The sequence below is a fragment of the Rattus norvegicus genome, chromosome 2 (genome assembly GCF_021556685.1).
Source record: "Rattus norvegicus strain SHRSP/BbbUtx chromosome 2, alternate assembly SHRSP_T2T, whole genome shotgun sequence".
Classification (NCBI taxonomy): domain Eukaryota; kingdom Metazoa; phylum Chordata; class Mammalia; order Rodentia; family Muridae; genus Rattus; species Rattus norvegicus.
Window position 1 is genome coordinate 176,979,623 of NC_141535.1, and position 137,078 is coordinate 177,116,700.

The following is a 137,078-nucleotide window of genomic DNA, read 5'->3' on the forward strand; positions in this document are numbered from 1 at the left end:
GACAGCTACAGTGTACTTATAATAAATGAATAAATAAATCTTTAAAAAAAGTGAAGTCATAGAGCACAACCATAATTTTTGGAATACAAAAGCAATTTTTTGACAGCCTAAACAATCCAATGTTTCTAAAATTAATATCAAGTACATTATTTTGTTGTTATAAAGTTTGCCATCAAGAAAAGTACTTGTATAGAAACACACCAAGGTGAATCTTTAATACCTCATTAAAGAAACATTGTTTTAAGTCCTATCTTTTGTAAATCTGATTTTTAGGACAGGAATTGCAGAAAAATAACCCAATTTAAAAGTATCTTTAGAGACCTGTTTCTTTGATTGGCTCATTCCCTGTATTGTTGTCCAGACTGGCTCCAAACCTGAGGTACAAATTTTAAGCTAACTTTTTGTTACAGATGTTACAGATTTTAGACCATACCCAATAACTTAAATGACAATAATCTATAACCAAGACATGAAGAACATAGTAAACTTATACATTTAAGACCAGTCAGAAACAAAGATGTAGTGACCACATGTACTTATACATTTAGAATAGACAGATAAAAGTTTTCTTACTTTTTCTAGCTGTAATGTCAAGAGAGGAGCATCTTGCTGCCACCTGCCGAATGCAGTTCTCATGGGCACAGAGATTTTGTAGCAGAACTAGCCCTTCCTTACCAGAGTAGCTGAGAAGCTGCTGGTGGTCCTTTAAGAGAGGCTTGTGCAGATCAAGCAGCCCCCTTGGCAGGGCTTCCCCAGCAGTGCTGGACTCCAAGGGCAGCAACAGTTTATCAGTTTTTTGACGTCCCAATTCAACTGTTTATTCCCACCTAAAAAATCCTTGAAATGAGTTAAAGTAAAGTCAAGGGGTAAACATCCAGCAGACAAACATCCAGCAGACAGACAAACATCCAGCAGACAGGCAAACATTCAGCAGCAAACATGCAGCAGACAAAGGTTTGTTCATTTTTCCTTTGAATATGAAATACAGAGCAACAATCCAGCCACTAAACTAAACGACAGACATAAACTGACAGATGCGGACAGACCAGCGCACCAAGGACAACCAATAGAGTTGGGGACAAGAGGGAAGGGACCCAGATATCCCACCAAAGGGATCCATCCAGGTGTCCCATAGTGAAGGAGTTAAAGACAGAGGAGCGAGGCACCAAAACAAACAAACAAAACTAAAGTGGAAGACAGAAAACAAAACCAAGTTTCAAAGATAACACTGTGCATTTGAGCTGTCCGAGAAGAGTCTCCGAGTCCTAAGGGATGGATTGTACTCCAACCGCCTAGGCAAGAGGAAATGTGGAGATCCTCTGTCCCCTGCCCCCAGAACATTACTGCGTCCAACTGCCTTCACTTGAGTCACCAAAAGGTACCAGAAACAAGACCAGACCAAGAAAAAGAACTTCACAGGTAATAATAATAATAATAATAATAATAATAATAATAATAATAATAATAATAATAATAAAATTTTAAAATCCTTAGCGTCTCACAGAGGGCCCAGCTGGCCACCCCACAAACTACACAAAACCCATCTCAGATAGACACGATGGTTTATTGAATGGAGTCTCTTGGATCCCAACAAAGCACGCGCACACACACACACACGCGCACGCGCGCGCGCACACATACTTGCATGTACACCTATGCGCACTCAAAATAAATAAAATGGCGGGGGGGGGGGAGGTAAGTAAAGCACGTGGTCAGTGTGCGGTAATGTGCTGAACACAGATCCAAAGCAGGAGAGGACTGACAGAGCAGAGACTGGGACCTCTGAGAGGGCGAGCACAGGAGCAGAGTGTGATAACAGAGCACACAGAACCCCTGTGTCAGGCTGGTGTTCAGTACGGCGACAGAGAAGGCAGAGAAGACAAAGAGGACGCGCTGAGGGAAGCAGCCCCTGAGTCCTTAAGAATGGAAGCTGCTGGAGACTCTAAGCCAAAAGGTGCAGGTTCTACATGGTTCAGGATTGGGCCAGCTGCCCCGTTAAAACTTGATGCGGGGCGGCGGGGGCAGAGCTAAGCAGCCATTATTCACTCAGGTGAGGCACACCCATGAGCAGAGCATGCGATGGAAAGTGGACAGATGTGGCTAACGGCTTGGTTATGAAGCATTCTACACACACTGCACACAGCATGTTCCCAAGTTCCACCACTGCTACTGTGTTTCCATAACTGCTTCTTGTCTCTCTCCACCTACACTCCTTGGAGATCTTAAAGTGAACTTCAGATCCTGTGTCAACCCTCACACCCTTCGGTGTGTACCTTGGTTTCTTGCTGTGTCCTGCCTCTCTGCTGGGGTGCCTGAATGTCAGCACACCACAAGGAGAAAGCAGGGCAAAATTTGAAACGGGATGAAGTGGACAGGCAGAACCCCATCTGACTGGAAGCACGGGCCAAGAATACCTGCAGGGGTGGAGGGGAGAAAGCCTTCCTCGGGAGTCTCAGGCGCTGCTTTTTAGTTAAAGGCCTTCCCCCGCAGTGATCCTTAGTGAAGCCGCTCTCTGATACAACCCTTGCTTGTTCATACTGGTTTATTTGATGGTCGATATACATGCACATACTTTATTTGGGATGAGCCAGGGATTAAATACCTTTTTCGGGAAGGAATGCTCAGGAAGGGAAGCTCATTGGCTGAAGCCTGGGCTACCTATCTAGTTACCTCATTAGCATGGAGGAGAACCCAGGTGTTATGCTAGGTGACTCAGGGACCATGGTCCTCAGTGGGGTGTCTTGGTTCGTAGGCAGGTAGGGAGCGGCTCCACTCCCACCTGTCTCACATCTCTGAGACTCCTGGGCTTTGAGCTCACTCAGCCTTGCTAGTTCTTATGCCTGTCTGGTAACCGGGTCGTACATGCCCTCCCTATACCTTGGAAAGTCTGTTTCCCATGTCGACACATGTCCTTGTCAAATTAAGAGACTGAACAATCATTTCTTACCAAAGGGCAATTTTCAATAATTGTCTCAAAATATATTATGCCTGTTTTGTCCAAACCAGAATCAAAACAGGGACCCCAAATGTGACTGAATACATGGGCAAGATAGCCACGTCACTAGGGAGAAAGAGGAGAGCAGGAGAAAAGGAGGGTGGAAGGGAGGGAGGGAAGGAGGGTGGAAGAGAGGAGGGAGGCAGAGAGGAGGGTGGGAGAAAAGGAGGGAGAGAGAGGGAGAAGGAGGGAGGGAGAGAAACCTGTAAATGCAACAGCAGCCGGTCCCCATGTTGAAGCTACCACTGATGTCACCTGCTTTGAGATAGAATGTGAAGAAGGAGACAGGAGCTTCTGTTCACATAATTTAACAGTTAACAGTTGTAGCCTAGCAAACAGCACTGACTTCCCATTCTGTGCCTACCACTGCAGCTCAACCCCCCACCCCACCTCCCACTCTCCCTGACACTAGTAACCACCTATGGAAAGATCTGCCCCTGGTAGCTGGTTTCATTGGAAGACTGTCCTTGACCTTGCTGTGAAAGCTGTAATTTTCTTTCTTTACAAGTTCCGCAAATCTAAACCACAAAGTTCCCACAGTCTGTAAAAAGACCAATTAAATTAATGGCAATCCATTGGTGTAGCTAACTGAGACCAAAATTCTGTCAAGGAGTCCCACACGGAAGGCGGCAGTCCAGAGTCTCCCATTCCGAGGGAGGCTGTGCAGTGAATGTGGTAAAGGCGGGTGTCACTAAGCCCTGACATTTTGAGTTTGGAGTTCAATTCCCAGGACCCACAAGGTAGTAGGAGTAAACTGGCTTACATATACACATACGCAGGGGAGCAGGGGAGGGGGATGGAGAGAGGAAAGGTGGGAGGGAGGGAGAGAAGGAGGGAAGGAGAGAAGGGAGGGAGAGAAGGTGGGAGGGAGGAAGGAATTTACAATTTAAAAATGAATGTTAATTTTCTGAAGGATTATAGGGTATTCTAGAACATCAAAGGAATCAGTAATATCATTTATCTCGATGGGAACAGTTAAAATATTCCCCATGAGCCCCTGCAGTCATCTTTATTTGGCTCTTCCTGGAGTGACAAATGTAATCTTTAAGTGGTAGAAGTTTTTGCTTTGCTCAGAATTGTCCTGACTCTGACAGTTTAACTGCAGTCATCTTGGGCTGGGGAGACGGCACTGGTCAGAGTTCTTGGTGGGTAGCCTACCTGTAACTCCAGAGCTCCCTCAGAAGGTGGAGACAGGATCCTGAGAGCAAGATGGACAGCTATAACTAGCTATCATTCGGAGAGCTCTCCGTCCAACTGAGAGATGCTATCCCAAAGGAAAGGTGGAAAGCAAGCAAGCAAGATCCCTGCAGTAAACCTCCATGCACATTCAGACATGCACTTGTGCATACACATACCCCACACACATGTGAACACACATGCAACATGAACACACACCACACATATACCAATTTTTAAAAAATGGAGCTATCTTAAAACCTGTATTATTCATTCCTTTCATCCTAATTCAAGACAGAGTTTAGTGAGCAGAACTGAAAAGAATATGCCAAGTGAGATCAATCAAGGGGAATTTAGACTATCATTTCAAAAGTAGAGTCAATCTGTTCGTTTAGAATTAAGTTGTATCCTTGGAGTGAAAGTTTGAATGTGATAAATTTTTTTTTCTGCATTAGAAATTAGATGCCACACAGGGAACTACATTCCTGACTTTGGATGGGAGGGATATGAAGCATGATTACTTCCGGGTCACTGGTCTGATGTCCTCACACATCTCGCTCTGGAAAACATGCAGCAGTGCATTACTGGACAGGATGGAAGGAAGTCGGGAACAGAGGTCACAGTTCGCTCTGAAGACAAGCTCAGGCTATGGCCACAACTGCTGACAGCAGGGGGAAGTGGGAAGGTTCTAATTATGGAGGGGGAGGGGCAGATAAATACAGAGAAGAGGCTAAGGAAGAGAAATGAAATCGACATTTCCCCTGCCCACATACAAGGACGGAGCCTAACACTATTGTCTGTAAAAGCAACTTTTATTCACCTGTTGTAACTGTCATCTTGGAGGCTCACTGCCTCTGTCTGCTAACCTAAGCCTAGTCCTGGAAGCTTCTAGCCTCCATACAATCTAGGCTTAGTATGTTTCAACCTCCAGGACTTGCTACTGAATAAGCTCTTGTTTTCTAGCTCTTTCTGAACTCTGCCTGGGTACTTCTCATTCTCTGGCTTGTCTCATCTTTAACCTGTGTCTAGCTTGTTCTGCAGACTGTTTCTGTAAAACTCTCTTTCTTCTCTCTGCATCACCCCTTAAGTAGCTTCCCCTTCCCCTCTTTTCTCATGAGAGTTGGGCGTATCCTATTCTGTCAAATCTTTCTCTGATTTATCACTTTTTCTGTCACTCAATTAGACATCACTTTCAAACATGGCTGCTTCCTTCTACAAACTAACTCTACCTTCATTGTTTGGGAGCAAAGGCGTGTGTTAAGGGTGTGTCTGTATTCCAGCCAGAGGGATTAAAGCTAAGTGCTAAGGCTGGGCCACACCACAAGTAGAAAAGGGTTTTTCAAGTAAACACAATGTCTGGGTTCACAGTGTGATCAAATATCCTGACCCATGGAAGGATTCCTATCCAGCTTCCTTGAGAAGTAACTTTTTTATCTGATGCTAAAATAAAACATAGTTTACAATGGTAATATTAATTTTATTAATAATAATAATAATAACAATGTTGGCAGGAGCAGGTTTGGGTGAGGAAGAAGTCCCACCACTTGTGGCTGTGCACAACTGTGTAAATGGTACAGCTATTTAGGAAAAGTGAGTTTTCATAAAATTAGGCATGGACTCTCCATGTGATCCAGAAAGTTTGTCCTTAGCTACATATCCAAGAGAACATGTATTTACCCAGCAAAAAGTTATATGGTGGAGCTGGAGAAATGGCTCAAAGGTTAAGAGCACTGGCTGCTCTTGAAAAGGACCTGTACCCAATTCCCAGCACCCACATGATGGTTCACAACAACATAGAGCTCAAGCCCAGGAGATCTTGTTCCTTCTTCTGGCCTCTGAGGGCACCAGGCACATGTGTGCTATAAATAAGCACATACAGGTAAGATACTCACGCACATAAAATCTTTTAAGTGTTTGAAGTTATACACTAATGTTCATATGCACATTATTCATAATAAACTAGATGTAGAAATGGCTCGCAAGTCTACCTGACAGGCTAAAACATCCATACAATGCAGTACTGTTTAGCCATAAGAAGGAACGGAGTGTAGGATACACTACTCCACAGGTGACCCTTAACTCACCATGAAAAGGGAAAGAAAGCAGTTCTGCACACTGTCCGAGCCTATTTCTGTGAAGACTACAGAATAATCAAAACTCCTAAACACATATAAAAGTCTATTCCTGTGTGTGCACAGGCTTTTCTAGGGGCTAGGGGAAGAAGGAGGAGGAGGAGGAGGAGGACGAGGACGAGGACGAGGACGAGGACGAGGACAAAGAGGAAGAAGAGGAAGAAGAAGAAGAAGGAGGAGGAGGAGGACGAGGACGAGGACGAGGACAAGGACAAGGACAAAGAGGAAAAAGAGGAAGAAGAAGAAGAAGAAGGAGGAGGAGGAGGAGGAGGAGGAAGAGGAGGAGGAGGAGGGGGGGAGGAGGAGGAGGGAGAGGAGGAGGAGGGAGACTGTTGATCATTCATGGCTTATTTTTTATTAATAAAATATTTTCATGAAACTTATGAATATATTACTTCTTTTACATTCTTAAAAACACTGGATTGCACATTAAAAATATTTTGCTATCTTTCTAATAATGTGTGTGCTTATCTGTGTGTGTACACATGCATGTGGTGGTTTGAATGAAATGTTCCCATAAGTCTCAGGCATTTAAATACTGGGTCCCCAGTTGGGGCCGTTCGAGGTGTGAATTGTGGAGGAGGTGTATCTCTGTGGATGGGCTTTGAAATTTCAAAAGCCTCTAGGCAGCTGCAGTGCTCTCTGCCTGCAGCTTGCGGATCCTGCTTCATCTCACCACCATGGCTGCCTCATGCCCTGCTCTCCACCATGGTGACAATAGACATCTATCTTGGGGAGCTGTAAGTTTCAGATAACACTTCTGTCTTAGTTGGGCTTTTACTTCTGTGAAGAGACACCATGACCAAGGCAAGTCTTACAAAGGACAACATTTAATCGGGGCTGGCTTACAGGTTCAGAGGTTCAGTCCATCATCATCAAGGTGGGAACATGGCAGCATCCAGGCAGGCATGGTGCAGGAGGAGCTGAGAGTTCTACATCTTCATCTGAAGTTGGCTAGCAGAATACTGACTTCCAGGCAGCTAGGATGAGGTTCTTAAAGCCCACACCCACAGTGACACAACTAATCCAACAGGACCACACCTTCTAATAGTGCCATTCCCTGGGCAGAGCATATAAAAACCGTCACACCTTCTTTCTATAAGTTGTTGTGGTCATGGTGTTTTAACCAGCAATAGAAAAGTAACTCAGTGCAAGTGGGTGCAGTACCCTCACATGCCAGAAGAGGGCAGCAGCTCCCCTGTTGCTGGAGTTATAGGCTGCCTAAACTTGGAGCTGAGAACTGAGTTCTCTGCAAAAGCTTTGCATGTGCTTAATCACTGAGCCATCTCTCTAGCCTCCAAACTGTACATTTTTAAAGGTGAATTTTATGGGATACAAATTATACCATGCCTTTAAAAAAAAAAAGGTTAGTAAATGGAGCCAGGCATGGTGGCTCACACCTTTAATCCCAGCATTTGAGAGGCAGAGAATTTGAGGCCATCCTCACAAAGTGAGTTCTAGGAGAGCCAGGGCTATATATGGAGAAACTCTATCTGGAAAGCAAACCAACCAACCAAACAAGCAAACAAACAAAAATGTTAGTATATGAAAAGTGTTCTAAAAATAGAAAGAAAGAGACTTGGGAGTAGTCGCTATATTACTGTTGTAAGTCATAAAGCATCCTCCAGCTCTGGTCTGAAGTCCCATACTGGTGTGGGCTCAGTGGGTGAAATGTTTGCCATAAAAGCCTAGTGACATGAGCTCAATCCCAGGCCCACAGTGGAAGGAGAGACCCAACTCCTGAAAGTTGTCTTCTGGACACAAACCACAGCACTCACATGCTAGCACACATGTGTGCACACATGCACACGCGCACACACACACACACACACATACACACACACACACTTTTTTTCTCTCTTTTAAAAAATATTTTTTTATGGGTATGTTGTGTCTGCATGCATGTCTGTGCTCCATGTGCAAGCCTGGTGCCAACCAAGGCCACAAGAGGGCGTTGTATCCCCTGGAACTGGAGTTGCAGATGGTAGTGAGATGACATGTTAGCCTCTGGGAATTAAACCTGAGTCCTGTGGAAGAGCAATCACTCTCCAGCCCCCCTGTTTTCTTCCTTGTCAAATAAAACACTGAAGAGCCCTCAGTTATGGTATATGACATATTATGGTATGTCATCTCCATGTCTAATCAATTATGTGGTTTGGTACACGGCAAAGAACATAGGATTAGGGACAACTGGACCTAGTGTCAGCTTTTAGTTGACTACTTGCCTTTGTCCTTGGTGGAGAGATTTCAGTTCTTGGGACGTTGGCTGCCTCATCCAGGAGTCTAGGACATCCGAGCCCCTTCCCACCCTAGCCCCTTCCCACCCGAGCCCCTTCCCACCCGAGTTACAACAATAACGATAAAATCATGCCAGTGAAGTATTGGCCTATTTCCTGCACTAGGACTGGTAGCAAAACCAGATCACCCTGTGGGAGAATGAGGAGCAGGCAGGACTGAAGGCTGAGTGTAGCTGGCAGGTGAGAGGGCGCGGAGACCAGGACGCTTTTAACAATGTCTGGCATGCAGCGCAGGGTTGCTACAGCCTGATATGACTTATCCGCTAAAAGTTCATGGTATTGAGAGGGAGTAGAGCCTTTAGGAAGTCGGGCCCACTGTATGTGTGTGTGTGTGTGTGTGTGTGTGTGTGTGTGTGTGTGTGTGTGTTGCGGGGTAATCGGGCAATTAAAGCGGTGAGTTAGGGGAAATAGAGAGCAAGGCTATCCATCCTGTATGGTTTGCCACTGCCACACAAGTAAAAACATTAAAGATGCAAAGGAAACTAACTTTGCACATCTAATGCTCCCTATCCTTCTTCTGGGAAATACTTGGTGACAGTGGTCTCAGCAACACTGGGTGCTGGGTCCTGGGTGCTAGGTGCTGGGTGCTGCCAGAGCCAGCCAGTCAGTCAATGTGGGGACCATGACTAGGGAGTGAGGATTCTAGGAAAGGGAGAAAGAAGAGGCAAGAGCCAGGTATGGGAGGGCCGCTGGTGACTACCATGCTAGAGAGCAAGTGTGTGTTCTCAGTGTCTTTAAAGGCAAGCAACACAAAGCATGGCCAAGTCCAGGAAGATAAACAAGGACTACAAATGCTCACATGGTGAGTTTATGGTGCAGTACCTATGTTTGACTAAGGCCATTCCCTTCAGGCAAGGACAGTCTCTCCAGGACGCATGCCTAAGCAAAGGCATAATGCACGCCTTTATTTATTTATTTATTTATTTATTTATTTATTTATTTATTATAAGTACACTGTAGCTGTGTTCAGACACCAGAAGAGGACAACTAATCTCATTACAGATGGCTGTGAGCCACTACATGGTTGCTGGGATTTGAACTCAGGACCTCTGGAAGAGCAGTCAGTGCTCTTAACCACTGAGCCATCTCTCCAGCCCATAATGCACGTCTTGATTACAAAGACAGATGTCAGCAGACTCATTCATGATTCCCAAGCAAGAAGTCAGTCAAAGTTAACTCTGGAAGTCCTTCCCACATGTGCTGGATGCCGCATGTTGGCCACACATATCCCTGCCCTCTAGGCAGGAACTTGGCTCTCACCGCTGTTGGGAACAGATGGAAAGAGGAATCCAAGCTTTCAGTAAGGTTCTAGAAAGTGCTTTAGAACAAATGGAGCCGTGCTTCAGAGAGCTGCCTAGAATGGTGTAGGGGACAGGGCCAGAAATCCGCAAAGTCAAGGAGAGGGGCCACCAAGACTCCCTGGGGAAAGCACAGGCAAACAGAAACAGATGCCCTGCACACTGGCCACTAGTGAGTCAGGTGAGGTAGGTGCTGGAGAGGTCACTGAGTCGCTAATGAAAGCTGTGCCTCTGTGGCCACACTCCATCCCACCGACTGCAAGATGCAACCTACAGGCTTAACCCAATTGGTGACATTCCTGTGTTAGATAGACCGTTTAAGAAATGTCCGAGAGTATGACAGGCAAAAATGAAACCATCATGCAGCGTCAGGTTGGTCAGGGCACAGTGGCGGTGATGAGGGAGCTGTGAGAAAGGAAGCAACAGCCACAGAGTGCAGGATGGGCAGAATCCATACAGACCACAAGGCCGGTCTTCAACAGAAACTAGACACAGTGGCATTCGTTAATGAGACAGTCAGGGCTCCCTCGCCAGCCCACTCCCCAGGCACTCACCTGGGAGCGGGGCACTTCATTCTCCCTGGCAGTTTATCAGAAGACACAGTGTCAATGCTATCCCAGTGCCTGTCAAACACAGCATCAGCACCGCCCAGCCAAACCCAGAAGGCCCTTAAAAAGAAAGGGCAAGAGTCGAGAGTCGCCACACAGACTCCCCTCCTGACTGAGGACCTCCTCTAGAGAGTTCACTCAGAGGCAGGAAGTAAGCCTCTCCGGGTCATTTAATCACCCAAAGCACACTGGGGCTGGAACCAGCAGATAAGGAGAATTTTGGAGGGAGGGAACAATTTTTGAGGCAGAGTCATGCTATGTACACCAGGCTGGCTTCAAACCCGAGGTAATCCTCCTGCTTCTTTCTGTTCCAGAGTGCTGATATTACAGCTGTATGACACCCCACCCACTTTCAAGGTAATTCTTTTAAAAAGTGGATTTATATGTACTGTGTGTTTGTGAGTATGTGCCTGGTGTGGGCGGTGCTCACAGGGGCCAGAAAAGGGCGTCGGATCCCTTGGAGCTGGAGTCACAAACATTCCTCTGCAAGAGCAGCGAGTACTCTTAACTGGGGAGCCATACTTAAGTACCAGGCTTTGTGAGAAGGGTGGAGATGGGGCTGGCAAAGACAAGGGACTTACATGCTATAGCTGTTTTCCAACAAGCCTCTGCAAAGCAAGGCAGCCAGGTTGGAGAGGGGTCAGGGGAATTCCACTCAGTAGGCAATGTGGTAGGAAAAGCAACATCCCCTGGCCCTCCACACCCTGACCCATAGGACCCAGGAATATAGTAACCTTGGGAGGTAGTATTAAATTCTCTACATGGACCCCGTGCAATCATGTGGAGCATCACCTTGGAGGTCCTGTGGATCTGTATCTTCCTTCAACGGTGTTTGAATGGAACAGACCCAGGGCTTCCCTCTTTTTTAGCTTCCAGCCACTTTACAGTCTCCCCAGTCACAGCCTCTGGGACCACCTCCTCACAACCTTCAGTCCACTCTAAGAACCAGCCAGCACCTCTTCCCTGTTAGCTCCATACTCCCGGTCAGCCATGGCCTTTCAGATTCATCAGAATTTTTCCACCAAAGAGGAAGCCTCCGTGAATTGCCAGGTATACCTGCGCATGCCGGCCTCCTACTCCTACCTCTCTCTGGGCTACTATTTTGATTGGGTTGATGTGGCTCTCGAGAGTTTGGGCCACTTCTTCCATGAATTGGTCAGGGAGAAGCACAGACACCAAGCGTCTCCTCATGTTGCAGAACAGACCTGGGGGCAGGAGAGCGGTGCACTCTTCCAGGATGTGTGAAGCTTTCTATAGATGAGTGGGGTAAAACCCAGGAGTCCAGGGAGGTTGCCTTGGCCCTGGAGAAGAACCTGAACCAGGCCCTCTTGGATCTGCATGCCCTGGGTTCTGCCTACACAGACCCTCATCTCTGTGACTTCTTGGAAAACCACTTCCTAGTTGAAGAGGTAAAGCTCATCAAAAAGATGGCCAACCACATGGCCAACTTCTACAGGCTGGTTGGGCCACAGTCAACATGGACTGGGCTGCCCCAGCCATCTCTGGGTGAATACACTTCAAGCAACTCTCCCTCAAGCTTGACTAGGAGACCTCCTCACCTTCCAAGGGGCTCCCTCCTCTACTCTGCGCTAGGCAGCCTCAAGAGCTCCACCTAATGAACCTCTGCGGCCACTAGACAGCTTCGTAACCACCCTGGAGCCCCTCACAAGTCTCAGACCAAGTAACAGAAAAAAAGGAAGGCTAGTAGTGAGATTAAAGTAATCTGAAGTGAGAAAACAACCATAGCTGCTGGTGAGAGAGGAGAGTCTACCAGCAAAGGAGTGGGGGAGCCTGAAGAAACTTAAGAAGACAAATTATGGCCCCTATGTCAGCCCCGTTGACAGCCTGACTTAAACCCAGTGGGATGCACATCGGAAGTGTAACCTGCAGAACTACAAGACAAGGTGTATTGTTTAAGATACTAAGTTTGCTGTGATGTTACGAGCAACAAAGTAACACAGATACTTTAAGGGAAAAAGATGTTTATCTCGTGGGTGAGTCTTTTGCCTTCCAGGGGTCTATCCATCCAGCAGCACGCATGCAATGCCTGCAGGGGTCAGAAGAGAGCATTAAGTCTCACGGAACTGGAGGTGCAGAGAGTTGCAAGCTGCCATGTGGGTGCTGAGAATTGAACCTGCAACAGCGGCCAGTGCTCCTCACCTCTGGGTCATCTCTTTAGCCCCCCAAAACCACGAGCAACTTTTAAGCCTGCCACACTTCTGCACAGAGGTTGGTTTGTGAGAACAAGGCCTGGAAAGCTAGACCTGCAGCTCTAGGCAGAGGTTGTCTGTGTACTTTGTTCTATAAAGTGGGAACTAAAGCATCTGCTTCATAGATGGTATTGTGTTTTATAAACATATAAGGAGGAAAGGGGAGAATGTTCGGTGGATATGCAGTCAGGTGTGGGGGAAGGGGGTGCCTCTGTGGGCCCATGCTGAGACATCCCTTCCCCCTGAGGGACCAGCCATACTGCAGTACAGTATAGAATATAGTTTATTTGGGGCATGGAGAAGGGAGTTGAGGGAGTAGAGACAGAGAAAGGCAGAGAGAGAGAGAGAGAGAGAGAGAGAGAGAGAGAGAGAGAGAGAGAGAGGAGTAGGGGCCGACTTTGAGCATGTAGACAGATGGGGAGAGGGATGGAGGGGGTAAGAAGCAAGAGGGGGGTGGTTGGGGATTTAGCTCAGCGGTAGAGCGCTTGCCTAGCGAGTGCAAAGCCCTGGGTTCGGTCCCCAGCTCCGAAAAAAAGAACAAACAAACAAAAAAAAAAAAAAAAAAAGAAGAAGGCAAATGAGAAAGGAGGGGCAAGCAGCTCCCTTTACAGTGAGTCAGGCACACCTGACTGTTGCCAGGTAACTGTGGGGTGAAGTCTAGACTAAATGCCAACAGATGGGGCTTCTGAAACTTTCCATTTGAAAATCCTTTTTGTCTAAGAAAACTTTATAAGGTTCCAGACACATAGGTGTCTTTATTAGGTTCCTAGTACTGTGATGAGTCATCCTAGCCATAAACAACTTGGACTGGAAAGGTTTATTTCACTTCTACATTCAGGGAATGTTCTGTCACTGTGGACAGACAGTGATAGAACAGGGACTCAAACAGCTCAGGGGTCATGGATGGGTGCTGCTTCTCTGCTTCTCATGACTTGCTAACCCTGCTTCCTTATAGCACCCAGGACTGCTGCCCCAGGGTCACTCACAATGGTCTGGACACTCTCATACCGATCATCAATCAAGAAGTTGCCTCACAGGCTTGCACACAGACATTTGGTGAGGGCATTCTTTAAATCGAGATTTCCTCTTCCCAAATGACTCCTAACTTCTGTCAAGTTGACATAAAACTAAGCACAAATCCATATGTGAAATGTGTGTCTAAATCAAGCCTTACCTGGGAGGTGGGCGCACACCTTCAACTCCAGCACCTCGGAGGCAGAAGCAGGAGGATTTTGTGAGTTCGAGGCCAGCTTGGTCTACAGAGTGAGTTCCAGGACAGACAGGGTTGCAAAGAGAAACCCTTGTCTCAAAGAAAGGAAGGAAGGAAGGAAGGAAGGAAGGAAGGAAGGAAGGAAGGAAGGAAGGCAGGCAGGCAGGAAGGAAGGCAGGCAGGAAGGAAGGAAAGTCAGAAAGAAAGAACTACTGGTAGCAAATCATAAAGAAATTTATTTAAAAGCCATTCTTTTGTACACATATAGTTCTACTATTTATATTTTCTAAAACATTTTACTTTATATTGTGTGTTCGTGGTGCAAATGCATTATTGCTACTGCATCCATGTGGCAGTCTGAAGACAGGTTTTGGGAGTCAGTTCTCTCCTTCTGCCCTGGGTTCTGGAGACCAAGCTCACGTTGCTGGATTTGCACAGCAGGCACGTTCACCCTCTGAGCCACAGATCTGGCTCAGTTTTCCCATTTATTTATTAAAGACGAAAGCCAGGCCATCAAGATGGCTCAGCAGGCAAGAGACTTACTGCCAAACTTTGCACCCAGAGTTCCATGCCCAGATCTCGCACTGTGGAAGAAAACTCAGTCCCACAATTGTCCTCTGTCCTTTTTTGCACACGCCATGGCACACGTGCACCTGCTGCAGGATATTTGCTCACTGTGAACCCAGGATTGTACACCGGAAAAACCTGTCTCAGGTTGTGATGGGCTCAGCCCTAGCACACATCTTTAACCCAAGAGCTTCCTGTTTATTGTAAACAAATTAAATAAAGTCAATCACAGGTCAAGAGGCAGGGCAACCAGTTGACAGGAAGTGAACATAGGAAAAAAAAAAAAACCTAGAGAGTGAGAGGAAGTCAGGAGGACGGATAGAGAGACGCACAGGAAGTAAGGGACGTTCAGTTTGAGGGTTTTTAACCAGTGTGGTGGAGAACTTCCTTTTGGCGAGTCACCTGTGGAGAAAGGTCAGCTGGGCGCTTTCTCTGCCTCTCTGCTGGCAGGCTTGCACCCCAGCGTCTGACTCCTGAAACTTCATTTGGTAAAACTGAATGATAGCAATTTTGTTTTGAAAGCAACATGCAGCGACACCCATACACAAAATAAATGAATAATTTTTTTGTAAAAAAAAAAACCAAACTGATTAAAGAAATTTGAATAGTAATGAAATAGATGTGCTTGGTTTTGCATAAAGATTTACATCTGGGATGAATATTTGGTACCAAATGAATTCAGCATGTTCAATGCCTTTCAGAGTTGATCGATATTTTGATTTTATAGTCATCAATGCTGAGAATGACACCTCACATAAACATGTACTGACATGTCAGGAGTAATTTAGAGAGATGTTAGGAAGTACTGGAAACATGTCATACTTAAAAAATGAAACAAATTAGCAACCCAAATGATTTTGTTTCTCTGCTACAGAAGTTTAAACCTAGAACCTCCTACATAGTGGTCAAGAGCTCCAGCACTGAGCTTCGTCCCACAAAGGTTAAAAAAAAAAAACAAAAACCAGCAACATTATTTTTAAACGAAACATTCTAACACCATGTGATCCAAAGCTGCCCTGATCTAATTCTTAGCATCCTGAGGAGTGGCAGTGGGGAAATTTTATGTTTCCTTTCCCATAACTAAGCCATTTGTGTTTCTCTGAGTAGAAAACTCTGTGCAGTAAAATCACACAATTCAGGGCATATGGTCATGTAGAGTCTGAGCTGCGGTGTTTCACACTGTGCTCCCTGGCACTGCATCCCCTGGCAAGATGGCACTCACAACGCCAAGTGTGCATGTCGTGTCCAGAAACCAAGGCTCAGTGAAGTTTTATGTGCGAAGCAACACAGTCCCAGGGTTTGATTTTAATTAATTTGTGATCTGCCTGTCTAGAATCTTTTGGTTGTTACCAATTTTCTTTTATAACCTCCATGTGAGTTATGCCCCAGAGTATCTATGGAAGCCTGAGGACCACTGCTGGGACTGCATTCTTGCTGTCCACTTTGTTAGGCGGCCATTTTATTTCTGCTTCTGAACTGTGCACCTCGGGCCACCGCATCAACTTTTTATGACGATTCCAGGGATCATACTTAGGTCACCAGTCTCTCGTGGCTAATGCTTTTCCACACTGAGCCACCTCTCTGGCTCATCATAACTCTGGTTAAAAAACTGCCACCGGGCTTGTTGGATGACTCAGTGGATAAAGACAGCTGCCACCAAGCCTGTCACACCTGAGATCAATGCTCAGGGCTCGCTGGGTGGAAAGAGAATATTCCCTAAGTTGTCTTCTGACCCTAGCATATGCACCAGGACATTTGTGTACATATGTGCAAATGTACACACACGCACACACACACACACACACACACACATATTTTTAAAGATGTGTTTATTTTTATGTGTATGGTTTGGTTTTTTTTAACCCATATTTGTGTGTGCACAGTGTTCATGCCTGATGCCTCTGGAGTCCAGAAGAGGGTGCTGTATGTTCCTTGAGACTGGAGTTCTGGACAGTTGTAAGCTGTGATATGGGTGATGGGGACCTAGCTCAGACCTTCTGCAAGAGCAGCAAGTGGGCTTAACCACTGAATTATTTCTCCGGCACCATAGATGTCATTTAAAAGAAAAAAAAATCTGTCGCAGATTAGGAGCGTGAAGTGCGTTTGGGCACTTACTACACATCAATGGCATCTACTCAGGTATTTGTAGTCTGGGGGCTTTTTCTCTGCCTTCTTTCTGCAATCCAGCCAGGTCATGTGGGTGGGAAAACCAAAGCTTACTGTCACCAGCAGAACAACTCAGGATTGTGACTGCAAAGCCCTACTCCATTCTAGAGAGGCTGCTAAACCCTTCCAAAGTGGCATTTTCCCAATACTTTAGTAGAACTGTCTGTTAAAGCATTACTATTAATGTACTTACTTATATTTAATTTCTTATTTATTAATTTTAAAGACAAAGTTTCACTATGTACGAACCTGGAACTCACATGTAGACCAGGCTGGCCTCAGATGCACAGAGATCCACCAGTGCTGGAATTAATACCTCAATGGTAGTAGAGATATTGTTACTAGAATTTGTTGTAGTAGCGATTAATCCCAATCGGAGGTTTCTAGCCTGCCTTGGATCATTCAATTCCCAGATAAAAGACACAAAACCTTAATATTTATGAGAAGCCTTTAAAGCACTAGAACTGGACCGACATCTACCCTATAAGTTATTAGTATCTACTTCCCTATCAATAACCCATGTTCTGTCTTGGCCACTCTTACTCCAATTGGCCAGCCCTGGTGGTCATGTTTTCATGATTCACTTACCTCATGGTGTCTTCTCCCTCCCACTTCTCTCTCTCTCTCTCTCTCTCTCTCTCTCTCTCTCTCTCTCTCTCTCTCTCTCTCCTCCTGGTCTTCTACCTCAAACCCTCAGATCCTCAGACCCTCAGCCCTGGAGCCGAATCTTCACCTATCTCTCTTCCGCTCAGCTATAGGCTGTAGGCATCTTTATCGACCAATCAGAGATGACTTGGGGGCAAGGTTACATGCTAAGTGAGGACCTCCTTGTCTCTAAGGCAATCGGGGCCAGTTACTATTACAATACATAGCAACTGACCAACCTCAATAGTTCTAAATTAAGGAGCAAGGTTTACATAACAAAGGCTGGTAAACAAAAGAATTCATTCATTTGTAGGCCTAGCCCTTCAGATACAGAATTTGACATCACAATAAATAGGCAGGCCAAACCTCAGCAACTGATTTGTTTCATTTTTTTGAGACAAGGTCTCATGTAGTCCAGGATGGTCTTGAGCTCACTAGGCAGTCAAAGACATCCTTAAACGCTCAACAGTCCAGCCTTTACCTACCATGTTCTTGGATTATTGGCTGGCACCACCAGCCCCAGCTACAATGTTACATAGTAAAAGAGAAATACTTTCCTCTAAAATGTTCCCAGCTGTGGGAGGAAACAATTGCTTTAACTGCAAATGCTCGGGATAAAGCTACAAGTGGCTAACACTGAGAAGTGAGTGAAGAAGATTATGGGGAAACTGGGCAGACTCTTCATCCAACTTCCTGTAGATCCATAGAAATATATATGGTCTTTCGGACTAGGGCAGGCACCAAGACCTCACAAGCACAGACCAGCCAAAAGCAAAGACGCCTCACTGGCCTGCCTGGTGTCATGATGTGTGGTTCCTTCACACCTACATAATCCCCAACAAAATCCAGAAAAGGAGGCACCAAAGTTCAGAGACCAGAACCTGGTCATTTCTCCATGATCCTCTAGGGCCCTGGTTCTCAAACTGTGGGTTGAGACCCTTTTGGGTCACCTAAGACCATTGGAAAACACAGATCATTTACATTACAATTTACTAACAGTGCAAATTGCTACTGCACTTATGAAATAGCAATGAAAATAACCTTATGGTTGGGGACCACAACATGAGGAACTGTATTAAAAGGGTTACAGCATTAGAAAGGTTAATCTGTTATGAATTATAATGTAAATATCTTATGCACAGATTATCTGGTACACAACTCCTGTAAAAGGGCCATTCAGGGGGTCTTGACCCACAAGTTAAGAACCATTTCCTTAGTGTCCTTTCTCAAAAACCTATATATAGCCTTACTGTCTTTGTTTTTTGTGGTTTGTTTCTTTGTTTCTGGCAGTCTATAAGCTCACCTACCATGACTTCAACTCCTGAGCTCCCTCCACTTCTAATACTGGGTCAGAAGACATTTCTTATATGTTTCATTTGTTTCTCTTTTTTGTAGTTTTAAATTACATTTATTTATTTATTTATTTATTCATTTATTTATTTGTGTGTGTGTGTGTGTGTGTGTGTGTGTGTGTGTGTGTGTGTGTAGTCAAAGAACTTGCAGGAATCAGTTTTCTCTTTCTCCTGCGTGGGTGGGTATCAGGGGTAGAACTAAGGTTGTCAGATATGGTGGCAAGTACCTCTATCCACTGAGCCATCTCCCTGTCCTTGTTTTCTAAATATAAGAATATATGAAAAACTTTACAAGTCAGTAACAAAACGACCCAAAGGCAGTAAGCAACCTGATAAGTCTTTTGTCCAAAAATATATGAGTAGCAAAGAATCTTTCTTCCTTCCTTTCCTTCTCTCTTTCTTTCTCTCTTTCTTTCTCTCTTTCTTTCTCTCTTTCTTTCTCTCTTTCTTTCTCTCTTTCTTTCTTTCTTTCTTTCTTTCTTTCTTTCTTTCTTTCTTTCTTTCTTTCTTTCTTTGTAGGTTCTAAACGAGAATGACCCCAACAGGTTCATATATTTGAATGTTCGGCCACCAGTTTGTGGAACTGTTTTGGAAGGATTAGGAGACATGTCCTTGTTGGGGGAGGTGTGTCACTGGGGTGTGGACTTTGAGGGTTTCAAAAGCCCATGCCAGGCCCAGTCTCCCTGCTGCTGCTCCAGCATCATGACTGCCTGCCTGCCTGCCTGCCTGCTACACTCCCCACAATAACAATAATGGACTAACCTTCTGAAACTGTAAGCAAACTACTAATTAAATGCTTTATTTTATAAATTATCTTGGTCCTTGTGTCTCTTTACAGCAATAGGGCCATAACAGACTCTTAGGTGGCTGGCTTTGAACTCCTGGTCCTCCTGCCTCATTTCCCAAGCTCTAGGCCTCAGACATACGCTCTACACCTAGCTAATGCCCTCCAGCTCTAGCTATTAGAGGTGTGCAAAGTAGAACCACTTCAACAGGACAGCCATAAACCAAAGCACCAGACTCCAGTAAGGGTCCAGGGTGAGGAGAGCCCTGGCATGCTACTCATGTAATAAAGTGCAGAGTCTGAAAACAGTTTCTCAAAAAGTTAAAACAGCAAGTTAACATGAGACTCGGCCATTCAAGTCTTGAGAAATGCATACATCCATGTAAGGGCTCGTTTATGAATATTCATTTTTGTTTTTTTTTTCCAAGACAGGCTTTCTCTGTGTGACTCTGGCTATTTTAGGATTTGCTCTGTAGTCCAGGCTGGCCTTGACCTCAGAGATCCAGCTGCTTCTTCCCTCCCAGTGCTGGGATTAAAAGTGTGTGCCACCACCATTCAGCTTTCATAGCATTTTTCTAACAGCCAAAAAGTGGGAACGAACCAAATGTTATCGACTGACACGTGGGCACCGTACAGTGGAATATCAGTGGACAATACAAAATGAGTGAAGCACACACACATGTGTTCAATGTACGTGGTTATTAAAGAAGACACTCAGAGGACAGGCAGACAGAAGAGGTCACGTGTGTGATCCTAATGACACTGAAACTTCCAGAACAGTCAAACATGTAAAAACTAAACAAAATGGAGGGTGGTGGCCAGACTCAGTTGTCAACTTGATTGGGTCTGGAGCCAACTAGAAGGCAAGCTGCCTGGCACTCCTGTGACGGTGTGACATGTAGGTCATGTGACATGACAGCCCAGGTACAAATGGCATGGGAAAAGGAAGCCAGTCTTTTGCCTGCTTGCCTTCACTCTGTGTGCAAGTTCATCCAGCCTTCGCTGGTGTTAGAACCAGCTTCTCCCAGCTTCCAACAGACTCAAGGCCGTAAGCTCTCCAGGAATCCACAGGCCTTCCGTGCCAGGGCTGGATGGTGAGACACTCAGCCTGGTAGACTGAGCAGCTACCAGGTCCCTGGCCTCTCTGTTGTGAGACAGCCACTGTTGAGCTAGTGTGTGGTGTGTGTGTGTGTGTGTGTGTGTGTGTGTGTGTGTGTGTGTGTGTGTGTGTTCTGTTCCTCCAGACTTGAGAAACACGGGTATAATACACTGCCCATGGAGGGGGCATGAGGATTGGTTGCTAATAAATACTGCAGATTGATGTCTATATGAGGGCAGGCACAAGATAAGGCAAGGCCTGTGATTGGGCCGTGAAAAAGAAAGGCGGGGGCAGAGTTTTTGAAAGGCGGGAGAGATAGGAGAAGAAAAAAAGAAGAGATGGAGGAGAAGGGATGACTCTCCCACAGGCGGCTTTAACTAGCCACAGGTAGCTAGGAACATCTAATAAGGGATGGATAATTACAGGACAATTCGTCTTATCTAGATGGGCCATTTATATCAATATCAATTGGCTCTGAGTTTATTGTGTGGACATTTTTGTGGAATGAGAATTTACTGATATAAATCTGATTGATAAATTACAAACTTCAAAAGTTTTGATTTTACCAGATTGCTGGGGATATGAACAGAGTCTGTAGCAAGAGAGCTGCGAGATAGGCAGCCACTGCATGGGGCTGGCCATGGAGGCGGAGAGACCGCCGAGGACAGAGAATAGCGAGAGGTAGCGTGGCTTGGTACCTGGTGCAAGGAACCATTCTTAATTGTTTAGTGTTTACTACTACAAGATACAAGTTTCTTTCTGGAAAGGTGATATTTTAGGGTATGTGTATGGATATTCAAGTGTGGTGTTAGACATGTTTGCACATGTATGCAGACCAGAAGTCAGCCTTGAGTGTCCTTCCTCATCAATGTCCGCTTTGGTTTTTGAGAGGTTTCTTGGTTGGACTTGAGCTTGCCAGTGATCTAGGCTGCAACTGAGTCGTGTGGCTGTGTTTTTCTGCTTCTCCAGCACTGGGACGGAAAGAAAGGGTATGACTCCCAGGGCTTTTCTTTTTGGGTGCAGAGACTCGTGCTCAAATTCTCATACTTGCATGCCAAGCACCTTATCAACTGAGCTATCTCCCCACCTATTGGGTGGGACCCTTAAAATCACACTATGAGTGAGACTTCAGTTTATTAAAGATTTCACATTACACAGCTGGATTCCTGGCATCTAAATTATACCTCGATTTAAGTTAAGATGCATTTTCAGCATCCAAATGGTCAAGGTGAGCCTACATTTCGTCCACCTGACCAACCACCATCCACAAGCTCATGGTGGCTGATGCTGTCCTCAGCTTGTGGGTTGGGTTTCCAAACCTGCTGCATAAGGCTCTGTGCTCAGGCTCAACACTTAGGGCTGCTGCTGTTGAATAATGGTATTGTTTTATCTTTTACTTTGAGGTTAGAAGACAATTTTATTAGAGTTTGAGAGGAAAATGTCAGAGCAGACAAACTGTAAACTCTTGGTAGCTAAAATAAGTTAGGAGGAATAGAGAAAATTACACCTGACATCAGTGATCGAAGTCTATCAAAAGCTGCACAGGGCTGAAGACGTAGTTCGGTTGGAAGAGTGCTTGCCTAACATGCACCAAGCCCTGGGTGCCATCCTCAGCACCACATGAAATTCACAGCGGTGGCACACCTTTGCCATCCCGCAGAAGTTCAAGGTCGTCCTCTAATTCACAGAACTGGAGGCCAGTTTGGAGGAGAGAAGTGGGTAGGAAAGAAGATGACGGAGAAGGGAGGGGAAGGAGAAGGATGTGAGTAGGGGAAGGAAGAAGAGCAGCACCATAAGAGAACCAGGTCAAGCGGGCTTAGGGCTTATGGGCTGTATCCAGAAAGAAAAAAAGATACAATTTCTGTCTCAAAAGTATGCAGGTCTACCGATGAAGACTTAGTAAACAACTACTGCGCTTCGTGTCTGAAACGAGAAAATTTCGTTCACGTTCATATTTAATCACTTTTCATATTTAATCTTTTTAACAACAAAAACCTTCGACATTGCTTTGAGGAAAGAGTGAAAATGAGAGAAACAACTAGTGTGAGCGCGCGCTGAAGCGTCTCTGTACGGAGGGGGCAGGTCGGGGCCACCAAGCTCTTCCTGGGGTGGGGGCACCCCCTCTGTGGTCCCGCAGCCCAGGCGGTACCTGCGGATCTCCAAGGCTTCGCCCGGGCCCTGAGTTCCACGCGCCCAGGGAAGGCCGCGCCCTGGACGAGCGTGCGGAACCGGAGAGCGAGGGAAGCGGCGCGGGCGCTCCTGACCATTGTCCTTGAGTGCGACTCCAGGCTATTCTCCCGCACCCGTCCCATCTGCAGTGAGAGGGCCGAGCTGGGCTCGGTGCGCACCCGGGGGCCCGGCGCCGGCGAGGGAGGGGCGCGGCCGTCCGGCAGTCCTGTGCGTCCACCGTTGGGCGGGCGCCGGGGCACTGCGGCCGCCGTCGTCCCTGGGAGGGTGGGCAGGGCTGTCGGGGGCTTCCGTGGGCTCGGCCTCGCCCACCTCGGGAGGAAAAGCAGGGGAAGCCCCGGCGCCCGGCGGCCCCAAGCGGTAGAGCGCAGAGGACACGGCGATCCGGTCACCGCGCCCGTCCAGTTTCGGGCTGAGCAGGTCCCACCCTGCCGGGCGCGCGCGTCTAGCGGCCAGGAGCCTCGCGGCGGCCTCCAGCGCCCAGCCCCGGGGAATGCGGCGGCCCCCGGCCCCTGGCGCCCCTTGGTGTCTCGGCTGGGCCTCCTCGCTCGTCTGCTCCGCGGCCTCGACGCTCCCGGGCCCCCTGATGGCGGCGAAGTGGTTCAAGGAGTTCCCGCTTACTCTGAAGACCGCGTCGGAGCGCGCCCGGCCCGGGGGCGCCGGCGGCAAGCCGCGCAAGAACTCGGAGACCGGCAGTGCGGCACCCACCCCGGGCAAGGGCCGCAAGAACTCAGCGGCCGAACTGGGGGGCAGCAGGACGGGCAGTGGACCCCCCAAGGACAGTCGGCTGTCCCGGGACAGCCTGCAGGGTCTGATCCAGGCCGCTGCAGGCAAAGGCCGTAAGAACTCCAGGGTCACCACCACCGCCACCGCCAGTGCCAGCGCCACCACCACCGAGGAGGAGCCCCACCGGGGTGCGGTGGCCAAGAGCGCAGGCTGCAGCACCTACATCAGCAGGCTCATCAAGGTGGACACACAGGAGAAGAATGGTAAGAGCATCTACCCGGGCGGTGGCAGCACCAGCAGCTCCAGCAGCTCCTCTTCCTCTGCGTCCTCTTCTCCGTCCTCCCTGGGCCCGGAGCTGGACAAGACCAAGATAATGAGACAGCAAGACACGGTAAGAAAACAGCATCGCTACCCACCTCTCAGTTGGGGAATTGGCACGGGGGCTGGGAGCGGGGGGGAGGCGGGGGCGCACGGGAGCCTGCTGAACCCCAATATTCATTATGCATACGAGAAGTTGGAGATGTTTTCTAAGATCCTCCCTTGTATCCATTCTGACTCCCAAGTGACCCTTCAAAAATCACTGGAGACAGCAAGGTTTGTTGTGGTTGATTTTTGTTGTTTCACAAGAGCAGTTGAAGAGAAGGGGGAAAAAGTGGCCCTTTTATGGGTGTGGTGTACTTTGGGTCTTGTTTTCATGTTTGACATCAAGGGGTCTATCAAGCTAGACTTCCGTAAGGCTTACACCGCTGGAGCATGCAAAACATCAGTAGCAGGGGTTGGGGATTTAGCTCAGTGGTAGCAAGCGCAAGGCCCCGGGTTTGGTCCCCAGCTCCGAAAAGAGAGAGAGAGAGAGAGAGAGAGAGAGAGAGAGAGAGAGAGAGAGAGAGAGAGAGAGAGAGAGAAAAGAAAAAAAGAAAAGAAAAGAAAAGAAAAACATCAGTAGCCTGTCAACTGTGAAGTGCAGGTTTCTCATCTCCAGCCACTCAGCACTGCCAAATGGCAAAGCCTTCCATTCATTCCATGGACATTCACTGTACTGTCGCCATATAAGTAAGCGCCATGGACACTAAGGGGTGTGGGGGGCCACAATTCATAGCAAGGAAATGTCTTTAAGGAAATCGCAGATCAGGAGAGAAGAAGGTGTTTCCTGCATGTTCGTCACCAGAGGGCTTCTGGGTACCGTCCAGTGTGGGAAAGGTGGACCGACTCTCTCCATCCTTGCAGAGCGGAACTGAGTTTGTCTCCTGTGAGAAATGGGAGACAGAAAAGCTCCCACCCAGATTTTAGACTTCAGCCCAAAGCAAACCCTTCCTGCTGAGGGGCTTTACTTTTTAAACAAGGTGCCTACTAGACAGTCAGGAACTTGTGGCCCCAGTGAGGTGGCGTGTACTGGGCACCTTTGTTCATTTCTTCATTCAGACAATTACGGAGATGTTTAGTGTGTCTATCCTGTGGCAGGCACGGAGAGGACCACGGGGAAATGGATGTGGGAGCAGCTCACATACTACTGGGTGGTATACCTCACGGCGCCTTAGAGCCAAGGACTGTGTCAGTGTCACAGTCCACTTCCTGGCTGTATCTGGGCTGTAGCACTTGCAGCTGCTGTCAAGGAGACCCAAATGGAGTGGTAACCATGGTCCTCTGTCATGGTGTCATTTCTCCAAGGTTCATCCAGTTTGTCCCTCTGTCCTCACTTCTCCCTGAACTGTCGGAATTGTTTCCTCTAGCCCCAGTAGTGCTCCGTGAGCTTTCTAGAGAACATTCTGCCAGACAGGCCTCCAGCTTCCTCCCTGAGAAGGGCTCCCACCCAGCTTCTATAGAAGAGAAGGGCTTTGCACACAGTGCCGTGGTTTTGGAATGGTAGATGCTCTTGGACACAAATATCATCAAATTCTGTCTGTTCTTTAGTCACTCTCCCCGTGAATTACAGAACCCAGAACTTCCTCGGTACTGTACTGTTCAGTGCTAAGCTGTGAAGCCTGTGTCTTTGGAGCTTGTAAAAATTCCCTGAGGCCAGGAAGTAGGTTCACTTTGACTCAGCTCAGTACTCGAGATGACTGGTTCACTGGAACTGTACGGTTTAGCCTGGAGGAGCTAGGACGCCTGGGAGCTGCCAACCTGTGGTAGAAGAGTCCTCTTTCTGCCACTACTCTCCACTTCCCACTGCCCTCCTGCCATCCTCTAACTCAGAAGCAGGGGTTAGGTAAAGTGTCACAAGTCAAGTAGCATAAAAAAAGTTTGTCTGACAGAGACACATGATCAGGTATAAAAATTGTGAGACCTGTTGAGAGATTCTTTACTCCTTGTACCTGTGGAAGATTTCAGCAGCCATTTCGATGCGGTTGCCGTTTTCAAGTCTGGAAATCCTTGGCAACTGTCCTTTCTTATTGGGCAGGTCATCATTTTAGAAGACTATGCTGACCCATACGATGCCAAACGGACAAAAGGTCAAAGGGATGCGGAGAGAGTGGGTGAGAACGACGGCTACATGGAACCATATGATGCACAGCAGATGATAACAGGTTTGTGGGAAGGGAAATAGAAGCCTCATTCTGACTGATGAGAATGTAACCAGAGCTGGGTGTGGCGGCACGTGCCTTTAATACCAGCACCTGGGGGGCAGAGGCAGGAGGATCTCTGTGAGTTCAAAGCAGCCAGGTCTACATAGTGAGTTCCAAAACAGCCAGGGCTATGTAGAGAGACCCGCCTTTAAAAACAAACAAAAAACAAAACAAACAAAAAACCCTAGAGAGATGGGAGATATAGATAGGTAGACAGACAGACAGACGGAGCAATCGATCAATCTGGAGAAGAGAGCAATTTAACTAGGTCCTGCTGACTGGAAGAAACAGAAATTAGATCCAAATCTTAAAGGGAAGCTTTCAAACTGCCCTTTAGTGTCTTTCAGAATTTTAAGAATTTGTTTTTCTAATTTTGTGCAAGACGGCATTTGAGAGTCTGTCTGGATGTAGCCTTCATCTTCTAAAATAGTTTATTACATTTTATTTGGGTGTGCACGTGCCCGAGTGAGGATGGAGCTCAGAAGACCACTTGTGGGAGGCCATTCTCTCCTTCTCTTTTGTGGGTCCCAGGGAGCAAACTTGGCTTGTCATCTCAGGCTTGTGGCAGATGCTTCACCCACTGAGCTGCCCCACTGGCTCGTGGTCTTCAGCTTTAAGACAGTTAAGATACATTTCTTAGAACATTCAAAGCATTAGCATTCCTAATGGGAGTCAAAAGTCAGTACAAACACATACTTAAGGGATTCAGTTAGTCACCATTTGCAGACGTGATATAATTTTTTGTCTTGTGGTAGATTTACCTCAAGTTTTCAATATTGGAACAAAACAGTTAACTGGGGAATAATTAATTATCAATCACTGTCAGCCATTCAGGGCAAATCACAGGAAACCAAGCTGATCTTGTCACTTTTCAAGCACAAGCCATCACAGCTTGTTGGCTAAGCCAACCCTCTTGTCATAAGCAGTTGGCTCTCAAGCAAAACAACAAACTAGTTGTTCAGATTTACTTGGGAACTTTAAAGCATATGATTGTTAAAGGAACAATCGTTCCTTAAACGCCCATGAGGAAAACTGGCTGCTTAGCGTTGGCTGTTGGAGCATCCTCTTCCCACATGGACGACATTCTCATGATGAAGCACCCTGAAGAGCTCTCCAGCCCAGCTGGGCAAGCCAGTCCCTGCAGAGGGCTAACTGTCACACCCTGCAAAGCCAAGACAGGCTGGAATGATCCAAGCGACAGGAAAGCTCGACTCTGTTTCCTGCTTCCCTGCTCACAGAGATAAGGCACCACTCTGGGGAGGGTGTGCCCTGGCCAGGCGGTGACCCTGCAGGTCACCGGACTGTGGCCCTAATGAAATCTGTGAATGAAAGGAAGTGAAAACGAAATTAGTCACTTTTACAAAATATCAGCAGCTTAGAGGGAATAAGGGAAAGGATGGGCTTTTACATATAACCGAGGAAAAGGGTTTTCTTTCCTTTTTATTCTTTTACTTTTTATTTATTTTTAGAATATCGTACGTAAGTGTGATTATGGCCACACCTGCCTCTTCCTCCAACTCCTCCCATGTCCACACCCCACCCCTCTCAAACGCATGGCCTCTTCTTCTATTACAATATAGAATAGGTGACATATATGTATAACTATAAATAAATATGATATACATGAAACCACTGCATCCAATTAGTGTTGCTCCCATGTACGTGGGGGTAAGGCTGACCACTAGGCATGGGCATCCTACCCGGGCCTTGTCCCTGATTGGAACCGACGCTTCCTCTTTTAGCAGCTATGAATTTCCTATAGCTTCTCGAACGTGTGGGGCTGGGGATGACTTGCAAGCCCTTCCCCCACCACGCTCATGTGTTTCCTAGTGTGGTGCCATAGCTGCAGAAAATTCAGGAGTGCAGCATCCCTGCCAGGCCCAGTCTCACAGCAGTCCTCCTGGTCCCTACTTCTCACAGCCTTCCCTCCCCTTCTTCCCTGAGTTCCCTGAGCCTTGGGTGGACAGTTGTGTTAGGGATGCCCCTTTGGGGTGTGAGCACCCCACAGCCATTTGTTCTCTGAACCAGGTGTGTAATAGCCTCCCTCTATCCAATACAAAAGGTATGGGGTAGTGGTGGTGCATGCGTTTAATCCCAGCACGGGGAGGCAGAGGCAGGCAGATCTCTGAGTTTGAACAAGGACAGCCTAGTGTACAGAGTTATTCTAGGACAGCCAGGCTACACAGAGAAACCCTGCCTTGAAACCCAGCACCCCCACTGAAAGAAAGAGAGAAATAAAAGGAAGGAAGAAAGGGAGGAAGGGGAGGGAGGGAGGGAGGGAAGGAGGGAGGGAGGGAGGGAGGTAGAGAGGGAGAAAGGAAGAAAGGATGGGGAGGGAGGGAGGGAGAGAGAGATAGAGGGAGGGAGGGAGGGAGGGAGGGGGAGAGAGAGAGAGAGAGGGAGAGAGAGAGAGAGATAGAGGGAGGGAGGGAGGGGGAGAGAGAGAGAGAGAGAGAGAGGGAGGGAGGGAGAGAGAGAGAGAGAGAGAGAGAGAAAGAGAGAGAGAGAAGTAGCTTCTTTGAAGGGGGTGAGAATTGTCCAGGAGAGCACCTGTTTCTCTAATGCTTCTTTTCCCCCGAGCTTGTGATTGAACCTACAACTTTGAGCACAGTAAACCAGCATTTTGCAACTGAACCCCAGCCCCAGTTCCACCTTCTTTATTTAATTGCCACAAAAGCTCTCTAAAGAGACTGTAACTATTTTCATGTTGCTACTAAGTGAAAGACAAGCTCAGAGGACTTCAGACTTGTCCCACTTGCAAGACTATTCATTTGGTGGAGGGGTCAGTTGCCTGCCACAGTTCACGTGTGGAAATCAGAGGGCAGCCTGTAAGAGTTAGTTCTCTCCCAAAGAGACAAGACCTGCTCACTGTGATTTTTAAACATGCCTTTTGTTCATTTGTTTGTTTGTTTTTCTAGACAGGGTTTCTCTGTGTAGCCTCAGCTGTCATGGACTCGCCAGGAACACCCTGTAGACAAGGCTGGCCTCAAACCCAATGATCCATCTCCCTCTGCCTCCCGAATGCTGAGATTAAAGGCATGTGTCACCATACTGAGCAAGGGCTGCTCACTGTGTAACCCAGACGGGCCTTGAATTTAAAGCAATTCTTGTGCATCGGCCTCCCAAGTCCTGGAGCCACAGGCATGGGCCTGTAAGTCTGCTATTTGGGTTGTTGTTCCGTTGGTTTTGTTCTTAGAGAGAGGGAGGGTCTCTCACTATGTAGCGATGCTGCCTTTGATCTCACTGCTGTCTGCCTTCTTCAGCCTCTCAAGTGCTAAGATACAAGCATGTGAGGTAATGACCTCTCACCTGACTTCACGAGATTTTTTTCAGGAACGGATGAAGAATTTGAGTTGATACCTGCCACTCCAAACAGAGCGTTCCCAGTGCCACAGGGCTCTGAAAGATACACTTGAAATTATACCTGCAAAGGCATTGCAGACTTGACCCAAAGCTAGGCCAACTCTCTGCACAGATTCATGTCATATACGGAAGTAAAACTGAGCCTGCGGTAGTAGCATACACCTGTAACCCCAAGACTTGGGAGTATAAGACAGGAGGACATTGAACTCAGGGCCAGCCTTGGCTACACACCAAGTCCTTGTTTCCCCACCCACCTACCAAAAGTTGAAAATGTCTAATATGGGCCCGAATGATAGAGGTGCAGCCTTTAATCCCCGCACTGGGGAGGCAGAGGCAAGTGGATCTCTGAGTTTGAGGCCAGCCTGGTCTACAGAGCAAGTTCCAGGACAGCCAGGACCACACCGAGAAACCCTTTCTTGAGAAACCTAAATAAATAAATAAATCCAATATGAGATAGTTTGTACATGGTGGCACACGTCTCTAGTCTCAGCACTTGAAAGGCAAAGCCAAGCTGATCTCTGTGAGTTCAAGGCCAACCTGGTCTACAAAGCAAGTTCTAGGCCAGCCAGGGCCATATAATGAGACCCTTTCAATAAATAAATAAATAAATAAATAAATAAATAAATAAATAAATAAATGTAAGAAGATTTAGTGAGCTAAGCATGGTGACACATGTCATGTGCTACCACCAGCAGCACTCAAGAGGCAGAAGCAGGCAAGTCTCTGAGTTTAAGGCCAGCCTGCTCTAGAGAGCAAGTTCCAGGACAGCCAGGGCTACACAGAGAAAGCCTGTTTCAAAAAAAAATGTTTAATATTTGAGTGTTTATTAAAATTTTTTCTTTGTTTTTCTTTTGGTTCTTTTTTTTTTTTTTTTTTTTTTTTCGGAGCTGGGGACCGAACCCAGGGCCTTGAGCTTCCTAGGCAAGCGCTCTACCACTGAGCTAAATCCCCAACCCCTTTTTCTTTGTTTTTAAATAGTATGGATAAATCAAATTAAAACTATAAGACTACCTTATTCAATAGTTCAAATGCATTTATAATATAAATTACTTTCAACGAGGTGTGGTGGTGCACGCCTGTGTTCCAGCGCTCAGAAGGCAGAGCAGTATGATGAGTATTACGTTAACAGCCACCCTGCACTATAGTTAGAGTTCTGGTCCAGAGAGTGGGACCCTGCCTCAAAGAAAGAAAGTTTAAAATTATTAATTTTTAATATTAATAATCTAAAAATGCAATGCTTTTCTCTTTAGATTAACATTTCCTCCTCCTTCCCTTCCTCTTCTTCCCCTTCATATTCCTCCTCTTCTTCCTCTTATTCTTCATCCTCTTCCTCTTCCTCATCCTCTTCCCCCTCCTCCTACTCTTCCTACTCTTCTTCTTCCTCTTCCTCTCCTTTCTCCTCTTCTTCCTCTTCCTCCTCCTCCTCATTCTCTTCCTTCTTCCTCTTCTTCTTTGGTTTTTGGATATTTTTTTCTTTGAGACAGAGTTTCTCTGTATAGCCCCTAGCTGTCTGGGACTCACTTTGTAGACCTCAAACTCATAGAGGTCCACCTGCCTCTGCCTCCCAAGCGCTGGGATTAAAGGCACAAGCCATCACACCCCACGCATTTCTTCTTTAAAATGCATACCACGTATACTATATGCATATGTGTGTATGCATGCATCACAAAGTCAGGGTCTCACCCTGTAACTTGGGCTAGCCTGGAACTCATTATGTAGACCAGTCTGACCCTCCGCCTCCCAGAAATCCTCTGTCTTTGCCTCCTGGCTGCTGGGAGGAAAGGCCCAGTTTAACATTTCACTGTTTAAGATTTGGTTTGTTCTTTCTGTGCTAGCTTGACAAGCTCAAGGTCAGAAGTTTCCCGTCTTTCTGTTTCGTTGAGTCTAGCCAGAGCTTCAGACCACACTAGATAAATGCTCTACCTCTGTGCTCTATCCCTAAGCCCAGAAATATGCCGTATATCCTCAGAAACATTGGGGGCTCTAATTTATTCGGGTTTTTGGAATGGTGTGGAAAGGGTGCTGAGGTGACCTAATTGTGTAGTGTTGTATCCTGGGCGCCAGCCTCTATGCTTTATTCTTCAACTATGAAGTGGAAATAACATGCAGCTTCAACAGTAACAGGAGCTTCATATTTAGCTCAGTGGTAGCGCACTTGCCTAGCATGCATAAGGTCATGGGTTCAATTCCCAACACTGAAAAAAGAAATCAGTATCTAGAGCATAAAGCATGCTGTCCATGTTGTTAGCCTATAACATCCAACAAAGAGTCATTAGCACTTATTTACCATGAACTAGGCTCAGGGCCGACTGTGCAGGCATAGGTACCAAGTTCCCTGCCCCGTCAGAATATGAGAAAACATACTTAACCCCAGTAAAGAAGAAAATACATCCGTGAAAAATGTAATAGCTACCAAGCTCACATTTATAATCTCAGCACTTGGGAGGCTGAGGCAGGAGGAGCACGGGGTGGGGCGGGGCCCCTGGGGAGAGTGTGGAGAGATAGCTCAGTGGTTAAGGGTATTCACAGCCTTTGTTCCCCACACCCACATCAAGCAGCCCACACTTAGAGGGAATCCAACACCTTCTGGCCTCTGCTGACACGCATACATATACACGTAAATAAAAATAAATATTCTTTTTTATTATTATTCATTTATTATATATAAGTACACTGTAGCTGTCTTCAGATACACCAGAAGAGGGCATCGGATTTCTTTACAGATGGTTGTGAGCCACCATGTGGTTGCTGGGAATTGAACTCAGGACCTCTGGAAGAGTAGTCGGGTGCTCTTAACCGCCGAGCCATCTCTCCAGCCCATAAATATTCTTTTAAGAAGATAGAAAAACAGGGAGAGGGAAATTGGCAAGTTCCTCTGAAAACTTTTAACTTGCAGAACTTAAGAATTTACAAATAAGTTCTTCTTGGGATTTATCTGAAAGAATGTTAATAAGAATCCATGGCGGGGCAGAGTAAGTATGATTAGCATAAACTGCCATTCTTCTGCTAAATTACAAGAGTGTTTTCCCTGAGCAACTGATACATGTATTCTGCGTAATTTAGCAGTATGGCTTTTAGCTACATAATTGAAACTTCCACACCAGGCAGGTCTTTGGGAGTTTCTCAGGCAGCCGTCAGTTAGCGTAAGGCTTCTTCCCACAGGAGGCCTTACACTTCTATTCTTCAAGGGCTTTGAGCTACCAAACTTGCCAAATAACCTTACTCCAACGCCAGTGAAAAGGCAGGTACTGCTGAACAACCAAGGAAATCTAGGTGCGGAAGAACAAAATAAGTTGTCCAGATCATTTGGTGGAAAGGAGAGATCTCAGGGCACACGGCAGCCTACAGCTATTCAACTCCTGAAAAAAGATTGTTTTCAATTTTTGTTTTCCCTCCCAGGGATGTTATTGGTTTGTTTAAATACTCTGGTCTGAAAGACAACCTCAGTGTGTGGGTCTACGTGTTAAAAACTATTGTAGAGAAAAGTCCACATGAATTCTTGGATTTTTCTTGGTGTTGGAGATTGAAGCCGGGGCCTCATACTGGCCCAGAAGCACTCCATTGAAGTGCACCCCAGCCCAGTCCTTACTCTGTCTCTGCTTGGTGAGATTCAGGTGTCTGAATTGTATCTGCCTCTGTTGAGTATGCTGAGTTAGCTGATAGGAAGAACGCTAACTGGATTAGGAACTTGAATACTGGTAGAAAATTCAAGTAAGGCAGGTGACTCCAAGAGGGAAATAGAGCTTCATGAGACTGCGTGTTTAGTGATTTGGGAAACATAAAAGGGATTGTGGGAAAGATATGTTATTCAGAATGATAATTAAAATACTACTTGTGTGGCTGGGAAGATGGCTCAGTGATTTAGAGCACTCACTGTTCTTCCAGAGGCTCAGGCTTAGTTCCCAGCACCCACAGGGAGCTCCAGCCTGTCTGTAACTTATTCACCCAGAGCATCTGATGCCCTCTTCTGGCCTCCGTAGGCACTGCATGCTCGTGGCACACAGATATGTGCAGGCAAAACATTCATGTACATAAAATAAAAATAAATCTAATTTTTAATTTAAAAAAATCACAGGAAATATTTTTCATAAAGATACATATAATGTAAGGTATGGTAGGTGAACTTGGACTCCCCACTCAGTGCCTTGCAGGGCCGAGGCCTAACAACCAGAACCAGTGGCTAGCAGGGCTCCTGTGAGGCTCTAGGCATAACACACTTGTGATGTGCATGCCCAGAAAGCCGTCAGAGAGAATCTATATTTTAAAGAGAATTCTGGATAAGAGAGGGTGATAATAGCAGTTAAATTTGTTGCCCCGCGTGGTTATACACTGCTGTAGTCCTGGTCTCTGGGAAACTGAGGCAGGAGGATCACTGCCACTTAGAAGTCAACCTGGACCACAGAATGAACCCTGTAAAAACAAATTTGTTAATTAAGAAACGTTGGCCTTCTGCCATGTAAATGTCTTAATTATGTGTGATGAGAACCAAGGGTTAGAAAGGGAAAATTTCCAGCCCCTGTTAGGGGCTTTGTACCAATCAGCTGCCATTTTCAGTGGTTTGGGGCAGCCCTGTCTCAGAGAGGCTGCACAGGGTGTTTATCTGCTGCCCCACCACAGCACCCCGTTGTCTGCCACAGTGGACGGCCTCTCTCGGCAGCCAGGGTGTAGCTTCCTCCTGCCATTTCCTCCCTCTCGGGCTCATTTCCTCTTGGAGCCAGCTCTGCACGTCAGGGGCTATTCTCCCTGCAGGAAGGGTCGGCTTGCAGCCCTGTGATTGTTTCTGTTTCTATGGCGCCTCAGGTTGGGGACAACCAGGTGTTGGAATGGACTGGAAGGTTAATGCCCTGGAAGGGGGAGTGTCTAGCCTCTCTTCCGCCCAGTTAAACATTGTTTCAAAAGATGTTTTACCAATATCTCCAATCCCGCCACAGAAGGAAGGAGTGTTTTCAGCTTTGTGCTTTTCGGTTGGCTCCTCGTCCGTTTCAAATGGCGGGATCAGGAGGACCCCACTGTAAAAAAAATACTGCACACATAACGTAAGATGCCAGTCACTGTGCCTCATTTGAATGCAAGTCTACTGAAGTTTCCTCATAAACAGGACCTCTACCCTAAGGGTGGACTCAGGACACCTACCCTAAGGATGGATTCCGTCTTCCTTGTTTGGTTCATACACCTCACTGGGGGCTGACTTGAAGCCATGATTCTTTTTCCTCTTTGCTTTATTTTATGTGTGCGAGTGCTGCCTGCCTGTGTGTATGTCCACCCTGTGTGTACCTGAGCAGTGCAGAAGGTGTCAGGAACTAGAGTTACAAATGGCCGCGAGGCTCCATATGGGTGCCAGGAACCAAGCCTGGGTCTTCTGTAAGAGAAGCAAGTGCTTGTAACCACTGAGTTGTTTTTCCAGTCCTGAAGCCAGGATCTTGAGAAGAACTTTCTAAATTGAGCATAAATAAGTTCTGATTAGAAACGTAAAAATTCTAAATCTATCCCCTGGGTTCCTTTGTGTGTTCAGTTTCCTCTTTCTTGGGTCTTGAGAAAAGATCTTTTATTTTTTTTAAATGCCAGCCTTATCTCAGCTGAACCGAGAACTGAGCATGTTTTTGTTTCTTGTTTTTCATAGCCGCGTCTAGAATAGGCAATGAAGAAAAGGCTGTGGGGCTGAAAGTCAAGAGACTAGGACAAAAGACACGGCTCTGGCCTCAGACAGCCTGGACCCCTGACCTGGTGTCAGGTGAGCAGGGGAGTCTGCTGTAATGTGTCCTTCTGTTCAGGGACAAGGCCAGGAGAGATTAGCCCCAGAGGCTGAGCGGAAGTGGGTAAGAGGTAGCCTCACATTTAGCTGCTTCTCACACTATCCTAGTAGTTCATATCTATGTGGCTGCCAGACTGTACCCCACCACTGAAGTCAGGTCCTGTGGGGCTGCCATGGGAGTCTCCGCCCATTCTTGCCTTGCACTTTTACCCCTGGGGACTCAGTTTTTGACACACATGTTTCCAGCTTGGCAGAGATGGCTGGGGCGGGGACCACGATGCCTTGCTTATGCTGGCAGAACACACAGGTGTGTGATGATGGGTGGCACTGGACGATGCCCAGGCAGATGACAATGTATGTGTCAAGGAGACTCTTGCCATACATGGCTGTTAACACAGTGAGAAAGAGGGCAGCAGACTGAAAGGACAGAGAGTCCAGGGCAGGACTCTAGGGAAGGATGGCTGGCAGAAGCAAGGGAGGATGGGAAGAAATGGAGGGGCTAGCTAGAAGAGGAGCAGAGGACTGCGGTGCTGCGGGAGGGCTCCAGGAAGGACTTTCTACAAATTGAAACAAATTGACAAAGTAATGTTCCCTGGAGAGCTGCTGACTCAGTGAAAGTTCTATAACAAAGAACAAATGGAGAAAGTTATTCAAAGAAAGCCACTAAACTCAAGAGGGCAAACCTTAACCAGGCATGCCTTTAGTCTGGGCACTCAGGAGACAGAGACAGGCTGACCTCTCTGTGTCCTGGGCCAGCATGGTTGCTTTAGTGAGTTCTAGGCCAGTGAGGGCTGTATACTGAGACCTTGTCTCAGAGTGTGTATGGGGAGCAGAATGATCACTTATTTCTAGGAAGAGGTTTGGATCTGTGGGACTCAGGACTCTATGCAACTACCTCTGCCTCCAATTCCATGCAAGTCCTTGCCAATAGACATGCATAGTGCAATATGCAGGATCCAGAGGCTCTCTCTGGTTAGGGTGACCTGGTAGGCACCTAGGCACGGGCTGGTCAGTCACCAGACGCTGCTGACTCTGTCCTGCAGTGGCTGGCTGTTGAACTGTTAATTGTCTGGTTTATATCGAGGTTTATCTGTGCACTATGCAGGCCAGATCGTTCTCACTTACCCCATCCTATCCAGTGATGTTAGAGTTACTGTCAGTGACTCACAGTTATAGTTGTTATTATTATTATATTATTATATAGTTGTTATTCCCCGTTTTTAAAGATTTTTTTTTAATGCCAGGAGTGGTGGAGCGTGCCTTTAATCCCAACCCTCGGGAGGTAGAGTCAAGTGGATCTCTGTGAGTTTGAGGCCAGCCTGGTCTACAAAGTGAGCTCCAGGACAGCCAGGGCTCCACAGAGAAACCAAAATGGTTAAGTGGCTTTGCGCTCCACACAGCACAGTACAGACTTTTCTTGCCTTAAAAGGAAACCTCGCTTCCAGATAATTTTTTTTTTAATTTTATGTGTGAGTACAGTGTATCTGTCTTCACACACACCGGAAGAGGGCATCAGATCCCATTACAATGGTTGTGAGCCACCATGTGGGGGCTGGGAATTGAACTCATGACCTCTGGAAGAGCAGCCAGTGCTCTTAACCACTGAGCCATCTCTCCAGCCCCATTTCCAGATAATTTACACACACCTGTAATGTAGCACTTGGGAGGCTGAGGCAGGAGAATCCTAGAGTTCAAGGCCATGTTTCCCTTCAGGCCAGCCTGGGCTACATGACATCCTGATGTCTTAAAAAAGGCAACAAAGATAGGGCTGGAGATGGCCCAGTGGTTAAGAGCACTGGCTGCTTTGGCAGACCAGAGTTTGATTGCCAGAACCTCAGTCCACTGACTCAGAACTGTCTGTAATTGGTGCTCCGGGGATCTGGTGCCCTCTTCTGGTTTCTGTAGAAACATACACATAATAAAAATACATAAATCTAAATCCTGATACACACACGCACACACACACACACACACACACACACACACGCACACACGAACACACGCACGAACACACGCACACATATGAGATATATATTTCATGGCTAGAGAGATGACTCAGTGGTTAAGAACACTGGCTGCTTTTCCAGAAGTCCCGAATTCAATTCCCAGCAACCACATGGTCTCTCACATTTCAGTATACAAGCATACAGGCAGATAAGTCATTTGTGTACATAAATAAATAAATCTTTAAAAACAAAAACAAAAAGACAACAGAACTAACAAAAAAAAAACAAAAACAAAAACAAAAACCCAGCACTTGCTTCTCTGGGCTTTTCCTTCTCCAGCTAAGATCTCCCAGTGCCTTCCTCTTCTCCGGACTAATCTTTGGAACTTTCCCCTCACCCGCTGGGTGGCAATGCACTGCATATGTCTCCCGCTCCCCCATCTCCACTCCTGCAGCTCTCTCCACTGGAAGTGACTTCTCCACTAGGGTCAGCCCATCTTCCATTTTCCTTCCACTTGGAGCCCATCCAAGCGTGGTGTCAAAGAGTAAGGCTTCTAGCGCCCAGCTTCCTGCTGTGCACGCCAGGCCCTGCTGTTACTGGTCTGGGTCACTTCCTTAAGCCCTCTGTTCTCTTTAACATGTGGACACGGGAGTGTGGGCTTTAAGCATTACAGCCGGGAACAGCGCTTGCCCCCAGGGGAAAGGTCAGAGAGATCACTTTATTCTCCACCGTAGCACCTTTCATTTGGATGTATCCTTGAGTTATTTTCCCGAGTATACTTTGTGAATGTGTCTGGCTCCCACTGCTCTAAAAATGTCTGTATCTTAAGAACCCTGTGGCACACACCTTTGATCCCTGAACTCCGGAGGCACAGGCAAGCAGATTTGTGAGTTGAAAGGCCAGCCTGGTGAATTCTAGGTTAACCGGTTAACCGGGGGTCGCATAGTGAGATCTTGTCTCAAAACACAAACCTGACTGATGCCTTCCTGGTGTATTGTGAACAGTGTTTTCAGTACCATACACAGCTGATTTCCTTAAAATACATTAATCTGGGCTTCCTCTCAAGACGTATTCGTAGAAATGAAAGTAAGCTATACTCAGAGTAGGCCCTAGATACTCTGTTACCCAGAGGCCACTTCTCCATTACCCTCAAAGTGACCCTGGAGGCCTCCTGCCTTCAGGCATCCCTCATCTTAGGCTTGGCTCATCCGGCTGTGTGGAGAGGTATTTGTTTTTTAAACATGTCGTTTTAGAATGGATACACGGCAACTGTACAGACTGTCTGGGGACAGTGTAATATTTCAGTGTGTGTGCGTGCTGTGCACCCAGGAACATTCTGGTGCCCCACCCCTTTTGCTCCTGCAGCATGGCTGAAGAGTAGTCAGCCCAGACCAGACCAGAAAAGTCGTGGAGCATTCTGCTGCCTCAGCCAAGGGTAACTGTGTTCCCCATGGGTTACCCAGGGGCCTCATGGCACCTGTCCATGTCCATTTGAAGTGCCCCGTGTGACCTGTATGCCTGATTTTCAGAAATCAGACGCCGAGGTTCCAAAGACCCTCTCGTGAAGGCCCTCCAGCTGCTCGACGGCCCGTGTGAACCAGGGGAGACCATGAAGGTAGAGGCCACAGCCAAGAGACGCAGCTCCAAGGACCTACTGGGGAAGCCACCACAGCTCTACGACACCCCGTACGAGCCTTCGGAGGGTGACCTGCGTGCGGCAGAGGTGAAGGCACGGCCAGCAGACGGCAGGCTACCTGAGGAGGATGACCGGCCTGCTGCCGAGTATGAGCAGCCCTGGGAGTGGAAGAGGGAGCAGATCGCACGAGCCCTGTCAGGTGAGCGTGCAGCGCCTGACACCCGCCCTAGCACAGCAGCGCCACGGGGTCCCTGGGCACAGTGTGGCACGGTGGGCAAGGGGATGGGATGAACATGCCCACCCCCTCCCGTGAGTTCACTCAGTTGGACACTCTGAAAAAGTCCTCAGAAAGCCAGAGCAGAGCACTGCTTACCAGAGGCTCAGAGAGGAGAGGAGGAAGAGAGAGGCTGGTCGCCATGTCCAGCTCCAGGGGGCATCAACCCTGATGACCCCGTGCAGGGAGGGTGCTGAGGGTGAGGCCCGTTTCACAATCACCAGACGGTGCTCAGTGTGGCGTCAAGTCCATTTGCTTCGTGCTCCTCACAGCAAATGGTTTTTTATTACATTTGTTCGTTTGCTTGTCGAGTGTTTGTGCGTGGGAATGTAACCTGGTAGACTAGAAGACAACCTGTGAGGGTCGGTTCTCTCCTTCCACCACGTGGCTCCCGGAGCTGAACCCAGGCTGTGAGGCTCGGCGGCAGGCACCCTTACCCACTGAGCTATCCTGCCATCCCATAAGTCTCTTTTTAGAACCAGGCATTTGAGGTAGAGAACTAAGCATCTAGGTATGGACGAGGGACAGATTATGTCTGTAATGCCAGGATTTGGAAGGAAGGAAGGAAGATCAGGAGTTCAGGGCTGCTCTCGGCTACACAGTCCTCTCTGTTCAAAAAACAACTGGCAATGAGGCTGAAGCTGTGCCCTTGTTACCGGCCTGCCGGGTGTGTAGTGGTTGGGGATGCCGCCAGGGCTGTTGAAAAAGCCCCCTTGATCGCTTTACATTTATTCCCTGCCACTGAGGCTGTGGAATTGGAAACCGCTTTCCCCACCCCTTCCTGGCTTCCCTGTCAGATGCTCACTGTGAGGAAAGCAGGCCTGCGTGAGGTAGACTGATGGCCCACTGTGGCTGTGAGTGAGACTGAGACTAGATCAGTTTTGTTGGCATTGAGACAGGATCTCCCTATGTAGCCCAGGCTGGCCTCAGCCTTGCAATTTCTTGCTTCAGTTTTCTTAGTGAGGGTGTTAGAAGGGTATAACTCCCAGCTACAATTTGATTCCTTTAGAAAGCAAAACGTGAATTGAAGGTGGAGTCGCGTCTTCAAATGTGAACCTTTCGTTGAGGGGTCAGGGAAGCTCTCCTGCTTAGCTCAGGCTAGCCTCAAGTTTCAGAGCTCAGCCTCGCAAGCTGTACAAACCCTGCTCTTGTGAGGGTTTCTAAGTAATTTAAGGGAGAGTTAATCAACAGACTTTAAAAAGAAAGAGAAGAAAAGAAAACAGGATGAAGATGGGGGATGTGCCGGAGAGATGGCATTTACAGATCCTGCAGAGGATCTGGGTTCAGTTCCCAGCACCCACATAAGTAACTGCCACTCCCAAGACGGCTTTCCCATTTGGCTTTTACAGAATTAGTTTTGCCTCTGATTTAGAATTTTCAAAGTATTTTTCCCCCTTAACAGTCAATCCAATTAGAAGGAGAATCAGTGTGCTGGTTGGTGGTGCATGCCTGTAATCCCAGCACCTCTACACAGCAGCAGGAGGAGGGTGGCAAGTTCGAGACCACCCTAGGCTGCATCCACGGCCCAGCTTAGGGGCTCAGCAGCACTAGTGTGTCAGGTCATGTTTTTTTCTCTTTCTGCCTGTGCTGGGAGTTTGTCTGGCTTGATCTTGTGCAGGTCTTGTGTGTACTGTCATAGTCTCTGTGAGTTCACATCTGCCCGGCCTCTGGTGTCTGCAAATGCTATGTCATTAAAACTGTCTACTGCAGGAGACTCTCACGGTCTTTCTGTCCTCTCTTCCCTAAGGATCCCTGAGCCTCGAGGAGAGGGTGTGATACAGACAACCCACTCGGGGCTGAGGGCTCCAGAGCCACACTCCGAATTTATGTTTAGTCTTTTAAAACACGTAGGCTTCAGTGTTTTTAGAATAAAGTCCATGCTGAAACAGGAGTTTCCTCTCCTCTTCGCAAACTGTTTATACTGATGAGTACTTTCAAGAAGAGCGGTCGTGTGAGGACCTAGCCATGTAGTCAGGTGTCCGTGACCGCAGCTGTCTAGGGACAGTGCTCCTCGGAAGACATGTTCTTCCCTAAGTTAAGGCAAGCAAGAGCTTTTTCCTTTGAGGGTTACATGGCTGGCCTCCGTGTTCTCCTGTGTTAAGTGACGGCTTCCTTCCAGTCCAGTTTGAGGGATCTGATCGATCTCCGGGCAGAGAGGAGGCAGGGAGACCGCAGCACTGGCAGAAGACCTTGAAGCCGACCCTGTCAGACCACGGAGACGGGGAGAAGGTGGACCCAGGCCTGGCTTTGGAAAAGCAGCCGTGAGTTTCCTTGCTGACCCTGCCACAGCCTATGTAGGGTCCCCTGTCCCATTTTGTATGATCCCTTTAGTTTATGACTTCTTGTCTGAGTGCAGCTTCTAAACAGGGTGTTTGTTCGAGTTTAAGCCTCCTTCCATACCAAAGGGAAGCTTGCTTTCTTTTTGAATGATTGATTTATTTTTATGTGTGTTTTGCCTGCTTGTATACATGTGTGATACCCAAAGAGGCCAGAAGACAGCATTGAATCCCCTGGAACTGGAGTTGTGGGTGGTTCTGAGCCACCAGGTGAAGGCTAGAACTGGGCCCAGGTCCTCAGCAAGAGCAGCCAGTGCTCTTAACCACTGAGCCAGCTCTCCGGGTCCCAGGGGGAAATGTTTCAAACATACTCCCTCTGTCGGTCGGGCTGTGTCTGGTTGGAAGGCTCTGTAAGCCGGGGCCCTGCATTGTGTCCGTGCTGAACGTGAATTGGGATCGTGCAGGCTGCTGAGCACCTTCCAGACCCTCCCCCACAACCCACGCTTCCGCCGCTCCGCCTGGATTCGCACTGTGACACCCGGGGCCATGTCTTCTTTCCCCCTGTTCAGTTGGTATCATGGCTCCATTAGCCGAGCCGAGGCTGAGAGCAGACTACAGCCCTGCAAAGAAGCTGGCTACCTGGTCCGGAACAGTGAGTCGGGGAACAGCAAGTATTCCATCGCACTCAAGTAAGTGCCGTCCCACACTGCCCTGTCTGAGGCGGTTCATAGGGGTGCGAGTGACAGAAAACCAAAGGCAGTTGTTTGGACAGCAGAAGGTGAGGCCCTGTGCTCAGAATGCAGAAGTGACGCTGGCTATGACCCCAGTGTCGGTTGCAGATGGGGCCCTGTTTTCATATCGTACATGAGCGCTCATTACCACATCCAAGGCCTCTTAGAGGAGAAATACTTCCTGATAAAAAAGAAAAGTGCCAGGGCTGGAGAGATGGCTTAGTGGTAAGAGCACTGGCTACTCTTCCAGAGGACTTTGGTTCAATTCCCAGCAACCACATGGAGTTACAACCATCTGTGACTCCTGTCCCACTGCCCTCCTCTGGCCTCTGTAAGTGCCAGGCACACACATGTACACAGACAGATATGCTCACCAAACACCCATAACATATAAAATAAAAATACTATTTTTTAAAAAGCGTAGGGGCCTGGGGCTGTGGCTCAGTGGTAGAATACTTGCTTAGCACACACAAGTCCTAAGTTTGTCCCCCAGCAGTGCAAAAAAAAAAAAGTCAGTTAAAATTTAAAAGACAGGGGTTGGGGATTTAGCTCAGCGGTAGAGCACTTGCCTAGCAAGCGCAAGGCCCTGGGTTTGGTCCCCAGCTCCGAAAAAAAGAAAAAAAAATTTAAAAGACAGTGCAGCTTAATCCCTTCTGTGGTTTTTAAAAGATTTTTAAAAAAATTCTTATGATAATATTTGCCTTCATATGCATATGTGTACCACACGCATGCCTGGTACCCACAGAGGCCGGAGTTACAGATGGACGGATGTGAGCCTCTGTGTGGGTGCAGGGAACTGAACCCAGGTCCTCTGCGAGAGCAGTCAGCGTTCTTAACCACTGAGCCATCTCCTCAGCACTGTCCCCAGCCCACAACTCTTTTTACTTTTTGGGGGGTCAGGGACATACAATGTCTGTGTAGCCCTGGCTATCATGAAACTCAATCTGTAGACCAGGCTGGCCTCAAACTCACTGAGATCCTCCTGCCTCTGCCTCCTGGGTGCTGGGGTCAAAGGCCTGCACCACCCTGCCCTACGCTCCTTTTCTCTTTTGAGACAGGGTCTGGCTGTGTAGCCCTGGTTGATGCAGAGCTTAGTGATCTCCCTGCCTCTGCCTCCCCACTGAGAGAATTACAGGCAGGCGTCCACTCGCACAGCTTCAGGCCTTTGTCTTTTTCCCTGTAAGGATGAGGGGCCTTAGTGCATGTTGGATCCTTGACTGGCAATGCCGGCGGCCGGCGCACTTCTGGAGAAGAAGGAAGTGCTGACCTGCCCGTTGCTTCTCCCTGACTAAGTGTACACAGGGTACTCACTTTTGCCTGGTGGGCTCGGCAGAATGTGTCTCATGGAAATTCTCACTGCTCTGTGAACTCGGTGGCTCTGTATTGGAGGATCATTGTCAAGCGTCCTAACAGCACTTCCTTCCTGAGGAAACTGAGCCCCTGCAGCTGAAACAATCAGACTGGAAGGGAAAGGAGGGGGAGGGGCACAAGAGTAATATGGTTCAAAAAAAGGGGGGGGGGGGGGACAGGCCACGTAGACAATACCAGGAACAGCCACCGTGCTCCCGAAAGCGGTGTTTGGGATTCAGTATTTGAGCCTTCAGCGCCAACTGTCATTAGACACTGGTCTTTCCTCATGAGGGCAGGGGCCAGTGGACAGTCATTGTTATTATTACTATTAGTGTTCCTTTTGGGAAAAGTAAAGGAGAAGAAACCACACACATCTTTTTACAGTGGAGAGGGGGGTGAATATGAACTGCCCAGGGCAGCAGGCCTGGACTCAGGCACTGGTCTTACCGTCGGGCAGCAGAAAGCATTGACTTGGCTTTTCCCCTCCAGTCCTGACCACTAATGTGTAATAAGTTGGGCCGCCATGCACTTGGGCTCAGGAACTTCCAAACGCTCGGCCAGAGTGTTGAATGCTTTTGTAGAACAATGGCAGACCAGGAAGAGGAACCGTCGCCCCTTGTGGATCTGGTCAGGGTGGACGCTCTGCTCCCTCATTCATGCTTCTTGTTTTTCACCTCCAGGACTAGTCAAGGGTGTGTCCACATCATAGTGGCTCAGACAAAAGACAGCAGATACACACTGAACCAGACGAGCGCCGTGTTTGACAGCATCCCCGAAGTGGTACACTACTACTCCACTGCAAAGCTGCCTTTCAAAGGGGCAGAGCACATGACCCTTCTCCACCCCGTGCACAAGTTGCACTAAGGTCCAGCCAGCACGCCCGGGCACCTGCGAGGACATCAGCACCTACCACCATCGTGGACAGGACCTTCTGCTGCTGCTGCGGACCAGAGTCAGCACCCGTGGTCCTAAATCCAGGACACAGTGTTTTCTGATCTGTTCCTTCTCTCCCTGCCAAATAGCTGTCCTATAAGATAATATTGCTTGCCTGCCGCCTTCTCCCTTGGAGTAGGAGTTCTGTTTGGAGTGTGACCCTTAGGAAAGGTAGATCTAGAGCTCAGGAGCACTGAACTTGTCCCTTGGTGCAGTTCTCTGGAGTGCCTGTCTTCTGGACAACAGAGAGCCCCTAGGCCTTCATGAGCGACCACGTGGGCTGGAGATCCTGCAGTGTAGGCCCCTCATGAGGAGGGGACGGACAGTGGGAAATAGGAACAATGGACAGGAAAGGTGTCTTTCCCCACGTCCTGATGCAGCTGTGGCCTTCACACAACATTCACAACCTGAGGTCTTCACAAGAGTGTTATTTGATTGACCAGCTCTCCTAAGAAAAGTACGTGCTTTCTCGATTCCTCTGGGCGTTCCCGTCCTTCAGCAGTAACTCAGTACTATGAGCAAGACTTGGATGGAGGACCCCAGATTAAAGTGTTACCAATATAATCAAGCGGTAGCATCCCCTGTATAAACTCTGATTGCTATTAAGTGTACTCCAAAGAGTTGGTTTCTGATTTTTTTTTTAATTCTACAGAGCTCAACACCTGTTTTGTTATTGGATATTTACAAAGCATTTCAGACAGCTTTTCTTTTTGTGTATTTTTGTTGCATGAAGTCATCTTTAAGATTTCTTTCTGAAAGTAGATTTGCTTTTTATTTTTGGCAAAAAAAAAAATTTGACAACAAAATTGGGATCTGATTGTATGAACTGAGCCACTGGTCTGAAAAGATCGCCTCTGACATACAGAACACACCAACATACGCCTGACAGAAACATTTTGAAAAATATTGTAGTTGGGGCTGTCTTGGCTGCTCTCTGAGACACTAAATCATTGTATGTTTAGCCTGTGACCGGTGAACTGTGGAAAATCCCGCAGGAGGAGCTTGCTGCGTGCAGGTGCCATGGAGAATGGGCTCGGTCAGAACGGCAGGAACATTTCTTGCTCGTGTTTGTAAACTGGATCTCAAGACTGTTCCCAAGGCGATGTGCTGACCACCGTCAGTGGAAAGTGGATGTGGGTGGCTTCTCAGATACACAAAAAAATATTAACCGTAAGTCAGGTGTGATGGCACACACGTTTAATCCCAGCACTCAGGAGTCAGAGGCAGGTGAGTCTTTGCGAGTTCGAGATCAGTCTGGTCTACAGAGTGAGTTCCAGGACAGCCAAGGCTACACACAGAAACACTGTCTTGAAAAATCCAAAACAACAAAAACCTGGCCAGATTTCTTAGGAGAAAGCACAGCCTAGTCCTTAACTCCCTCGCTTGGCTGCCCTGACAGAATGGTAGGAAGACGTTTGCTCCTGGTTCAGGACGTCTTAGCTAAAGGGTTGTGTGAGGTTTTGTTGGAGGTTAAAAGGGCCTTTTCCTCAGTGGAGCACAGCAGTCCTCACAAAGGCTGCCCTCGCAGTGCTGACAATCATTCTGGCTCCTGTATGCAGGGCACTCGGTTTAAGTTTTCGGCAGCCGCAATTCCATCCAGCAAATGTTAATTATCATTTATTATCTTGTATCTGTGCACTGTCCGCTATGTCAAACCTATATTAGCTCATCTTGTAGCCATGAAGCCTTAATTTTTGCTTAACCCTCCTTACTCTTCAAAAGAAATGGAGTTGTTGTCTCTAATGGTCAGCGTTAAATATTAAAACGTTTCTGGGTGGGGAAGGATGTGGGCACACACCTGGCGACTCTGATGAACGCCGGCCTGACAGGTCAGAGTCACCTGGCCTCTGCTGCACACCCAGGCGTGCTCCCTCCATATTTGCTCTACATTCTTGAAGGCGGAGGAGATGGAGTTTATATATAGTCCAGTCTTCATGGTAAGGGGAGGGGGGCTATAAAAAGCAAAAATACTGTAGATTAGCAGAAGGCCAGTGAGGGAGGATGTTAAAGCTGCTATTTTCTTCTTAGGTTGTGACACACGCTGACAGAAGCCAGGGGACTCACAGCTGGGTGGTGGCATATAGTACCCTACCCTACGTTCTAAAAACAATTAGGCCCAGCAGGGTGCCCTAACCGCTTGCTAGTGAGCCTGGGCCGGCTGATCTGAAGCTCTGGGGCTTGTCCTCCGAGCTCCAAACGATTGGGCTTCTTACCCTTTTTCTCCTGATAAAAGTATTTTCCTATTTATTCCTTTGAATCAATTCCGTCTCCCAGGGGGAAAGTTATTTTTTTTTCCTACAAAGATTGTCTTTTGGTGAACCCTCCAGATGCCTTGAACATCTGTAGAGCTCCTCACCTTTTTCTCCTTCAGCAAAACTTATTTGTAAAAACTGCTTTGTTCGAGGGCATCGACTTAGACAGGGACCCCTGAGAACGGACGGCATCTGTAATCCAGCTAGCTATCCAGGAGGTAGAGCCAAGAGTCCAAAACTAGCCTGGGCAACAGAGCAAGGGCGTCTCCAAGAAGAACACAGAAAGGCAAAGGACATTTCTACTTCCTGTGATTGCCCAGCGGTTTTTGTCCAGATATATTCCAATCACCACCCCAGGTGTCTCCGGCCAGTATGATGCGCTGAGGCAAAGGCAGGAGGAGTTGAATTCAGTGCTATTCTTGGGTTACACCTGGGGACAAAGAACTGTCTCAGAGGTGGGAAATACTTGCTGCACTTGTAGAAGACCCTGGTTAGTTCCCAGGATCCACCTTGCCCAGTTCTAGGGGATCTGGTGTCCTCTTCTGGCTTCTGAAGGTACTGGGCAACATGGTACACACACATCTATACAAGCAAAACATCCATGCACACGAACCTTTTAAAACACTGAGTAACGGAATAAAGCAATGGGGAAATTTAGTGAGTATGCACAAAGGCAGGAGATGGCAAAGGCACCAGAGTCCCTTCCGGTTACCGAGAGTGCTTTAATAGGCACCGTAAGAACAGCCTTCATTCTTGGCCGCTTAGTGTGTGCTGTGCTGGAGTTCAGTCACTGCTCTCTGCCACAGGAAGGGGAGCTGGGCAGAGAACCAGGAGGGAAAGTGGGCTGTTCTCCATGCAGGTCCTACCTTAATCATCCTTGTTTGGTGTTGGGAGTCTTTGCCAGTGTTACCCCTGCTGGGTAGATTAATGTTTAATTCAAGAACAACTGTGAGACTTCTTTAGTCGCCTGTTGGACGAGTCTGTTAGCATTTTAGTTACAAGCTCATGACTTACTTTTCCTTGCCTCAGTCAAAAAGCCAGTGTACTCTTGAGTCATCCCTCCTGTCTGATACTTAGGGTTTCACTGCTCCCCTCCCTGGGCCTCACAGCCTTCTGTCTTCCTCCTGTCTTCTGTAGCCAGCGCCCGCTTAACCTTAAACTCCCTTAGGACTGATCTTTTTTCTTCTCTTTGCCACCTACATCCTACTAACTTGGCCTTGGAGAAACTCGGTCAGTATGAACCTTCCCTCTAATTAGCTTTCCTTCTTGGCGGGACCCATGCCATGAAAGATGGTGTTCTCCTGCCATCTACTGGGGCAAAGGAAAACTGCAGTTGAGAAACAAGCTGTCCATTTAGGGTGGTTTGTCTAAAGGATTTCTCATACAGTCCATAACTCAAAATAAACGATGACACAGCAGTTGCCATCTTGAAATGTACCCTTCCCTATAGAAAGAGTTCTTTGACTCCTACTATGTCCCTGGACCCAGGCTGAGTCATGTAATTCATAATCTTTATTCTATTTTTGAAGACTGTGCTGTCAATAGATCACTGAGGCGGGAATCATTTCGTTAAAGTCTTAGCTGTTCCAAATGCTGTCAGGAGGATTTGACATGTAAACATTAATTGATACATTGTTCTAACTTTTTAAAATATTTAACAGATTGTAATACAGGAGCCTTGGCAATTGGTATTATACTGGAATCTTATAAATCATTGGCTCTCTTGCACGGACCAGTGTAGCTGTGTGCCTTCTGGAAGGTGGTTTACTCTGAAATGCTACTATCAATAAATGCTTGCCAGGAAAACAGTCATTTGCTTTATTCAGTCAGTTGGTGTTCTGGTCGGTCGGTCGGTCAGCTGGTTTTGTCGTGTTGTTGAGATGGGTTACATGCACCAGGGTTCTGCTGCTGAGCTATACCCAGTGAATTGGCTCCATTCATTCTGACAGTCGCCTCCCTTCATGAAAAGTACTTCCTGTGCAAACACCTACTGGAGCGTTCTGTGAAACTGCTGATGCCGGAGTGTTCCAAGGCAGCCAACAGCCAGCAGCTGAGCCTCCCCCTCACTTCCCTCTACAGCCCTGCCACGATGCCTTCCCTAGAGAATACAGAGCAGGGCAGTTCCCTTCTGGGGCATAATCTTCCCCAGCCTGTCCTTTGTTCTCCTCCTCTGTGCATCAGAATTAGATTCATGTGAATATGTGTGTGAGTGTGTCAATGTGTGTGTGTATGTGTGTGTATGAGTGTGTCAATGTGTGTATGTGTGTATTAGTGTATGTATGTGTGAGTGAATTATGTGTGTATGAGTGTGTGTTTGTGTATATATAAGTGTGTGTTTGTGTGTATATAAGTGTGTGTGAGTGTGTATGTAAGTGTGTGAGTGTGTATATAAGTGTGTGTGAGTGTGTATAAGTGTGTGAGTGTGTATATAAGTGTGTGTGAGTGTGTATATAAGTGTGTGAGTGTGTATATAAGTGTGTGTGAGTGTGTATATAAGTGTGTGAGTGTGTATATAAGTGTGTGTGAGTGTGTATATAAGTGTGTGAGTGTGTATATAAGTGTGTGTGAGTGTGTATATAAGTGTGTGAGTGTGTATATAAGTGTGTGAGTGTGTATATAAGTGTGTGTGAGTGTGTATATAAGTGTGTGTGAGTGTGTATATAAGTGTGTGAGTGTGTATATAAGTGTGTGTGAGTGTGTATTGTGTATGTATGTGAGTGTGTATATGTGTGTATGTATGTGTCTCTGTTGTGTGAGTGAATATGTATGTGTGAGTGTGTTTGTGTGTGTGTGTGCATATGAGTGTGTATGTATGTGTGTGAGTGTATATGTATGTGTCTATGTCTGAGTATATGAGTGTATTTATGTGTATAAGTGTATTGTGTGTTTGTGGGTGAGTGTGTATTTGTGGGTATGAGTGTATGTGTGTGTTTGCATATGTGTATGTATGTGATGTGTGTGTCTGTAAGTATGTGTCTATATGTGAGTGTGTATATGTGTGTATGTCTGTGTGAGTGTATGTATATATGTATGAGTGTATATGTATATATGTGTATGTATGTGTGTATGTGTGTGTAGGTTTGTGTGTGTGTGTGCTTGTGTATATGTATGTGTTTGTGTATGTATGTGTATGTAAGAATACTGTATGTGTGTATGTATGATTATCTTTCTGCGTGTGAGTGTATGTATGTGTGTGTGTGTTTTACCTATATAACTGTTGTCTGGGAACTTGCTTTTAGACCAGGCTGGTCTTGAACCCAGAGTTACCCCCGTCTCTGCCTCCCCAGTACGAGGATTAAAGTTGTGTGCCACCGCTCCCAGCTACTCTTCACTTTTTAAAAAGGCTGTTATATTTTTAGTTGTATGAAGACAGGTGGTTGGTATGTGTACCTTTCTGAGAGGCCAGAGGCATCCAATCTTTTGGAGCAAGGGCTACAAGCAGTTGTCAGCTGATGGATGTGTATGTGCTCTTAACTGGTGAACCGCCTCTCCAGCCCTGATTATTTTTATCTGTGTGGATGTGTGCAGTGTCCGCAGATGACAGAGAGGGTGCTGGACCCCAAGATTCTGGAATTATGTGGTACTGGGAGTTGGAGTTGGTCCTGTTCAAAAACAGCAGCTGCTCTTAACCGTTGAGCATTTAGCATCTGGTTTTTACCTTCTGCTGAGCGTGGATGTGATTCGCCACCGGTGGTGTAAGCACCTATTGTTTTCCTGTGTTCATGTATAAGAAGAAAGGATACTTACATGCAGCACTGTTCCTTCTGCCCCATCTAGAGAATCAAAGTGAATGTTTTTTAGAATTCAGACTAAATATATTTGTAAGAGCCCACCCAGGTTTAGGCCCCGAATGCTGATTCTGGCACTGTGAAGGGGCAGATATGTAAGTAGCCTCCCTTTTCAAATAAGTGCCTCAATGAATCAGTATGTGTCCTGGGTCAGCCAAGGGGAAGCAACAGGCAGCCCAGATCTGCCTCAAGTCCAGGTGTTTGTTGTAGCGTTGTTGTTTGTTTATTTGTTTTTTAATGTAGGCCAAGCTTCTTCAAATGTAAGGTCCCCCTGCCTCTACCTTCCTAGTCCTGGGATTGCTGGTGTGTGCCACCATGCCTGGCCATGCGTGATTTTTAATTGCCACACCTCTACTTCCCTTCCAGGTCATACACTCAGCCTACGGAACCCTTCACATCTGAAGAACAGGATCAGGAAGGTGAAGTCCTGGAGAGAAACTCAGGTTTAGGCGCACTGGCTGCTCTTGCAGAATTCCCTTCCAAGCATGTACTTGGCTCACAGCTATCTGGAACTGCAGTTCCAACAGGAGCCTACACATCTCCAGGCTCTGTGGTCATACATTCAAGCAAACACTCATACACGTAAAATAAGAATACATACATAGTTTAAAAAACACCTCTAAGGGGTTGGGGATTTAGCTCAGTGGTAGAGCGCTTGCCTAGCAAGCGCAAGGCCCTGGGTTCGGTCCCCAGCTCCGAAAAAAAAAAAAGAACCAAAAAAAAAAAAACAAAAAAAACAAAAACACTTCTATTCTCCCATATTTTAGGTGGCGAGCCTAACCTTTAACAGCTGAGCCCTCTCTCCAGCCACCCTACTCTGTCTCTAACAATGGCAGTGTATCAGGCCAACTGGAGATAGAGGTTTGCAGTGCCCAGTACAGAGTTCTCTCCCAGAGCCCCTGAGGTCTGAGCTCTCCAGTAAACCTGGGCCAAAGGCTCTCTACATGCCCTTGAGGCAGCCATCACAAGAGAGAGAATGAATGGCTTAGAAAGAGGAGAGGCAGCCCCTGCCTATAATTTTGCTCGCCATTAATATGAAATGGGCACAGGCCCTCTGTCCCGGCTCAGCCACACCTCTGGACTGCATCCCAGTGGGCGTGGGGCAAAGGAAATGGACACAGGGAGGACTCCACCTCCAGGACAAAGCTGGGCTGAGGCTGACAGGTGGCCTCCTGGCTCCAGGCAGCCTTCCCCCTATCCAAGGAGCCCCTCCCCATCCTGGGCCACCCTGGGCCCAGACAGTTGTGAAATCCCACAGGCTGCTGAAGCCCTGACAGTCAGTGTAGGGTTACACTGAGGAGCTCTGCTCTGAGGCTGAACGGGTCGTTTCCAGTTTCTGAACGGGTCGTTTCCAGTTTCTTTACCCACACTGTGAGTCACACTGAGGTCACCACTGACTCAAAATGCTTCCTCCATGACTTTTCAGTGATTCAGTTTGCCTTCTGATACATGTGCACAAATGAATAGGACTACTAATTTGAAATAATTACATTAAAAAGATGCATTACCACATTTGCAGATTAATCCAGTTGACTTGTCAAAGAATGAACTGGTGTGGTAGACAAGAAAAAGCATCTACTGAGAACTAAGAGCCTGCTCTACATAACAAGTTCCAGGCCAGTCTGGGCCACATGATGAAAACCTATCTCAGAAAAGTATAAATAGGGGCTGGAGAAATGGCCCAGTGCTTAGGAGCACTGACTGCTCTTCTAGAGGTCCTGAGTTCAAATCCCAGCAACCACATGGTGGCTCACAACCATCTGTAATGGGATCTGATGCCCTCTTCTGCTGTGTGTAAAGACAGCTACAGCATACTTATATATAATAAATAAATCTTTTTTATTTAAGTATAAATAAGTAAGAGAGAGAGATAACAAAGATGTGTTCATTTTGGATTATCTTTTTTATTTTTTTTTTTTATTTTTTTTTTCCGGAACTGGGGACCAAACCCAGGGTCTTGTGCTTGCTAGTCAAGCGCTCTACCACTGAGCTAAATCCCCAACCCCATTTTGGATTATTTTAAACTGAGTTTCCAACTAAAACATGGCTTCTACAACCTTTGTCTTTTAAAAACAGAGCATCAAGCTTTATTAGAGGGTAGTGCGAGCCACTTCATACCTACCAGCGCCTCCAGGACCACTGTCTTTGGGAGACTGACTATAGCCGCTTTGTTCCCTTGCTGGGTCCTTTGGCTGGTCAGTTTTTAGAAACAAAGAGGGCTTTACATTTGCATGTCCTTGGGCAGGGCCCACACTTGTTCTCTCTGTGCTGTTTCAATTTTAGTGTATGTGCTGCCCAAGTGACTGTTAAACACTGAGTCTGGCTACGTTGCCCAAATACTCCTGGGCTCAAGTAATCTTTTAGCATCAGCCTTCCAAGGAGCTGGAACCACAAGTACGTACTGGCCTTCATAGACAACTGTTCTGAGACAGTTCAGCCTATTAAAAATAGAGGGAGGCGGGGCACAGTGCACTCACCTCTAATCCCTGCACTTGAGAGGCCAAGACTGGTGGATCTCTGTGAGTTCAAGGCCAGCCTGGTCTACAGAGGGAGTCTCTACACAGTTGGGGCTACATAATAGAAGATCCTCCTCAAGAAACCAAAAAGTGGAACAAAGAAAGAGAGAGACGAGATTATAGCTTCTTAATGAAGTTTCCTTTCATTATAGAAACCATGCTCATGGAAAATGTTGCCACGTAATACACATAGAGGAAAAGAGAAAGCACGGGCCCACCTTGACTTCACAGATGTTGTTCTCAGGCTATTTTGCTGGAGGTAGCTCAGGTCTGAGGCCGCTGTCCCCATGAAGAGCCACCAGTCCCTGTACTGCTGCCAGAAACAGCCTAGCTGGGGTAGTGCCCCACCCAACTCCCAGGAGTAAATAAGAGAAGGAAGTAAGAACAGGAAATAAGGGGTTCAAGGCCCCTCTCTACTTCAGAGAAAACTGGATACCTGAGATTCTTATCTCAATGAGAGAAGAGGAAGAGGAGGAGGAGGAAGAAAAGGAAGAGGAGGAGAAGGAGGAGGAAGAAAAGGAAGAGGAGGAGAAGGAGGAGGAGGTAGAGGAGGAGAAGGAGAAGGAAGAGGAGGAGAAGGAGGAGGAGTTGGAGGAGGAGGAGGTGGAGGAGGAAAAGGAGGAGGAGAAAGAGGAAGAAGAGGAAGAGGAAGAAAAGGAAGAGGAGGGGGAGGAGGTGGTGGAGGAGGAAAAGGAGGAGGGAAAGAGGAGGAAGAGGAAGAAGAGGAGGAAGAGGAAGAGGAGGAAAGGGAGGAGGAGAAGGAGGAGGAGAAGGAGAAGGAGGAGAAGGAGGAGAAGGAGGAAGAGGAGGAAAGGGAGGAAGGAGGAGGAGAAGGAGGAGAAGGAGGAGGAGAAGGAGGAGAAGGAGAAGGAGGAGAAGGAGGAAGAGGAGAAGGAGGAGAAGGAGGAAAAGGAGAAGGAGGAGGAGGAGAAGGAGGAGGAGGAGAAGGAGGAGGAAGAGAGAGAGAGAGAGAGAGAGAGAGAGAGAGAGAGAGAGAGAAAGAGAGAAGTATTAGGGATCTTGCTTTGGTTTTTTTGTCATTGCTGTGGAAGCTCCAGAAAATCTCATATTATAGTTTGGTTGAGACACAGCAGAGCAGAGACTAGAGAGAGCTCTCTCTAGCTACTCTTCCAAGGCTCTCCCAGCACCCTGAGGCAGCTCGCAACCATTTACAATTAAATCCAACACCCTCTTCTGGTGTACAGACACATCTTCAGTCAAAGCACCCATATATATAACATACATCAATAAATCTTTAAAAAGAAAGAAGGAAGGAAGAAGGAAAGAGACAGACAAGAGACAGACAGACAGTGGAGCAAGGCTGGCTGTGTTGGCATACACCTTTAATCCCAGCAGTTGGGAAGCAGAGATAGGCGGGACTCTGTGAGTTCATGAACCTGGTCTACAGAGTGAGTTCCAGGACAGCCAGGGCTCTGACTCAAAACACGCAGGAAAGCTGGAGATTCTGTCAGCTGCCAGGAGGAGGAAGCCCTGCCCTTTGAGTTTGGTTTGGTGGCCAAGAACCAATAAGAAAGCCCAGAGTGTCTCAGAGCTATATTTAGACTTTAGTTAAAATCCAAGCAAGAGATGGGAAAATAAAGGAAAGTCATGCTTAGTTCCAGGCTGCAAGTCAGAGTTCAGAGGGCATCTGGGTCCTAGGCCAGAAGATGGCGCCAGGGGAAGTTGACTAGAAGTGGAAATAGGAATGTTATTCACAAGGGACTGGGGGAGTCCTGAGAATACAAGTGGACTCAGGAGCTGAGAAGACAAGCCCCTAAAGCCAAGAGTTTGTTTCTCTCATAACAGACTGGTGTAACTCCCACACGGGGCAGGCTGAGAGGGGAGAACTGTGAACTGCAGGCCAGCCTGGGCTACATAGCAAGACTCTGTCCAGAAAAAAATAATAAAACGAAACAAAAGTCTCTTAGGGAGTGCTCCGTCTGCTTTCATCTCATGAGATCTAAAGGAACCCAAGTTTATAAATCCCCTGTGCGACACACCCACAGGAAGCCGTGGTGAAGACTCTTCCCCTTAAGTAAAGACCTTCTCAGTAAGGTGCTTCAAGTAACTGAGAGATATTTCTCAGAAACGGCTGTGATTTTATTCCAAGCGCTCCACGTGAACATTTCCGAGATTTCTGGGTTTTCCATTGACTTTAACCTTCTGGAAGAGTGGCTGGTTCTCTTAACCACTGAGCCCTCTTTCCAGTCCAAGATTTTAACACATTTTATTTTATTTTATTTTATTTTATTTTATTTTATTTTATTTTATTTGTGTGGCCCAAAGAGGCCAGCAGAGCTGGGAATGGAACTTAAGAGAAATAATTAGAAATTTCCAGAAACAAAACTTTGTCTTCTGCTGCTTGTGTAAGGTCCAACTCAGACTCTCGGGTTGGGCTCTTAGGGTGTTTGCCTTTCCATACCGCCATGTGACAGAGCCCTGAGATCCAGGACAGAATTGGAGGGATTTTTAAAGGCCCATTAAAGTGTATACAAAATAAGCAGCAAAGTCTCACATCAAGTCCAGGAGTGAAAGGGAAGCCCCTGGTTCAGTTTAAGGAACTGGCCAGGGCAGCGGTGGTGCACACCACACTGCAGAGGCAGAGGCAGAGGCAGAGGAGGCAGAGGCGGAGGCGGAGGCGGAGGCGGAGGCAGAGGCGGAGGCAGAGGCGGAGGCGGAGGCGGAGGCGGAGGCGGAGGCAGAGGCAGAGGCAGAGGCAGAGGCAGAGGTGGCAGGGGCAGGGACAGGGGCAGGGGCAGGGGCAGGGGCAGGGGCAGAGGCAGAGGCAGAGGCAGAGGCAGGCAGATATCTGAGTTCAAGGCCAGCTGTGGTCTACAGTGCAAGCTCCAAGACAGTCAGGGCCACACAGAAAAAGCCTGTCTCAGGAAAACCAAAGGTGGAAAAAAATTTAAGAAACCAATTTCTGTCCTTCCTCTCAGTGGCCCCCTCCTGTGCTCTGGCTTCCTCAGGTCACCCCTGAAGGTGTCTGAGCCATACCTTCGCCTGAGGGATCAGACTCCTGGCTGGCCGCCCGCCAGCCTTAGCTTACACACACAGAAGTTTGACAAACCAAATGAGGAAACCCAGATCCTCGCTGGAAAGTAGTCCACTGGAGAGCACAAGGCCTGCAGAAGGAGCCATCAAGGTCACCAATAGCTATGGGACCTGAGCTCATAGTAAGGAAACAGCACCTGACTTGAGGTGGAGAAGACCTAAGCTTGGAGTCTAATTCCACCTCTTAACTAACCTGGGTATCCTGGACCACTCTACCTGCAGGAGTGTAAGCGTCTCGTGACCTTCCTGACACCCCCCACCTTAGGTGTCTCTGGAGCTGTGCACCACTACCAATGTGTGTGATGCTGAAGGTCAAACCCAGGGTCCTACGTGTGCTAGGGCTGCATCCTACCAGGTGGTCACATCCCTAGTACTGTGTTCTTCAGCTCTGAGCTTTCACCCTGGGCCGCTAGGCTCTGCCTCTGCATCCTGCCCACCTAGCCCTCACACAGAACATGCACTGCAGTGGAACCTGCACTCCCCAGGGATCTGCAGAAAGCATTCTTTCCCTCGTGTCTTCAAAACCAAATAGAGTGCTTCTTAGCAGACACTTTCAAGAGCGGAGCGCACCTTACATCCTTGACAAGAATCGCCATCTGCTCCCTCATCTTCTGCAGGGTGCAGCTCGGTAACTTGGCAGATGGGGAAGTGGCTCTCTCCCGACTCCTGGCCCCACAGCCCACTCTCCCTACAACCCACACAGCCTGGCCACCCTAAGGGACACCTGGTTCCTATGTTACTTTCTTCAAGGCAAGGAGCAACCTCAAGGAAAGAACAGCTGTGCTGAGGGAGCTGGGTCCAGGTGAAGGGCGGTGGGTGCTGCTCAACTCCAGCTTCATCGGAATTGGGGCCTTCAGATGCTTCTTGCCACCTGCCGTGGCATGGCCTTGGTGGGGACAGAAGGACATGGCTCCTGCCCTTGAGACAGGGCCAGCAGGCATGGGCCTATAGAAGAGTGGATGGCTACTGTGTTTGTATAATACTGCACATATTTTCATGGTTCTCTGAGGAATGTCCTCCCTGCTAATGTTAATAACTCTATGATAATTAGAGACATCATGAGTCCAGGAGGGGAAGGAGTAGCTAATGTCTCAGCCAAATGGTAAATACTGGGACCTTCAGGATAGCCCTTAAGGCTGTGGGAAAGAACTCTAAAAATATGAGTTCAAAAATGTATAATTTCTCAACTATGCAGAAATATAAAATGCAATATGAATTGTATAAGGAGCTTCACAGATCTAAAGGAACAGAGGCAGCTGCACTGTGAACCAGTTCATCAGAGCGATACAAAGGCAGGCAGACCCCTGAGTTCAAGCCTGGGACAGAGTGAATTTAGGTCCAGGAGTGGTGGGAAATGGTAACCTCAGGATAAGGTCCCACCCAGCTAAGTTTACAAAGGCAGGCAGATCTCTGAATTCTTTTGCAATATTAAGGAAAGAAAAAAGGGGGCTGGAGAGATGGCTCAGTGATTAAGAGCACTGACTGCTCTTCCAGAGGTCCTGAGTTCAATTCCTAGCAACCTCATGGTGACTCACAACCATCTGTAATGGGGTCTAATGCCCCCTTCTGGTGCGCCTGAAGACAGCTACAGTGTACTCATATATAATAAATAAATCTTAAAGGAAAAAAGAAGAGGAAAAAAATGTACTTGCTGTTCTTTTCCTAAGAATCTGGGGGCTAAGGTAATAGAAGGCTGATTCCTGGGTGGTCAAGCGGGAACTTGGAATAAATAACTGAAATAATATGTAAATAAAAACCTAGGCTTTTGGTCCACATGAGACGAGCTGGCAAAAAGTGATAGCAGTTCTTAGAATGTTTCCCTACCCAGAGCTGAGCTGTCTCAAGATCTCTGGAGAGGGAACACAGCTCTTCAAACATTTTGTTTTAAAAAAAAACAGGATTCCTGATTTTAGTTGGAAAATCCATGGAAAGCAAACACAGCTCTTTTAGAGTTTTTTCCTGATGGGATTTTTGACCACCAAGAATTACTTAGTAAGCTGACACCGCTCTTTTAGAGTTTTTTCTTTCTGATTTTGATTGGAAAACCCAAGAATTAATTTTAGAATTTTTCTAACAGGATTTCTGATTTGTTCGAAACATCCAAGATTTTTTTTTATAGCAGTTTTTCTGACTTTGGTCAGAAAACCCATGAGCTAACCAGAGAGCTTTTAGAATGGTTACTAGCAGAGAGAGTGGTCTTTAGCAGAAAGCTAGTTGTCTAACCAGAGAGTTTTTAGAATAGCAAGAAAAAGTTGTCTAGAGCAGAGCAAAACACACACATACACAGGTGCTCGCACCCCCCACCACACACACACACACACACACACACACACACACACACACACAGAGAGAGAGAGAGAGAGAGAGAGAGAGAGAGGGAGAGAGAGAGAGCATCTCAGTAGAACATAGGCTGCCAGCTTAGACCCACAATTTGACTTCAAGTCATTTTTTTTTTGCTATTCCCAGATAATCCTTCTCTCAGAACCCTGACCAAGCTAAGGCTGGTCCTTGGCAGCCACCCTCTACTCTTACCTGCAAAGTGTCCACATGATGGTTTTCCTTCTGTTCGGAATATTGAGAAGGCTGGGTCCCAGGTTTTTCTTGCCCAAGATCATCTTCAGTGGGAGACAGACTCAGACATCTGATGACCAAGAAGATTCAGGATGGCTCTCAGGGTCTATCATCACCTCCACCATCCAGTGGATACCTAAGTAGTGGGCCTTCTTTCTCTTTCCAACATGCCTACGATCTGGTAATGCTGAACAATGTAAACATGGCAGACACATGAGCTTCCTTCTAGAAGTCCCAGGCCTTGGTTGGGGGAAAACGTTCATTAACTAAAACCTTTTGAGAAATTGCTACTCCCAGGTTTAGTGTGTATCGTGTTTTATAGGGTGTGTGTGTGTGTGTGTGTGTGTGTGTGTGTGTGTGTGTCTGTGTCTGTGTCTGTGTGTCTGTGTGTGTGTGTTTGTCTGTTTGTCTGTCTGTGGGGGTGGCATAAATGAAATACAAGGCCTCACTAGCCTCAAAGGTGCAGAAATCCTCGCGCCTCTGCCTTCCTAGTGTCAGCTTAGAGGACCGAGCTGCTGTGCCCTCAAAAGCAGTCCTAATTAATTAGTTAACCATCCTCATTCTTCACTCCTCGATAATCACAGAAGGTTTCCCTTCTCATGAAAAGGTTCCCAACACAGAAGTACATCTCAAATGCAGTTTTAGAAATTATTTATTTCAAACAGTTACAATCTTCACTTTAAAGCAAACAATGGCAAAAAAAAAAAAAAGGCATTGAAAAACCCTGACTTTGCAGAAAGTTTTAGGTATCAGCTTACAGGTAACAGAGCATAAAAACCTTAAAAACATTGTCTCAAAGACAAAAACATGTAGCACTGAGGTATTCTGCTTAACGGATGTGATCTCTTGCCAAAAAGTCTCTCTGTCTGCTCCAGCTTGTTACACACTGTACCAGTCCTTTCTCTGAAAACAAGATCTCCATCTGAGCATATGTTCACAAAACTGACAATGTTCCTTAATGAGCACTAAGGTTGCCATAGAAACTTCCTGGAACTGGCACCCGACTATGCTAGGACTACAGGCTGGAGGGACCTTTGGCAGACCCTCCCCAGTGCCAGTCCCAGGACCTGAGCCAGCTGGCCTGCCTCCTCCCACAGTGAGGTACAGCCTCACTGTAGGCTCTCCCACTGAAAGCTTCTTGGGCTGATCCTGCCTCTCCAAATGAAAACAGCTTTCTCACCACCTCCACCTGCAGTTGAGTGTGGGAATCTTCCCCAACTAGGTCAGCCATAAAGAACTGCTAGGAAACTCTGCAGCTCAGAACCCAAGCAACCAGGCAAGCCAGGCATTCCTTAAACCAGCACACCATAACTAAGCCTGGCCCACCCTGCCAGGCGCTGCGCCACACGCTGGCTCCAAGCCAATTCCAGCAGTGAAGCCCATACCAGTTTCCTTTCTCCCAAGACACCAGGGACATAGGAAAGATTAAGTGTGAGCTTTCAGCCAGGTGAGAAGGTGTAAAGACAAGGCTCATGGAGAGAAAGGATTGTCACCAAATGTCGTGGGTGTGGCCAAGGCTTCTTCCTTGAAATAGTTTAAAGCTATTTCACTAATGCCAGAAGAATCAAAGATCTCTTTAGAACCTGAGCTGGTATGGGTTCCCCTCGTTCTACCATACACGTTTAAGGTCATGTTTAAATCATCTCTGGGTAAACCCTCCACATCTGGCTGCCTGGGCACTGAATGCTGGTGTTAAGTGGTACTATTGACAAGGCAGACCTGTGGGCTGCAGAAACTCTGGTAAGGATGACCCAAGGATGGGACAACCATTCAACTAGCACAGATCTGAGGCCCGAAGCAGCTGAGGGCATACACCTGTGCGAACTGAACGAAGCTGGAGCTCAGATGAAACAGACTTCACTGACTTAGCTTATAAAAAGTCAAAAGGGAAAAGCATCCTTTTGACATGGGGGGGGGGGAGGCTATCCTGTTACAATAGTGAAAGCAATAACAGCTTGGAGATCAAAGCTATTTAGCTCTCAGAGATAATGAGCTATCTGGATTTCAATCTTCCGCCAGCCTGCTCTGCCTGGCTTGGAACAGCACTCGGGCAGAGCCACGTGAGGGACTGAAGAACAGTGCGTGGGCACAGTCACCTATTCCCCGAAGATCGCTGTTTCTAATGTTTCCCTTTTCACAGCATTTTTTACTACCCTTGAGTCCCAAAGACTTAGCAAAGAAGGAAAAAAAATAAATAAACATGACTACCTGTCTGATGTTTTTGTCAACCGACAGAGCTTTTTCTAAGACAGCAACAGGCCCTGAAATGAACAAAGCCCACAAAGAAAATAACTGCTTAAGTCAGTGGCCCCTTGGAGCTGGCAAGCAGATGGCACAAGGTGACAGCTTCCGAGCTCTGCCACGTCTCGTGGTGGTGGTATTTTGTGAAAAGGCAAGCTCCTAGCATAGTTCTATAATACAGCAAATGTGGGGTGCTGTGGTTGCGTAACTCGCTTCAATCACAGCATTACTCTGTGGCTCTGTGGTCTTCTCGGTGACCACCAACATCACTGGCTTTTTCAGCGCCCCAGGGGAAAGCAGCTGAGGCAACTCAGTTGAATGTAAAGCAAGGAAGGCCGAGGTGGCAGTGAGGTGTAGCAGGAAGCAGACACCCTTCCTGCCCACGCCTGGGGAGTATTCACAGGTCATTCCCTGAAGCAGAGTATGGACAGACTATTTTTACACTTTTTAAGACAAAAAAAAAAATCAAAATACAAAACGAAACCAAAGGCTTTTCTGTTACAGGAAACAGGGTTGTTTTTTCCTCGATTTTTACCTGACTCGGTGTTTAGACTAAAGTTACTGCACTTACCCTGGGGTGGGGGGTGAGGGCTCATACACCAGGGTACAGTGAGCGGCCTCTTCCAGCGTCTCAAGAGGAGCCGCAACAGTCCTCTAGAAACCAAAGTGGAAGTGCATTCTTGCTAGTTAAAGTTTTCTTTTTGCATGAATGTCATTTTTCCTAGTAGCTCAAGTCCAGTTGAAACCAGTATGGGCAAGGCCAGGTAAAGTAGTTATACTCTCTGCCCTGGAAGAGGCGCCACCCCCTACCTCTTCTGGGAGAGTAGGGGGACAGGAAACGTGTTTTCCAGGCTGTATCCCCCTCAAGTACCACACGGACAATGGACACCCATCCTCTCTCTACTTCTGCTCTGCTTCTCTCCTGAAGTCCTGAGATCGAAGAAAATAAAACCTCAAGTCAGCAGTGCCTAGGATTACTATTCACATTTAAAAACTGCTTATGAGGAATTAATTGTCATTCCTCATAAGCCATCAGGCCCTGATACGTTAGTCACCACCACCGGGCAGCTGCTTCTCCAGGTGTTGAGAAGGAAAGTAGAACCAAGCTTCCCCGCGGCCTCGGTGGCCTAGGAAAGAGAATGGCCAAGGTGCTTGGATTTTAGGAGTTCAAGCTAAAAGGCAGCTTGGGCCAGTGAGCCAGAGCTAGGCAACTGGGGCAGCCTTTGTCGCCCCTCCCAGAGGCTTCCTGAGAGGATAGCTTGAGAGCCACCATCAGGTGTGTAGCTGATGGGCGGGCGTCTCTATTCAGAGTCATCACAGGCTCTCTTCATGATGGCTCGTGCTCCTCACAGCCCCTTCTTTCGAAGCCCGTGCAGCACACCAGTCTTCTCCCACTCAGAACCTTTGCAAGGCTCCTGTGGGATCGTGAAGCTGCAGCCCTGCCCACCCCGCCCCCAGCCCTGGTGGACGGGGCCGGCAGTGAGAAACTTGCGTGCCAGCTGCCAGGTACCCTCCAGACAATTATCTGGGGAATAAGTAGTCTCTGTTGCTGTTGTCATTAGGGCACTGTGGGTCCCTGACACCCAGGCAGCTGTGGCTTCCGGTGTTGTCAGTCCCAGAGCTGTTATGGGACCCTGATGGGGTGAGGAGAGGAACCAGGAGGAAGGTCGGCTTCAGCGGTCCCAAGGGATACGGTGGGGGAGAAGTCGTCTTGCTTTCCTTCTCAGCCTGTGACTTCCATTTCTTCTTGAGTCTTTATACAAACACACAAAAACAAACACACAGACCTTAGCCTCCGCCCAGGTCAGAGGCATAATGAAAAACCCTAGCAGCAGCAGCCTCTTTTGGTTAGGTGTGCCTAGGTTCTGCTTACAGAAATACTGTCTGCCTCCCACATCATCACCAGAGCTCCCACAACGCCCTGAAGAGCTGGTGAGTTTCAAAACTACCTCCAGAACATATCTTACTGACTTCATTTACAAAGGGAGAGCAATGGAAGTGTTCCTTTATGCACTTCAAAAGTCACCTGACATGCCCTCAATCTGCCCTGGGACAGGGGCTACCTATTGGGCTCACACCATCAGGTCTCTATCTATTCACGTAAAAAAAAAAAAAAAAAGAAAAAAAAGAAAGGAAAACAAGAAAAAAAAAGAGGAGAGTACTCCTTCAGTAGGGAAGAAACATGGAACTCCGTCTAACTAAGGCTGGCAGGAGGCAGGTCATTCACAGAGCCCGCAATGAGCAGCAGAGGACAGGCCGTGTGGTCCTTAGCATCACTCAATCCTGTGCTCCAGATCCAGTACTACCATCCTCAGGTCTCCGGACACCTCCACCCGCCCACCCCACCCCAGCAGGGAGAGACGGGGGCAGCACTGGGCATGTGGTGACTCATCTGACAGGAAAGTCAGTGGTAGCAGGAAGGAGATAGGCATCGCCTTCATCGCAGCCTCCTCCGTGGGATGTCTGGGCCCCGGGCCAGGCTCAATAACCACAAGAGTCACCTGACAGCTAGAAGAAAGCTGAGCCGCAGATACAGATCTGCAAAAGTGTGATGGAGGTGGGGGGCTCCTTCCCAAGGGGCCCTCGGCAAGGCGTGCTGAACCAGGGCCTCCTCTCTTCCCTATGACTTCCATCTCCATGGCTGATTTGCTGCATACTGACTCCACAGTGATTAAGGTGACCATACCTAAGGAAGGGCTAGGGTGGGGGAGGGAGAGCCAGTGTCATAAACAAGATTTGGGCATTTTGGGGGCTCGAAACCAGCAGACTATTCCTGTTCTTGCCATGATAAGTGATTGATAGCTGGCTCTGAATCTGCTGTTGGCTCTTGGCCTGTTATTCAAGCAACGTAAACAATCTGCAGAATGCTATTTGGCTGCAGGAAGAGAGCCCAGTAGTTGCAAAGGGGAGTGTGCTCATTTGCTGAGTGGAATTCTCCCTGAAAGGATTGAGGACACGCTGCTACACCATGGACTGCAAAGCATTCAGACACTGGGGCCCAGGAATTCATTCATGTTTGAGAATATACCCTTAAAATGGCTGTGGTGGTTTGAATAAGAACCACTCCCCCACCCCCCCAGACTCATATATTTGAATGCTTAGTCACCAGGGAGTAGTATTATTTGAAAGGATTAGAAGGATTAGGGGGTGTGGCCTACTGGAGGAAGTGTGTCACTGGGGGTGGGATTTGAGGTTTTAAAAGCCCCTGCCAGTTCCAGTGTTTCTATTTCTGCCTAAGGATCAGAATGTTGTTCTGAGCTACTTCTCCAACACCATGCCTGCCATGCCTGATGCCATGCTCCCTCCCTCCAATTAAATGGGGTGGTTCACGGCGTCTTCACAGCAATAGACTAGTGACTAAGACAATGATATAAACATGGAAGAACTTTAAGCACAAAGATGTCCGGCACAGTGCTGTTTTTAAAAGCGAAACATCTTCCAGTGCCTGATAACAGTTACCCTGGGAATCTGTACTTCCAAGAGAAGCCTATTGCTAATGAGTGTGAAGTTTACAAAGAACACGAAAATATTCACAAAGTGAAAATATTTTCAAAAAGGTAGGATTAGAGGGGTTTTATTTTTATTTTTAGTCATAGGTATATGTGCCTGTGTGCGGGTATATACTTGTAAATACAGATATCCAGAAAGGCTAGAGGAAGCTATTGGATCCCCTGGTGCTAGGGTTACATACAGGTGGTATAAGCCACCCAGTGCAGGTGCTGAGAACCCGCTCAGATCCTATGCAAGGAGAGTTCGTGTTCTCAACTGCCGAGCCATCTCTCCCGCCCAGAGTTTAGAACACACACACACACACACACACACACACACACACACACACACACACACCTGCAGAGGGGCTGGAGAGAGAGCTCAGTACTAGAGCACTTGCCTAGCATTCATTAAGCTCTAGACACTTAGCAAATTACCTGTAATAAAGCACAATTCTTACTGCTCTTTTAAACACCACATGGAAATGATCTCTACAACTGGAGGACTGTGGTAGTTTGAATGAGGATGGCCCCCATAGGCTCATATGGTTGAATGCTTGCTCCCTAGTTAGTGGAACTGTTTGGTAAGGATTAGAAGGTGTGGCCTTGCTGTAGGGAGGGGGTGCTTTATTCCTGTAGGACTTTGAGGTTTCAAAAACCCTCACCATACTCAGCACCCCTCCCATCTCTCTGCAAATCAGATGGGGTTCTCAGCTCCAGTTGTACCTCCAGCGCCAGCGCCTTACCTTCCTGCTGCCCAGGCTTCCCAGTATGCTAGACTAAGCTTCTGAAACTGGAAGCAAGCCCCCAGTTATACTCTTTCTTTTATAAACTGTTTTGTTCACGGTGTTTTGTCACAGTAATAGAACAGTAAGTGAGACAAAGACAGGAGAGCCAAGCTCCAGGAGAAGTGAGCTTTCCTTTTGAAACATTGTTTCTGAGCATCACTAAACCAGTTGATACTCACACCTAGCATGGGCGCAGAAAAATGAGCAGGACCTAGAGGCCTGGGCGTGGCCAATAGATGAGTCCAGTTTGCAGTCTGTGGGCAGCACGCTCCCCTAGAGAGGTATGAATACAGCCCAACACAAAACCATTAACTAACCTGAAACGATGTGACATATTTCATTTGGGGAGGATTGAGTCTCACTCTGTAGCTCCTGCTGGCCTTAAACTCTGTGTTCCTGCGGATTCCAGACTGGAATTCATCACATCCCGCAGCAGTTTAAAGAATACCAGAACGAAACATTGTAACTAGTTCAAAATGACTTTGTTTCTGTTTGTTTGGGTTCTTTTCATCTGTTTGTTTGGGTCGGGATCTCATTAGGTGGCCCTGTAGAATTCACTATGCAGATCACCCTGGACTGGAATTCAAGAGATCCTCCTGCTTCAGCCTCCCCAGGGCTGGGACTATGGTCATGTGCCACTACACTTTATGATGAGTTTTAAGCTGTAGGTATACAACTAATAATTTAAGTCCACTCTAGGAAAATGTGCAGAAAAATAACAGAATTTTTTTCAGTTTCAGGAGAACTGATCCCTGTAGGTTGTTACCTCCACCTAAGAAAGGGTAAACTTTGTCAGTAGTATATTTTAGTTGTTTTCATTTTCTCTAACATCTCTAGAGAAATATTTAGAAAAGTATTTAGCTCAGGACATAAACTAAATGTTCTAAAACTATGCTATCCCGACTGGCAAAATGTCAAACGCCTACCACACTTGCAACCCAGACACTGTGTCTCAGCCAGCATTTAACTCCCTGACTCCATGGTGTCTCTAAGTGATAGTCTTTTCTTGCTAGGGAGTCTTAAAAAATAGAGGAGGTTCTCATTATTTGAAGTTACTAGGTTGTTTTGTTTTATTTGGGGGGTCGGGGGGAGTTCAAGACAACAAGGTTTCTCTGTGTAGCCCTGGCTGCCCTGGAACTCACTTTGTAGACAAGTTTGCCTCAATTCAGAAATTTGCCTGCCTCTACTTCATGAGCACTGGGATCAAAGGCGTGCGCCACTGGGCCTGGCTTGAAATTACTAGTTTTATCAGGCAAGTGTCACCTGCCTATAATCCCAATACGTGGGAGGTGGAGACAGAAGGATGAAGAGTTTGAGACCAGCCTGGGTTTCATGCTAAGACACTCTCAAAAAAACAAAACTAAAGTAAGCAAACGGGCCTCTCTTACTAATAAATCTGCCCTATACGGAATAAAGTAGAATCTCAGCAGGCAGGAAATAAATTGCTGGCACGTTCTTAGCACAGGCACTTACTTCCCTCAGGGGCTGTGGGAGCTGGCAGTAGCCAGTGTCTGAGCTTAAGCCACAGGCAAGCAAACTGATCTGTATTAGCACACCTAAGCGCCTAGTAGGGCCAGTTGGGTTACCTCAGCCTGTGTAGACTTGGTCCATGGGCTAGGGTCTATAGGGCATGTCATGCAGCCCTGGCTCCTTGGACAACTCCTGGGGCTATTTCCTTATTGGTTGATTAAAGATTTTGACTGCATGACCCTTAAGGCCCCATCCCATGAACCAAGCTTTGTGTCCTGGGCTCCTTACGAGGTGTAATCACACTACCTCTTTCAGCCTGAGTTTCCTCCTTCATTCTTTCATAGGAAAATCATAATTTGGAGCCAGGGACATAGCTCAATGCCAGAGGTCCTGTCTAGCCCTGGGTTCAAACTCCAGCACTGAAAATAAGGAACGAAAGGAAGAATCAGAACAAGAACAGCCCTGAGCTGAGCACAGCCTGATGTGGTTTTGAGTGTTGGTTGTCAGGCCAGCTCAGGGCCTCTGTGAGGGCCTCAGGAGCTAGAATTCTCTGCCAAGGACCTCCTCTTCCTCCTCACCATGGCTGTGCTACTGTGGCTCTGCCCATGTCCCCTCTTCCTTGTCAGGGATTGTCACTAGACAGTTCCTGTCCTGTCCCTGGCCCCTGTAGCACCTGACCCAGGACTCAGTGTATAATGTGTTCACTTGTTGAATGAAGAAATGAATGAGTGAAGCTCCTTAGGTCCCGACGCCCCCTTGGGCATCTGAAAGCTAAGACACAAGAGTGCAGCCCAGTGACCCAGGACCCATCTCACCTCAAGATGATGAAGACACAGAGAAGCAATCCAAACGCCAGGCTTCCTCCAGCTACCAGGAATGTGGGCAGGGGTATAGGCGAGGATCCTTGCACTGGGGCTGTGGGCAGAGGAGAGGAATGATAGAAAGAAGGAAGGGGGAGGGAAGAGGGCAGGACAGAAGGAAGGGAATGGGGGAAAGAAAGTCAGGCAGCAGATACTAGAAGCAGACACAGCTCTGGATGGCAGCAGAACTCTGAAGAGGCACTGCACAGACTGATCCCTCAGTGACTGCGGGAGAATGCCCCATTCAATGGTTCATATGGGGTTGATGTCCACTGCAGCCAACCAAAGGGCCATTCACTCTCAAGAGTAGCTTTTCTGGTATCCTTTACCCTGGCTCCGGGAAGAAGGCTCATGAGAGTCAGAGGCTCCTAGGACTCTGTGGTGGTCACTAGGACCAAGTCAGGGAGACTCAGGGGCTTTCAACACGTATTTAGAAGTAATTTCTACCCCGGGATGTCATTTCTTTCCTATTCCCAACTTGGCAGTGAAGCCACTGACTGGCCATGTCCCTTCTCCTGCAGGACTCCCCACAGATCTCCCTTCCTGACCAGAGTGTTCTGTTTACCTTTCCTGAGACCCTTTCCTGCCTAGTTCTAAAGAGAGGCCGCACACTCTTGGCCGAGCCAGTGCAGCTATGCAAACAGGTTTCCTTCCACAGACGCTCCATTTTGGTCTCCGGCAGTGATGCTCACGGTCTACTCTGTCACGCTGTGGACTGACTGCAAGTTAACTTCCTGATCTGTCCATCTCTTCTCATGGGCCTCATCATATCTTGGCAAACAATGGCAAATGGGTGTATGGAACAATGAAAGGTGAGCTGGTGCTATAGTTCACTGGTGGCAGGTCGGCCTAGCATGCATGAGGACCAAGGTTCAGTCCCCAGTACTGCAAAGACTTATATAAAGCAATGGAAGATTGTTGCCTTTGATCATCTGCTAAGTGTCCACATGAGAGCTTTTCTGCAGGCCAGAGGAACACCAAGATACTAGTGCTTACCGAGGACACTCGTTGCTTCTGTAGAACTTCCGTACTGATCCTCGTGGTTGTCATAGTCTTCAACAGAGACCTAGGAGAGATGACCCTCACCGTTAGCCTGCCCAAACTTCACAGGGACTTCTACATGTCTTCCACAAAGCCACCACCTCCTTTCTGTGTCCTGAACCTCTCTGTGCCCCGCCTTCATCGATCGCCTGCCTGTCACTGGTGTTGTTTCTGTGCTCACTTCCCCTAGGCCAGGTGGAGTTCTCTCCACCCATGTCTCTGCCAAAGGCACACAGGATGTGTTCAGTAAACACAGCAGCTGTCCATGAGGTCTGTTGCCAGGTGCCATGGGAGCCTCCCAGGAAAATGGTCCTCCCACCCCTTCTGCACTTTGCACTAGCCAGCTATGTGTGGGCAGATTTCTGAGTCCACGTGGACTTACGTTCTGCTTCTAGATCTGAGAGATTTCACCCACATAGTGGGATAAGCGGCCAGTCTCAGCTGGTGTCAGTTCTCCTAGGACCTACCTGGAACTCTCTGACCTGGGAGGCAAGGATTCACCTGCCTTTTCCTATGAAAGCACCAGAAATCTCCACAAAGATAGCCCCTTGAGGACATCCCTTCTAGAACAGCCCTGGATAGCCCTGTGTGGGAGGCCCAGACCCCTGCTTCCTTCTTTGTGCTTTGGGGGCAGAGGAACAAAGACTCCAGCTTCTTGTTGAGGGAATTAAGGACCATGCAAAGAGATAGAGATGGGCGGGAAATTGGATTAGTGAAGGAATTTGTTAAGCAGCCTCAGCCGTAATCCGCTTTCCAATACTTCATGATACCAGGCTGCCACAGGGGAGGGCTAAGATAAATTGAATCTGGTCTCAGACTAAGCTGTCAGTGGTATCCAAAGACCTGGTGATGAAATAGTAGTCACCAGAGCCAGGCAGATGGCACTTTAAGGCTTCTGGGGACAGGGAACTGGCCACATCTCTGGAGGCCCAGTGGGCACTGAAACCAGACTTGGGGCAATTCATGCCCTGACCCTTTCTGGGGGCAAGCTCACCTGTGTGGGGTTCCCCGGGATCCCTGCCGGAGTGGTCCTGGGCTCTGCTGGTAGAAGGAAGAGTTAGTGACTCATTTACCCTGGGACAAATGGTCAGAGCAATCCAGAGCATCACAATGTGCTGGGAATGGCCCCACACCTGTAACCCTAACACTCAGGGAGGAGGGGTGCCTCAAGGTTGAAACTGGTACAGAGGAGATTTTATCCCCAAAGGTTTTTTTCAATATAATCCATATTTTTTAAAGCAGAATGCTGAGAATCCAGAACTCTCCAATACTAGAGGACTAGCTATGTCGATTATGATAAAGCCATCTAACACAGTGGCCTGGAAAAAAAATGTGTTTCACATTATATGATGTAAATATATATATCAAAACATTACTATGCCTGATTATTCTGTAGCTACTAAAAATAAAAGTTCAGGGTCCATGCCTTTAAGCCCAGAACTTGGGGAATAGAAGCCAGCCTGGTCTTCATAGAGCATCCCAAGACAGTCAGTGTTACACAGTGAGATGGTGTCTCAGAAACAAAAACAAAAAATAAAACTTCAAGTTTTAAGTGGTCACGAACACCGGCAGCTTTTCCAGAAGACCCAGTTTGAGTCCCAGCACCCACATGTTGGCTCCCAAACCTCTATAACTCCCATACTCCTCAATCCATCTGACCAGCCTCTGTAGGCATTGGCTGTGGTGCACAGGCACAGGTGTAAACAGGACACCCATAAACAGAGATAAAAATGAAAAAAAAATCAAATGAAAAAAGGATGAGTTAAATTTTTAAAAGTAACAAATAAATAAAACTTCAAAATATATATTTCAGAAAAACATTGAAGACATAGTATAATGTATTAAAAAACACATGCTTTGATCCAAAGTTTCTAAAACGTGTTTTGTTTATATTGTTGTACATTATATACTGCAATAAGTGCACAGAAAGAGAAAGGGCAGGGTGGTATCCATAGCGAGATATGAGCACTATGAACAGAAATTCCTTGAGCTCACTTTTCTGCAGTAAAATTTATGAAGGATCAGAGACTCGTGCCTGGATGGGCCAAAGACACCCTGATAAAAAGGAGTGGACAGCTGTGGAGGAGGCCACTCCCTTCATGGGAACTGGCTTCCACAGAAATCAAACTTGAGAGCAGACCCAGAATGGGGCCTGAGGGACCAGCTCTGAACCTTGCCAGGCAAGGAATGGAATGACTCAGAATCTCTTATCATGTCAGTGCTTTTTCCACTAAGAAGTTAAAAATACCACCAAATATAAGACATTCAGCATCCCCAACCATGAAGAATAACATAATCACTGAGGGCAGAGGACAGAGTGACCTGTTGCTGCTTGGGGGAGAATTTCCAATGGGCTACACCACCTCCAGGAGGGACAAGCACACGACAACCCTGGCGGTGTTGAAAGAAGGCCCAGAGAGGGAAAGCAATTTGTCTAAGTTCACAAAGCAAATTAACTCAGAACTGAACTTCAAATTGTGGCGAGGACCCAGCATCTCATACTTTTGTGCTCCTTCCAACTTAGGCTAATAAGAACAGTTCAGCCCACAGAAGGGTGTATACAAAAGGGAGTATACAGAAGGGAGTATACAGAGGGAGTGTACAGAAGGGAGTACATAGAAGGGTGTACACAGAAGGGTGTATACAGAAGAAGGGAGTATACAGAAGAGAATATTCAGAAGGGGGTATACAGAAGAGAATATACAGAAGGGGGTATACAGAAGAGAATATACAGAAGGGAGTACACAGAAGGGTGTGCACAGAAGGGTGTATACAGAAGGGAGTATACAGAAGGGTATACACAGAAGGGGGTATACAGAAGGAGTATACAGAAGAGAATATACAGAAGGGAGTATACAGAAGGGTGTATACAGAAGAGAATATACAGAAGGGAGTATACAGAAGGGTGTATACAGAAGAGAGTATACAGAAGGTGTACACAGAAGGGAGTATACAGAAGAGAATATACAGAAGGGAGTATACAGAAGGGTGTGTACAGAAGAGAGTATACAGAATAATGTGCACAGAAAGGAATATGAAGGACAACAGAGCATGCATAGTCTGGTACTAGATAAAAAGCTAAAACCAGGAGATAAGAGCGGCAGTAAATAGAAAAACAGGTTGAAGCACTCTGATGGCCATTTGGCCCAGAGGTTCCCCAGACCCAGTCATATTCAACACCATAGAATCTTTTTCAAGCCCTACCCATCCCTACAGGTCTCAGAACCCTGACAACAAGCCTCTAGGGACTGTGAACACCTGTGAGTGGATGGATTGGCTTTGGGAGACCGGGTCTCTCTATAGCCTATAACGACTTGGAACTTACTATGTAGACCAGGCTGACCTTTGACCTTGAATTCAATTTTATTTTTTCTTTCTTCTTTTTTGGGGGGTGGGGTAAGTAAGAAGGGTTTCTCTGTGTGCCCTGGATGTCTTCTGTAGACCAGGCTGGCCTTTAAATCACAGAGATCAATCTGCCTCTGCCTCCTGAGTGTTGGAATTAAAGGTGTGCACCACCGCTACCAGCAAGTTCAATTTTCCTGAGTCCTAGGATCATAAATGTAAAACCATGTCAGGCTCCTGGCAGGCTCTGTGTGGGTGAGTGGGTGTCTGTTTTGGTTTATTGGTTGTTGTTGTTGTTTGGTTTTGAAACAAAGTCTTACACTTCAGCTCAACTGTCCTGGAACTCACTATATAATTCAGGCTGACCCCAAATTTAGGTTAATCCTCCCGCCGTTGTCTCCCAGGTGTTAGGACTACAAGCACAGGTTACCGTGCCTGGCGTTTTTGTCATTGCTGTTTTGATCTTTGAAACAGGGTCTCACTCTGAAGCCCAGGTCACTCTGGAACTCACAGCAGTCCTCTGTCTTAGCCTCTCAAGTTCTTGATTATAGACGTGAGCGTCACACTTGACCAGAATCTTCAGTTTGGTGGGGGGAGGGGGCTGGAGAGGTGGCTCAGCAGGCAAGAGTACTGGCTGCTCTTGGACAGAACCTAGATTTGGTTCTCAGCAGCCCCAAGTCAGCTGTAACTCCAGGTCCAGGGGACCCAGTGCATTTTCTGCCTCCATGGGTGCCGGGCACACATCCATACCATACACACGGGCAAAACACCCATCACATCAAATAGAACTTAAAACAAGTAAGTAAATGTGCCAGCAAGATGCCTCACATAAGCCAGAAACCCACCCGCAGAGCTGGGGGAGGGAGAGAATCATGCCTGGAAGTTATCCTGTGACCTTCACATGTGTGCTTTGGTTTACACACCTACACTCACAAGCACACCACACACTGAAAATAAATACATGTTTTAAAAATGTAAAGATGGGGAAACTGAGGCAAGAAGAAGGAAAATAACTTTCTCAAAGTTAGTAGAAAGTGGCAAAGCCATAATTTTGCATGTTTCTCCCCTCCGCCATGTGTATGTGTGTGAGCGTGTGCACGTTTATGTGTGTGTGCTTACACGTGTGTGCCCATGCAAGTGTGGCCCATGCCATAAACATCAAGCGCCCTGCTCCATCTCTTCCCTCTCCCTGAACCTGGACCGAGGCTGGCGGCCAGCAGGCCCCCACAGTCCTCTATCTCTCCCCAGGAAAACATCCCCTCAGCCCCCAAAGTAGCTTAAACCAAGTCTGTCTGGCTCCAATAGTGAACATTTAGAATATCTACTTGGATCTAGGGGTGTAGTTCAGTTTGACCCTCAGCACTGTATAAATTGGGCATGGTGGCACTGACCTGAGGGACACTCCTGCAATCCTAGCCTAGGGAGGTTGGAGACAGGAGGAGTGGAGAAGGAAGATATCATGGAGTCCTGGGTGAAAGCCAGCTCATAGCTGATCTAAAATTGCCACTTTCCTTGTCTCTGAAGCCTCAAGGCTCCGGGAGGCAGGCAGTTTGGGGTTTTCTAGGCAGGTGTTAGTACTCCTAAGTGACAAATAACCAAACTGGGGCTGAGTTAGGTACTTCCCCAAAGTCTCACTAACAAGGGACAGAGCCAGCTATCGGACCCATGACCATTCACTTGACTCCAAATAAGCATGGTGTGCCAGCTGCAGGTGGGGGACCAGGGGATGGAAGGTTTGAGAAAAGTGCAGGAGAGGCACAGGGGAAGAAAGTGGGGGAGGGTGCTCTGAAGAGAGAGCTGGGCTGACAGAGACTGCAGCCAGAACCCTTGAACCTGCAACAGTTCTATGAAGGTTCTGTGAAGGAGGAAATCTCCTTAGCTGCAGGAGCTCAGACCATGGGGAGTCACTTGCTGGAGCATCCCCTCCCCTGACAGTGACCTCCTGCTGACCCCAGCAGGAGAGGAGAAATTGCCAGACACCTTCCCTCCATCCTCCCAACCTTCTCACTTGTAAAAGCAGCCAGAGCTGGACCTGACCTCCAAAGAAAGGATATTAGGCCAGGTGAGGTGGCCACAGGCTCTGGGGTAGCGTGGGTTTGGCCTCCCTTTCTCCATTATCCATTGTTGATTTGTTTCTGTAGCCTGTGTGGTTTCCCCTCCTAGGGACTATGACAGGGAGTTATAAGGATTTTCTTGAAGTATAAAATAACTATTACGTGCATGGCTTCCAACTACACACACACACACACACACACACACACACACACACACACACAGAAACACACACACACACAGAGAAACACACACACACACAGAGAAACACACACAGAGAAAAACACACACACACCCCATCTCAATCCTCCAGGCCACATCCAGCTCCCTGCATGGCCTTCCTAAGCACTTTGCCTCACATTCAGTTAAAACTGGAATCCACAATCCTGGGCACTCCTTCTCTAGGAGCTCTGAGAAGTGCCCATCCCCAGGGAATCCCTCCTCCCTGTGCTAAGAGCTCCAGCCTAGCTTTCCTACCCTAACACCAGTGGCATTCTCTCCAACAGTCACTGTTTTGGAACTGATGATGTGACCTGACCTTGCTTTCTGAAGCACGAACCCCAAAATGGTGTGAGTCTGGGACCCCCACTCTCCATACAGAGAGCTGTGCCAGAGCCTCTAGGGTGCAGCACCTGCAGACTCCCTGAGCCCCTTCTGCCACTCCTACCCCACAGAGAAGGCAGACCCCACAGCAGCCAGGAAGACGATTGTGAGCTGCGGTCCTAAGAGTGGAGCACCCCTTACGCCTATCCCCATATTAAAATCACTCCAAACAAGATTTTCAAACGTCCCACTTCGTTTACTCCTCTAGATTCTGGTCCAGTCGGCTCAGGATGGCACCCGAGGGAGCACCTTTGAGTGTCCCAGCCCCTCCTTCTCCACCCCAGAGCTCACTACACAGGAGATCACTTCTGACATGTCCCAGCCACCCCTTGCTAGTCCTACCATGCTTCCCTCGTGAGAAGACTGTTTTGACTCTGGACTCAAAAACCCCTGAGGTACCATCTCCACTTCACAGATGACAAGACTGAGGCTCCAAGATGTTAATCACCTTTAACAACATCCAACATGATTCCCATGTCTGGTGAGCCTCCTATGACCTCTGTGTCCCCGGAGTCATCAGTCCTACCTAATCTGGGAGCCAGCAGCTTCTTTTTGCCAGGGCCTGGAGAGCTTAAGGTCCTAATGGTCTGGAAGCCACCACGATACAATATCTAATGCATCAGTGAAGCCCAACAGCCGAGGAGCTCTTTGTGCCATGAGTGGGCCTATGCTTTCCGCTCCAGCTTTCACAGAATCAGTTGCCAATTTCCAACCTAGCCCCTCTAGCCTAAGACCATCCGAGTTCCTCTGCCTTGCCTCCCACGACCCTATACCCCACCGTCCCACCCCCATGCAGGAGTGCAGAGGCTTCTCTCTTAGACATGCCGCTGAAGTAGAGAGCCTCCACTCCACCCCCACCCAGGAAGGACCGCAGCCTTTGGCTTGTGTGAGGAGGCAAGGGTTCGGTATGAACTCTTGTGGTCACTACACATGGACAGCACCTTCTACTAGAGATTCAAGGTCAGGAGACTAGATGGCTGAGGAACCCACCAACCACACATGCAGCCTAGCCTGTGAGTTGGAACAGCCCCAGCAATGCAGGTCCTGCGGAAACCCAGGAGAGTTCAGAGAGCAGAGACTGCTGGGAGGCTCACTAGGGTTACTCCCCAGGGCTGAATGGGGTCATTGTAGGCCCTGTCTCAACAAAACAAACCAGAATAAGCCAAAAGAAAGAAAGAAAGAGAGAGAGAGAGAGAGAGAGAGAGAGAGAGAGAGAGAGAGAGAGAGAAAGAAAGAAAGAAAGAAAGAAAGAAAGAGAAAAATGGATGCTAGGCATAGGAGAGAGAGAGAGAGAGAGAGAGAGAGAGAGAGAGAGAGAGAGAGAGAGAGAGAGCGAGCTAGTTTTGATAAGTTGAAGGAAAATGAAACCTTTTTAATTCTAGCACTTGGGGTACAGAGGCGAGTGGATCTATGAGTTTGAGGCCAACCTGTCTACACTGTGTACTCTCAAACAACACAAAGTGGAATCGCTGCTGTGGTCATTCCTCAAAAATACTAAAAACACAATCGCCCCACGTGTAAGTACACACTAGACCTGAACTCACTAGTCAGGAGAAGGTTTATAGTGGTAACCATCACCCACCCTCAGACAGGACGGAAATTCTAACTCACACGCATGAAGTGTGTAAGGTGGTCAAACTCAGAAACAGAAAGTTGGATGGATGCGGTAAGGAGCTAGGGAAGGGGTGGGGATGGGAAGTGAATGTTCAGGGTCAAGGGATTCCAATTCTGCCAGATGCAAGTGATCTGCAAATGGACGTGGAGACTGAAGGAAGCATTACGAATGTACAACGATTAAAACAGGGCTGGCCATGTAAGCTCAATGCCCCAGAATCCATGTTAGAAAAAAACAGAATAAGGATGGGAGGGAGGGAGAATGGCTGTGAGGGATGATGGTTAGGGAGGTGGACCAGCAGCATCCCAGCAGCTCTCTGTTCCACCAGCCCAGCCCTCTCAGCAAGCACCGGGCCAATGGAAAAGCTTACAGCAAAAGCTGATGGGGTATAGTGCACAGGGAACCACACAGCAGGTTGACCTCTGGTCTCCAAACACACAAAACAAAAACAGTTATGATAACAAGGCATGGTGGCTCACGCCTGTAATCCCAGTACTCAGGAGGCCAGGTAAAACCAGATTTCAAGGGCAAAATACACAATGAGGCCCTTCTCAAGAACCTCCTGCAAAAGAGTTTTAAAAGTGAATTCTACAGCATGCACATTGTAGCACAATAAAAAAATTAATTAATTAATTAAAAGAAAAAAAACTTGGGTTTCCGTTGTAGTTGTTGTTTTGAAAGAGGATCTCACTATGTAGAACAGGCTGACCTTGAACTCACAGAGTGCCTCTGCCTGCACCACGCTTAGCCAAAAGAAATTTTTGAAGAAGCTGTTTCTGGACCAGGCTAGGGATATAGATCAGTGGTAGAACATTTTCTTATCACATATAAAACCTTGACTCTCATAGCGTACCAAAGGAAACAATAGGGATCAGAACTCTAACAAAAACTGTGTGTGTGTGTGTGTGTGTATGTTTGTGTTTATGTGTGTGTCTATGAGTGTACATATGTGTGTGTATGTGTGTATGTATATGTGTATATGTGTGTGTGTGTGTGTGTGTGTGTCCATGCTGTGCAGAAGAGGGCACTGGAGTTACAGGTGGTTATTAGCCACTAGATGTGGCTGTTGGGGAACAAACTGGAATCCTCCAGAAAAGCAAATGCTCTTAACCACTGAACAATCTGTCCGGCCCCCAAACAGTGCTTATGACTGTAAAGGTGCTTATGACTATCTATCTAAGGTACATGGTTGGAGCAGGTGCTGCAGCATAGTGGATTACCCTTGCCTAGAACACATTCAACACCCTGAACCTGCATTCAACACCCAGAACCGTATGAACCAGGTGTGGTGATACACACTTGGGATCCCAGCACCTCAGAGGTAGATGTGAGAATGGAAAGTTTAACGTCATCCTGAGCTGCATAGTGAGTTCAAGATCAACCTGGGTCACAAGAGACTGCCTCAAACAAACAGAGTTGAGAGACAGAAGGTAAAACAACTGCCGGCCTGTACAGGAAGACGTCCTTTACACCATGCTGCAAGTTACTCGGCTCACCAAGACTATATATGCTCCACATTCATGTAAGAGCTGTGTCAACACATGCACACACACACACGCACACACGCACGCACACACATCAAGGACAGGTTGACACAGTCTAGCTTCTTAAGTGCTCTGATTTAAATGGCTTCACTAAATAAGTTATGTGCTCCTCACCCAGGTCGTAGCCGGAAGTAAGCTCAGAAGAAGAGAGCCCCATAAGCAAACCACCTAGGGCTCTTGAGGGACAGCGGCAGACCCTCACAGAGAGCTGGAGCCGGAGCGGACAATGCTGCAAGGGGAAGATGGTGCCACAGAGAGACCCAAGACAGGAAGGGACAGAACTCCTCAGGAGAGACGAGAGAAGAGGGGTATCTCTAATACCACACCTATGGGGTGAGAGGGGATACACTGACACAGGAGTCCTCTTTTCCCCTGAGGTCAGGGTGGGGAAGTGGTGAGACTGGAACACGGCCCAGCCCGTGTTCTCCTTTTTGTCACATGCACTCAGTAAGTCAATATCCTATTCTTGACAGTTACCAAAAGTGTAAGAATGACTATTTGGTTCAAGTAGGACTGGGGATATGTAAGCCAAAAGTGAACCTGGGTGTCATTCCAGAGTAAATGCTGGGGATAATGAGATGCGCTATGGGGGTGAACTCTGCAACTCAGGCCAGAAGTGTCTGTGCAGAGGCAGGAAGTGTCCACATTGATCCAAGGGTGGTGATCGCTCTCTCTCTCTCTCTCTCTCTCTCTCTCTCTCTCTCTCTCTCTCTCTCTCTCTCGTGTGTGTGTGTGTGTGTGTGTGTGTGTGTGTGTATGGGCAGGGAAAGGAGCATCAGCAGGCAGGCAGAGTCCATTTGTACTTCTTTCCCACGGATGTGTATCAATTGGTAAAGATTCCAGAAGACAGGAGTGGTGGACAAGCCTGTAGTGTCTGCAGTTGGGAGACTGGGGCTGACCAGCTTGGATTACTTTCTGAGCCCTGAAGCAAACCAAACTGACCATTGTTATCTCTCTCGTGCCATCCTGGGATTTCTGCTTTGTCAGAAGCATGTGGTTGGGTTTGGACCAAAAGACACTCAACACTCACGTGTTGTTTGTTTTTTTTTGTTTTGTTTTGTTTTGGTTTTTTTTTTTTTTTTGGTTCTTTTTTTCGGAGCTGGGGACCGAACCCAGGGCCTTGCGCTTCCTAGGCAAGCGCTCTACCACTGAGCTAAATCCCCAGCCCCTCACTCGTTGTTTTTTGAGACGGGGGTTTTTCTCTGTCTCTCTGGCTGTCCTGGAACTTGCTGTGTAGACCAGGCTGGCCTCAAACTCACTCACAGACCACCTGCCTATACTTCGTCTTAACAATGCAATATACAGAGGGAGAAGCTGGCTGTGACTTAATCTCTTATTGATTGTCATCATTGATTTTTATTCTGTAGCTTCGGCTGTCCTAGAACTCACTCTGTAGACCAGGCTGGCCTCACTCTGTAGACCAGGCTGGCCTCAAACTCACTCACAGACCACCTGCCTCTGCTTCCCAAGTGTTAGGATCAATGGACCAGGCACAAAAATCATAGTTTGATATTATTGGGAGATGGGAACTGGGAGGTGGGGCCTACTTGGAGGAAGTGGGTCACTGGGTACACCCTTGACAGGGACCTCATGTCCTGGTCTACGCTCCTGCTCACTGCTCCTACATCATGGGGTAAGCAGTTTGGGTCTGTCATCCCGTCTCTGCCGTGATGTTCTGCCACACCTCAAACCCAGAACAACAGAACCAGCCCCAGTCCTCTGTAACCCAGAGTCAAAAGAATCCTTTCTCTGTTAAATTGGTTTCTTCAGACTTTGTCATAGCAGTGAGAGGATTTCATTACATCCCTTGAAGCAGTATTACCTTGTCAGTTCCCAAAGATGTTTATCTTAGTCAATTAACCACACCTATAAACTTTGGAACTCCTTCCATTACTCTCCTGTCCTTACCCTCCTCCCTGCTGCCCTCAACTGAGGAAGATGTGTAATGTGTAAGGAGAAAAGGGCCTAGTGAGCTCCACCATCAAACACATGGGTGCAGCTAGCACCTTGACCCTCCAGGTATGACAGCGCCTGTAGCCATGATTCAGGTACGACATACACACGAGCTACCAGACTTGAGCAAAGAGAGCTAGGTACTGTGGCACACAGAGGGACCTAGTACTCAGGAGACGGAAGCAGGAGAAAATTCAAGGTCATCTTGACTACGCAGTAAGTTCTAAGCCTGCCTGGACTGAGTGAAGCACCTTCTCAATGAACTGAAACGAAGGGGGTGAGGGGGGCTTAGCATACTTTGCCATACAGTACAAGGCTGACATACTCATAAGCTGAAAGGTGTCCCATCCTCCCTCCATGTAGACCCAGGTACCTAGCCAAGGAGTGCCTGTGACCTCCGGGGACCATTTGCTCCACTGGCCAATGTCAAACTCCTCCTTCCCTCGGACCTGCACCACATGCTTTACTCCTCGCAAGGCATCATGGATGACACATTGATGCTGGGCCACCTGGAGCTGAAGATGGAGACATAGTGAGTCCCAGTGACCCCAGTGAGGCAATGCTACAGAGGGAGGGCACTCTTGACCACCCCGCTTAGTTGGCAGAGGTTTGCACCACCTGGGAGGCTGAGGTGGAATCATTCTCAAACATTCTGAAGTCACTGTAGGTGACAGAAGCCGGCCTTCTCCTGAGGCCAGTCAGAAGGAGTCTGGCCTGGCATTATTAGTCTTATTTTATAAAGACAGAGCCAAGACTCACAAAGTTAAATGGCTCACCCAAGACTATGAAGGACAGAAGGGGCCAAGCTGGACCAGAACCCACTTCTTTCCTGATGTCCTACTTCCCCTAAGACCTAGGGGCATTTTTCTCTTTAGATATAGATCTCAGCTGGGCATGGAGGCACTTGGGAGCTTGGGAGGCTAAGGAAGGAGGATTGTCATGAGTCTGAGACTACTACAGGGTGAAACTTTATATCCAAATAAAGGAAACGAATTACCGGCCACACCGTGAACGTCTTTGACCATACAGGTCGGTATCGAAGCTCGAATTGCAACAAGTAGTAACTTGGGTCCCAGGACTCAGGGTCTTGCCAACTGACTTTGAGCCAACGAGGCCTTCCAGGTATGGCTGATACCACAAGGTTGGCAGGTGGATCCGGCTGCACTGTGGAGAGAGAATAGGGCTTCTATGGGGCAGCAAGCATGAGGAGACCCTCAAAGACTCGGCAGACATACACCATTCCCCAGAAATGTCTAAATCTTATTTATTTAGTGGAAACAGAACCCAGAGCCTTGCACCTGGTAGGCAAAACCTCATTGGATAGCCCCTTAAAACCCCATGCTCGTCTTAAGAAGACCCCCATCTATTTATCAGCAATGCCCCAGAAGACCCAGCTGCCAAGCCCCTCTGCACACCCTCCCTCCCTCTCCCAGGGATAGATCAGAAACATTCCTCAGGAGAAGCTCGCTTACCCATTTTTAAACTCTGAAATACTACATTGTGGCTGGACCTGCTTCCGACACTGTTTGCAACGCACAGTGACACTATGTGGTACACTTTGTCACCCTCCAGGATCTCCACCTCGCAGGAGAAGCTTTTCAGCTGCTGAGAATACTGGCAAGGCACCTGGAAGTCACTCTTCCCATTGGTGGTGTTGCTGTGGGACACAAGGGACGAAGGGCACCGAAGTTCTAGCAAATTTTTGTTTGTTTTTCAAGAAAAAGAAGTCTGGCTCAGGAACTGGAAGCTCAGGAACTGATTCTAGCTTTCAGGTTTCAACTCAGCCAGTGTCTACTCCTACTAGTGTCTGTGATGTGCAGCATGCTTTTCAACCCACGTGTTTATTTCCTCCCTAGAAAATAGGAAAGCTAATGGCATCAGTGCCCATCTGATAGGATCTTTGACAGAGCCCAGCCAATGAGGGGCAGGTGGAGGAGAAGGCCCCTCTGATCTCACATTGTCACAGTGTCTTCATCTCTGACTTCCTTCCTGGGTCTTGTCCTTCGCACTATAAAGGATATAGAAATGAATAAGAAAAGCCCTTCCCTGTCCCAGGGCACAGAAGACCTGCCCCCAAGTGATACGGCAAAAAAGCTGGGGAATCACCAAAGCACACAAGGGGAACAGGAGGGAGAGGGGAAATAGAAAAGAACTCTTAAGGCTGAAGATGGCCAAGGGAAGGCCCGGAAACCTGAGATCTCACCACTTCCACCTTCCCTGCCACTAGAAAACAAGTGAGCAACCTCAGACTCAGATAAGGACCTTGGGCTCAACCCATGCTGGTCGCCACTGGTTTTGTAATATGGAAATTCTCCCCCATCTGCTGGGGGTATTTGAGACCCTTCGGGGAGAGACCTGAGACAAGCAGGCCTGGTACAGCATTTGTTCCTAACGCCCTGCAGCACTGCAGGCTCCTGGGTGACCCTCGCTGCCTGATCTTGTTCTAGGGCCAGGTTGATGAAGGCGAGTACTGGTAACCAGATGATCAGGAGCTCTGTGGAACAGCGCTGGTACCAGAGCTGATTCACAACCTGGGTGGGGTAACTTAGAATGACCCAATTTAAAGCATGCATTCGTTTACTTCTGGGAATTTCCACTTAATATTCCGGGGCCATGTTTGACTGGTAGTAACTACACCCATAGGAGGGACCCATAAGAAGGAATACCACATTCAAGCTTTATTATAAATATCTAGGCTTGTGGGTGGAGACTGCAGTTTCCCTAGCAGGGTACATTACACTTCCCTCTACCTCCCTGACCCCAGGTCTCCACGCCATCTTCTAATAGGCAAAGGTCTGGATGGGTCGCACCTCACCCCCCATCCATGACCACTCTCTGTATCCTGTCTTTATAATGCTCACAGGGCCAAGGTACTGTCTGATAGCAGCCTTCCAGCCTCATTCCTAGCCCCCAGAGCCATTTCCTGTAGGACAACACCCCAAACCTTTAGACCCTGACAGAAAGTGGTCATCCCATCCTGGGCTTGGGTTCGCTTCCTAACCTCTTAGAACCACTTCCTAGCCAGATGGCCTCAAGCAAATTAATCAGTCTCGCCGAACCCCATCCTGCATTTCCCATAGCTGTTGGGTAAGATAAATTGAATTGAGCCTAGAGCTTAGTTCCTTTATTCCAAAGGATCTTTCTTTCTTTCTTTCTTTCTTTCTTTCTTTCTTTCTTTCTTTCTTTCTTTCTTTCTCCCTCTCTCTCTCTCTTTCTCTCTCTCTCTCTCTCTCTCTCTCTCTCTTTCTTTCTTTCTTTTTTTAATTTTTGGAATAACTGAGGATCAAAACATGGCCTTACACATGTTATGTGACAGACTTGGGGAGACTTTCTACTGATAAAGCCATTTGGCCCTGCGGCTGAAGAAATGGCTCAGTAGATAAAGACACTTGTTGCTCTCGTAGAGGACCCTGGAACCGAATGCTAGCACCCACAAGGTGGTTCACACCACCTGTAATCCCAGTTTCAGGAGATGCAATAGGCATGCATGTGGTCCACATACATGCATTCAGGCAGAACACTCATACACGTAAAATTAAATAAATCTAAAAAGGTAAAACAGGTCCCTGTCCACTCAGCGCAGCAGTTATCTGGAAGGAGTCCACCCTTCTTCCCTTGGCTCTAGGACACCAGTGAGCCTCAGCTAACCGTGAGCCCACAGCCCCACCTCCCACTTACATTTTCTTTGCAAACATCACAGCCTTCGTGGTTGGAGAGGGAGTGCTGCTTGGATGCCACTCACAAAAGGCATTTACAAGGGGGTTCTTCCGGAAGCAGGAGAGCTTGGGCTCCTCTGGGGGAACTGAAAGAGAACTCAGCAGGATGAGGGGGTGCAAAGCACACCTGCTGTGTGCATCATCACCCCTCCCCCACCCCAGCGGAGGGGACAACCTGGTTCAGCTCAGAGCCACAAAGGACAACACAACTCCCCAGAGTCCCGGGCACAGAGAGAAGGTGCCATCACCTTTTAGGGTTGCTGGCTACAGCAGTGGTTCTCAACCTGTGGGTCACGACCCCTTTGGCAAACTTTTCTCTCCAAAAACATTTGGGTTCCAACTCATAACAGTAGCGAAATTACAGATGTGAAATGGCAATGGAAATAGTTTTATGGTTGGCGGGAGGACACCAGACATGAAGAACTGTATTAAAGCATTAGGTAGGTTGAGAACCACTGCTCTAAAGGGTTGAAAAGATGAAGCAAAAAGATTGCCTCACCTGATGTGGACACTGAACACCAGAAGGACTACACAGGACATAAGGAAGAAGAGAGCAGGGTTTGCCTCAGGGCATGACCCTCCAGCTTCCACTGGAGCTGAGGGAGCCTTTAGCCTGCTAGTCCTGGGGGGTGTAGGGTCTCCTGTGTGTTTTCTGTGAGCTGTGCAGTCTTCAGCCCTCAGACACTTACTTTCTCTTTGCAACACTTTGCAACAGGGAAACAAGATAAAGTTCACTTTATTTTGCTAAAAGAATCTGAGGGAGTTAGCAGGAGTTAAGCCCAGGTGCCTGGCTGGGAGTCCAGAGCTATTAAATTTGCCAGACGGCTTCCACCGCTGGCCACACGCATAGGCCGAGCAGTGGTCCTTTCCTAAAACTCTTGAGTCAAAAAAAAACCGACAAACTTAAAGGATCAGTCAGGAAATCTTTCTGGAATGCAGAGGACAGTAAAGCCACCCTCGGAGCCACTTCAAAGACACTGAGGGCACAACTCACCATCCACCAGCAAGGGCACAGTCCCAACCAGATGATCATCCAGGAAGCACAAATAGTGCCCAGTGTCGTTGACCTGCACGGCCCTCAGAACCAGTGTGTTTCCCGTGGTAGTCCATTCTCTGCTCTGTGAGCCTGAGTACACCCAGTGAATGGTAGCATTGCCTGCTGCTTCCTTCCCAGGGCAGATCAGGGTAACAGTGGCCCCTGGCAGGCTCGTCACCGTACCATTTGCCACCTCTGGGGAAGGAAAACACAAAGTAAGCCATGGCAACTTGAAAATAGGACTTTAGGTATGATTTGCAGAAGTCAAAGGCCTTCACAGAAACACCTGCGGAGTCCTCCCATGGTCAAGCCTGCACCACATCTGAACGGCCTCCAGAAACCTCCCAGACCACCAAGCTGTCTGCTACAGCTCATCCGCTCAAGCCATGATCCAGCAACCCAGCTCCCTTGATAGAAAACCCTTTAAAAAGACAGGTGAGGGGGTGCTCACCTTTAATGTCCCCCATTTGGGAGACAGAGGTGATCAGATCTCTGAGATTTCAAGGCTAAGGTCAACTTGGTCTACATAGCAAGTTTTGGATCAGTCAGAGCTACACTGTGAGACCTTGCCATAGAAAAAAGAAAGAGTTGGGCCTAGTGGTGCCTTTAGCCCCAGCAACATCCCTGCATTTGGGAAGCAGAGACAGAGGTTGGATCTCTGAGTTACAGGCCAGCCTGAGCTACACAGAGAAACCCTATCTTAAAAAACCCTAAGGAGAGAAGGGGGTGAGGGGGTGGGGAGGAAGGAAATGAAAGAAAAGAAAACAAACAAACCTTCAAGGACCTGATCCTGCCCACAGATCTAAGATCCTAAGGCTCTACAGGGCCCAGGGTGCCTTCTTGGCCTCTGAAGCCTCCTGTCAATGCCCAGGAAGATCTGAAGCCACTCCCTCCCTCTCTCCCTTATGCTCCGCCTGTCCTGATACTCCCCTTTCCTTCCCCATGCTATCCCCACAGCAGAACATTGTGTGTATTTCAGGGCTCAGCCTCGACACCCTTTTCCAAATGTGTTCTCCATTCCCAGTTGAGTTAAAGCTCATGCTTCGGCCGTCTTCCCAACTGTATCACCGAGACTCACTGCCAAATCCAAATCTGTCTCTACCACAAGAGTTGAGGCACAGGGCCAGCGAGATGGCTCGGTAGGTTAAACTCCTTGCCATGCAAGTTGGAGGACCTGAGTTGGACAAAGAGAACCAGCTCCCAATAGCTGTCCTCTGAACACATGTGTGCTGTGGCAAGCCCGAAAACACACACATGAACCATACACACACATGCTATAAAAATAGCATGCTACCTTGTAAGTAGGTGAGATTGAGGGGGCTCCCTAGACTTCTCTGTCCCACAGTAAGGAAGGAAGGCACTCCCTCTGTCAACCACAACCCAAGCCTCCAATATGGGGGAGAGACAGGTTTGGGCACCAGAGAGCCCCACCTGTGAGAAATGCAGCCTCTAGAGCAGACTCCACACAGTGCTCAGAGGAATAGCCTGAGAAATGACCCCAGAGCCTGAGAAGCCCAAACCTTCAGATGGTGCTAAGGGGACTCTTGGGAGCCCTCTTTCAAGAGTCTCAAAAGGCCTCATTCTTGCAAGCATTCGTACACATTCTTCAAAGACATTCTTTTAGCATTTCATTGTTCTGCAACTGTTTTACACACTCTTGAACATATGCAAATTAATATATGTAATACTCATAAGAATTATGAAGCATAAAATGCCCCAGAGATTCCCCTGAAACTAGAACATTTGTTATCTCTGAGTGGCTCTGGTCCCCAGATCTACAACTTCCTGTCCTATATGTACTTTACAATTGGCAGTTTATCCTCCTTTACTTTAAAACGTTTTATTACATTATCCATCCATCCACTTTCCATCCATCCATCCATACGCCCATCCATCCATCCACCCATCCATCCATCCACATCTGTCCATCCATCCACCCATCCATCCATCCATCCGTCCATTCATCCGTCTGTCCATCCACCCACCCACCCATCCACCCACCCACCCACCCATCCATCCACCCACCCATCCATCCACCCACCCACCCATCCATCCATCCACCCATCCACCCATCCACCCATCCACCCATCCACCCATCCATCCATCCACCTATCCATCCACCCACCCATCCACCCACCCACCCATCCACCCACCCATCCATCCACCCATCCATCCATCCATCCATCTATTATGGAGGGTTGCACTTGCCCTGGCACATGTGGAAGTCAGAAGACAATGTGTGGGCATTCTTCCCTTCAGTCATGTAGGACCTGGGGATTGAATTCATATCATCAGGCTAAGCAGCAAGCATCTTTACCTGCTGAGCCATCTTGCTAGCCCTCTTCCTTCCCTACTTTAAGAAGTAAGTTGGTTACCCATGGGCCCCTTCCTCTTTTGTTCCTTTTGGTCTCTGAGCTTCATATGCATTCTCCTGTGCTGTGCTGTTTTCAGTCCTGTTTCCACAGTGTGTGGGTGTCATTTGCTTACTCTCACCTCAGTTTAGTATTCCATTATCTGAGTTTTCAACTTGTTTCCAGTGCTGTGGTGTTTGAATGCAAATGGCCCCATAGGCTCAAGAGTATGAATGTTTGGTCCCTAGTTAATGGGACTATTTGGAAAGGATCAGGAGGTGCGGCCTTGCTGCTGGGGTGTGGCCTTCTGTGGGTGTGGCCTTGTTGGAGGTGTGGCTTTGTTGGAGGAAATGTGCCAATGAGGGTGGGCTTTGAGGTTTCATCTCCCTGCTATCTATCTGTAGATAAGGATGTCAAGCTCTTAGCTGCAGCTCCAGCACCATGCTGGTCTATCACCATGCTTCTCACAATGATGGTCTTGGACTTACCCTCTGAAACTGTAAGCATACCCCAGGCTCTCCTGTATCCCAGGCTAGCCTCAAACTATATAACTGAGGATGACCTTGAAACCCATGTCTGCACCTCCTGAATGCTGGGTTACAGGTGTGTGCTCTCCTGCCTGGCCTGAATGAGGTGAAGTTTAGCAGGTCCAATGGTCCTACTATTTAATGTATCATTATTCTCCCCCTCTTATTTCCTCTGGATAAAGCTCACGTCTATATTTTGAACATGTAGGACCTTGGATAGAAATACTGACCAAAGGGGCTGGAGAGATGGCTCAGTGGTTAGGAGCACTGTCTGCTCTTCCAGAGGTCCTGAGTTCAATTCCCAGCAACCACATGGTGGCTCACAACCATCTGTAATTGGATCCGATGCCCTCTTCTGGTTTGTCAGCAACAGAATGCGCATAAACATTAAATAAATAAAAAGGAAAGAAATAAAAGGAAAGAAATACTGACCAGAGAGAATCTCTGCTGGCAGGTGGCTCCATTGCAGTGTTGGCAATAGCCATCTGCAGCCGAAGAGCAAATATCAGAAATCACAAGGTAACCTGGGAGCACCAGTGCACCACAGATGAAAGTCCGACACCATGGACAGCTCACACTTTCTTTGGCATTTGTTCAGGCCACTGTCCTTAACTAGTTATGGGTACAAGATGTTTGGTCAACCACAGGCAGGCCACATACAGAGTAAGACTCCATAAGATTAGAACTGCAGTAATTCTGGTGCAGTTCATGGCCAGTGACATAGCCACCATGAGGTCACACCACGGCATGACATGCACGTGTCTGCAGCGCAGCTGGCATGGACCAAGTTACTGAGTCAGATAAAGGTATAGCACAGGGGCCAGGTAAGGCCGAATGATAGGGTTATAAGTATGTTTACTTTAGAATGTATTCCTATTTCCTTTTTTAAGTTTTAGCCAGACCTACTGCTATACTTTTGTCTTAGATAATGTTTTATTGCTGGAAAGAGACACCACAACCAAGGCAACTCTTATAAAAGAAAGCATTTTTTTGGGCTGGAGAGATGGCTCAGCCGTTAAAGGCTAGGCTCACAACCAAAAATATAAGAAAGCATTTTTTTTTCTTCTCTTTTCTTTTTTTCGGAGCTGGGGACTGAACCCAGGGCCTTGTGCTTTAAAAAAAGCATTTAATTGGGGGCTTGTTTATAATTTCAGAGGGTTAACCCATTACCGTCATATCGGAAAGCAGACCTACTATGGCACTGGAGCAGTAGTTGAGAGTTTTATATCCTGATCGAGAGAAAGAGAGAGAGAGAGAGAGAGAGAGAGAGAGAGAGAGAGAGAGAGAGAGAGGGAGAGAGAGACCCAATCCTTCCCAAACAGTTCCACTAGTTGAAGACTAAGTATCAAACCCATGATCCTACTGGGGTCCTTCTCATTCAAACACCAAATGCCCTAACCCAAATACTTTGGAGGTGGAGCAAGAGGATCAGAGGTTCAAGATCATGAGCTTCTGCAGATCCAGTTCAAGGTCATCCTGGGTTAACTGAGATTCTCTCTCAATAAACCAAAAGCAGCAGGCCAGTGGGAGGGCTCAGTTTGTAGAGATGATTACACAAAGGCCTAACAATCTGAGTGTGATCCCTGGATCCAAGATGGCAAGACTGAACTAAATCCTCAAATTTGTCCTCTAATGTCTACATGTGTGTACATCTATGTGCATTGTTCACACACATAAACACATAAGCATGCTGACACACACACACACACATGTGTATGCACACGAGTATGCTCACACACATGTGCACACACACGAGCATGCTCATACACACACATGTGCACGCACATGAGTATGCTCACACACACATACACATACAGTATTTTTTTTAAATGCAAGTGCCTGTAATCCTGTGCTAGGGGACTGGAGACAAGAGGATCTCTGGGGCTCACTGTTGAGCTAGTCCAGCTGAATTGGCATGCTCCAGATTCAGTGAGACACTGTCTAAAATAAAAAAGCCTGAGGTGGCAAGAGCCAATGGGATGGCTCAGCTGGTAAAGCACTTACTGGCAACCCTGAGACTCTGGGTTTGGCCCTTAGAATCCACACTGTGGGAGGCGAGAGCCAGCTCCTCAAATTTACCTCCATGTCCATGCCGTGGAATATGTGCACCCACACTCAATAAATAGATGTGATTTTTTTCCCTACAACAGAGTTTTTCTGTAGGGTCCAGGCTGTCTTGGAATTCACTCTGTAGACCAGGCTGGCCTTGGACTGAGAGATCCCCCACCCACCCACCCCCGTCTCTGCCTCTGCCTCCTGAGTGCTAGGATTACTGCCAGGCTTTAGATATGATTTGTTTTAACTGACAAATGAATAAATAAGGTGGAAAGTGACTAAGGGACACACCCTAGGCCAACCTCTAGCCTCCACATACGTGTGCATACAAATGCCCACACACACAATTTTAAATAAAATAATAAATGTTGCTGTAAAACTGTATACCATGTTATGCTGGCCAAAGATACATCTGCTTACCTAGTATCGAGAGGGCCACATCAAGTGACTGACCAAAATATCAAGGATTGTGTAACTCTGTCTGCAGACCAACAAAGCCATCGGACAACACATTTCTCAGAGCGCGTCCCCATTATGAAGTGACGCATGACTGTCTACTCAGATCAGCACGCAGCCATGACGTAAGCCTGTAAGATCCTGTTTGCCTCACCCCAGGGAACACAGTGGTGCTCCTTCCACACTTGTCTGAAACAGGACTCTGACGGACAAGGTCTCCACACCGCACTCCCAGAAGCCCCGCTGGTCGATGGCACGGTGGTCCAAGCAGAGTCCTCCATAAGGCGCAGTGGTCAATCCCTGCACTGGGGTCCAGCCCTTCTGCTCCTGCCCTTGTCAGTTCCAAGAAAAATGTTCCTCTGGCCACTTCCCTATCCCTTTCCCTCCCAATAGAAACCTCTGTATGGTTGGCGACTGCATTGGCCAGAACTGCTCAGTTACTACCCTTGCAAACTACGGCTAATGTATTCAGTTAACTGGGAGAAACACCACCCCCTCCTCCCAAACAATCTTCCTTTTCCTTTCCACAAAAGCAGAGCCATAAAGAGCAGCACAATACTAACTTCCTCCGACAGGGAACTTGACTAATGGGCTTCTGAATCTTTAAAACTAAGTCACTGGTTTCTTTCTTTCTTTTTTTCTTTTTTTCCTCTTTTTTTCGGAGCTGGGGACCGAACCCAGGGCCTTGCGCTTGCTAGGCAAGCGCTCTACCACTGAGCTAAATCCCCAACCCCTCTTTCTTTTTTTAAATCAGGAACAATTAATTATAAAACCCATCTGTAAATGGTGCCAGTCAGCCCTGCTTCAAAATATATTTCTTCTGACATTGAGAAAAAAAATGCTGTGTTAACTTTGATTTCAGAAGCATGGTGTACGTTCTCAACGGGGTGGCCAGGACAAAAGAGCTCAGTGCCAGTCCAAAGGGACAGCCTGACCTCCCACCCACCCACTGCTCTGCCTCCTGACTCAGCTCTGAATCAGCCTTTAGGTCCTGGACAGTGGTCAGATAGCAGCCTCAGTAAGCTAGCGGGCAGCTTTTTGAAATGGAGGAAGTGAAAGTCTTGGAAGCACCCTCCCTGGATCTCTGTCTGCCCAGCCAAAGGATGGAATACCAGTGACTTCTTCCTCTTCCTTTTCCAGTAGCTTTGCTATGTTTGCTTTGTTTTCTGAGACAAAGGGGTAACTACATTCCCCAAGCTGGCCCTGAACCCCTGGCTGAAGAGATACCTACTCCTTCAGTAGGAACGGGACAATAGGCATAACACCAATTTGGCCCATTAAAACCAAGGTTTTAAAGAGTCTTAACTTGCTCATATTTTTTTCTTTAAACAAAGACTGCATAGTGATCCCAGGCATTACGTGGAGTGGGGTGGAGGGGGATGGGGGTGTGCAGCATGCACGGAATCCTGGTGACACAGCGGACTTAAGGCCGGCAGGTTCTCAAACACTTTCAGACCAGAGTGTCCACCTCACCCTTGCCCTCACCCTCAGCCCACCCTTCCCAGCAGGTTTGATTCTGGAGGGATCACAAGAAGCCATCTTTCCTCTGTCTGGAGGTCTCCTGCTTTGAAAGTGCCCAGGAGTCCACCCCAGTAGACCCCATTGGAGAAGGCACAGGAATCAGGTGGGTGTGAACTCGGGAACACCCTTCCTATGAGACTGGCCCAGGGACCACAGGCTCCCTCCCAGGCCCTGCAGGCAGCGTGGGGTGTGGCAGCTGCTACACGGATGAAATTCAGCAAAGAACACACAACATCTGCCCTTGAGCAACTGCTCAGCCCGTGACAACCAGTCAGCAAGCTCAAGCCTGTCCCCTCCTGAATAATTCAACATTTTTTGTGCAACGTGACACGCAAGGCCACACATCTCCACTAGGAGAGACTCCTGTCAGCTACTGAACGTCTCTTCCATGCCGTGTTCTCCCCACCTCTTCCGTACCGCTATCTTGTTCAATCTCCAGATTCCTGGGGGCCTTAAAAGAACCCATAATCCTGGATAGTCTGAAATAAAATGTTCCTGATGCTGAGAACAGGGAGGAGAGACGAATTGTTCTAAAGGGCAAAGAGGAACTTGAGAAAGGCCTTGAAAAATCACTGGGAGTTTGATAGTTTGATAAGCAGATTACCCAGCTCATAAAAAGGGAACCATGCATTTAAGGAATTCAGAAGGAAGCCACTGGGGGAACGGCTGGGGTCTGAAGTCTCCTCAAACAGAAAAGAGGGAAAAACCCCACTGAGGAGAGGCATTGTGTGAGATCCTCCAAGAGGATGGGTCAGCGCTTGCACTGCTGACAGAGGAGGCGCCAGCCAAGGTATGTGAGGACTAGGCACCGTTCTGCCTCCCATGCCAGCCTCCATGACAGTGGCCACATCTCTTTCTGCTTCTGTTTCTTTCTGCAGTGACCTTGAGAGGGAACCAGCTCCTGGGGCACTTAAGGCATCACAGCAGGAGAAGAGGGGCATCTGAGGATTGATTGTGAGTCTTCCTGGTCTGCCAAGGCATTGTCACATGCACAAAGGAAGGTCCCTGCGTCCCAGGCTCCTAAAGAGACTCTGCAGGGAGGAAAGGAGTACCTAAGGTGGGACTAAAATCAGGGAAGAATGCAGAATGTCCCTGCCAGTCTCCCAAAGTGTGTCCTTGCCCCTCAGGGCACACGGAGTGTGATCTAGACACAGCTCAGTTGCTGGCTGGCTGGATAGTTAAGATTAGGCTTCCACAGTGTCTTGCCTAGTTTTGTTCATTTTTGAGACAGGCTTTTGCCATGTGGCTCTAAGGTGGCCTCAAAGTGATAGTGGTCCTCCTGCCTCAGGCTTCCGAAGGCTGAAATTATAAGCATATAGTACCTGCCCTTACCCATGGGTTATAGCAGTGTGGGGACCCCTGACAGGACCCTTTGCCTTCTCTGAGCAATGAGAGTTGAGACTGTGGTCTGGGGGCCTCTGAAAGCCCTGCTCCTGGCATCTAGTGCCCTGCCACTCCCCAGTCATTACTTCCAGGAGGCACCTCTGTTTGTTACAGCAATGTCCAACTTGAAACATACACATCATCTCTGCATGGTTATGGTGTGATCACTGGGTGGGGGTCCGGGACAGTTGATGGCTAGGCCATTCCAGGGCCCTCAGACTGATGCTTCTTTTCTCCCTCGGCCACTCTAGGGGAGGGAAATTCTCATGCCTTCCTTGCTTCCCTGCCTGAGTGGCCTATATGATGTCTCTGGAACACTGGCCCCACAGATAGACCCACCCACCTCCTACTGAGGACTTTGCAACACAGCTTTGGTGGGGCTCTCTCCATTAGGATGAAGTCTGGTTCCAGAAAGCTGGAGAGCTTTGCTGTTGACCCAGCTCCTCTCCCTCTTCGTGTAAACTTGCAAATGTCAATAGCCAGAGAGAAAGTATGCACACGATGACATATTTCTCAACTTCTCCTGAAGCTACTGCTGCTCTTGCCAACAAAAACAAGTTCAGCTTCCTGGCCCTGCTTATGTAAGCAGTGAACCAGCTGCCAGCCTGTCACTGAGGACATGGGCTTCACATGTGCCTGCTAATCCCATCCCACTGCCCCACTTCAGGCAGCCCAAGGAGTGGCTTCCAGCCTCTTGGGTTGCAGGGCATCACAATGAAAGTCCTCTCAAGGTGCTAAAGCCCTCCATCTCAAAGGGGGTGGCTGTGCAACTGGATGGTGTGCAGCTAAGTAGTCACCCTGCAGATAGAGACTCTGGGGCCACTCCGTCCTAAATAGGATCTCTTTCCTCGGGGCTCAGGCGGCTATGCAGAAGAGGAGGTGAAGGGACTGTAAGGGTCAGGGGTGTTTCTGAGGAAGCAGTGCCCTCCAGACACAACAGGACTGATGCACACATGAGTTCACAGAACTGGGGCAGCAAGCACAGGGTCTGCAGTCAAGCCTGCTGGGTCCTGGCACTGAGAGGGAAAAATGGACAAAACTCCCTTGTCTAACCAAGAACTGTCTGCTATTAGTATCCTCCTGTGAGGGGAAAGTTAGTGTTCTCCGGTGGAGTCTCACTGGGCACCTGACGCACACTTCAGGGTAGACCCCGACCCAGGAGCTGGTGGCCAATATAAAATGGACTCAAGGGTATTTTATAGACGTTTTTGTCTCATTTAACTTAAGAGTATTTTAGTTTGGTTTGGTTTGTGCTTGCATATTTTAGCTTCTGGTTTTGTGTTATTGCCATTCAAGGCGTTTGTGGTTTTTGGTTTGGGGTTGTTTAGTATTGTTGTTGTTGTTGTTTGTTTGTTTGTTTTTTAAAGAGGGAGAGAAAAAAAGAATATGGAGTCCGGTGGGTAGGGATGATCTCAAAGTAGTTGAGAGAGAGGAAAAGCGTGACCAGAATATACAGTGTGAAAATAATTTCTTTTAATAAAAACAAAAAGAAAGCAGCCAGGTGGTGGTGGTGCAGGCCTTTTAATCCCAGCAATCAGGAGGCAGAGGCAGGCAGAACTCGGAGTTCCAGGCCAGCCTGGTCTAGTGAGCAAGTTCCAGGACAGCCAGGGCTACGTGCAGAAACCCCTATCTCAAAAAACCAAAAAGTAAAGTAAAATAAAATAATTTTTAAAAACAAAGGATCAGCAACAGAAAAAAAAAAGAAAAGAAAAGAAAGGGGATTGGTGTGGAGGGGTTGGGAAGTGTGCAGGGGTTGTCAGGAGCCTGTAGGAACTCATGTCCAAGCAGAAACAGACGCAGACTTAGGTCTCCTGGTGTTAAGCAAGCACCCAGTGTTCATAGTCACCTCTCCTTGCATTCTCCACATAAGGGTTAGAACCAGTCGCCCATCTTCTGGTGTGATGGTACTTAAGCCATTTTTACAGGATGTTCACTGCACACTGGGCATTTTACTGAGCTCTCAGAAGTCCTGCAGGGACAGGGTGTTGTCCCTACCATTCCCTCCCCTGGTCTCATTGAGGCAACAAGAGTCAGAGAAGTTAAAGAACCAAGTTAGGCACCGTATAGCCCATGATCCCAACAGTCAGGAGGCTGAGACAGGAGAATTGTGAGTTTCTTTAAGGCCAGCCTGAGCTACAGAGGGAGAACCTGTCTTGAAAATGAAATGGGACTGTTAAGGAATTGGCTGCAAATCTCATAGCCAGTGTGTGTGTGTGTGTGTGTGTGTGTGTGTGTGTGTTTTGGGGGGAGAGGGTGGATGCACACTAGGTATGAGTAAGTTGGGGAGAAGCTAGCCACTCTGCCACCTGACCCCAGGGATTTCTCTCTGACTCCCGTTACACACACACACACACACACACACACACACACATACACACACACACACGCACACACACAAGCACACATTCACGCATGCACATACACATATGCATACACACTACACACAGACACACGTGCACACAAGCATGCACACACGTACACACATTCCCCAGGCTGCTACCATCTTGTTTCCCTGATCTAATTTCCTCTCCTCTGTTAGCTCCCTTCATACCTTCCCCGCTTCACAGACCTTTGGATGCCTGAGTTCTGACGAAGACAGGTGAGGAAGAGGGAGCCATGTCTTCAGTGCCCACCACAGCTAGAGGACCCTGGGGGCGGGCTGGAGTCCTCTTCCTTTGCCCTATACTAACAGCAGCTGTATGATACCTCCCCTCTGCCTCTGAATCTCCTGCTCTCCCTAGTAGCCCCATACCTGGGCCTCTTCCCCCTGACTTCTCCAAGACACTGCCTACAGGCCCCAGCCAGACGACGCTCCAGGCTGTGTCATAGCCCTTGCCCTGTTCTGAGTCAGTTCCCAAATGTTTCTCAGAGTAATGGCTCCTGGCAGGACAGCAGCCCTCAGCCCACTAATGGGCCTGTACTTCTTGTACCTGCTTGTATTTACCTTGTATTTGGCAGAGTCAGTATTTACCTTGGCCCAGCCTTCCTCCCCATCTACCCAGTGGACCATACGCCCGTGCGAGGAAGGCCCATGAGAGGAGCCCGTGTGGCCCCACAGAAGAGTAACTCTGGATGCTGACTCAGACTCATGATGTGACTAACTCCAAAACAGAAAGACACTGGGTCCCCTGGCTTCTTCAGAGGAAATCAGATGGCCCCAGACCAAGGACTCTCTGAGAGTATGAACTAGTCAGAGGAGAGATACCTGAGAGCAGTCCTGCAGCCCCACAGACATCTGCCCCATCTTAAGCCCTGCCTTCACTGACTCCTCACGGGGACTCTGGTGACCTTGGTCTGGAACCCACTGTGGGGACATGCTACAGCAGGACGCAGGTGCTGAGACAGGCGTCACTCAGAAACCTAAGGACTCTTGCAGGGTTCAGACCAGTGTAGCCAGAACTGCGCCCTGGGCTCTGGGCTCTGAGTTTGTGCCCACCCCACAACCATCAGCCTCTATAGTTGTACAACATAAAAGGGCTTTTCTTCCCATTTCTGACCTCTGTCTTAGGATCTAGCCAGGAACCTGGCCCACAGTCAGGATTTCCATGTTTCTGGAAGGCGTATGTCAGCAGGAACCTTATATCTCTCTCTTAGGCTGTCCCAAGGCGAATCTATCAAACTCACCTTCCCCCAGTTCCCATGCCCACCCCTTAGACAGAGGGAATCAAAGCTCTAGAGCTGAATGCCCTCAGAGGGGAGCCATCCCTCCCCTGCTCACACAGCACCCTGACTTCATCATCAAAGGTCAGCAGGCTCCCCTCACCTCCAGGGCCCTTCAGACCTACAGGATGGTCCTGGTATCCTGACAGCAGAGCAGCCTAGCTCAGACAAGATACAGCATGGGTCCCTCAAAAAAAGAAAAGGAAAGAAAAGAAAGACCTTGTCACATCCAGGATGGACTTACAACAAATATCCTGAGCCCAGGATTGGGGAGGACAGAGGCCAAGCAGCATCAAAAGGGTGTGACAGCTAAGGTAGACATTGGCCAGTCAAATACCCTACCACTCAGAGACTGAGCTATGCCTACCAACCGTGCTGGGAATGGTTTCGGACAGCAAGGATCAAGGACAAGGATGGCCCCAGGAGGCCTTCCTAGGGAATCTAATGGGTAGCCAGCTGGAGCCTGTCTCAGGAAATCACAGACCTCCCTCGTCACTCCTCCCTGCCCCTCTCTTCTATGCAGCCTCCATAGGTCTTGCTGTGCCCTGGCCACCAGCACCCAGACATGGGAGTCAGCAGTGTTTTGGAGCACAGTGCCTGGCTGCACACTCCCTCTGCAGCTACTGACCCGAAAAGGTCCTCTGCCGGCCCAGCTCCTCCTGTCTGCTGACTTAGGGCCTGCTGCTCTTTCCCCAAGATTCTAGTGGGATGGAAGGAGCCACAGCTCAGTGCCCCTCTCCAGGGTCCCCATGACCCCCTTGTGAGACTGATCTGGCTCCTGGTTGCTGCCATTTTTGTGAAAAGAGAGAGAAGGAAACAGAAGGCTGCCAAGCACTGTTTTGTAGCCTTTGATAAAGAACAATATGGGAGAGAGCCCTGGGGTCAGCAGAATGGCTCAGTCAGCAAAGGGTTGCATGAGGACGAGTTTGGTCCAGTCAGCCCAGCAGAATCGATGAGCCTCCATTCAATGAAACTCCATCTCAAAAACGGTGCAAAATCCTGGAGGAAAGACCCCCAGCAGTCTATCTTTGGCTTTTACATGCACACCTGTACTCGTCTCTGCATACACATGTGCACACACCTATAGTAACATGTACACATGTAACACACATGCACACACATACATATCTACACATACATGCATACACACACATACACACATATAAACTTAGGCAGACATACACATATATACATATACACATGCATACACATAACCACACATGCGCACACATATACACATACATTTATACACACATGCACATACATACATACACATACACAGGCATGCACATACACACACATACATACACACATACATATAATTTTTTTTTTTGGTTCTTTTTTTTGGAGCTGGGGACCGAACCCAGGGCCTTGCGCTTCCTAAGCAAGCGCTCTACCACTGAGCTAAACCCCCAACCCCAATTTTTTTTTTTTAAATATAAAGGAAAGAATTTAGAGCTGTTGAGATGGCTCCATGGGTAAATGCACTAGTGACACAAACCTTGTGACTTAGGATTGATCCCCAGAACGCACATAAAAATGGACAGAGAGATCTGACTTTACAAAGTAGTCCTCTGAGCCATTCAGTCATACAGAGTAACACCCTACCCTGGTGCTGGCATTTGAACCCAGGAATTTGAGCATTTTGAGCACACCAGGCAAGTGATCTACCATTGAGTTATATCCCAGATCAATGTTTTAATTATGTCTTTATAATATGCTATAAATTGGGCAGGACTAATCTCTCTCTTTTTTTGCCTTTTCAAACATTTCCTTGCTATCTTGACTTGTTTACTTTTTTTTTTTCCCAACCCCCCCGACTTGTTTACTTTTAATCAAAGTTTACATTTAAACTTTAGAATCAACTTTATGTGTGTATGTGTGGCTAAGTGTGTGTGTGTCTGTGTGTGCATGTGTGTGTGTGTCCGTGTCCGTGTGTGTGTGTGTGTGTGTGTGTGTGTGTGTGTGGTTATATGTATGTGAGTATGTGTGTGTGAGTATGTGTTCATGTCCGTGTGTGTGTGTTTATGTGTATATATGTGTGTATGTGTGTTTTATATGTGTGTGCTTATATATGTGTGTGTGTACTGATGCCCATGAGTACAGGTATCCACAGATCCCGGAAGAGGACATCATCAAGTCCCCTGCAGTGGGAGCTACAAGCCGCTGGAAGCCACCCATCATGGGTGCTGGCAGTTTGATCCTCAGCATCAGCAGTGTGCTCTCCTAACCACTGGGCCATCGCTCTGTCTCTTTAAAACATACACAGTATCTAGGTTTTGGAGACAGGGTTTACACTGTAACTTGGCTGGCCATGAATTCCAAGTCATCCCGTTTCTCAAATGTTAAATGTATACCTGCAGTTTTTTTTTTTTTTTGTTTGTTTGTTTGTTTTGTTTTTAACTCTTGAAAAAGAAGAATCTCCTAAAATGATATTGGCATGAAGATCTCACTAGATATGACACAAACTCAGAGGACATATAAATTCAACTATAGCTTTAAGAAAAATCTTGCTGAGAATGGTGGGCCATTCCTGCAATCCCAATACTCAGGAGGCTGAGATAGGAGGTTTGGAAGTTTGAAGCTAGCCTGGGCTACACAGCAAGACCTTGTTTCAAAAACAAAGTGAAAAAAGCAAAAACCATCTGTGTGGGGAAAAACAAAAAACCTTTGCTATCAAAACAATAAAAGACAAACTGGAAGATATTTACAACTTGTATCAGAGAAGACTGTGTTCCTTTACATAGTAAGAGCTTCCGTAAACAATTGGAAAGAGTTCACAGCTCAGTGAAAATGAACAGCATAAGCAGGCAGATTATGCAAATAAGTTATGAAATGCCTGCTGCACAGTGAAGCGCCCATCCAGCCTCACCCAGAGAAGCTGTGTGCAAAGAACACAGACTGTTCTGTGCAGAGGCCAGTTTTTTGGTTGTTTGATTTTATATTTTTGTTTCAGTTTTTTTTTTTACTTGTTATTGTTATTTGTTTTGTTTTGTTTTTGAGACAGGGTCTCTATGTAGCCCTGCTGGCCTGGAATTCACTCTGTAGACCAGGCTGGTCTCGAAATCAAGACCCATCCGGTCTGCCTCCTGAGTGCAGGATTAAAGGTGTGGGCCTCCCTGCTGGGCCAGATGACATTTCAGTAGCACACTGAGAGAGTGTGTGGACATAGGCATGCTTGTATTTTGCTGGAGCACAAATTCACAACTTACAAAGCTTGTGGCATCATTGTGTAAGAGGGCTACTGAAATCATTCCCCACACTGTCTGCATCAGCAATGTGGGGTGTGGCAAAATGTCCATCTAAAGAGATTGAGTGTGGGTGAATAGCTCGGCTGGCAGCATGCTTGCCCTTCAAGAGCAAGGCCCTTGTTTCCGTACTCAGAACCTAGGGGAGGGGCTCAGCAAAAAAAGCAGATATATTCATATAATGAAATATCTAAAGTGGATACATAAGTCAACTCTGTTTAGGTGGCACATGTCTACAATCCCAGAGTTTAGGAAGCAGAGATGGGAGGATTATTGCAAGTTCAAGGCCATCCTGCTCTACATAGCAAGTTCTGGGACTTTCTACCTCTCCAGCCTTGTTCTTTCCATCCACAGAGCAAAAATAATGACTGTACTCACGTCAAAAATGTTGCTGTGAGGGTAACATTCATATCTGAGGTGAAACCCTCAGTGCTGCTTTCAGAACACACCTAATCTCCCCAATCTGAGCTACTGTGTGAACTGTATTATTAACTTCTGCCTCGGGGCTGGAGAGATGGCTCAGTGGTTAAGAGCACTGACTGCTCTTCCAGAGGTCCTGAGTTCAAATCCCAGCAACCACATGGTGGCTCACAACCATCTGTAATGAGATCTGATGCCCTCTTCTGGTGTGTCTGAAGACAGCGACAGTGTACTTATATATAATAAATAAATATTATTTAAAAAAAAAAAACTTCTGCCTCCTTCCCACTCCTGTGAGGAAGCCTCCCCCTCTACTCAAGACAGGTGTGTAGGATCAGCAGCAGCCGAGCCCCTGCCCTGGTTTGTTTCAGTATCAAAACTACTGTTACATCTTTGGAAGTCTAAAATAATGTTCCCAGAGGCTTCTGGGCAGGCTCACCCGAAAGCCCAGGTGCCTCTCCTGGAGACGGAAGAGTGGAATGTGCTTACAAAACCTTCCCTAGACTAAAAGTGATGTGAATGGATACTGAGGGGCAGCTGAGAGACCACACTGGCTTAAATCCACATCACAGCCTGGAGTGTTTTCTTCAGTTCTTAGGAGAAAGCAATGGGGACTTCCTGGGGGCAGGAAGGGATCATCTGGGTCACACTAATCAGGATACTGTCCCTAAGTCTCTAATGACAACACTGGGGAGAGAAATGACCTTGTACCTGTGCCCTGGAAGAGTTGTGATTGTTGAAAATATACATACAATAAAAGGAGGGGCAGAGGAAAGGGCTTAGTCCATAAAGCTGGCCACACAAGTAGGAGTTCAGGCCCCGGCACTCTGCGGAGCACAAGGGCATGTGTCTGAAGTCCAAGTGTAGGGGCAGGGACAGAGAGAATCGGATTCCCCAAGCTGGTTGGTCAGCCAGAGAGACCCTGTCTAGAAAAATAAACCAGAGAACAATAGAAGACACCAGTGGCCATGTCTGGCTTTCACATGTGTGTATTGTATATGACCTCCACATATATGTGCACATATGTGCTTGTGAACCTGCCTGTGTACACACACACACACACACACACACACACACACACACACACTATAAAATAAAAACTCAAAGCGTAGGCTCAGACCTTGCTCTGTCACATCCTTGCTGTATGATCGTGGGCTGGTTTCTGAGGCTCTCTGGACCTCTTTCTCCTTTTACTTACTCAAGGACTCTGCCCCACCAGTTTTAACTTCTTTCAATCATTTTGTCTCTGGAGCCTTCCCATCAACATATAAAAGCCCACGTATTTCAATAATCTTTTTTAAAATCCTCACTTTAGCCAACAAATACGCTCTGAAACCTCAGAGGAGCTGACAAAACCTGTGTCTTCCTGACTGTTGGTCAAGCCTGGGTCAACCTGCCTGACTTTTCAGGAGTATTTGAGGAGGAGCAGTCCAACCAGATGGTTGGCAGCACACACTTTTAAACCCATTGCTCAGGAGGCAAAGGCAGACAGATCTCTGAGTTCAAGGCCAGCCTGGTCTACAAAGTGAGTTCCAGGACAGTCAAGGATACACAGAGAAACCCTATCTGAAAAAAAAAAAACAAACCAAAAACAAAAGAGAGCACTCCACTCATGGGTACACTGTCCACCCGGGTTCTCAGAGCACCGACCCTCCTTATTGCTGTCCTGCTCACTGGCCTCATGGTCACAGTGTTCCCTAATTCTGCCTCCTCTGAGCAGAAGGCTCCAGAACCTCAGCTCCAACCCGTCCCGCTGGCTGAGCTTGGTAATTCTATAAGTTTAAAGTAACATCTGGCCAGATGCAATCTCAGCACTCAGGAGATAGAGCCAGGAAGATCTTTGTGAGTTCAAGGCCAGTCTCAGGGGGTACACAGAGAAACTGTCTGAAGAAAAGGGGGCGGGGCTGTAGAGGTATCCGCCTGTAGGTGACTCTCAAGTTCAGGTCTCATTCCCAAGTTGCTGCTGACTCCTCAGGATCCATAGGTGTTTCTCACTCCCATTCTCTCCCCACACCGCCCCCCCCCACTTCCGGGAGTCTCATGCAGCCTAAGCTGGCCTTGAACTTCTGCCTTTCTCTGTTGAATACTGTGATTACAAATCTGCAGTCCACCAGACCTGCTTTAGCATCCTTTCTTGGTTGTCCTATAGATGTCCCAGTTCCCGCATGCCCCAGAATGACCTCTGATCCACTCCTCCGACACCACCTGCTGTCTGTAGCTTCCCTGCCCAGCCAAGAGCCGGCCAGCGGCGCTCCTCTCCCCTAAAGCTGCACTGTTGTGCCAAGGGTCTGTCACGGTTTCGCAAATGAAGTTGCCACTCAGAACCACAGTTACTGTAACCACCACAGACAGGGAAGCCCAAAGAATGATTTTCTGGAAGGAGATGGGGAGAGAAGTGAGTCAGAGAGCAGGCCCTTGGATTCGGGCCTCAGGAGCACCCTGTGCTAGAGACCGCCAGGCAGAGCTGACAAGAGACGAGTGGGGTGGCGAGAGCTGCTGAGGTTCTAAAGCACAAGCGCTGGGACTACAAAGATGGCGGCTCGCTGGTTTAGAGCTCCTCCTGAGCCCACACCTTAGTTCCACCACCTGAGAAGCAGAGGCGGGAGGACCTCTGTGCATCTGAGGCCAGCCTGGTCTACACACAGAGTTCCAGGCCAGCCTGGTCTACATAGTGAGACTCTGTCTCCAAAGACAGGGAGCTCTTTCTGAGGACCAGGAATTGATCCCCAGCACCCACATGATGGCTCACAACCATCTGTAACCCCAGCTCCAGAGGCTCCAATGCCCTCTCCAAACATAGCCTACAAGTGGACCATAGACCCTCATGCAGGCAAAACACATAAATGAATAAAATAAAAATCAAGGATTTCTGTTTCCAAGGGGGCCATATAGTTTCTAAATATTTCCCTTCTTCCCTGTTATCTCTTATCCCTTATAATAGTTTCTGCAACACAGTAGGAATTCAAAATACATTTTTTTTCTTTTTTTCGGAGCTGGGGACCGAACCCAGGGCCTTGCGCTTGCTAGGCAAGTGCTCTACCACTGAGCTAAATCCCCAACCCCTCAAAATACATTTTTAAGACTAGCTGGATTCTTAGCCATACACACTTGAGCACTCAGTACCAGAGACTCCTCTGAGTCTAGCATCTCACTTAGCCCATCTCATAGCCACCTGTGAGGCAGCACAGTCATCTCACCATGGCCCCTGGTTTCAGGAACCACCATGTCAGTGCTGGGAACCAAATCCTGGTCCTCTGCAAAAGCAACAGGTGATCTTCAGTGCTGAGCCATCTCTCTAGTCCCCTCCAAGTTAATTCATATTCATTCTCTCTTTCTCTCTCTCTCTCTCTCTCTCTCTCTCTCTCTCTCTCCTCCAACCCCCGTGTGTGTGTGTGTGTGTGTGTGTGTGTGTGTGTCCTTCCGTCTTTCTTTTCTTCTCCTGTTTTTCTCTAGATGAAAACACACAGTCTCAGACTGGAGAGATGACCCAATAGCTTAGACCAGATGCCTTCCCAGAGGACTCGTTTGGATTCCCAGCACCTCCACAATGGCCCAGAGCTGTCTGTAACTCCAGTTCTAGGGCACTCAGCACTAGTTCTGACACCAGACACTTGTGTGTATGCAGACATAAATACAGGCAAAACGCCCATACACACAAAATAAAAGTAAATAAACCTTAAAACCACATACAGGGGCTGGAGAGATGGCTCAGTGGTTAAGAGCACCCGACTGCTCTTCCAGAGGTCATGAGTTCAATTCCCAGCAACCACATGGTGGCTCACAACCATCTGTAAAGAGATCCGATTCCCTCTTCTGATGTATCTGAAGACAGCTACAGTGTACTTATATATAATAAATGAATAAATCTAAAAAAAAAAAAAAACCCACATACAGTCATAGGAAAGCGACACCTATTAGATTCCAAAGCCTCGGCCATCACGAGTAAAGAATGAGCTTGGATGGAGGAGAAAAAGGGTCAAGGAGGAATGACAAGAGCAGCAGAAAGCTCTAGAAAACACTGCATAACTCTGTAGACCAGTACTGTTGACACACCTTGCTTTGGTTATAGGAAAGCTCCGTGCGCAGGTCCGCACAGCCACACTAGCCACCGCTGGCCACTGCGCACTGCAAGTGACAGGCATGACGAAGGACAGAAGTTTGTTCTGCTTTTTTTTTTTATTATTTTATTTTGAGGGTTCCCTCACCCCACCCCCACCCTCACACTCTCTCTGTAGCTTAGGCTGACCTGGAGCTTGCAATCCCCCTGCATCAACTTCCCATATGCAAGAGTTACACCATCAGGCACATCTAGAAATCACCCTTTCTTCCTCTTTCCTGTAGGAGACCAGGCTGACCACAAACTCACAGCGATCCCGGCACCGAGGGCATGTGCCACCTCACACAGCTTTTTCTTATTACATTTATTTGTTCGTTTCTGTGCATACACTAGCCATAGTACTTATGTGGAGACCAGAGAAACAACAACCCTTGAGAGGTAATCCTACCATCCGGGTCCCTAAATCATCAGGCAAATGCCTTTCTTGACCTGCTGACCCATCTCACCTGCCCATTTTACTTTTTCTATTAATTTAAGTTTTAATAGCTACCAACCATCACTGGCTCATCTGAGATAGCGCTAGCCCTGGTGACTGAGTTTGTGACACTCAGGCGGGCAGGGAGAGACGAAAGGCTTGCTGAGGGAGGGAACATCTGTTTGCAGCTCGGAAGTTACTTTGTTTACATAACCCAGCTAGGGCTGTACTTGCACTTGTGCCCACACAGTCTGACGCCAGCCAGATGAGGTAGAGAACAGGCAAGCTCCTGTTGCCTTGGGGTCCCAATCAGAATGGTTCCTCTGTCTAGCCGCCTCTCGAGACAGTTTGCCCCTGGAGAGTTGGTACCCAGTGTCAAGTCAGAGAGACTGAACTGGCTCTGTCCTCGGGATTTGCTTTTGGCCACATTCAGGATCCTTTTAGGGTGGAGTGTGCATGATGGATCCCACTTGGTCCCCAAGGGCTTTATGGGGAATCCATAAATATGTGTTGCAACGAATAAACAAGGGGCAGAGCCAAGGCGGGGAGAGGCTTCTGGTAACAGGGAGCCTGGTAAAGGAAGAAGGTCTTTTACTCAGTTCTTTTGACTGACCATTTAGGCAAATGTCCTCAAACTAAGCAGTGCCCAGGGATCACAAGGAACAATTTTGTTTTTGAAAGTGTAGACCTCACTCTCTGCTCTTCTGATGCAGGTTTAATAAATGACCAGGGGTCAAGAATTGTCATTTTTGGTTGGGCACTGTGGCCTTTGATCCCAGCAATCAGGAGGCAAAGACAGACAGACCTCTGAGTTCAAGGCCAACCTGGTCTACAGAGTGAGTTCCAGGACAGGTAGGGTTACCCAGAGAAACCCTGTCTCAAAACACAAAACAAAACAAAACCCTAATGTTTTAAAAATTGTGATTCTTACAAGGATCTAGCCTTCCTAGCTGAAATCTGACGCTAGATAAAAACTTACCCTTCAGAAAAATACTGATTCAGGGTTGGGGATTTAGCTCAGTGGTAGAGCGCTTGCCTAGCAAGCGCAAGGCCCTGAAGCGCAAGGCCCTGGGTTCAGTCCCCAGCTCCGATAAAAAGAAAAAAAAAGAAAAATACTGATTCAGGGTGAGGCTAGGAATGCAGGCAGGTTTTGTAGACAGAGAAGTTGCCCCAAAGGAAGTTCAGAAGCTGAGAGATTTAGCTACTTAGGCGTCTTTGATGCTGCATGTTTTCTCTTGCCTTGCAGAAAGGAAGGGGAACTGAGGCCGCCCATGCCCAGCCTGTCCTCAGTCAACAGCGCCTAGAAAGTTTGACCTAGCAGAAGTCTCAGTCTCGGCTGGTCCAGAACCCTAGATGGAAGACACAGAGGGGTCCTAGAAGGCCCTGGAGGAGCAAACTGTAAAGATCCCACCTATTGGCGCTGGAAAGATAGCTCCGCAGTTAAGAGCACTGATTGTTCTTCCCAGGTTCAATCATTCCCTGCACCACATTGCAGCTCACAACTGTAACTCCAGTTCCAAGGGATCTTGCCCCTCACACAGACATGAATACATGGAGGCAAAACCACCAAGGATGATGGATGGAGGTGTGTGAGTGTGTGTGTGTGAGTGTGTGTGTGTGTCTGTGTGCGCGCCTGTGTGTGTGCGCTGAGCTATCTTGCCTACCCATATATCTATGTATATCTCCCACCCATGGGTTTCCCCTGGGAGCCATCTCCAGCTGGCCTCACTTCTCTAAAGTCAAACATCTCACAGTCATTTGCTCCACACTTCCTGTTTGATGCTTGTTTCTTGATTGTTACTCTCCAGTTTGTAACTGTGCAAGTGTGGGTGTGGGAGATGGGTCGGGGACTTCTACTTCTCTGCCTTTTCCTTCAGAGCTGGGAGGGCTTTCACTTCCTCCCCAGACTCCCAGTTCTGCCTTCTAAATGCTGTTTGGGTCAGAAGACCCCACCCCCTCCTGTCCTTGGGTGTCCTTTCTGAGCCACAGGAAAACAGAACTCGCTGTCTCCAAAGTGCCTTGCAGCTCCTGAGGAACAATGGGAAGTGGTGGTGGGGCGCTCGCTCGGGGCTGTGCTGTGAGTAGTAACTGAGACAGACAGAGAGGCCCTCCCGAGATGGAGGAGATGGATGAGAAGGCCTCAGTCCTGCCTGGCACCATGAAGGGCTAAGTGAGGACCTTCTCTTTCATCAGTGCCTTCTGCCCCAGAATCCCACCAGATGAGAATGATGCTCTCAGCTCTGCCCACCGGGGATCTACCTACCACAGAGGAACACTGAGACACGGAGGGCTAGGGCTCCAGCACCTGGGCCTGACAGCTTCCCAATACACCTTTCTTGATCTCAGGCTGCCCGCAAAGTTTTATGTCAAGCCAGTAGAGGATTAAATATATGTGTAAAATACAGGGTGGTGGTTAATACCTGAAGTCCCAGCACTCGAGAGATAGAGGCAGAAGAGGCGTAAGTTTGAGGCCAGTCTGGGCTATGTGAGACCCTGTCAAGAAAAGAAAGAAAGAAAATATATGCAGGGGTACCAAGCCAAACTTAAGTGATTCTGCCTTCCAGGCAGAAAGAAAACCTGTCAGTCACTGACTGTCTCTACCACCAGCACCATCGTGGACAACTCTCCCCGGTGTCCTTTGGCGCTCTCTCTCTATCCAGTCGAATAAGTCCTCCGTGCCTAAAATAACCTGCAGAGAAGCAGTTTCCCAGTTCCTCCAGAAGAGACCAGGAAAGCTGCTGGGCCTGAAGCCAGAGCCCACAGAGAGGCCTAGACCCACAAGGCAGAGTGCAGTGAAGGCAAACACAGTGCCCCTACCCTCTCTCTGCCTGGTCCACCTGCTAACCAGGGAGGGCTGGAGCAGGGGCGGTGGCACAGTTCCAAGAGGTCCCACATCCTTTGCTATCAAACTCACAGGACTGGGGTGGCATGGGTGTCGGCAATCTGCATGCTGGGGCTAGTTGGCTAAAGGTGTAAGTATGTGAGGTGGGAACACCAGTGACTCAGAGCCCATGATGTCAGTCAGACCCTTCACCGTCAGGTCACTGTCATTACACACATAACAAGTAGTAGAACTAAGGAGAGCCACGCGAGGTGCCACCACTAAAGCAAAAAGAGCCAGTGGCACACAGCAATCTTCAGAAGGGACTACTACCCCACTAGGGCGCGCCTTCTGGGTATCTCTTTTTGGAGCGACCCAGGATGCAGTTGAGTAAGACTTGTGGGAACACTGGGAACCAGACACCAGAGTCAGGTTCCAGGAAAACACACTGTCCTGTACCCAGACTTTAGGTAACTGCCCAGACACACACAGGAGCACGCAGCGAAAGGCGCTAGACGCAACAGGGGGCGCACGAAGCTCCACCGCGTCAGCACAGGTGGGTCAGCCCCAGGCTGGCACACGGTACCGGCGGGGTTCACTCTGCCGACGGAACCAGACAGTGTCACATTCCCCACGCCCGCTCCGGCTCCTCTTACCCAGCGCGCGGCAGCTCCCAAGGACCAGCGCGACTGCGGGCGCGGCCAGCAGGGCGACCAGCAGGGTGCAGCCGACGGCCAGCATGGTTCCTTCTACGTGGGGCGGCGGGCGGCGGAGAAGCTCCGCAGCCGGGGCCGGGCGGCCGGCAGATTGGAGTCGCGACAGCAGCCGCCGTCCGCTTCGGGCTCCACACTCAGCTCGCACTGCGAGCGCTCGCCCCGGCGTGGCTCAGTTCTGTGTCGGCGTGACTTCCCACTTGCACGTGACGCACAGCAGCGGGCAGTCCTGGCAACAGCGAAACATTTGAGGAACCGGTGCTGAAGCTCCTCTTGGCAGCCCCGGCTCGCAGTTACGAAAGCCCAGTAGGATGGCGCAATCACCCAGGGCTCCGAGGGGGTTACTTCTTGCAACCGCGCCACACCTGAGCCTCCAGGGACTCCCACCAAGGTCCCGCCCCAGGTTTTGACGCTGAGATAAGGGGAATTAGCCCCCTCCTTTCCTCCCTCTGCGCCCCCGTTTGGGTTTTGCTTTCATAAGCCCCAGCCAGTGGCTCTAGTTGTTAAAGTAGAGAGCGGGGCAGTGTCCCGGGAGCTTACAGGAATCAAACAGGGAATCTGAAATCTGCTGCGACCCCAGAGATTGTGATTTAATTGATCTGAGGGAAAACTTAGGCATCCAAAAAACTGAGAAAAAGATTTGCTCTCACCTTCCAGCGGAGGAGCAGCTCTTTGAAGCCTGCTGCAGAGGCAACGAAACCAGTGTGCGCTTTTGAGACTGACACAGAGACACATGAGTCACATCCTCAAGATTACTATTCTGGATCCGGGAATCTCAGTTTTCTCACCTATTAGAGATTTACTTTTAAGCCCATTATGAAGATTCCTGGAAACACTATCTAAGTATGTGGACCCCAAGTACTCAATGAGGAGTCTGGCCTTGACTACCCACGTGACTTGACTGCTTGCCATTTACCAGAGCCCACCACGGTTCCCTTCCACGCCACAGAGCTTGAAGCTACGGGGCATCTTCCCATGCAAAGGCGGAGGGAAAGAAACGCACTGAAAATAAAATTTAGACGAGGGGCCCTGGACCTACACCAGTATGTTATAATGTACTCTTCCATTTTGGGCTTTAGACTGATTAGAGTCCATGGGGCAACTGGAAGGGGTGCGTTCTGGCTGAACCCCTAAATAAGACATGACTTTATTTAAGCAACAATGTTCAACATGCAGACCTCAGACCTACGCATCCAACGCTTTCTGTGTAAACCACCCATAAGCAATGGCAGAACCAAACCTCTACCCAGGACAGTGGACTGGTTTTGATGGCTGTCATGCCTATAGACAGAAAGAAAGGCATGGTTGTCCCCCTCTCCCTGTGCTGATGCAGGCACTTGGGAAGCAGAAGCGCGGGTGGATAACAGTGAGTCTGAGGGCCCTGTCTAAAAAAAAAAAGAAATACATAATTTTTTCTCCTGCTCTTTAAAATGGGATTGCAGTTACACGCCTGTAATCCCAACACTCTGGAGGCCAAGGCAGGAAAGAGGCAAGCATCGTGGAACTTGCCCTATCTCAAAAATAAAATTAATTTCCAACAGACTCCCATGTGGTGCCTCCTTCCTTTCTGTGGTAAATGGAGACCTGAAAATAATTTCAGAGAGACAAATTGCTGGCCTGAAACAGGAAGGCTACAGAGGGCTGCCAGCTCAGATAGAGGTCAATAAAGGCATGTTGAAGGCAAGAGCAGGCGTCTCAGACATGACCTGGCCACTGTGCCCAAGTGGCTTCCCCCTGTTTTGATCCTGGGGGTTGGGGGGTGGGGGTGGAGAATGTCCTATTTAGTCAGATGGTTTAGTTCCCGTCCCAGGTCTAGCTGTAGGATTTGGACAATTTCTCTGTGTTGTTTAGATTTTTCTCAACCCTAATTTTAATAATGCTCCCTAAACACTTTAACCTCCCTTCTAGCCTAGCACCCACCATAGGCAGTGGAAAATAAAGTTATTAGGATACAGGGGAAGTGGACCTGTTTAGAACTTGTTCCTTGGAGCAAATCCCATCTGCATTGTCAGGAAATCGGTAATTCAGTTCACAGGAGTCAGCAGCAGCAGCTCGATCCACTCACAAGTACTTCATGGCTATACCAGCAGTCCAGTTCGGTTGTGTAGGGATGAAAACACAAATCAGCAGTGGTACAATCCAGCAGAAACAGCCAGGCCTCAGCCAAACCTGCACCAGTCAGCAGAAGTGATTAGGCCAGGAGAAGTTCTTTGCCTTGACTCTCCCAACAAAGCAAAAAAATCATTGAAGAAGACCATGAAGCGTTGCAAAGCTAGCTATGCAAGCAAGCTCCTCCCTCTCCCAGTCCATCGAGTCCTAGTTATACTCCCTCCAAACATCACATGTCCTCAAAGAAGCTGCCAGAACACCACCAGAAGTTTTTCAGTACATTTCTTTCTACGGAGTCAGAAACAGAGCTCAACAGTGAAATGCGAGGTGAACCAGTACACGCATGTAGTTAGAGAAGAGTCCTTCACCATGCATCCTTTCATGTGTCTGCTTTAGCAAAGCATCCTTTCACCTGTGTCTGCTTCAGGAAAACACTCCTCCATGTGCCTGCCCCAGCCAAACACCATCCTGTACAACTGACTTTCCAAAGCACCATAAGTTTCTGCTTCATCTCTGAGCCTTTTTTACTGATCTGTACAGTAAGAATTTATGATATACAAAGTATTAGTGTTGTGCATCGAGTCCCTGTATGATGTCTCCCACCTTTAACTCCAGCCCTTGGGAGGCAGAAGGCAGATCTCTGTGAGTTCAAGGCCAGCCTGGTTTACAGAGTGAATTCCAGGTCATCCAGGGCTACAGGGAGAGACCACCTTCACTTTCGCACCCTCTTTCCTGTACCAAAGCCTTGCATGTACTTAAGTTTCTACAATGATGTCCGTGGTTTCTCTGTCCTTTGGCCAGGCCTTCCCTTCCCTTAGTCTTATACCCTACTCAGCCTTCATGCTCGTCCTGGACAGGCATGGTGGCGGATGACTGTAATTCTGGCACTCGGGAGGCTAAGGGAGAAACATGGCAAGGTCCCAGACAAGATTCTATTTTCAAAAAAAAGAAAAATCCAAGCATATCTGTGAGCATGTGTATCCCCAATATCCAGGAAGGAGGGGTAAGATTACTCCAAGTTTGAGTCCAGCCTAATCTACATAGCAAGTTTAAAAAAAAAAAAAAGTCAGGTCTGGACTTGGTTGCCTTCTCTAGAAAACTGAATGGTCTCTTCCCTCAATTCTAAGAAGCCTGTTATTGGGGCTGGAGAGATGGCTCAGAGGTTAAGAGCACTGACTGCTCTTCCAGAGGTCCTGAGTTCAATTCCCAGCAACCACATGTTGACTCGAAACCATCTGTCATGGGATCTGATGCTCTCTTCTGGTGTGTCTGAGGATAGCTACAGGGTACTCACATACATAAAATAAATAAATTTAAAAAAAAATAAAAAAGGAAGAAGCCTCTCATCCACAGGTTAACCTGGGTGTCAGATCCCTGCTCCCAATGCCACGTGACTTTGTTTACCACCCTGCCTTCCCTGTGACCCTGAAGAACCCATCCTGCTGAGCAGGGCCCGACACATACTGAAGATCTATATCTTAGGTAAGGAGATTCCTTGAGGCTCTGAGCAGTCTCTTTCCTCCTTCAAGGCTGCCTGAACTCTACACTTAGTGGAAGTTCAGTTTTCGAGCCAACATTCCAGGTTGTTATGACAAACACTGATAAGGAGGGAAGAAGTCACACCTGTGTGAGTGAGCCTTGCTGACAACCCCCACAGTCCTGCAACCTCCCACCCTAAGCCAGACTCCTGCTACCTGTCCCCAGGAGTTAACCAGCATCTCCTGGGTGCCTGCCAACCCCAGGAAGAAACCCTCCTATTGGTGTAATGGTGCATCAGATAAATCTCAGCTTGTGAATGGAGACATCTGGCCTCCAGGAAGCATAAATGAACTACAGGTGAGGCTGAAGTACCTTGTGCAGGGAATTCAAACAAGCCACTGTGACTCCAGCAAAGGAACACAGGATTTTACCTCTGAACCAGGGCACCTCTCTTGGGATGTCATGCTGCTTTGTTTCCCTCAAGGATATAGTTGCTTTTGAAATTCTCAGCCCTGAGAGCTGGGAAGTATTGCCGAATGCCAGCTAGGCGTGAAGTAATTTGATCCAAACTCTTTAGCTGCTGTCACGTCTAGGCTGAAGTCTGGTCCATGATTCTCATTAACAGAGGTCTCAGTATACTCAGGACTGACCATGGGACACCTGTCTAGCCCACCACAGTAGGCACTGAGGAATTGCACAGGCTAGGAGGGGAGCGTATGTTGTAGAACTTGGTTTAGGAACAATGCTTGCCTTCTTCCCGACCCAGACTCAATCCCTCTTCTGCTTTAAGTGTCCCTGCAGTTACCATTCATGTCCCCTAGAGGGAGAAATCCTTGGCTGACTCAACCAGCAAACCAGCCCATCTCACCTTTAACCTGAAAAAATTAAACAGCTTTTTGGAGGTCAGGCAGGCTCAGACTTGCAATTCTACTGCTATCACTTCCCCAAGGGCTGACTTCCAGTTGTTCACCCTCTGGCCTAACTAAAAGTAAGCTCCTTAAAGTTTGCCTATTAGAAGGCTTAGAGAATAAAGAGAAGATGTAAGATTGTTTTTAATCCTTCCAAAAGGGATTTTGTAGTCATGGGCTCTGCTTCTCTTGCTTACTAGACAAGGAAACAAAGGACTCCAGAGGTGAACTCATTGCAAAGAAGAGTGTGGACAACATATGTGCGACCCCAGCTCTGACGGTTTGTATATGCTTGGGGCTTGTTGGAGTGTGTCACTGTGGGTGTGGGCTTTGATACCCCAGTCCTGGCTGCCTGGAAGTCGGTCTTCTCCTAGCAGCCTTCAGATGAAGATGTAGAGCTCTCAGCTCCTTCTGCACCATGGATGCTGCTATGTTCCTGCCTTGATGATCATGGACTGAACCTCTGAACCTGTAAGCCAGCCCCAATTAAATGCTGTCCTTATAAGAGTTGCCCTGGTCATGGTGTCTGTTCCCAGCAGTAATTGCCAACTAAGACACCAGCTATCCTGGTTGCAGGTGGGGGTGCTGTTTGAGTGAGGTTTTTATTTTGTTGTTTGTTTTGCGACAGGTTTTCACATAGCTGAGGCTAGCCTTGAGCTTTTCTGACTCTCCTGCCTCCATTCCCCCAGTGCTGGGATTAGAGGAGCTCCTCATCGTATCTTACCCCACCAGGTGTTTGTTTTTTAAATAAATCTCCTCCCAAGACCCACCTCCAGGCCTAGTCTGCCCTCTGCTAAGAGCGCAAACCACCCGGCCTGGTCCCGTTCTCAGCGAGGAACACTGTGTTCTCTCCTCACCTGTGTGGGTCTGTCACAAGGACCAGATGGTTCTGAGGGAGGCGGTGAAGTAAAGCTAGGCTGACTGGCAGATCTGAGACCACACTCCCACACACCCCACACCCCCTGCCTCCTTCTCCCTGGGAGGGGGTGTGTGGGCAAACATTGGGCAGCACAACTCAAGTGCCTGCTACGAGACTCAGACTCACAGTGGAGGCTTGCGGTATCCTCAGCAATCTCAACCCAGTCTACCACCGTCGGGTGAACGTCACCCCAGAGATGGGACGCCGAAACCATTCTCAGAAAGAAATTATTAGCCCCCCATAACACTTTCAGAATGTTATGTTGTTATAAAGGTTCTCCTATAAATAATGAATATTGTGTTTTCATTATTTTATTTGGTTTGTTTGAGACAGAGTCTCTCTGACCTGGATGACTTGGAATCTTAGGTTTTTATAGCTGCAACGAAGCATCACAATTAAATGAAACACACACACACAGGGGAGGTGGCTCGGGAAGCAAAACGCTTACCTGAGTTTAGATCTCCCGACCTCATAAAGTGCCACTATTCTGGCTATACCATGAGACTCTACCTAAAGGAACAACATCAAGAACAACAATGAACCAGCCGTGGTTACCCATGCTCACGCCTGTAACCTATCCCTGGAGGGGCAGAAACAGGAGGGTCGGTTTGTGCAGCTCATTAGCCTGCTAGTCAGTGAGCTCCAGGTTCAATGGAGCCACTGTCTCAGAGCAGAAGGTGAGCCAGGCAGTGGTGATGTACGCCCAGCACTCAGGGGGCAGACGCAGGCAGACCTTTGAATATGACGCCAGCCTGGTGTGCAGAGGGAGTTTCAGGACAGCCAAGGCTACACAGAGAAACGTTGTCTCAAAAATAAATAAATGTAATAATAAAAAATAAGGTGAAGGGCTGGAGAGATGAATCAGAGGTTAACTGAGAGTATTTCTTAGCATACGAATGGGGCGTTTTCCCACAACTGCTTATAACTCAGTAAATATAAATCACCTCCTTGGGCACCAGGCATGCATGTGGTACACAAACATACATGTAGGGCAAACTCATCACGCATAAACTAAAAGTAAAACATACGTGAGGCAAGCCAGGACTCCGTCAGAGACACCGCCTGGAAAGTAAACATTAAAAGAAGAGAGGGAGTAGTGCTACCCATCTATAATCACAGCACTTGTGGGTAGAGGTACGCGGAGCAGAATGCTGTGCGGTACTCACCAGAGAAGACTGGTTTAAGCCAATGAACACAGGTCTAAGCCAAAAGAAAGTCTTTATTAGCCGGCCAATGGCTGCACTGGGTGTTCAGGATCCCAGTGGAGCTCTGAGCCTTCCTCTCAGGGTGAGCTTTTACTGACAAAATTGGTGCTCTGGGTTGACGCGCTTCAATTAACAACAGTTAGCCAGAAGCAGAGCTACAGAAGCTAAAAACCAAGGTTAACACATTTAGAGACTTTCCCAGAACTATGGACTTTGATGGATTAGGCATTTGTTTTAGCTGTGGCAGATGGTGCTGTCTACATGCTGAGTCTTACAACCTGAATGGGACTTCCATCATGGCGTCAGTTGTGCTAAGGTCTGGAGCCCTGTTACATACAAGTTCAAGGATGTCCTCAACTACAGAGTGATTTCAGGTCCAGGATGAGATGAGACCATGTTTAACAACAACAACAACAACAACAACAACAACATGACAAGGAGAGGGAGGGAAAGAGTCTTTATTACAAGAAACAATACAGTTCCTAGGAACCAGATTGTGTGAGCTTAAATTTCCAGTTACTAGTTTATCTTAAAAAAATGACTTCACTTTTTGGTTCCCCATCTTTAAAAAAGGAGAAATACGGGGTTGGGGATTTAGCTCAGTGGTAGAGCGCTTGCCTAGCGAGCGCAAGGCCCTGGGTTTGGTCCCCAGCTCCGGAAAAAAAAAAAGAAAAAAAGGAGAAATACCCAGTACATCTTTTTGTTTTGTTTTGTGTTTCGTCTGTTTGTTTGCTTGTTTTTTAATTTCCTTTGAGACTGGGTTTCTCTGTGTAGCCCTGACTGTGCTGGAACTCTGTAGACCAGGCTGGTCTCAAACTCAGAGAGATCCACATAACTCTGCCCTCCTAGTGCTAAGAGTAAAAGTGTGCACTGGCACAATTTTAATGATTTCTTTTTTTTTTTTAATGTACATTGGTGTTTTACCTGTATGAGGGTGTCAGATTCCCTGCCACAAAGTTGGTCCAGCAGCTCCTCAGTAGTTATTCCTTGTACCTGTATAGCCCATATGTGTAAGGACCATGTAGTTTGTGTGTGTAAGGCCCGTGTAGTCTGTGTGTGTAAGGCCTGTGTAGTCCGTGTGTGTAAGCCCTCATCCCTGTGCTAACGCCTGAGCCCTTCTTCAGTTCAAGCCCTGCTCTGCTGGGGACTTCACAAACCACATAAACTCACTAAGCCTCACTTTTCCGTCCACGAAGTGGAACAGGAGAGTGATTTCCTGCTTAGGCTTGCGGTAAGGAGTCACTAAAAAATTCCTGAAGCAGGATCAGCACAGACCAGGCAGCCAGCAAACGCTCGATGAACGCCAGCCTAGTTATGAGAAAAGTCTATATTTATGAAACCATCATCCCAGAAAGCAACAGAGGAAGGTGGACGGCACTTGCTATCTAGTTTTTTCTTATCAGCAGAAATTCCCCTCTTAGGAAAAGAAAAAACTTTTTTTCCTAATATCTAACTGGATTTTTGAGATGAGGTGACATGTAACACATGCTGACCTTGAATTCACTATGTGGCTAAGGATGACCTTGAATTCCTGGTTCGCTAGTTTCTGCTTCCCAAACAGCGGTATTACCAACTCTAGCATCAAAGGGAACAAAGGAGCAGATATGACAGCACGAGCCTTAAACTCCAGTACTTAGGGCAGCAGCAGCTCCAGGCCCCACCACCACCACTACAGAGTGAGACCCAATCTCAAAAACAAAAATACTCACCAAACCCCCAAAACACAAAATCAAATAGTCGAAATGTTGATATTTACTTTAACCATTATTTTAAATTAACTGTTATCAGAAGTGTCTTTCTTTAAAGATTAATTTAATTATTACATATAAGTACACTGCAGCTGTCTTCAGACACACCAGAAGAGGGCATCAGATCTCATTACAGATGGTTGTGAGCCACCATGTGGTTGCTGGGGTTTGAACTCAGGTCCTCTGGAAGAGCAGTGAGTGCTCTTAACCACTGAGCCATCTCTCCAGCCCCAGAAGTGTCTTTCTTTTTTTTTTTTTTTGGTTCTTTTTTTCGGAGCTGGGGACCGAACCCAGGACCTTGCGCTTCCTAGGCAAGCGCTCTACCACTGAGCTAAATCCCCAACCCAGAAGTGTCTTTCTTAAACCATATATTTTTCTGACTCATAAAAGGGTCCCACTGAGCGCAAGTTTAACTTTGAAGTAATGTATAGTAGAATTTTTTTTTCTTTTTCTTTTTTTCGGAGCAGGGATGTGTAGTAGAATTTAAGAGCCCTTTACCTAGCTAGAACCAAAAAGTCAGGTAGGAAGCTAAGCAGTCAAGAGCCAGAGGTAGGACTCAGTGGTAGACACGTGTGTAGCAGGCACAAGACCTTGATTCCCCAGTTCAAAAAAAAGGGGGGGGGAGGGTTGGGGATTTAGCTCAGTGGTAGAGCGCTTGCCTAGCAAGTGCAAGGCCCTGGGTTCGGTCCCCAGCTTCAAAAAAAAGAAGAAAAAAAAAAAAAAGACTTTGAAACTGGAACCCTTATCCACTGCTGGTAGGAATGCAAATGGTGCCGTTTTGGAAAACAGCAGAAGTTCTTATAACTAAACATAGAGTCAGTCACTGTCTTAGTTAGGGTTTTACTGCCGTGAACAGACTCCTTGACCAAGGCAACTCTTGTAAAGACGACATTTAATTGGGGCTGGCTTACAGGTTCAGAGGGTCAGTCCATTATCATCAAGGCAAGAGCTTGGCAGCATCCAGACAGGCATGGTGCTGGAGGAGCTGAGAGCTCTACATCTTCATCTGAAGGCTGCTAGCAGAAGTCTGACTTCCCGGCAGCTAGGGTGAGGGTCTTAAGCCCACAGTGAAACACCTACCCTAACAGGGCCACACCTCCCAATAGTGCCACTCCCTGGCCCAAGCCTATACAAAGCGTCACAGACACCATATGACCAAGCAACTCCATCTCAAGGTGTGTGGCCGGGAGGCGAGAAAGCATAGATCCACGCTAACTTGCATAAGATTGCCTAAAGCAGTGTTGTTCACAACAGCCAAGACAGGAGCCATGATGTCCATCGGCGTGGAGACAAGCACTCTATGTACACAACAGAATAACACTGGGCCATAACATGAATAATTTTAAATTTTCATTTAGTTAATTAGCTTATGTGTATGGTTGCATGTATGTTTGTGCACCAAGTGTGTGTCTAGTACTTGTAGAGACCGGAAGAGGGTATCAGGTCCCCTGGAACTGGAGATGGTTGTGAGCAGCCACATGTGCCAGACCTTAACTTAAAGCCACCAACCAATGACCACATATCTTCATGAATATGGAAGTTCAGAACTGAAACCAAATGTGCTTGCCTGCGATCCCCCAGCACTCAGGGCAGAGGCACAAGGATCAGGAGCTCGTCAATAACAGTCATCTGTCACCTCTGAGGCTTTAACCATAAAGAATGCACTCGGGACCACTCCCATGCCTCACTTTCCCGTTCACATGAGCATGTGCTCTCTCTTTCCTTGCCTTGTGCACACTCCTGACCGCAGGAACCAGGATGTGCTGCTAGTAATCCTGTAGCCTAGTCAGCCCTATCCTCTCCCCCTGGCAAGGACTCTCCAGTGTGGAGGGAAGGGTTAACTGTCAACACAGTAACTAGAAAGTGGATTTCCTCAAATTGCTGCCTTTTCTGTTCCAGTGAGCAATTCTCAAAGTCCTCGTCCCGACAGAGAGCCCCACAGGGACAAAGCAAACAGCCTAGGCCTTGTGGCTTATGCCTGGATTATTATCGCCTCTACTTATCCTGTCTACTGGACCAACTCACCTGCTACCTCTACCTTGGCTCTCAGTGCTGCCACCCCCAAACTGTTGAAGTATCTTTTATTCACCCATACAATTGTCTTCTCAGAGGTTTACTGCTAAGTAAGCTCACTCTTTCTAGTTATTTCTGAGCTCTAACTGATTGGTTCAACTCTGCCATTCTGGTCCCAAACTCCTCTCCGACTGACTGATTCAATCTGACTTCTGTCACCGTCTCACTGAATTGTTCTGCTTGGCCTCAAAAGAACTCTGGCAACCTGTTCTCATCCTCTGATTCGTTCATTCTCTGGCTCGTTCTGTCTTCATCTGTGCCTACTTTCACCTGCAGCCTTCTTTGCAAAACTGTCCCCATAAAAACTGTCTCTGAACTTGACAAACTGAACTGCCCTGAACTCCATTCTATTCACTGTCTCTCGACTCCTTAACTCTAAACTGTCCCAAACTGACTGATTGGAACTCAAATGACTGAACTCAGAGATCTGCATGCCTCTGTCTCCTGGAAGCTGGGATTAAAGACATGTACCACCATGACAAGAACTGAGCTTTTCTTTATTTGAAATTTGCTTTATACCAGGCTGGCCTTGAACTCAGACATCTGCTTGCCTCTGTCTGCTGAGATCAAAGGTATGACTGTATTCCAGCTGGAACACGCAGAACTGGAAGGTCTTTGGGTGTTGTCTTAGTTAGGGTTTTACTTCTGTGAACAGGTGCCATGACCAAGGCAAAGGACAACATTTAATTGGGGCTGGCTCACAGGTTCAGAGGTTCAGTCCATTATCATCAAGGTGGGAGCATGGCAGCATCCAGACAGGCATGGTGCAAGCAGAGCTGAGGGTTCTACATCTTTAACTAAAGGCTGCTAGTGAAAGAATGACCTCCTGGCATGCCCACAGTGACATACCCACTCCAACAAGCCCACACCTACTCCAAGGCCACACCTACTCCAACAAGGCCACACCTACTCCAACAAGGCCACACCTACTCCAACAAGGCCACACCTCCTAAAAGTGCCACTCCCTGACCCAAGCATATACAAACCATCACAGATATGATCTCTTGCCAGAGTAGCCATGTTGCTGGATTAAAATTCCCCTATAATAGACAACCACAACAGATGTGGGATCGAGTGCACACGCAGCTGGGAGCTGTCTCCTGGGCCTCCCTCTCCATCTCTGGTCTCCAGATGTAATGAGATGTCTGCCAGGGTTAGGCTGGACAGATGAAAAAGCCCTGTCTCTGTTTCTCTCTACTGACTTGATAGCAGAAATGACCAAGACTGAGGCCTGGGCTCTCTGCTCCTGCCTGTTCCAGAGACAGCGGCATCTTCTCATGCAGTGCCAGCCTCATTCCATAGACAAGATGGTGAAGGTCAGTGTGAACAGATTTGGCCATATTGGGCACCTGGTTACTAGGGCTGCCTTCTGCTCTGCATCTGGCAAAGTGGAGATTGTTGTCACCAACGAGCCCTTCATTGACCTCAACTACGTGTTCAATGTCCCAGTATGACTCTACGCATGGCAAGTTCAACGGCTCAGTCAAGGCTGAGGATGGGAAGCTTGTCATCAACGGGAAGCCCATCATCGTCTTCCAGGAGCGAGATCCCGCTAACATCAAATGGGGTGACGCTGGTGCTGAGTATGTCGTGGAGTCTACTGGTGTCTTCACCACCATAGAGAAGTCTGGGGCCCACTTGAAGGGTGAGGCTGAAAGGGTCATCATCTCTGCCTCTTTGGCTGACGCCTCCATGTTTGTGATGGGTGTGAACCACAAGAAATATGACAGCTCCCTCAAGATTGTCAGCAATGCATCCTGCACCACCAATTGCTTAGCCCCCCTGGCCAAGGTCATCCATGACAACTTTGGCATCATGAAAGGGCTCACGACCACAGTCCATGACATCACTGCTACTCAGAAGACTGTGGATTGCCCCTCTGGAAAGCTGTGGCATTATGACCATGGGGCAGCCCAGAACATCATCCCTGCATCCACTGGTGCTGCCAAGGCAGTGGGCAAGGTCATCCCAGAGCTGAATGGGAAGCTCACTAGCATGGCCTTCTGTGTTCCTACCCCCAATATATCCCTTGTGGATCTGACATGCTGCCTGGAGAAACCTGCCAAGTGTGATGACATCAAGACGGTGGTGAAGCAGGCATCCGAGGGCCCACTAAAGGGCATCCTGGGCTACACTGAGGACCAGGTTGTCTCCTGCGACTTCAACAGCAGCTCCCACTCTTCCTCCTTTGATGCTGGGGCTGGCATTGCTCTCAATGACAACTTTGTAAAGCTCATTTCCTGGTATAACATTGAATACGGCTACAGCAACAGGGTGGTGGATCTCACGTCCTACATGGCCTCCAAGGAGTAAGAAACCCTGGACCACCCAGCCCAGCCCAGCAAGGATACTGAAAGCAAGAGAGAGGCCCTCAGTTGCTGAGGAGTCCCTGTCCCAACTTGGCCCTCAACACTGAGCATTTCCCTCACAGTTTCCATCCCAGATCCCCATAATAACAGGAGGAGCCTAGGGAGCCCTCCCTTCTCTCTTGAATACCATCAGTAAAATTACACACACACACACACACACACACACACACACACACACACACACTGAGGCCTGACTCCCACAGCAGAGGATACTGCTCGTACCAAAGCTGACAGACCCAGAAGCTAATCTCCCATGTTCCCCTGTTATGGAGCAGTCACTGGAAACTCCACCTCAGAGCCTGGAGAGGCAGGTGCTGAGGCCAGCTCTTGCCTGAGACAGGGGAACAGTGGCCTGCTGTCACCTTGAAACAGCTCAGAATTAGAGAAAGGCTACTCTCAGAGGTTTGAAATTTAAAAGCAAAGGCATTGGCATCTTGAATTCATTATCACTGGGCATGAGGGAGCCTCACTGTGATGAAGCTGTTAGCTTAGCTGTAGCTCTTTTGTTTCTTGGCTGACAGCTATTCCATAGTGTCAGCATAAAGCAGCTTGACTGTAGACACAGAAAAATAGTTTGGCTCAGAGCAAGGTCAAGTTGACCATATACTCTGAGGTGGAGGAGGAGGAGGAAGAGGAGGAAGAGGAGGAAGAGGAGGAAGAGGAGGAGGAGAAAATTCCCCAACTGCAGCCTTCACTCGGGACTCAGCAAAAGAGGCCAGCCCGAACTGTTGTCTTAACTAGACCACCCTGCACCTCTGCTTATGAGCTCATTATGGTTTCCCTATAAACTGACTCTAGTCATAGCTTACAACTCCCAAGTTTGAGCTATGGCCCTGATTGGTCAGTCTTGGGTGTGCATTCAATAAACCAACCCTGTTTAACTGAGATTGGTGTCTGAGCGGCTCCCAGACCCCAAAGGTTTTTTACCTGGAAATCCTCTGCGAGAACCAGGTAAGAATGTTGAGGGTGGGGGGTTAGGGAGACACCTCAGGGGTTAAGAGCGCTTGTTCATCCCATCTTTTTTGTTTTGTTTTGTAATTGTTTGAGATAAGGTCTCCCTTTGTAGTCTCAGTTGGCCTGGAACTCCCTGTGTATACTAAGGTGGCTGCAAACTCAGAGATCCTCCTGCCTCTGCCTCCTGAGTGCTAGGATTAAAGGTGTGTGCCACTGTGCCCAGCTTAAGAGCATTTACTGCTCTTGCACAGAGCTCAGGTTCCGTTCCTAATAACCACATGGTGGCTTACAGCCTATCCATAGCACATGTGCCAGGGGAATCTGACGCTATCTGCTGGCCTCTTTGGCCACCAGGGATACATGTGATGCCCAGATATACAGGCAAGTAAAGCATGCATACACATAAAATAAATAAATGTTTTAAAACTTTTAATTCTTGTAGCTGTATGTTTACTCATTGAATAGAGTTCTAGATTAGACCAGGGGAATCTTATAGTTCGAGAAGCCATGTATATGCGGATTTTTTTTTTAAAAGAATTATGGGGTTGGGGATTTAGCTCAGTGGTAGAGCGCTTGCCTAGGAAGCGCAAGGCCCTGGGTTCGATCCCCAGCTCCAAAAAAAAGAACAAAAAAAAAGATTTATTTATTTTATGTACGTGAGTACACTGTCACTCTCTTCAGACACAGCAGAAGAGGGCATCAGATCTCATTACAGATGGTTGTGAGCCATCATGTGGTTGCTGGGAATTGAACTCAGAACCTCTGGAAGGGCAGTCAGTGCTCTTAACCGCTGAGCCATCTCTCCAGCCCTTCTTTGGGAATCTTACAGTTCATGAAACAATTTCTTTCTTCTTCTCATTGCTTAGATTCCATTTCAATTTACGACCTGTAGGAACCAGTCCAACCTTTGAAAGGATGAACAGGAAGCATTGAAAGCTCCCGTATATGCTTGACATTTTCTTTATAGCGGCTTCTGCATCTGCGGCCTTTGCCCTGTGGGTCTGACTGCCTCACTCCAGCACTCCTGATGATTGAGAAAGGATGCCAGGCGGTGTCTGCTGCACAGGCTGGTCAATGTCTGGCACTGTGTCCTCCACAGCCCATGAGGATACGCAAGTAGATTGGTCAGAACATAGAGTCCTTGGCTCTGTGTGGAATGAAATCTGAATTAACATATATGATGGCTTGGTCTCTCAGCAGACATACTCAGACTCCCTATGGAGATAAATAAGACATTGAGCGTCTGGTCTTCAAGCCTCTGCCCTGGTTATGGGGTGCATGGAACCCAGGGCCGCCTAAAGGTTAGGCACACACTCTACCCAGCTCATCCCAGATGCCAGGGTGTTTAATCTGGATGGTCCGCTTGACAGGATTTAGACTCACCCAGGAAACACACCTCTTGGTGTGTCTGTGAGGACAGGGCAATCCAGAAAGGACAATCGCCCTAACTGTGAGCAGCATATTCCATGAAAAAGAAGTTCCAGGTTGAATAAAATGGAGAAAGCCTTGTCATTCCTTTCTGACTGTTCCCTCTGCTTCCTGACCATTGGTACAAGTGAGCAACTGCCTCACACTCCAGCGGCCATGCTTTCCCCATCGTGATGGATTGTGTCTTCAAACGGGAGTAAAAGGAAGAAAGAAGAAAGGAAGGAAAGAGGGAAGGAAGGAAGGAAGGAAGGAAGGAAGGAAGGAAGGAAGCAAACCCTTCTTCCCCCTGAGTGGTGTTTGTCAGGTCTTGCTGACAGCAACACAGCAATGACAAAGTTGACTAATGTGCTTAGTCCTCAGAACGAGATTGTGCGTTGGGTTGGGTTGTGGTTTGGGGGCTCCTCTGGGCAGGACTGAGCATGTATCCCAGTGCATTTGCTGCCTGCAGCCAATCAGGAATTGTTTCTGTTCAGGTACAAGGTATCAGTAAATGGATTTATTCTCACCACCTAAAATTGTTTGTATCTCTAAGTAGACCAATGGGAAGAGTTAATCTTTTTCATATAATTATTCTTAAGAAAATAGATCGTCCTTAAAGAGGGAGCTGGAGAGATGGCTCAGTGGTTAAGAGCACTGACTGCTCTTCCAGAGGTCCTGAGTTCAATTCCCAGGAATCACATGGTGGCTCACAACCATCTGTAATGGGATCCAAGGTCATCTTCTGGTGTGTCTAAGACAGCTGCAATGTACTCATCATATACATAAAATAAATAAATACTGGGGTTGGGGATTTAGCTCAGTGGTAGAGAGCTTGCCTAGCAAGCACAAAGCCCTGGGTTCGGTCCCCAGCTCCGAAAAAAAAGAAGAAAAAATAAATAAATAAATAAATAAATAAATAAATAAATAAATAAATAAATACCATCTTTTTTTAAAAAAAGGTCATAATCATTGGATAAACGCTCAGTAATCCAGATTTAATACATGCTGATCTATTACTATTTTGAAAGTGGTAGTGTGCCATTGCCATGTATTTGAAATAAGCAATTTCTTTATTCTGTAATAAAGTTTAACTTAGCTGCCTAACTAATTTTATTTTATTTTATTGGAATAGTCTTGAATTCCCACGTACCTGAAGCTGGTCTTGAACTCCTGATCACCCTGCTTCTACCTCCAAATGCTGGAGGTTATAGATTTGTGTCACCATGCTCAGATCTAACTCTGTTGTTGTTTTCTTGTCGTCGTTTTGCTTTCTTGAGACATGTTTTCTCTATGTATCTGGATGTCCTGGAGCTCACTATGAGACCTAGCTGGACTCAAATTTAGAGACTTTCCTGCCTCTGGCTCCCCAGTCCTGGAATTAAATCCATGTGCTGACTTACAGCTCTAACTCTTGATTTTAAAGTAGATTGAGACTGGAGGTGATAACATAGGCTTTTAACTCCAGTACTTGGATGGCAGAGGCAGGCAGATCTCTATGAGTTCAAGAGTTCAAGACCAGCCTGATCTGATCTACATAGTCGTCTGGAGTTGTATAGTGACTATGTCAATATATAATATGTAATTTGTAATATGTAATATATAATATATAATATATATATTCGAGACCAGACTGGCCTCGAATTCATAGAATCAGCCTGCCTCGCCTCCTGAGTATTGGAATTAAAGGTGCGCTCCACCACCAAGCCATCTCCCAATTTTTCATTCTTTTAAATTTATCCTGTGCGCACAACATCTTGACTTGGGGCTTAGAACTAAACTCAAGAATGTAGAATATTGGGGCTGAAGAGATGGCTCAGCATTACGAGCATGTTCGGCTCTTTCAGCAGACCCTAGTTCAATTCCACACACCCACCATCACCTCCAACGTCAGTGCTAGTGGATAAAGCGCCCTCTTCTGGCCGCTATGAGTGACTGCTCTCACATGCACACACCTCCACTTTCACATATATAATTTAAAATCATTTTTAAAAGAATATAGTTACAGTCCAAGAGTTATAACTGATTTTATATATCAGATGTAGAAGTAAACAAATGAGGATACTCTCTTTTTAAAAAGGCATCACCGGGCCACTGCACTAAATGAACATTTTTTTCTCACAAATTATTAAAGTATTACTTGTTCGGTTTTGTTTTTGAAGACAGTTTTATTATATAGCTGAGGCTGGCTCCTACTCACTGTTATCCTCTTGTCTAAACCTCTTAAATGCTGAGATTATGAATGGGACTCACCACTCCTAGCTTAAAATACTTATTTTTTGGGCCAGGGAGGTTGCTCAGTGGGTAAGGTGCCTGCCTTCAAACCCAATGACCCGAGGTTGATTCTTGCAATCCACATATTGGAAGAAAGGAACTGACTCCCACAGGTTGTCCTCCAACCTCCACACGCATGCTGTAGTGCACATGCCCCAAACCCTCACCCAGCACACCCCCCAATACATACATACATACATACATACATACATACATACATACATACATACATAAATGTACATTTTTTCAATTCCTTTTGGAGTTCCTAGAACTCTGCTAGTTTCTTCTTATGTATGTAATATTCAATGCACTCATTCCCCAGCTCATGCTGGGTCCTGACCAGGAGTTCTGCTCTGTGGAGAAGCATCTGTCTCACCTGCATGAGGCCCGAGGTTCCATCCCCAGTAACACCAAAGTGATGCAGTGTTTTCCTGTAAGCTATGTGTAACTCTCTCTCCTCCCTCCCTCCCTTCATTGTGTGTGCCTGCATTCATGCATGTGTGTACGTGTGCATGTGCATGTGTGTTTCAGGGAATTGCACCCAGAGCTTGACACATGCTAGACAAGTGTTATATCCCAGAACTACAGCACCACCCTCAATACATCTAATTTTATTTTCAGATTTTTCTCTCTTCTCCTCCCTTCGTGTGTGTGTGTGTGTGTGTGTGTGTGTGTGTGTGTGTGTGTGTATACACGCCATGGCTTGTTATGGAAGTAAGAGGAAAAGTTGTGAAAGTTGACTCTCTCCTGCTATCACATTGATTCTGGGATCAAAGTCAACTCGTTTGGCCTGGCAACAAGCATCTGTACTACCTGTGCCATCCCTCTGGCCCAATAAACCTAATTTTCATAAGTCAAGAAGTATGATCAAGAAAATAATAATCTCTGGGCAGTGCTGGTACAGTCCTTTAGTCCCAGCACTGCAGAGGAAGAAGCAGACAGATCTCTGAGTTCAAGGCCAGCCCGGTCTACAGAGTTGCAGAACAGCCAGGGATACATAGAGATAACCTGTCTCGAAAAAACAAAAGAAAAAAAAAGTTCTACCCTTATCTACGGCTTCACTTCTCGGAGTTTCTGTGACCTGAAGTCAGCCTTGACCCAAAATTACTAAGTGGGAAATTCCAGGAATAAACAATTCTTTGTTTCTTGAGACAGGGTTTTTCTGTGGAGGGCTGGCTGTCCTGGAACTGTGCGCCACCACTGTCAGCCAAATAATGCTTAAGTTTTAAACCAGACGGATCTCTCCAGCCCTTGTCATCCATCCTGACAAGAATCATCCTGTGTGCAGTGCATTCCAGCTCCCACGCTATAGAAGACTTAACTTTCAAAGAGCCCAGAGCTCAAACCTTAGGCAACACCCTCTGGGCTCACCCGGTCACTTCATCTCCCGACACAGGGATGGACTCACAAAGGCATGAGTAAGTGCAGTGGCATGCAAGAGTTTCAATAGGAGAAGCCACCCTGGGCCTCAACAAATGGCTCAGCTAAGCCTGAGTTCTATCCCTGGATCCCATAAGGAACAAGGAGGGAGTTGTTCTCTGACCTGTGAAGGTACACATGCATAAATTAAGTACGTTAAAACGAGAAGTCACATTCATTCCTTGAATTACACTCTTCTGTTCTAACAGTTTTATTTCATTGTTCATCACTGTTGGTCTATGACCATCTACATGGATTAGTTTTCTTGCTTATTTACGGGTATTTTCGTTTGTTTGCTGGATTGATTCTGTCAACTTGACACAAACTAGAGTCACTTAAGAAGTGACCCCAGGGGTTGAGGATTTAGCTCAGTGGTAGAGCGCTTGCCTAGCAAGTGCAAGGCCCTGGATTCGGTCCCCAGCTCAGGAAAAAAAAAAAAAAATCAGTTAAAGAAGTGACCCCAGCCAGGAGGTGGTGGCAGTGCATCCCTTTAATCCCAGCAGTTGGGAGACAGAGGCGGATAGATCTCTGTGAGTTAGAAGCCAGCTTGTTTACAGAGTGAGTTCCAGAAGAGCCAGGGTTACACAGAGAAATCCCATCTCAAACAAACAGAGTGACCCTTAATTGAAAAATTGCCTCTACTAAATTGGCCTTTGGGCATAACTTTAGGGAACTTTCTTGATTTATTATTGATGTGGAAGGACCCTGCCCACTATGGGCAGTACCATCCCTAGGCAGAAGGTAGCTGAGTAAGCCATGTTGTGGTAGTTTAAATATGCTTGGCCCGTGGGAGATGGCACTACTAGCTTTGTTAGAGGAAGTGTCACTGTGGAGATAGGCTTTAAGGTCCTATGCTCAAACTCTGCACAGTACAAAAGAGTGCCCCCCCTAGCTGCCTGCAGACTAAGATGTAGAATTCTCCGTTTCTTCTCCAGCACCATATCTGCCCGGATATTGCCACACTTCTTGCCATGATGATAACAGACTAAATCACTGAACCTGTAAGCCAGCCCCAATTAAATGTTGTCCTTTATAAGAGTTGCTTTGGTCACGGTGTGTCTTCACACCATAATACCCAAACTAAGACACATTTGAAACAAGGCAGCAAGCAACCCTCTCTCCTTCAGTTCCTGCTTCCAGGTTCCTGCCTCCAGGTTCCTGCCTTGAGTTTCTACCTGGGTTCCCCTTGATGTATGGTAACCTGCAAGACTTTCTTCCCTAAGTTATTTGGCTATGCTAATTGTGGCAGCAATTGTCCCTAATTTATATGTGAAACTATATAGATCTATGTAGATAAACGCATGCAGAAGTGAGTTTTGGACCTCTCCAAGGTCTTATTAACCTATTCCCCCATCCTAAGGGAGTCGGCTATAGTGACATCCCCGTGTTACCACAAAGACCGTAGGATGCCAATGATGTTTGTCCTATCAAAGACACTAGGTCCTCCACTGTTCCAATGAAGTTGTGGGCTGTCACCTTGCAGGGTATCAGCCTGCATTCCTGCTCTCATTGCAGAAACACAGAACCCAAGACTCCTGCCACTGTGCTGACTCCTTCAGGCCTGGTCCCCACACAGTCACTGTGATGCTGGACAGAACTGCCACTGCCACACCTGTGCTGAGGACACCTTGACTGGCACCATCACCCTCATGATGCTTCCCCCAGCCAAGGGAGGAGCAGAGTACTTACTCTTCCTCCCCTCCTCTTCCTCTTTCTCCTCCCCCTCCTCCCTCCTCCCTCCTCCTCCCTCCTCCCTCCTCCCTCCTCCTCCTCCTCCTCCTCCTCCTCCTCCTCCTCCTCCTCCTCCTCCTCCTCCTCCTCCTTCTCCTCCTCCTCCTGCGGCTGTCCATCTAGTCTTCAACCATGACTTCTACCGATGGCATTTAACCAGAATCCAGATGAAGAAAATCATGGGAATCCTGCACACAGGCTGATCCTTGCTGTGCATTACAGCAAGAAAGGGCTTTGTTGCTCTGATCTTTGTGTCTGCCTGAGCAGGCCCTAAGGTGCCCAGATTGTAGGTTCAGCACGATTCTGAATGCTTCTGGGAGGTGTTTGGATACCTGTGTGTGTCAGTAGACTGAGTGGAACAGGAGTCCTTGCTGTGGGCCTCAGCAAGGCAGGAAGCTGACCCCATCAAGGAAGAAGGAATCACTCCTGCCTATGCACCTTCAAGCTGGGACAAAAACTTCTTCTACCGTGGAGCCTTAAAATGACCCATGAGCACTTTGTGGGTACAGAGTCTACTGACTGTCAGACTGGGACTGTCTGTTCTTATGGCTCAGGGCTCTGGACCTGCCTGAAATGACACCTCCTGTGTCATGTGTTGTGCATAGTGACTTGCCCTAAAGATAATCTGGGCTTAGCCTCTAAAATCAGATACGCTGATTTATTTGTACACTTAGTGAATCTCTCTCTGTCTGTCTGTCTGTCTGTCTGTCTGTCTGTCTGTCTGTCTGTCTGTCTGTCTATGTGTGTGTCTCTCTGTGTGTGATACGTCTCTGCAGAACCTTGACCAAGGTAGGCAGGCAGGCAGGCAGGAATGGAGGTAGGCACAAAAAGGCCATTGAAAAACCTTCAGATGTGGGGATTCCTATACAGCTGAGATGGCAGGTTCTGAATGAAGTTCACATAGCAATGGGTTGGGGGGTTTTTTTGGTTTTTGTTTTTTTTCGGAGCTGGGGACCGAACCCAGGGCCTTGCGCTCGCTCGCTAGGCAAGCGCTCTACCACTGAGCTAAATCCCCAACCCCCAGCAATGGGTTTTAAGGGTACAATTTCAGGTTGGGGATTTAGCTCAGTGGTAGAGCGCTTGCCTAGCGAGCGAGCGCAAGGCCCTGGGTTCGGTCCCCAGCTCCGAAAAAAAGAAAAAAAAATAAATAAAGGTACAATTTCTACAGGCAAGGGTGAGTAGTGAAAGCAGAAAGATTCCCCAGAGAAGCAGCAGCATGAACAAAGAAAATTCTGAAAGCGCTGGAAAACATTACATCATGTTCAGTACAGCATTCCGTCTGCACACACCGACTGAGTCACCACACAGGAAGCAATGGGAAACCGAGCTAGCACAGGGGAAACTGTTCCTGGTAACTCACCTGACTAGTGAGCCTGAGGCCTGGCCTCAACCCCCAGCACTGTAATAAAACAAAGCAAACTACTGTGGATGTTTCAAGCTGAGGGGATGTCCTGCCCTTGGCCACAGCCTCACTTCCTGCAGCTTCTCTTGCCTGCAGTGGGCCTTGGCCCAAAGTACTAAGTGGGAAATTCCAAGAATGAAGAATTCTTTTTTTCTTTTTCCTTTTTTTTTTTTTCCAGAGCTGAGGACCAAACCCAGGGCCTTGCGCTTGCTAGGCAAGTGCTCTACCACTGAGCTAAATTCCCAACCCCAAGAATTTTTTTTTAAGATTTATTTATTTATTTTATATAAATACACTGTAGCTGTCTTCAGATCCCATTACAGATGGTTGTGAGCCACCATGTGGTTGTTGGGAATTGAACTCAGGGCCTCTGGAAGAGCTCTTAACCACTGAGCCATCTCTCCAGCCCAAGAATGAAGAATTCTTGTTTTGCAAAATGCACCATTTTGAGCAGCATGTCAAATCTCTCCACCCCTTGTCATCCATTCTCTATGTGAACCATCCTTGTGTCGACAGCATGCCAACAACATACTACTGTCATGACATTGCTTATGTCCAAGGATGCCAGGGCTCAAACCTAGGGCAACACCCCTGGGGTCACTTGGGTCACTTCCTCTCATCATTGTAGGGATGGACTCACTGCCCCAGATCACAAGAAGTACAATGCTATGAGACAAAAGGAAAGGTCACACATAACTCTGTGTGTGTGTGTGTGTGTGTGTGTGTGTGTGTGTGTATGTGTGTGTGTGTGTGTGTGTGTGTGTGATCTCTACAGCAGTGGTTCTCAACCTTTCTAATGCTGCAACCCTCTAACAGCTCCTCATGTGGTGCTGACCTCCAAACATAAAATTATTTTCACTGCTACTTTATAACTGTAATTTTGCTACTGCTATAAATTGAAACATACACATTGGAAAATCTGTGTTTTCCAATGATCTTAGGTGACCTCTGTGAAAGGGTCATTTGACCCCCAAAGGGGTCACAACACACAGGTTGAGAACCACTGGAATACGGGGACATTTGTGCAGGAGTAGTCGCTCATTCGAGCACTCATGGAAATCAGAGGTTGACACTGGAATGTCTTCCACAAGCATGGCTTCCTTTGTTTTTGTTCTTTTTGAGACAGGGACTTGATATGTATCCCTGGTTAGCCTAAACTCAACATGTAGACCAGGATGGCTTGGAATTCACGAGAATCACCTGCCTCGCTTCTCAAGTGTCGAGTTTAAAGACACGTACCAGTTGAAGTTGATCCTCCATGTTCTTTTTGAGATGTGGTCTCTCACGGAACCTGTGACTTGCCCACTGGGCATCTTTCCTGTAACTACTATTATGAGATGATGTTTTCATTATTTCACTTCGCTATTTGTAACTATTCATCTCTTACTGTCAGGAGCAGCAGAGAGAGGCAGCCCAGCACTGCTGCCAGTGTCCTGAAGACTACCCTGGTAGGCATTTCCAATTGGTGAAGCCAGTTCCCTGACGATATCACAGGAAAGAACTTCATAATGAAGCAAGGTGAGTTTACGAAAAAGCAGTAGCAGACAATTTGGGTTAATTGTGAGCACTGAGAAAGAGCATGGTACCTAGAAAAAGGACAGGGAGAAGAAGGGAAGGGTAGGATACATAGGCACACAGGGATATCATATTAGTCAGGGTTCCCTAGGACAGAACTGATAGAATAAATCTATATGTAGATATAGAAAGGGAATTTACTAGAGTGGCTTGTAGCCTGTGGTCCAGCTAGTCCAACAATGACTGTCTACCAACAGAAAATCCAAGAACTCAGTCATTGTTCAGTCCACAAGGCTGGATGTCTGGGCCCGTCTTCAGTATGCTCCAGAATCCTGAAGAAGCAGGCTCTAATTCCAGTGAAGAAATGGGCTTATCTGTGAGATCAAGGAAAGCAGGCAAGGAACTTAAGCTTCCTTCTCCTTTATTTAGGCTGTAACCAAAAGATGTAGCCCAGATAAAAGGTGACTCTTCCCACCTCAAAAGATCCAGATTAAAAACGGCCTTCCTGCTTCAAATGATTTAATTAAGGGGGAAAAAATCCCTTTTTAAGAGGTTTACACAGGGCTGGGGATTTAGCTCAGTGGTAGAGCGCTTACCTAGGAAGCGCAAGGCCCTGGGTTCGGTCCCCAGCTCTGAAAAAAAGAACCAAAAAAAAAAAAAAAAAAAGAGGTTTACACAGCCTCTTGGATTTTAGTTAATTCCAGGTATAATCATGCTGACAATCAAGAATGACCATTCCTGGTTGGAATTTTACTGATTCCCTCCAGAAGAGATATAAGTCGATAAAACCCAAAGCTAGAACCAGAATTAAAGGGAGTTATCGTGAATGTTTGAATAGTTTAAAGCTCCAAAGTGGGCATGTGTCCTAGTTAGGGTTTTATTGCTGTGAAGAGACACCATGACCATGACAACTCTTATAAAGGAAAGCGTTTGACTGGGACTGGCTTACAATTCACAGGTTCAGTCCACTACCATCGCTGGTGGGAAAGCATGGCAGCGTGCAGGCAGATGTGGTGTGCTGTAGCTTGAGCATAGGAGACCTCAAAGCCCTCCCCCACAGTGACACACTTCCTCCAACCAGGCTCCACCTACTCCAAAGGCCACACCTCCTAATGGTGTCACTCCCGGAGGATAAGCATTCAAACACACGAGCCTATGGGGCTATCCTTATTCAAACCACCACACCCACGCTCACCAGTTAAGTCTGAGAGGCCAGCTCCAGGGAGCTCCCTTCCAGAGACAGAAGCGTCAGGTGCCAGGGCCCCTTCTTCTGTGGCCACTCTAACCCCATAACTCATTCCCACCTACCATCTTTTCTCCCTTGGTCCACTTCATTTACTTACTTGTTTATTGAGACAGTCTCAATATGAAGCCCTGGCTGCCCTGAATGAACTCCCTATACCAAGTTCATACTTGAACTCCCAGAATCCACCTATCTCTACCTCTTGGGTGCTGGGATTAAAGACATGTATCACTGTATCCTGCTCTATTTTTATTTTAATGTTTGCATCTAGTGCCTTCTTGAGACAGGGTCTCACTTTGTAGCTGTAGCTAGCCTAGAACTAGCTACGTAGACCAGGCTAGCCTCAGACTCACTGCCTATCTCTGCCTCTCAAGTGGCAGGATTAAAGGTCTGTACCACCATGCCCTGCTTTAATTTTAAGTGTTTTATTTCATGTGTGTGGGTATTTTGTGGACTACATGTGTGCCTTTTAGCCCATGGAGTTCCGCTGGTTGTGAGCTGCTGTGTGAGTGTTGGGGACTCAAACCCAAATCCTCTTCACAGATTCTCCTGGAGGTCAACGCTGTTTCCCTAAGGGAGCAAGGCTCTTCGCTTCAACTCTGGTGAGCATGGCTGCTACTTTGGCCTGGTCTGCAGCACAGTCTCAGTGTCACAACCAAGGTCTTTCATATATAATCCTCTAGGACTGAAGCCCTGAATCACTTAAGCCTAAGGGCTCAAGGCTACACTAGGCAAAATCAGCAGCTCCTCCCACCCCAAATATAGTTTTTGTGTTGATTTGTCTCTTAGGTCTCCAGGAATTGAACCTAGGGCCTTGCATATGCTATGAAATGTTCCACCACTGAGCCACAAACTTAGCCGCCCAGACTCTACTGGGGAAGGGGGTGGGGGGTGTTTTGTGTTTGGAGACAGAGTCTGACTATGCAGCCCCGGCTGGCTTCGAACTCCCTGTGTAGACCTGTATAGATCAAGTTGGCCTTGTATTCCTGATCCTGTCTCTGTTTCCTGAGTTCTGGGATTACAGACCAATGCCAAACCACTGTGCGTGCGTGCACACGTGTGTTATATATTTCTCTTGATCGTTTTGTGTTATCTCATCACAATCTGAAACTTTTTTCTTTCTCCCTCTCGCCTACCTTCAGTGTTTAGAATGGGATTCAAGGTTTGGTGCGCGTTAGAAAAGTACAGGGAAGCTATGGCACCTCTCTTTGCCGCACTTCAGTCAGCCTTCGCCCAAGGCGGCTGTACTAGACTCCGAGATTTTTGTGCCCACTCTCTGAATCTCTGCCATCAGCACACCTAACAACAGTAGGAGTCGAGCACAGCTGTTTGTGAGGGCTGCAGAGCTGTCCCTCTGACCTGGGATGAGACTGTGGGGGAGTCTGCGGCATGGTGCCACACGCAGGGAAGGCTGGGAGATCAGGAATCAAAGTAGAAATGTAACGTGTTCTCATTAGCTCCGGGGAAGCCTGGGCCAGCGACCTCCCACCCCTACCGCATTGCAGGTGGGCATCCAGCCGCCCACACCCACTTCTTCCTGCACCAACGGAGGCGCCTGGCCAGCATCCCCTGCCCCGGAGTGGCCAGGGAGTGCCCAGCAGTGCTACATCTTGGCAAAAGGGACAGGTCTGTTCCTTCCACCAGCAGCCACATCCTCACCTCTGTCTTAATCTCATCTGGCATGTTCACCTTTATCTCTGCTCAACTGAGGCCTGGGAGACAAAAGAGAGAGAGTGTTCCTAAAATGGCTCAAGTCTCCCCAAGTGGCAGATAGAGAGAGGCTGATGGGAGTGGATGCCCACGGCCAAACTAGCGGAAGAGAGAGCCCAGGTTAGAGGTCTCAAATGGGTCCCTCCTCTCAGAGCTTAGGGAAGTATGCAGAAAAGGAGGAGGAATTATGGGAGAACACCTGGAGAGCGCAGCCCACAGCTATCTCCTAAGCAAGGCTCTTAGGGGCTCAGAGACTGAAGTGGCAGTCATGTGGAGCCAGCATCCAACTACGCCAGGTCCCCTGCATATATGTCAGGTTGTTGGCTTGGTGTTTGGGGGGACTCCTGACTGTGGTAGTGGGGGTATCCTAAGCAGCCAGAACTGGGTGGTGTGCTTGGTCTTACCGCATCTTGTTAGGTGGTGTTTGGTTGATGACTCTGGGAGGCCTGCTCTTTTCTGGAAGAGGGTGGGGTGTGACTCTGGAGGAGAAAGGATGTGAGGCAGGAAGGACTGAGAGGAGGGGAGGAAGGGAAAGCTGCAGTTGGAATGTATTGTATGAAAGAAGAATAAATACAAGAATTTTTTATACAAAGTTTTTTTATTGGTTATTTCATTTATTTACATTTCAAATGTTATCCTCCTTCCCAGTTTCCCCTAGATGGCTCAGCGGTTAAAAGCAATGGTTGCTCTTTCTGAGGTCCTGAGTTCAGTTCCCAGCAACCACATGGTGGCTCACAACCATCTGTAATGGGATCTGATGCCCTCTGTATTCAAATATATAAAAATAAATACAAATTTTAAAAAAGAAGTGGAAAAATTATTGAAAAAAGATAACAAAAGAAAGACTATAGCATATCCAGCCTGCAAACCTCAGGACGCTCTAGCCCCAGGCAAACCCTTGTTCTCTGTCCACTTACATACTTTTGTTAGTATTTGTGGTGTTGGAAATGGACCCTAGGACCAAGCTCAATCTAGGCCTACTACTGAGCTGGACTGCAAGTGCGCGCACACGCGCACACACACACTTTTTGTTTTGTTTTTGGGTTTGTTTTATTCTGTTTTGAGACAGATCTATGAAAACTATTCTGACCTTGAACTCTACACTTACTATATGCAGTGGAGGTTGGCATTCTCCTTCCTCAAGCTCCCAACACTTGGAGTTAGAAACCGACTGTGCCTTAACAGCCTTTTTGCAGAAGAAACACTCACAGTTTTTGCTGTTGTGTTGTGGTACAGGGATCAGACCCAGGATCTGGCACAAACTGGCCCAGTGCTACATCTTAGCAGCACGCTTACTTGGCTCAGGGAGAACGGGGCTACCCCTCCCCAGCTGGGGCCAGGGCAGGGCAGCTCCTGGAAACTGTGAACTGCAGAGCTTGCAGAAAGCTTGGGAGGGTCAGATAAGTCCACACCCTCACAGTGTTCAAGGGCACTGTCTCAGAGAGAGGTGGGTCAGCCGAAGCGTTACAGAAACCAAGCACAGGACACTTTCTCTATTGCTGGGCAGAGCCAGACCTGAAGAGTCAAGTAGAAATGCAGATGCAGTTTCCAGATCAGACATGAGGAAGAATATTGCATCTCCCCTTTCCAGAGCTCCAGGAGTCAATGCAGAAGCCTCCTAATGCCTAGGTCCCTCTAGTCTCAAGAACAAGGTCTACCATCCTGATTTTACCTCTGCGACTCCCTCCCTTGTGCCCTATCTGGTAGCGACAGAAAGGTGCTACAGCTGCCTGCCTGGTCAGCCTGGGCGCTTTAGTCTGTTCTCTTACGAACGATGGGAAGGCATGTCTATCAGGTCCTTCTGATCCTTTATGTTTAAGACAAGGTCTCATATACAGCCTAGGCTGGCTGTCTCAAACTCATAGTGTTTCTCCTGCCTCGCCCTCCTGGGTGCTGGGATTGCAGGTCAGAACCACCACAACTGGCTTTGAGAACTCAACATTGTTTCAAGCAGAAACAATGGAGGAATGCTGCCTGCTTGCTTGCTCTCTTGCTCAATCTTTTTAATACAGCCCAAGACCACCAGCCTATGAGTGGCACTGCTCACTGTGGTCTGGACCCTCCCACATCAATCATTAATGAAAAATAAATGCCCAGACTTGACTAGAGGCCACTCTGATAGAGGCATTTTCTCGACTGAGGTCCCCTCTTTTCATTTTGTTTTTTTTTTTTTTTTTTTGGTCCCCTCTTTTCAGATGACCCATCCTTGTGTCAAGCTAATGCAAAAATATAAGCAGCACACACTCAACTACTAGTCCCATCTTTAGAACAGAAATGGCTCAGTGGGTCCAGATCACTGAAATAGTGGCATAGGAATTGTAACGATTATTTCTGCCCAGTAGGAGACAGGACAGAGGAGGGCTGAGGAGAGAATAGGACAATCAAAGGGCCCAGATAATCCAGCTGGAGACAGAGGCAGGAGGACTCCTACCAGTTCCAAGCCAGCCTAGGTTGCATGCTACGACCTGTCTTGACCAACAAGACAGGTATGTGGCTTACACCTGTAATCTCCCAGCATTTGGAAGGCCAAGTGGGAACTCATCATGAGTTCAAGACCAGTTTTGGCTATAGAACAAGATACGCTCACCAGAAACAAAGAAAAGGGGAGGGGAACATTCTCTCTGTGGCTGACTGACCCTCTTCTGCCTGGAAAACCTCACCACAGGTCTAATAAGGAGCCTCAAGGGACAGAAAGAACAGGTAACGCCAAGGGCCCACTGGTCAC

The 137,078-nt window shown here is 47.7% G+C and overlaps 2 protein-coding genes, 3 long non-coding RNA genes and 1 pseudogene across 17 annotated transcripts in view; 3 read left to right on the forward strand and 3 right to left on the reverse strand.

The window, feature by feature from the left end:
• Positions 1-10,652, reverse strand: part of LOC103691620 (uncharacterized) — an 18,142-nt gene extending 7,490 nt beyond the window's left edge. For 2 of the 5 annotated variants that reach the window (XR_015676443.1, XR_015676442.1), the window contains exons 1-2: positions 10,453-10,652; positions 574-837 (exon numbers count right to left, since the gene is read on the reverse strand). This is a non-coding gene — a long non-coding RNA (uncharacterized LOC103691620). The remainder of the gene's footprint in view (positions 1-573; positions 838-10,452) is intronic. The other 3 variants (XR_015676448.1, XR_015676444.1, XR_015676446.1) reach the window with 3 other exon arrangements.
• Positions 10,653-22,493: 11,841 nt separating this feature from the next.
• LOC147996358 (uncharacterized) lies at positions 22,494-24,490 on the reverse strand. Its single transcript, XR_015676451.1, has 2 exons — positions 23,961-24,490; positions 22,494-23,807 (listed from the first exon to the last, which is right to left on the reverse strand). It is a non-coding gene; the product is annotated as an uncharacterized LOC147996358 (long non-coding RNA).
• On the forward strand, positions 23,076-48,338 carry She (Src homology 2 domain containing E). 2 transcript variants are annotated; one of them, NM_001433242.1, is given in 6 exon segments: positions 23,076-23,843; positions 25,848-25,974; positions 38,604-38,909; positions 41,104-41,245; positions 41,830-41,949; positions 44,022-48,338. In NM_001433242.1, coding segments are annotated over 6 exon segments (1,503 nt in total). In that variant the 5' UTR covers positions 23,076-23,219; the 3' UTR covers positions 44,206-48,338.
• Positions 44,896-108,040, reverse strand: Il6r (interleukin 6 receptor). Of its 8 annotated transcripts, none has more exons than XM_087616080.1 (13): positions 107,835-108,040; positions 84,163-84,399; positions 83,131-83,254; positions 80,925-81,109; positions 80,450-80,616; positions 79,826-79,967; positions 69,338-69,381; positions 68,299-68,368; positions 67,258-67,357; positions 58,417-58,525; positions 50,274-50,299; positions 46,073-46,226; positions 44,896-45,415 (listed from the first exon to the last, which is right to left on the reverse strand). In XM_087616080.1, exons 1-13 carry the CDS (start codon positions 107,917-107,919, stop codon positions 45,392-45,394), a joined length of 1,467 nt encoding a protein of 488 aa, XP_087472206.1. In that variant the 5' UTR covers positions 107,920-108,040; the 3' UTR covers positions 44,896-45,391.
• A 4,071-nt stretch (positions 108,041-112,111) lies between these two features.
• On the forward strand, positions 112,112-113,614 carry LOC147996360 (uncharacterized). Its single transcript, XR_015678098.1, has 3 exons — positions 112,112-112,467; positions 112,588-112,858; positions 113,016-113,614. It is a non-coding gene; the product is annotated as an uncharacterized LOC147996360 (long non-coding RNA).
• A 6,025-nt stretch (positions 113,615-119,639) lies between these two features.
• On the forward strand, positions 119,640-120,693 carry LOC108350271 (glyceraldehyde-3-phosphate dehydrogenase pseudogene; annotated as a pseudogene).
• Positions 120,694-137,078: the final 16,385 nt, after the last annotated feature.

Coding starts and splice junctions, on each gene's coding strand:
- Il6r (XM_087616070.1), bottom strand. CDS start 107,919: ATGCTGGCCGTCGGCTGCACCCTGCTGGTCGCCCTGCTGGCCGCGCCC. Junction 81,110..83,130: donor GTGATGTTTGCAAAGAAAAT/GTAAGTGGGAGG, acceptor TGTGTCCCACAG/CAACACCACCAATGGGAAGA. Junction 79,968..80,449: donor AGACGTTCACGGTGTGGCCG/GTAATTCGTTTC, acceptor CTCCATCTTCAG/CTCCAGGTGGCCCAGCATCA.
- She (XM_087633718.1), top strand. CDS start 23,220: ATGCGGCGGCCCCCGGCCCCTGGCGCCCCTTGGTGTCTCGGCTGGGCC. Junction 23,844..25,847: donor TAATGAGACAGCAAGACACG/GTAAGAAAACAG, acceptor CTTATTGGGCAG/GTCATCATTTTAGAAGACTA. Junction 41,246..44,021: donor CTGGCTTTGGAAAAGCAGCC/GTGAGTTTCCTT, acceptor TTTCACCTCCAG/GACTAGTCAAGGGTGTGTCC.